The sequence below is a fragment of the Trachypithecus francoisi genome, unplaced genomic scaffold (genome assembly GCF_009764315.1).
Source record: "Trachypithecus francoisi isolate TF-2019V2 unplaced genomic scaffold, Tfra_2.0 Lachesis_group8, whole genome shotgun sequence".
NCBI classification, from domain to species: Eukaryota; Metazoa; Chordata; class Mammalia; order Primates; family Cercopithecidae; genus Trachypithecus; species Trachypithecus francoisi.
In genome coordinates this window covers 209,772-333,455 of record NW_022681473.1, presented here as the reverse complement: position 1 = coordinate 333,455, position 123,684 = coordinate 209,772, and the positions used below count along the sequence as shown (strand labels likewise).

Below are 123,684 nucleotides of genomic sequence, written 5' to 3'. Positions count from 1 at the left end.
GTCCTGGGATTACAGGCTCAAGCCACTGCACTAGGCTGTAATTGTGTTTTTGAAAATATATCCTGGCCCATCCTGGCTAACACGGTGAAACCCTGTCTCTACTAAAAAATACAAAAAACTAGCCGGGCGAGGTGGTGGGCGCCTGTAGTCCCAGCTACTCGGGAGGCTGAGGCAGGAGAATGGCGGGAACCCGGGGGGCGGAGCTTGCAGTGAGCTGAGATCCGGCCACTGCACTCCAGCCTGGGCGACAGAGCGAGACTCTGTCTCAAAAAAAAAAAAAAAAGAAAAGAAAAAGAAAATATCTCCTGGTTGGGTGCAGGCGCTCACACCTGTAATCCTAGCACTTTGAGAGGCTGAGGTGGGCCGATTGCTTGAGCTAGGAGTTCAAGACCAGCCTGGACAACATGGCGAAACTCCGTCTCTGCCAAAAATACAAAAATTAGCTGGGCATAGTGGTGTGTGCTTTTTGTCTCAGCTCCTCAGGAGGCTGAGGCAGGAGGCTTGCTTGAGCCCAGGTGGTGGAGGCTGCAGTGACCTGCGATCACGACACTGCATTCCAGATGCCTGGGCGAGACCCTGTCTCAAAACACACACACAATAAAGCAAAGGGTAGGAACAGGCAAGACTAAATGGAAGTATGCCTGACTAGTACTTGGTGAAATGACGGGGGTGGGGACAGGGAGGCCTGAGGCAGTCGAACCAGTGGCTGGTGAAGGTCTGGAGCAGGGAGGGAGCCTGTGCTCTGGGGTGGGAGTGTAAATTCTGAGAGCCACTGCTGGGGGGCGATTGGGCCTGGCAGGGCGTCTGCCCCGTGCCCGGGCATACACAGGTCTGGAGTGCGCTGTGGCAGTGTTTGCATAAAGTCAGAACGGGAGCACTGGTGAGTAAATGCCGGTGTTCAGGCAGCGGAGTAGTCAACAGCAGCTAAGATGAATAACCAACGCCATCTCAATATGGACAATTCCCACCTCAATTCTGTTAAATGGAACCCGCAACTGGCAGGCGAGTGCGTTTCCAAATCGTTCAGAGGCCCAGGAGAGGCCCTCGCCATCTGGGAAGGCGCAGGGGTGAGGACGGCCTCAGGGACGGGAAGGACGGAGACCCAACTCAGGCGGCGGAGGCATCCGGGAGACCCTGGATGGAGGAGAGAGGGCGACTCGGGGGGCTCCGGGCATGTGTTTAGGGGGAAAGGTCAGGCCTGGGGCTCATTATTTTGAAAAAATCTGTTTGTATGTTTGAAATATTCAATACTAGGCCGGGCAGGGTGGCTCATGCCTGTAATCCCAGGACTTTGGGAGGCCGAGGTGGGCGGATCCATTTGATGCCAGGAGTTCGAGACCAGCCTGGCCAACATGATGAAACCCCGTCTCTACTAAAAACACAAAAAAATTAGCCGGGCGTGGTGCGCGTGTAATCCCAGCTACTCGGGAGGCTGAGGCAGGATAATCGCTTGAACCCGGGAGGCGAAGGCTGCAGTGAGCTGAGATCGCACCACTGCAGTCCAGCCTGGGCGACAGAGCGAGATTCCCTCTCAAAAAAAAAAAAAAAAAAAAAATCCAATAATAAAGCTCATATGTGTATCAGCCCATGGCCCTTTATGAAGAAACACCGAGATCTAAGGAATGCGTGCGGCTGAGGGGTGAACTGCGGGTGATCTTCCCTCTTCTCGTTTGTACTCGTATGTTCTGAAAATGTCGTCTAGCTTTTGCGTCGTTCTTACCTGAGAAAAGCCAGACTGCAGGTTTTTGGTGGAAGGACCGGTTTGCACACCGCGCGGCACACACGGGAGCGGCCCGCGCGGCTTTCGGAGAAGCCTCCCGGGTGCAGCGCCTCCCGCGCCCTCGTTAGCGCGCGGCGTCTTCGGGCCGCAGGTCCCCTCGGCTTGGGGCGGGGGAGGGGGGTTCCAGGTCACGTGACAGGGAGACCCCCCCTCCCACCCCCACCCCACCCCCAGCGGCCGGCGGAAGCGGCCGGCAGAGGGCGCCCGAGTCCCGGCCTCAATCGCGCGTTCGGGGCGGCTCCTTCCTCGCGCGCCGCCGGCTGCGTCCAGGAGGGGGCGCCGCGAGTACTGTCCGGCGTCCCCGCCGCGGGCAGCCCGGGGCCGGCTCCTGGGCGTCCGGTTCCGCGCTGGCTGCGTTTCCCGCCCCACCTGCCAGTGTCGGCTCGTGCGTGCCTCCTCCCCCGGGTTATGGGAATAGATTACAGTCCCCAAGTAATAAAGCGAACAGGAGGCCGGGCGCGGTGACTCACGCCTGGAATCCCAGCACTTTGAGAGGCCGAGGCGGGCGGATCACGAGGTCAGGAGATCGAGACCATCCTGGCTAACACGGTGAAACCCCCGTCTCTACGAAAAATACAAAAAATTAGCCGGACGTAGTGGCGGGCGCCTGTAGTCCCAGCTACTCGGGAGGCTGAGGCAAGAGAATGGCGTGAACCCGGGAGGCGGAGCTTGCAGTGAGCCGAGATTGCGCCACTGCACTCCAGCCTGGGCGACAGAGCGAGACTCCGTCTCAAAAGAAAAAAAAAGAAAAGAAAAAAATTTAAAAAGCTTCATAAGGCTGCTGGATTCTGTCAAATGCCTTTTCTAAGTCTACTGAAATGGGCTGGGCGCGGTGGCTCAAGCCTGTAATCCCAGCACTTTGGGAGGCCGAGACGGGCGGATCACGAGGTCAGGAGACCGAGACCATCCTGGCTAACACGGTGAAACCCCGTTTCTACTAAAAAATACAAAAAACTAGCCGGGCGACGAGATGGGCGCCTGTAGTCCCAGCTACTCGGGAGGCTGAGGCGGGAGAATGGCGTAAACCCGGGAGGCGGAGCTTGCAGTGAGCTGAGATCCGGCCACCGCACTCCAGCCCTCCAGCCAGGGCGGCAGAGCGAGACTCCGTCTCAAAAAAAAAAAAAGAAAATTATGTAAAAAAGTCTACTGAAATGATGATGTATTTTTGTCTTATTTTATTTAGAGACCAGGTCTCACCATGTTGCTCAGGCTGGCCTTGACCCTGAGAATCCTCCTGCTTCAGACTCCCAAAGTGTTGGGATCACAGACGTGAGCCAGCATGTCCGGCCGTGTTTTTGTCTTTTAATCTGTTTATATGGTGAATTCCATTGGCTCATATTTCATGTTGAACCAGTCTTGCATTCCTGGGATAAATTTCACTGGGTCATGGTGTGCAGTTACTTATATTTGTATTGTACATGTATGTGTGCTCACGGGCCTCTGTTTCAGTGTGTGGCAATGCAGTGGACCCACAATCATCAGAACAGCTCTGGAAAAGAATAGTCAAGTGAGAGGGCGTTCTATGCCTGACTTCAAGATGTGGGGTTTTTTTTTTTTTTTTTTTTGAGATGGAGTCTCCTTCTGTCACTCAGGCTGGAGTGCAGTGGTGCGATCTCGGCTCACTGCAACCTCCGCCTCTGGGAATCAAGTGATTCTTATACCTCAGCCTCCCAAGTAGCTGGGATTACAGGCACGTACCACCATGCCCGACTAGTTTTTGTAGTTTTGGTAGAGACGGGTTTCATCATGTTGGCCAGGCTGGTCTTTGAACTCTTGGCCTCAAGTGATCCATCCGTCTCGGCCTCCCAAAGTGCTGGGATTACAGGCATGCACCTATGCACCTGGCTCAAGACGTGTCATAAAGGTTCAGAAATCCAGACAGTGTGGCATTGGTAATAGGATAGACAAATAGATCAGTGGAACAGAACAGAGGATCCAGAGTAGACCCTCACATATATGCTCAACTGATTTTGAAATAAGCATAAGCAAATTCAGCGGAGAAAGGAGAATCTTAGCAACAAATGGTACTAGAATGATGGGGCTACACATATGAACGGAAGCTTCAGTCTATACATGACAGTACATATAAAAATCCATTCAAAAGTTACTATTAATTTTTTTGACATGGAGTCTCACTTTGTCGCCCAGGTTGGAGTGCAGTGGCACGATCTTGGCTCACTGCAACCTCCATCTCCCAGGTTCAAGTGATTCTCCTGCCTCAGCCTCCTGAGTAGCTGGGATTACAGGTGCCTGCCACCACGCCTGGCTACTTTCTGTATTTTTAGTAGAGACGGCGTTTCACCATGTTGGTCAGGCTTGTGTCAAACTCCTGACCTCAGGTGATCCACCCACCTCGGCCTCCCAAAGTGCCAGGATTACAGGTGTGAGCCACTGTGCCCAGCCTCAGAACTTGTTATAAGCCAAAATGTAAGGCCTACAACTGTAAAATGTGTGTAAGAATGAAAAGGAGGATATCAGTGTGACTTAGGTTAGGGAAATGATTCTTAGGTTAACACTAAAAGCATGATGCACAAAGGAAAACCTGATCCACTGGACTTCATGGGAATGGAGGGTGTGTGCATTTTGAAAAGCTCTGAGAAGACAAGCCCGGGCTGGCGGAGGCATGAGCAAATATCCTGTCTGAGGAAGGACTCATCTCAGCATCTACGACAAGCTCCCAGTAGTCATGGGGTGCTGTGCTCTCGGCAGATACGGGAGAGCCTCCCATCCCGTAATTCGTGTCCCCGGAGCAGCACTGCTCAAAGTCCCCTACCGATGCCCTCCTCAGCCCAAAGACCCGACCCTCTCCACGTGTGCACCCACAGGCCAGGCCCTGCGGGTCTTCTTAGGACATGACTCCAACTTCAGGAGGAGGAAAAGAAGAGGAAAATCAATGAAAAGAAAAAAGAATTTACTGGTGGCCCTTTCAAGTCTTTCTGTCAAATGACCCAATTTCAGGTTAAGCCAGGCAGTGGTGACGAGGCAGCCCTGTGTTCTGCCCGGTCCCGAGGGCTCCACCTCCTCCGTGGGTGAGAAGCAGCAACCAGCCGGGGAGAAAACCATCCAGCTGCATCAAACTCTGTACTGCTGGAAGTTAGCACAGGCGGATCGGAGATATCACTGTTCAGTTCTAGACACTGCAATAACGCAAATGTCGCAATAAAGCCAGTCAGAGGGATTTTTCGGTTTTTCCACTGCATATAAAAGTTATGTTTATACCACAGTGCAGTCAGGTGTGCAAACATTATGTTTACAAAACAAGGCACATGCCTCAATTTAAAATACTTTACTGACCACTCCTCACTCCCCCGCCCAACTAGGTTCCCACCACCCTACCCTCCCTCAACACCAATAATAATAATAATATAATAATAATAATGATAATAGGCTGGGCACAGTGGCTCACACCTGTAATCCCAGTGCTTTGGGAGGTCAAGTGGGCAGACTGCATGAGCTCAGGAGACCAGCCTGGGCAGCATGGTGAAACCCTGTCTCTACCAAAAATACAAAAAATTAGCGGGGTGTGGGGGTGCGCACCCGTGGTCCCAGCTACTAGGGAGGCAGAGGTGGGAGGATCGCTTCAGCCTGGGAGGCAGAGGTTGCCGTGAGCCAAGATCATGTTACTGCACTCTAGACTGGGCAACAAAGCAAGACCTCATCTCAAAAATAAAATAAAATGGCTGGGGGCGGTGGCTTACACCTGTAATCCCAGCACTTTGGGAGGCCAAGGTGGATGGATCACCTAAGGCCAGGAGTTCGAGACCAGCCTGGCCAACATGGTGAAACCCTGTCTCTACTAAAAATGCAAAAAAAATCAGCCAGGTGTAGTGGTACGTGCTTGTAGCCCCAGCTACTTGGGAGGCTGAGATAGGAGAATCGCTTGAACCTGGGAGGTGGAGGTTGCAGTGAGCCGAGATGGCGCCACTGCACTCCAACCTGGGCAAGAGAGTGAGACTCTGTCTCAAAAATAAATAAATAAATAAAAATTAAAAAAATAAAATAAACACTGGCCGGGCGCGGTGGCTCAAGCCTGTAATCCCAGCACTTTGGGAGGCCGAGACGGGCGGATCACGAGGTCAGGAGATTGAGACCATCCTGGCTAACACGGGGAAACCCCATCTCTACTAAAAATACAAAAAACTAGCCGGGCGAGGTGGCGGGCGCCTGTAGTCCCAGCTACTCGGGAGGCTGAGGCAGGAGAATGGCGTAAACCCGGGAGGCAGAGCTTGCAGTGAGCTGAGATCCGGCCACTGCACTCCAGCCCGGGCGACAGAGTGAGACTCCGTCTCAAAAAAAAAAAAAAAGAAAAGAAAAAAATAAATAAATAAAAACTAAGATACTGATAAAAAGTGCCAACAATCATCTGAGGCTTGAGGAAGTTGGGATCTCTTTGCTAGTGAAAGGTCTTGTTCGTGGCTGTTGACTGATCAGGGTGGTGGTGGCTGAAGGCTGGGGTGGCTGTGGCAATTTCTTTCTCCTTTTTTTTTTTGAGATGGAGTTTTGCTCTTATGCCCAGGCTGGAGTTCAATGGTGCGATCTCAGCTCACTGCAACCTCCGCCTCCTGGGTTTAAGTGATTCTCCACCACGGCCGGCCGGCAATTTCTTAAAATAAGACAACAATAAAGCTGGCCATATTGAGCCTGTTCCTCTCACAAAAGATTTCTCTGTAGCACGTGATGCTGTTTGGAAGCATTTTGTCCACAGCAGACCTTCTTTCACAAGTGGAAAACCCTCTCGAACCCTATCGCTGCTGTACCAGCGAAGTTTATGGAATATTATAAATCCTTTGTTATCTCAGCAGTGTTTAGAGCATCTTCACCAGGAGCAGATTCCATCTCAAGAAAGCACTTTTCCAGGGTGCAGTGGCTCACATCTGTAATCCCAGCACCTTGGGACACCGAGGCGGGCGGTGGGCAGATCACTTGAGGCCAGGATTCGAGACTAGCCTCACCAACATGGTGAAACCCTGTCTCTACTACCAATACAAAAATTAGCCGGGCATGGTGGCGCGTGCCTGTAGTCCCAGCTACTCGGGTGGCTGAGGCAGAATTGCTCAAACCTGGGAGGCGGAGGTTGCAGTGAGCTGAGATTGCACCACTGCACTCCATATCCAGCCTGCGTGATATTCAAACTGGAAGGGCAGAGCGAGACTGTCTCAAAAGAAAAACAAAACAAAACAGCTTGAAGCGGCAGGGTTACAGCTCCGTGACAGCCCCTGCAGGCCCATAGGCAGAGTGTGCTGAGAGCAGCAGCTCAGGGCAGTTCTGCAGCCACATTTATACCCACTTTTAATTTCATGCAGATTAAGGGGCGGCTCAGGCGAGTTTCTAGGGAAGGGGCAGTAACTCCCACCACGCCTGGCCTGTCTTCTTTCACTTCCAGCTTGTCCTTGGATTGTTTCCTGGGCAAAGCCAGGAACCCTCCAGAGGCTCAGTCTCACTGTGTGTGGGTCTTGCCTGGCCTCCATCAACCAGAAGGCCACGTAGCATTGAGTGAATCGACCATTACTTTAAATGGCATAGATACCACTCACACAGTATTGAGAAAAGGAAATCAGATACAAAAGAGAACATGCAATATAATTCCATGTATATAAAGTTCAAAATAGGCAAAGTTAGTATGAGGAATATAGAGGCTAGAATAGTGGTGATTTTAAAGTTCCGAGCCTTTGTACACGCTATTCTATCTACCTAGGGTGGTGTTTCCTCGAACCATGTAAATGCAAACATACAGATCAAGTTACCTCCTGGCTGGGCGCGGTGGCTCAGTGTCATCCCAGCACTGTGGGAGGCCGAGGCAGGCAGATCACGTGAGGTCAGGAGTTTGAGACCAGCCTGGCCAACATGGTGAAACCCCATCTCTACTAAAAATACACAAAAGTAGCCAAGTGTGGCAGTGGGCACCTGTAATCTCAGCTACTCAGGAGGCTGAGGCAGAAGAATTGCTTGAACTGGGATGCAGAGGTTGCAGTGAGCTGAGATTGTGCCACTGCACTCCAGCTTGGGTGACAGAGTGAGACTTCGTCTAAAAAAAAAAAAGGCCGGGCGCAGTGGCTCACACCTGTATACCTGTAATCCCAGCACTTTGGGAGGCCAAGGCGGGTCGATCACGAGGTCAGGAGATCAAGACCATCCTGGCTAACATGGTGAAACCCCGTCTCTACTAAAAATACAAAAACAAAATTAGCCAGGCCTATAGGTGGGCACCTGTAGCCTGGGGAGGCTAAGAAGGGAGAATGGCGTGAACCAGGGAGGCAGAGCTTGCAGCGAGCCGAGATTGCACCACTGCACTCCAGCCTGGGTGACAGAGTGAGACCCCGTCTCAAAAGCAAAAACAAACAAAAAGGCTGGGCTTGGTGGCTCACGCCTATAATCCCAGCACTTTGGGAGGCCAGGGCGGGCAGATCATGAGGTCAAGAGATTGAGAGCAGCCTGACCAACATGGTGAAACCCTGTCTCCACTAAAAATACAAAAATTAGCTGGGTGTGGTGGCATGCACCTGTAGTCTCAGCTACTCGGGAGGCTGAGGCGGGAGAATCGCTTGAGCCCGGGAGGCGCAGGTTTCAGTGAGCAGAGATGGTGCCACTGCACTCCTGACTGGGTGACAGAGTAAGACTCCATCTCAAAAAAAAAGTCACCTCCTAACCTGAGTTTAGACCTCCCACTTTCTGCCGCTGCACAGGTGTCCCCTCCAGCACCTTGTGTATGTGTGTGTGGGGAACTGGCTGGTGTTTTGAATATCTTCGGGTTCCCAGAGGTTAGCTCAGTGTTTTTGACAGGGCCCTGTAGGAGTGTCTAATTCTCACAGCATCTCCATGCAGGAGGGAAGGAGAGGGTCATGCCTGGGCCCTGAGAGGCGTCGTGTATCTGAGGCCCCCACATCAGCACGGATCTCTTGAGGCATACACCGTCCTGCTTACTGGTCTGCTTTCTGTCTGGTTGAAATTGGTGGCTTAAGCCAAGACCTTCTCACTTGCAGTGAGGAGCCCTTATGGGGCAAAGATTTCCCCTCAGCCTGCTCTGTCATGAGCTCCTTCTGCTAAGCGGCAGAACTTAGCCCATGAATCAGAGGTACCCTACATTCCAAACCTTACGAGCAATCCGGTCACCAAAATTCAGCTGGTCATTCATTGCCAGTGTAAGTTAAAGAAAAACTACCCACTACGTAACCACTCAGATATAAACCTGTAATAGCCACCAATCAAGTTGAATTCTCAAATATTTGCTACTTCATCCTCAATGTTTTCCCATTTCTTTTTTCCTTTTTTTTTTTTGAGGCGGAGTCTCACTCTGTCCCCCAGGCTGGAGTGCAGTGGCGCAATCTCGGCTCACTGCAAGCTCCGCCTCCTGGGTTCACGCCATTCTCCTGCCTCAGCCTCCTGGGCAGCTGGAACTACAGGCGCCCGCCACCACGCCTGGCCACTTTTTTGTATTTGTTTGTTTGCTTGTTTTGCTTTTCTTTTTTTTTTTTTTCCCACTTTTTTGTATTTTTAGTAGAGACGGGGTTTCACCGTGTTAGCCAGGATGGTCTTGATCTCCTGATCTCGTGATCTGCCCGCCTCGGCCTCCCGAAGTGCTGGGATTACAGGCGTGAGCCACCGCGCCTGGCCTTTTTTTCTTTTTTTTGAGATGGAGTCTCGCTTTGTCGCCCAGGCTGGAGTGCAGTGGCATGATCTCAGCTCACTGCAAGCTCCGCCTTCTGGGTTCATGCCATTCTCCTGCCTCAGCCTCCCTAGTAGCTGGGATTACACGTGTGTGCCACCACGCCCAACTAATTTTTGTATTTTAATAGAGATGGGGTTTTACTGTGTTAGCCAGGATGGTCTCGATCTCCCGACCTCGTGATCCGCCTGCCTCGGCCTCCCAAAGTGCTGGGATTACAGGCATGAACCACCATGCCCGGCCAATGTTTTCCCATTTCACGCGTCGCTTGTGAAAGTCCAGTGTGTGCTACACTTACACTATGTGTGCTTTCTGTACATATCTCATAATTAAAAAGGCATTTTTAGACAAACATATTATTTATTTATTTATTTAGAGACACGGTCTCATTCTGTCATCCAGGCTGGAGTGCAGTGGTGCGGTGTCGGCTCACTGCAGCCTCCACCTTCTGGGTTCAAGTGATTCTCCTGCCTCAGCCTCCTGAGTAGCTGAGATTACAGGTGTAGGTCACCATGCCCGGCTCATTTTTTTGTATTATTATTACTACTTTTTGAGACGGAGTTTTGCTCTTTGTTGCCCAGGCTGGAGTGCAATGGTGCGATCTTGACTCACCAGAACCTCCACCTCCTGGGTTCAAGCGATTTTCGTGCCTCAGTCTCCCGAGTAGCAGGGATTACAAGTAAGTGCCACCACACCCAGCTAATTTTTGTATTATTAGTAGAGACGGGGTTTCTTCATGTTGGTCAGGCTGGTCTTGAACTCCCGACCGCAAATGATCTACCTGCCTCAGCCTCCCAATGTGCGGGAATTACAGGTGTGAGCCACAGCGCCCAGTCATTTTTTTGTATTTTTAGTAGAGATGGAGTTTCCCCATGTTGGCCAGGCTGGTCTTGAACTCCTGACCTTAAATGATCCTCCTGCCTCGGCCTCCCAGTGTGCTGGGATTACAGGCGTGAGCCACTGCGCCTGGCCTGGATTTTTTTTTTTTTTTTTTTGAGGCGGAGTCTCGCTCTGTCGCCCGGACTGGAGTGCAGTGGCCGGATCTCAGCTCACTGCAAGCTCCGTCTCCCAGGTTTACGCCATTCTCCTGCCTCAGCCTCCCAAGTAGCTGGGACTACAGGCGCCCGCCACCTCGCCCGGCTAGTTTTTGTATTTTTTTAGTAGAGACGGGGTTTCACCGTGTTAGCCAGGATGGTCTCGATCTCCTGACCTTGTGATCTGCCCATCTCGGCCTCCCAAAGTGCTGGGATTACAGGCTTGAGCCACCGCGCCCGGCCCCTGGATATTTTTATAGAAGTAGAACAGGCACAGGACTCTCCACCCAAAGTCACCCTGGGGCATCTCTCCCCAGGGTCTGACTGAGGCCTTCAGCACCACGGTGCTTTCTCTAGAATGGCATCTCATGAACACCGGGGGTCTCCTGCCTCAGCCTGTCCCTGGATTCCCTTTCATGGGGAATGTGAAAGCTCCCTCTTTAAGCTAATGTGTAGCCTGGTGGGGCTGGATGTGTGAGGGAGGGGCAGGTGAAGAAGGAAAGGGTAGCATCCCTCAGCCCTGTGTAGGGCAGGATCAGGAGGAAAGGCACACTCGAGTCGGCCAGGACCCAGCAGAAGCGAGCAAGAGTGGTCAGCTCTGGGACGGTATATAAAACTGGTACTTCCGTATACTCCCAATTCCACACTGGGTGAACTGGGTAAGTTAAAAAATAAGATAAAGACATAACTAGGTGAGCCAAGTAAGTTCAAAAATAAAAATGAAGTCCGGGCGCGGTGGCTCACGCCTATAATCCTAGCACTTTGGGAGGCAGAGGCGAGTGAATCACAAGGTCAGAAGATCGAGACCATCCTGGCTAACATGGTGAAACCCAGTCTCTACTAAAAATACAAAAAGTTAGCCGGACATGGTGGCAGGCACCTCTTGAACCCCTGATCTCAGATGATGCACCCTCCTCAGCCTCCCAAAGCGTTGGGATTACAGATGTGAGCCACCACGCCCGGCCACAACCACCTTCTTTAAAGATGATCAGGCCGGGTACAGTGGCTCATGCCAGTAATTCCAGCGCTATGGGAGGCTGAAGCAGGAGGATCACTTGAGCCCAATTCAAGACCAGCCTGGGCAACACAAGGAGACCTCTTCTCTACATAAAATAAAACAATTAGCCAGGCGTGGTGGTGCCTGTGGTCCCAGCTACTTGGGAGGCTCAGGTGGGAGGATCGCTGGAGTCCGAGAGGTGGAGGCTGCAGTGAGCTGGGATCGCGCCACTGCAGTGCAGCCTAAGCAGCGAAGCAAGACCTTGTCTTGAAAATAAATACGTAATAAAGGCAGTCAGAGAAGAGGTTTAGCAAATTGCTAAAGAACAAATCTGACGTACCGTCAGTTTCCTTGCAATCTTCATCTACCAAAATGTCAATTTTGTGAACTGGGGACTAGTCAAAAACTTAAAGTAAACCCACTTTTGTAGAGGTGGGGTCGCTTTGCGTTTCCCACGCTAGTCTGGAACTCGGCCTGCGCCCCTCAGCTCCGGGCTGCGCTCGGGTGTCGGCCGTAGAATGGACGCGGGGGCAGCTCGGTCCGCGATGAGAACACTCGGGAAGAGGCCGCAGCCCTTCAGGCCTTACGGGGTGGGGTCCCACGAAAGAAAGGCGCAGCCAATGGCCGGGACGGGCAGCGTGGTTCACCGGGCTGTGTGGCTCCCTCGAGGGTCGCGATCTCGGCGCAAAGGAGCCTCTCTACTAAGGTGGCTTAGAGGCGCGACCCCGACAGGCGGAGCCGCCCCAGGGGGGCTTCTCCCGGGTCCCTCCTGTCCCGAGGCGGCCGCTTTCTCCGGGGGCCGCGCTCCGCGCCCCAGCAAGGCCCAACCCGTGCCTGCGACTCCGCCTCCACCGCGCTGCAGCTCTGGACCCCGGCCGCCTCCTCCGAGGATTCTGAGGAATCGCTGAGACGTGTCTGCCAGTGATAGGCCACAGCACGCGCCCGCCAGGCCCCGCCCCCAGCACCAAGCCCCGCCTACTAGGGAGACCCCGTCCCAACATGAGACCCTCTCGCCCCCGCATCGAACCTCGCCCCACCAGGCCCCGCCCCCGCGCCAAGACTGTACTTCGCCGAGCCCCGCCCCCGAGCCTAGCCTTGCCCCCTAGGCTCCCCCCGCCCAACATCAAGACTGCGCCCATCAGGCCCCGCCCCTGCGCCGAGCCCCGCCCAGTAGTCCCCGCCCCCGCACCTGACCGCGCCCACCAGCCGGCTCCAACACTTCCGCGCCGCTGACTGGCGGCTGGAGCTGTGGACACGTTCAACCCGTTCTGCTGGCTCGAGAAGGAAGTCGGCCGTCTCGCTCTGGGTCTCCAGGCCCGCGACCGTCCGCCAGTCGTCCCGAGGTCAGTAGCTCGAGCGGTGTGTCAGCCTGTAGCCAGGCCTCACCCACGCCGGCCTTGGTCGGGGTTTCGGAAGGCGCGCGCCTAGCGCTACTGAGGCCCCTGCTGCGCGGGCGAGTGGCGCGCTCCCGCGACGGGGCGGGGTCGGGCGGGGCAGGGGTCGGGGGCCGGCAAGGCGAGGCCGAGGTTGCGCTGGGCAGATGCGCCCCCCGGCGGACGTGGCGCTCCCTGAAGACGTCATCGCGCCGCGAGCTCCCTTTTGGGGCGCGCCGGAAGTCCCTGTGCGGGGTAGGGGGCGGTGCTGCGCCTACTTGGGTCGTTCTCGCGTGGCCGTCATGCCCCCTAGTTCCTTAGATTCCAGCGAGCTACGCAAGCAATCTTGGTCCAGCCGAGCTTTCTTCCCCAAATCACGTAACCCTTGACCTTATTCCCCCAAAGAACCGGCCTCCCGGGAAGGACCGCCCTGGCGGAGAAGACTCGAACGGCTCCCACCGCCGGGCGTTGGGGGAAAGGTGGGCGGTCTCGGTCGTGCGAGGTCGGGGAGGGAGGGTCCTCCGCCCTCCATTGCGGAGCCTCGCTCTGGGACCACCGGGAGACCGGACGCCGGGCCGCGAAGCTACCGCCTGGGGCTGCGGGGAGGAAAGCAACAGAACTGGAACGGCTCTTAGGGGCCGGCTTCAGGGCTGTCCCCAGGGTTGGCGGAAATGATGAAGGGGCCCCAGGCACATCGTGTTATTGGGCGAGGTTCCAGCCAAGGTGCCCACGCGCCTCGGGGGAAACCAGAGGACTTCTGCACTGTTTTCCGAGGACAGTTGGGTAGTGTTTCAGAACGGCCTTAGAACCAGGCAGGCCCCCTTCTAGGATGGTGGAAAGCCTAAAGATCTGAAAACAGTCTCAAGTGTCGTCTTAGCGATGGGTTTAGTAAACTGAATACAAGCGGGAGACTGCACACGATGTTGCTATTAAGAGTTACATTGGGGGCCGGGTGCGGTGGCTCAAGCCTGTAATCCCAGCACTTTGGGAGGCCGAGACGGGCGGATCACGAGGTCAGGAGATCGAGACCATCCTGGCTAACACGGTGAAACCTCGTTTCTACTAAAAATACAGAAACTAGCCGGGCGAGGTTGCGGGCGCCTGTAGTCCCAGCTGCTTGGGAGGCTGAGGCAGGAGAATGGCGTAAATCCGGGAGGCAGAGCTTGCAGTGAGCTGAGATCCGGCCACTGCACTCCAGCCCGAGCGACAGAGCGAGACTCCGCCTCAAAAAAAAAAAAAAAGAAAAAAAGTTACATTGGGGCCGGGCGTAGTGGCTCACGCTTGTAATCCCAGGATTTTGGGAGTCCGAGGCGGGCGGATCACCTGAGGTCAGGAGTCCAAGAACAGCCTGGCTAACATGGTGAAACCCCGTCTCTACTAAAAATACAAAATTAGCCGGGCGTGGTGGCAGGCACTTGTAATCCCAGCTACTTGGGAGGTTGAGATAGGAGAATCACTTGAATTCAGGAGGCGGAGGTTGCAGTGAGCCGAGATTATGCCACTGCACTCCAGCCTGGGTGACAAGAGCGAAACTCCGTCTCAAAAAAAAAAAAAAAAAAAGTTACATTTGGCTGGATGCGCTGGTGCAGCCTGTAATCCCAGCACTTACGGAGGCCGAGGCGGGCAGATCTCTTGAGCCCAGGAGTTTGCGACCAGCCTGGCCAACATAGTGAGACCTCCGTCTCTACAAAAAATAGAAAAAATTAGCCAGTTGCGGTATTGAACTCTTGTAGTCCCAGCTACTTGGGATGCTGAGGCAGGAGGATCGCTTGAGCCCTGGAGGAGGAGGCTGCAGTGAGCTATTTTCTCATCCCTGCTATAACGAATTTGCCACAGATAGGTTGTTCATAGGCCTGGAGCTCAGAAGCCCAAAGTGAGTTTTAGGAGGTTAAAATCATGGTGTTGGCAAGGGTTCCCAAGGAGCATCTGCTTTTCCGACTTCTAGAGGCCATCTTCTTCCATCTTCAAAACCTGCTGTGTCTGCGTAAGAACCCTCATGATAATATGCCGCCGCCCAGATACCCCAGGATAGCCTTCACATCTCAATATTCCTAATATTTGCAAAGTCCCTTTTGCCACGTAAGGTAACACCACAGGTTTGAAGATTAGGATGTTGACATCTTTCAGGGCCATTCTTATTTTTAAAAACGTACTGTCTATAGCAATAGTTAAAATGTCAAATATTTGAAGGGATTTATTCGGAACCAAATACGAGTGACTGTGGCCGGTGGAGATCCAGGGAACATGTGCCCAAGGTGGTTGGGGCAGCTTGGTTTTATACGTTTTAGAGAGACATGAGGCATCAATGAAGTACATTTAAGATATACATTGGTTTGGTCCAGAAAGGCGGGACCAAAGTATTTTTGAACATGTTTCCCGAGCTCAGGCATGAAGAACTCTTGACTGATAGAAATGGGGGGCGTGTCCAAAGTTTTCAGGAGGGCCCAGCGGCTCTCCAAAACCTCTCCTCACAGCCTCGCCCATTTCGCGTCAGCCACAACAACTCATCCTCAATCTGTTCCATCTTCTCCAGTCTGGTAGCAAAAAGGGGTGTCTCAGGTTTGCTTTATTTTAGTGTTTGGGGAATTCTTGGAATCCGGCCTGTTTGTGGGAGGAGGCAGGGGCTGCCAGAGCTGGAGGGATGGTCTGGGGGAAGGCGGGTGCAGGCGCCGGTTCCGGGAGATTAAGTGGAAAGGCTGGTTGGGGCCAGACAGTGGGAAACGGGATGCGGACTTCAGGCTTCACCCCCGACCGAGGGGGGAGTGGGGAAGCTGGGGTAGTAACTGGAACGAGGCCCGGGGACTGAGCTGGGCACGGCTGGAGGCTCCGCCCGCCCCCGCCTGCCCCCGCCTGCCCCCGCCTGGGCAGTAGGAGCGCGAAGCGGCTCGGGCCTTGGGTCTGCGGCGGCGGCGCCGGGTGAGCGTCCCGGGCTGAGCGGGCGCGGGCGGGGGCAGAGAGAGGCAGGGGAGACCCCCTTCGTGTTTTTCTGAGGTTCCCTCCCAGCCCTTTAGTATGCAGCAGGGTGTCCAGAACTAGCGGGTTCGAGGGACTCGACGCGGGCGGGGGTCCCAGGGACTGGGAACCTTTGCGCGTCGCCTGAGCGTGGCCCGTGTCTCCCTAGAGGGTGGCCCTGCGCCCCTTGGAGGTCGCCGTGTCCACGTCCCCATCACGTCGGAACCGAAGGACCTGAATTGGCCTCTGAACGGCCCCTCCATGTGGCTCCCCGGGCGGGGGGCTCAGGCCTTGGGCGCTGTGGAGGCCTCCCCCCGTAAGGTTGGGAAGGTCTGGTCTCTGGATAAGGGACCGTTAGGGCCGCTGTTCAGACCCCTGCCTGGACCAAAGCAGGCTGCCGGCTGGTGGTGGCGGGTTCCTGAATGTGCTTTAGCCCTGGCTGTGTAGGGAGCCAGGGCCTCCTCCAGTCACAGAGAAGGGCGCTTATACCCGCATTTTTATGGGATTCTCAGTGGAATCTGTGACCCACAGAGGTTCAGAAGGGCCTTCCTGGGATACAGCAGGGTCTGGCCAAGCCTGAGGGGTGGGGACGGGGCCACTCCCGCAGCCCTAGTTCCAGATGCTCACAGGAGCACTGGCCTCCCTGAGCTCCCACCAAGCTTTCCCAGGAGGAGGACACCCTGGGGCCACCTTTCATCTGGCTACAGAGAACACAGGAGTGTCAGGCTGGATTTCAGCCTGGGCAGCCGCCTGAGGCTCTCCTTCCACCCCCCCCCCCCCCCCCCCCCCGCCCACAGTACCTCCCGATGACTAGATTCTGGAGTCAGAGTTTGGGTGACCACACCCTGGTCGGTTTTGCTTATGTGCTTCGGGTCGGGTGGACTCAGTTCCTCCATGTGGGGCCATAGGGTGTCACCGCCCTTTGCCACTGTCCTTGCAGGCCTGGCGCCCAGGCGTGTAGATCCGAGCCCATCCTTGCCTCTTTCCTCCTGGTTGGTACCAGGGGCCTCTTCCCTCCACTCATCCAGAGTGGACCAGCCGCCTCTGAACCAGCCCCGGGAAGAGGAGTGCCTGGCACACAGACTCAGGCAGCTGGGGGTGTCGGGGCACCAGGAACCTCCTGAGTGGTCCTGTTGGCCGCCTTTCTGAAGGGCAGCTGGGGTTGCGTCATTTCCTGGAGTGGATCCTGCCAGCTTCCTGGGGCTTTTGGATGAGAGCCCTTTCCCCACCCCTGCCCGCCCTTCCCCTCAGTGTGGCATCAGAGCTGCGGCTTCCAGGGAGCCCTCCTGGCCGTCGAGCCTCCTCTCCAGGTTCCTGCCCTGCTGTAGTCCCCAGGCCAGTGCTTGGCAAGTGCTCAGGGAATGTATCCACCTACTGAGGTTTGGGGTGGCTGTCTCTGCCTGACCACTTCCCTTCTCCAGGCCCCTGGCAGGTACCTGAGCTGTGCTCGCAGGGCTTCAGGAACCTCCTTCCATATTCAGGGCCTGTGCCTGGGGAGGTTTCAGGATGTGGCAGCCGTGCCCATCCCAGGCTGACCCTCCCAGCTTGCCTGGCAGTCTGGCCTCTGGGCTGGTGTGCCGTGGGACAGGGGATGTGCCCTGGCCTGGTGCAGAGTCCCCAGCCCCAGAAGGGGGCCATGGAAGCTGGCGTCTGTGTTCCCAAGCTCTGCTGCCCATGGTGGCCTTTCTGGGGGTGGGTGCTGGTCCCTGCCCCCCTGCCCCACTCCCGACGTCTATTCCAGAGACAAAGGTGGGGAAGGTGCTGAAGAGGAAGTGTTTGCTCAGGGAGAGGCTGCGGCTCCTCCTGAAACATCAGCCCTGTGGGTCCTGTTTGGACTTTTCTCGTTTGCAGAATCTCCAGCCTGTGAAACTGTGACGGGATTTGGCCAAGACGTTCTCTTCCTTCTGCCTCCCACCCAGCTACTCTTCACGTCCACCATGAGCCTGGACATCCAGTGTGAGCAGCTGAGCGATGCTAGGTGGGCCGAGCTCCTCCCCCTGCTCCAGCAGTGCCAAGTGGTCAGGTACACTTGCCCTCGGGGCGGCCCTGGGGTGCTGGCAGGGGCGGCTTGCGGGCGGCGGCATCCTCTGAAGGGCACACTGTTCTGGAATGCCTTGTTTATGGACGTGAAGTGTGAATTCCATGCAGCTTCCACGTGCATGAAATGTGATTCTTGTGATTCTTGTGCTTCTTGTCGACCATTTAGAAATGTAAAACCCATTCCAGGCTCATGCAGTGTGGGCCGGCACTGGCCAGTGGGTCTCTGGCTCTGGTGTCTCCGCGTGTTTCCCTCCCTTGGAGACATGAGGGCAGGACACAGCTTGGGTCCCCTCCGTGAGCCTCCGTGGGGCGCTGCCTCTCCCTGCCAAGCTGGGGGCTGGGAGTCCTTGGCCCTCGAGGTCCTCACAACCCCAGCGGCTTCACAAGCAGGACATGAGTGCCTGGGTGGGTCTCATCTTGTCTCTTTCTAGCTGATTATTTGAAGTAGTGTCAGGTTTGCGGAGGGTTGTGAGGACTGTACGGGGCTCCCTGGTGAGGTGGTCCTGTGTACCTGCGGACGCTAGCTCTGGCCCAGCACCTCCAGGCAGAGTCTGCTTTTCCGCCCTGCCCTTTTCTTCTTCCTGACTGGTCCAGGATTGCGTGGCCCTCAGTCCTCTGTCTCCTTAGCCCTCTTCACGTCTGTGACTGTCCCCTCATCTCTCTGGGTTCTGGTGGTCTGAGGGTCTGGCCGTGCTCCTGTAGGACGTCCTCTCTTGGGGTTTGTCTCATGGTTTCTCATGGTTGAAGTCCTGCATTTTTGGCAAGAATCCTCTTCACTGTGACGCCACTGCCTTTCCTCCTGTGACCGATCAGTGGCTTCGAGAGATACTTTAAATTCTTTTTGTTTTTAGAGACAGGGCCTTGCTCTGTCGCCCAGGCTGGAGTGGCTCCATCATGGCTCCATCATGGCTCATGAAGCCTCGACCTCCTGGGCTCAAGCAATCCTCCTGCCTCAGCCTCTTGAGTAGCTGGGTTTACAGGCACCTGTCACCATACCCAGCTACTTTTGTATTTTTATTAGAGACGGATTTCACCATGTTGGCCAGGCTGGTCTCGAACTCCTGACCTCAGGTGACGCCCACCTCGGCCTCCCAAAGTGCTGGGATTACAGGTGTGAGCCACCGCGCCCGGCCTGAATTTTGTAATTTCTTTCTTTCCTCCACCATTGATCAATTGTCATTCTTTTGTGAGCAAGACCTGGTTTTTTTCCTAGCTGTATTTATTCAGTTATTCATTTAATCAGGAAGGACTTGAGTACGTTTATTTGTCATGTTAGAAGCTGGTGTCACTGTTTATTTGCTCCTGTGTCTGAACTACCTGCTGCGTCCTGTGCCAGGCAGTTCCTGTAGGTATTACCTCAGACAGGTTTGATTTTTTTCCCTAGAGACAGACCAGGAGCTTTTGTGCTTAGTGCCTCAGGGTTGGAAGTGAAGAGCACGTTAGGCCTCAGGCACATGTCTGCATACGTTCAAGCATCTTAAAACTTTCACAGAACAGTTCCTCCTCTTTTTTGTTTCATTTTTGCAATGTCCTGTGTGACTTGCCTTGCTGTCTTCTGGGCCCACTGATGCGTTGTAATCTGCGCGTGGGGTAGTGGTGGAGCCTGAGCGTGGCCCGCATGACCCTGGGGTCTGGTTGTAGGCTGGACGACTGTGGCCTCACAGAGGCACGGTGCAGCGACATCAGCTCGGCACTCCGAGTCAACCCTGCACTGACAGAACTCAGCCTGCGTGGCAATGAGCTGGGTGATGCTGGTGTGCACTGCGTGCTCCAGGGCCTGCAGAGCCCCTCCTGCAAGATCCAGAAGCTGAGGTGAGGTGGGGCCTAGCACTGCCTCTGGCCTGGTGCGGCCTGTTTTGGTAGCCCGGCAGCAGGAGACAAAGCTGCCAGGGGCTCATGGGCAGCTGTGGGTGGGCAGGCGGTGGCAGCGGGCATTTCCAACATGAGCCAGAGGCACACAGGCCTGGTGGCCTCACAACAGGGGGACAGGGCCCCTCCTGCCTTGTCCCAGCCCCTGCGCCCAAGGTCTGGCCCCACCCGCCATCCCTGGCCTTCCAGCATCACCACAGGACCCCTGCTGAAGGGTGTGTCTGCAGACAGGTTTCCCTGAGCCGAGCCACACGTGTGCCCTCCTTCACTCGGCCTGGAGACCCCAGAGCCCTGTCCAGGGAAGGAGCAGGTATAGACCTACCGCCTGCAGAGCGCTGCTCCGGGCTCCGGGCTCTGGGCTCTGGCAGGCGAAGGGCATGGCAGTTTGGCTCAGGGGAGCCCTGCTGACAGCCAGGTGTGCTCCAGCCTGCAGAACTGCTGCCTGACGGGGGCCGGCTGTGGGGTCCTGTCCAGCACGCTACGCTCCCTGCCCACCCTGCAGGAGCTGCACCTCAGTGACAACCTCTTGGGGGATGCAGGCCTGCAGCTGCTCTGCGAGGGACTCCTGGACCCCCAGTGCCGCCTGGAAAAGCTGCAGTGAGTTTGTCCCCTGCCCCGGGACCCGTGCTCTCCACTGCCTGTCCCCCGGCCAGTCCCCTGTACGGCACATCGCCCGCCAGGAGCCGTGAGGAGGGGACTCGGGTCCCAGGGTCCTTGTGGTGCTCTCCCCTCTCCGTGATGCTGGGACTGGGGGGATCTGTCGTCGCCCGCCCTCCCCCTCCATTTGCCCTTTGCAAGGCACAGCTGCCCCAGGACCTGACGGTGGGAACAGACCTGGCCGTGAGTCAGGCTCCACTCACCACCTCAGTGTGTGGGGGGGGCCCGGCCACTGTGAGTTGACCACAGCCTGGCATGTGCAGGCGGCCCTGCCCTCCAGAGGCTGGTTTCTTTCTCCTGGGCCTGGTTGGGCCCCGAGGTCCGAGGTCGGGGAGGGGGTGAGGGGTTTCCGGAAGGAATGCCGGTGTCCACAGAGGCCTGGGCCTCTGGATGAGTCTGGGGGGGCCCTCAGCACTGCCACCTGATGCCCAGGCAGGAGAAGGCTGAGGGGAGATGAGACACCTGCACTCCCTCGCATCACACCCTTGGCTGGTGCACATTCCTGTGTGGTGCTAAGCTCAGCTATCCCCCAGGCTGGAGTATTGCAACCTCTCGGCTGCCAGCTGCGAGCCCCTGGCCTCTGTGCTCAGGGCCAAGCCGGACTTCAAGGAGCTCACGGTTAGCAACAACGACATCAATGAGGCCGGCGTCCGTGTGCTGTGCCAGGGCCTGAAGGACTCCCCCTGCCAGCTGGAGGCACTCAAGTAGGCCCTGGGCCTTGGGGAGGTGCGGGGTGTGGGCTGGGGGGTCCAATGCTGCTTCATGCGTGACCTGCGTCCCCAGGCTGGAGAGCTGTGGCATCACGTCAGACAACTGCCGGGACCTGTGCAGCATCGTGGCCTCCAAGGCCTCACTGCGGGAGCTGGCCCTGGGCAGCAACAAGCTGGGTGATGTGGGCCTTGCAGAGCTGTGCCCAGGGCTGCTCCACCCCAGCTCCAGCCTCAGGACCCTGTGGTGAGTCACCTCCCCGAGGCCTCCTTCCTGGAGGGTAAGGGGCGGCAGGCTGTCCTCAGAGTCCTCCCCCATCCCCTGGGCTCACCTCAGGCCATGAGATGGCGCTGAGGGACGTCTGGGGGGGGTCCATGTCCTGCAGGATCTGGGAGTGTGGCATCACCGCCAAGGGCTGTGGGGATCTGTGCCGTGTCCTCAGGACCAAGGAGAGCCTGAAGGAGCTCAGCCTGGCCGGCAACGAGCTGGGGGACGAGGGTGCCCGGCTGCTGTGTGAGACTCTGCTGGAGCCCGGCTGCCAGCTGGAGTCACTGTGGTGAGTGTGGCTGTCGGGGCAGGCCTTGTCGTCCAAGAGAGGGCCAGGGTGACCAAGGAGACCAGGGGAGGAGTGAGCGACTCCAGGGGAGGTGCTGGGCTCAGCTCTGACGTTCAGAATGCATGGGCCAGGGAGCACCCTGTGGTTTGATAGTAACAGTGCTGGGGCTGAGGACCAGGTGCAGGTGCCCACACCTTGAGAGGCTCTCAGATGTTTTTGCTCAGGTCCATGTGGGGCCTTCAGGAGAAGGGCCAGTTGCAGCTGTGGGCCAGCCTGGTCCCTGCCAGGCCTCAGTCCTGTCTGTGTCCACAGGGTCAAGTCCTGCAGCTTCACAGCCGCCTGCTGCTCCCACTTCAGCTCGGTGCTGACCCAGAATAAGTTTCTCCTGGAGCTGCAGATAAGCAACAACAGGCTGGGGGATGCGGGCGTGCAGGAACTCTGCCAGGGCCTGGGCCAGCCCGGCTCCGTGCTGCGGGTGCTCTGGTGAGTGTGAGAGGGACACGAGTATGCATATTTGGGAGGTCATGTGCACGTATGTGAGCACATGGGCGAGTGAGCGCAAGTGTCTGAGCACGAGTGTCCGTGTGTGAGCACATGGGTGAGAGTGAGCATGAGTGTCCGTGTGTGCAAGCACGTGTGAGCATGAGTGTGCATGTGTGCAAGCACATGGGCGAGAGTGAGCGCAACTGTCCGTGTGTGAGCACGTGGGTGTGAGCACGAGTGTCTGCGTGTGTGAGCATGAGTGTATGTGCACATGGGTGAGGCATGTGTGTGAGCATGTGAGAGCATGTAAGTGTGAGCATGGGTGTCAGCACATGGGCAAGAGAGCACGAGTGTCCATGAATGTGAGCATGTGTGAGCCCGTGTCCGTGTGTGAGCACATGGGCGAGAATGAGCAGTGTCCGTGTGAGCACATGTGAGTGTAAGCGTGAGTGTCCATGTGTGAGTACATGGCTGAGCACGAGTGTGAGTACATGGGTGAGAGTGAGCACTAGTGTGTGTGAGCGTCAGTGTGAGCACATGGGTGAGAGTGTGCGTGTGTGTGAGCACGAGCGAGAGAGCATGTGTCTGTATGTGAGCACGAGTGTGTGAGGACGAGCGAGAGGAGTGTCCTTGTGGGAATGTGTGAGTACAATTGCCTGTGTGTGAGTGCATGGGCAAGAGTGAGCACAAGTGTTTGTGTGAGCACGAGTGTGTGTGTGAGCATGAGCGAGAGTGAGCACGAGTGTCCGTGTGTGAGAACGTGTGGGCATGACTGTGTGTGTGAACACATGGGTGAGAGTGAGCACGTGTCTGTGTATGTGAGCACGAGTGTCTGTGAGCACATAGGTGAGAGCACAAGTGAGCACGTGTGAGCATGTGTGAGCACATGAGCGAGTGTGAGCACGATTGAGCACATGGGTGAAGAGTGAGCGAGAGTGAGCATGAGTGTCCATGTGAGCACGTGTGAGCATGATTGTGTGAGCACATGGGTGAGAGTGAGCACGACTGTGTGGGAGCACATGGGCGAGAGTAAGCATTAGTGTGTGAGCACATGTGTCAACATGAGTGTGCGTGTGCACACGGGTGAGAGCGAGCATGCATGTTCATGGGCTGGGCAAGGCAGGGTGGCGGCACCACTTTGAGTTCTCATTTTAACGTTGAAAGAGGTCACAGTTCATGAAACCTGAGAGCTTTATGGGGCTCTAGCCCACCTGGTCACCCTGTGGTCCATCTTCCTGGAAGCCCCGCCTACCTTCCTCCCATGCGGGAACCCTCCCGCTTCAGGATGTCTTTCCAGGTTTCCTCCCTTCCTTAAAGCACGTTCTCTTGCAGCTTCCTAGGAAAGGGTTCTGCAGAAGGTAATTTTTGGAGGCCTTGTGCCCCTGCTCTGCCCTTGGATCATTTAGCTGGGTATATAGCGTGTGCCACTGTGTCCAGCTTTTTTTTTTTTTTTTTTTTTGAGACAGAGTCTTGCTCTGTCGCCCAGGCTGGAGTGCAGTGGCACCATCTGGGCTCACCGCAAGCTCCGCCTCCCGGGTTCACGCCATTCTTGTCTCAGCCTCCCGAGTAGCTGGGACTAGAGGTGCCCATCACCACGCCTGGCTAATTTTTTGCATTTTTAGTAGAGACGGGGTTTCACCATGTTAGCCAGGATGGTCTCGATCTCCTGACCCGTGATCCACCTGCCTTGGCCTCCCAAAGAGCTGGGATTACAGGAGTGAGCCACCGTGCCCAGCCTAATTTTTTTTTTAGTAGAGATGGGGTTTCTACTAAAATGTTGGGCAGGCTGGACTTGAACTCCTGACCTCAAATGATGAGCCTGCCTCAGCCTACCAAAGTGCTGGGATTACAGGCATGAGCCACTGTCATCTTGTGGGCATGATCTGCTTTTTCTCGGCAGTTTTTCCAGATCTCTTTGTCCATTGTGTTCGGCGTTCCATGTGCTTGGCCTTGACGTGGGTCTTGTTCTTTGTGCCGGATACTTGGTTCTACTAAGAAAATATGTCTTTGCTGATTTTCTCTCTCTCTCCCTTTTTTTTTTTTTTTTTTTTTTTTTTTGAGACGGAGTCTCGCTCTGTCGCCCAGGCTGGAGTACAGTGGCGCAATCTCCGCTCACTGCAAGCTCCGCCTCCCGGGTTTACGCCATTCTCCTGCCTCAGCCTCCTGAGTAGCTGGGACTACAGGCGCCCGCCACCTCGCCCGGCTAGTTTTTTGTATTTTTTAGAGACGGGGTTTCACCGTGTAGACCAGGATGGTCTCGATCTCCTGACCTCGTGATCCGCCCGTCTCAGCCTCCCAAAGTGCTGGGATTACAGGCTTGAGCCACTGCGCCCGGCCAATTTTTCTCTCTCTTTTCTTACCTTTCTTTGTGGTGTGCCCATGAGCCTGTCCTGATGTCTTGTGGACTGGCCCTCTAATTGTGTTCTCCACATTTTCTTTCTCTTCGGTGTTTTATTTTTGGGAGATGTTCTCATTTACCAGCCAGTCTACTGAATTTCCATCCTCAGTGTTTTGTCTTTTGTTTGCTATTTCCCGTGTGCCTCTCGCCAGGGGCTTTCCATGGGTGGCTGGTCATCTTGGGCTGGGCACCAGGTTCTGAGTGAGCCCTCGGAGCCCTGGACAGTGGGCCCTGCAGGCTGAGTCATGCTGGACAGTGGGCCCTGCAGGCTGAGTCATGCTGGACAGGCGGCCCTGCAGACCGAGACATGGCTGTGTTTCCCGAGGGCTTCCTCCTGCTGGGGGATTTCCAGTTCCCTGCCAGGGGACACCATCCTGGCTGCCAGGACCTTGTGGGTGTTCCAGGTGTGGAGAGGAACCTTGGGTCCTGGTCACTGCAGACTTGTTCCCCCTGAGCCACTGCACAGGGTGGGGGTCCTGCAGCTTCCCTGGCCCCCACTTTGGAGAGGCCTAGCGCAACTCCTTGGCCTTGCTGTCCGGCCTGTGGCGGCTCCACCCCGGGAAGTGTGTGTTGGGTCTTCTCTTCTCCACCCTCTTGTCTGGCCTGTACCCTCGTTTCTCTCTGGAACTTCAACTCTGTTGTCCACTCTGTGTCTTTCTGGGTGGTCTCCATACCCTCGTTTCCCCACAGCTGCCCCTCGGCCTCTGGCTGGCTTGTCCTCTGAAGCCCACCCAGAGGAGAGGCAAGGGGGTGGGTGTAGCTCTCTGGGTGGACGGCATCTCCCTCCTGTCCTTTCTCCTCCCTGCAGAAGGTCTCAGGTGAGTCAGGCTGCCGTGCCCCACTTGTCTGTGTGGCCTTTCTTGTCTGTGGTGGGGAACCTGCCCAGGGCCATAGAGGGACAGAGAGGTAAGCTGCCAAGGCTGAGCCTTGGGGACGGCCCCTGAGGGCCCCGAGTTGCCGAGCACAGGCAGGTGTCCGTTGGTCCTTGGGCTTCGCGGCCTGGGCCTCCATCGTGCCCCCCAGGCCCAGGCTGCTTGGCTGGTCAGCGTGGTGCCAGGCACGCCCCGCACCCTGACCCCCACCCTGCTCCACCCAGGCTTGGCGACTGTGATGTGAGTGACCGCAGCTGCAGCAGCCTTGCCGCGACCCTGTTGGCCAACCACAGCCTGCGCGAGCTGGACCTCAGCAACAACTGCCTGGGGGACGCGGGCGTCCTGCAGCTGGTGGAGAGTGTCCGGCAGCCGGGCTGCCTCCTGGAGCAGCTGGTGTATGTGGACGCGTTGGGCGGGTGGTGTGGCCAGGGCTGCCCAGGGAGGAAGGCGGGGGGTGGGGAAGACACAGGCCCATGCCTCCCTTCTGGCCTCTGTGCAGCCTGTACGACATTTACTGGTCTGAGGCGATGGAGGACCGGCTGCAGGCCCTGGAGGAGGAGAAGCCATCCCTGAGGGTCATCTCCTGAGGCGCTTTCTGCGCTGCTCTCCCTGGACGACTGGCTTCGAGGCACCCCTGGGGCTGACCAGCCCCTGCCATGTGCTCGCCCTGCATATCCTAGGTTTGAAGAGAAATGCTCAGATCCGCTTATTTTTGCCAGCATATTTTGGACACTTTATAAACCATTAAAGCATTTTCTTGGCAGGAGGGGCTCGTGTCCTTCCTGGGGTCCCTGCGAGGTGTGCTGGCATCGGAGACGACACCACCCCACGTGGCATGGGCTTCTCTCACTGCCTAAGGGACCTGCACCAGGGAAGCAGCCCAAGGCCCTGGCTGTGCTCAGCTGGGTCCTCTGAGCCGCACCCCATCCACACTGGGGATCACAGGGCAGGCCCTGCCTGGGGTGGGGGGATGCCCCTTGGTTCTGCCTGTGCAGGGTGACGCCTGCTGGGAGCTGCCCGCAGGCCCAGCCACTCCCACAGCTTCCACCCTGGAGCCTCAGGAGCTCCCAGCAGTGCCCAGCGCAGCCCCACCTGGGTTCCTGCCTGGAGTCCAGTTCTCGCCCCAGCTTTGTCTGCAGCTCTGTGTGGGACGGGGGGGCCCACCCTGCAGCTCTGTGTGGGACGGGGGGGCCCACCCTCAGGGGCAGCCCATCTTGCCCGTGGGTGGGCAGCTGATCAAAGTGGGCCAGCCCGGGGTGCCCCGCCATGCCAAGCCAAGAGCGGGGACGCTTGTCGGCTTTCAAAGGTCTGATGTTGAGTCAGCAGCTACAAATTCATTGCAAAGCAGCTCCCTGGCAACCCCGCTTTTTTGGACAAGGCCTCTCACTTGCCCAGGTAGGAGTGCAGTGGCGCGATCTCTGCTCACTGCAGCCTTGACCTCCGGGACTCAAACCGTCCTCCCACCTCAGCCTCCCAGGTAGCTGGGACGACAGGCGTGCACCCCCACACCTGGCTAATTTTTGTAGTTTTTGTAGAGACAGGGTCTTGCCATGTTGCCCAGGCTGGTGTTTGGTCTTGGGTATTACTGGTGTGAGCCATCGCACCCGGCCCAATAAAGCCCTTTAAAGCGACCCAGGGGCCGGGTGCGGAGGCCGGGCACAGTGGCTCACGCCTGCACTTTGGGAGGCTGAGGTGGGCGGATCAGGTCGGGAACTCCTGAGGTTGGGAGTTCGAGACCAGCCTGGCCAAGATGATGAACCCGCGTCTCTACTAGAAATACAAAATTTAGCCGGGCGTGGTGGCCATGCCTGTAATCCCAGCTACTCGGGAGGCTGAGGCACAGGAATGGCTTGAACCTGGGAGGTGGAGGTTGCAGTGAGCTGAGATCACACCAGTGCACTCCAGCAACAGAGCAAGACTCTGTCTCAAACATACATACATATATATATATACATACCTACATTAAAAAATGACCCAGGATCTTAGTTTCTTAACTATGACCCTCCAGTCAGGGGAACAGGACTCCTTGGGGACATAGGTGATGCCAGACGTGGGGCAAGAGATGCCCAAGATGAGTTCGGAGCATCTTGGTGTGTGGGGAACCAGAGCCCTTGGGCATTGTCTGGGGTTGAGTTGCTGCCGGAAAGGCTCCCAGGGGCCGCTTTTGGGACAGGGCTGGCGCTGGAACACAGGACTCTCATCGCAAGCCCCGCCTCGCCCTGCTCCTTGGGAAGAGCAGACGGTGACCACGAGCAGACCACCACCTCCACCGGCCGTCACCCCCACCGGCCGTCACCCCCACCTGACTCCACTGCTGCCTGCCACCACCCCACCTGCCGCCACGGGGCTCAGAGCATCAGGGGGATGCAGACACCGGTGGAGGGACAGTGGGGTCCCGCAGGAGTGGGGGAGGGGAGAGGGGCCCCCCCAGTGGGGAGTTCCTCCTGAGGGGTCAAAGCTGCCACCTGCAAAGAGCAGAATGCTGAGGCCCCGCGTGTCCTGCAGCACAGGGCAGGGCCATAGAGGCCAAAGCTGTGAGTGGCTGTGACTGGAAAAGGGATTTGCTGGGCACCGGGCGTGGTGGCCACCCAGGACATCTTCCTGCCAAGCCCGGGAGGCTGCCCTCACGTGTGCTCCACGTTACAGCCCTTGACGTACAGGGGTTGAAAGTTTCCCCAAAAGTAGTCAAAGAAAAACACAAAGTAAAGCTGTTTAAAGCCTGGGGCCCCGAGGCAGAGCAGGGAGTGTGGGTGCATCTGGCTCCTGGAGTCCCCTCAGGCTGTGTCCAACCAGCCACCGATACCGCTTACCTCCCCCCAGCTAGGAACAGGGCTCAGGGAACCCCTTTTCTCTCCATTTGTGTTTGAAAATTTGCATGGTAAAGTTTTAAAAATAGTGGCCTGGCTGGGCACAGTGGCTCACGCCTGTAATCCCAGCACTTTGGGAGGCCGAGGCAAGTGGATCACCTGAGGTTGGGAGTTCAAGACCAGCCTAGCCAATGTGGTAAAACCCCATCTCTACTAAAAATACTAAAATTAGTCGGGAGTGGTGGCAGGCGCCTGTAATTCCAGCTACTTGGGGAACTGAGGCAGAATTGCTTGAACCTGGGAGGCGGAGGTTGCAGTGAACCAAGATCGTGCTACCGCACTCCAGCCTGGGTGACACAGTAAGACTCCATCTCAAAAAAAATAGTGGCCCGAGAAGGCAGCTGCCCCTCCCCAGGAATCCTGTGTCCACTGCCCAGTGGTCGCCAGCCCTGGGACAAACGCAGTAGAGGGTGGGTGCCACCCGGACCCTCATGGAGCCTGGGGGAGGGGCTGCGTCTGGCACCTACTGTCTCTGGGGGGCAGGTACCAAGTCTGCTCAGGTGCAGAGGCTGAGGCTGACTCCGGTGCCTCCCATCCTCTGTGTGGTTTTCCCCAAGTGGGCACTGGGCGTGAGGGTAGGCTGGGGGGCTGCACTGGACCCCAAAGCAGGACACGGGGAGCTGGGGGGAGGGCTGGAAGCCTCAGACGTTCGTTGTCACTTTATTGGTTCTCTTTGCTCGTGAAGATGACCCTCAACTCGGAGCCACAGAGGCGTCATGGCCCCAGCATCCGGGTTCCAGGCCCCCTGGAGGGGCCAGCTCAGTGATCTCTGACCCCATCCACGTGTCCTCCAGGGTGGTCTGTGTGAAAGGAAGGCTCTGAGGAAATGGCTCAGCGTTGCCGCCTCGATCCGCTGCCTCTCAGCCATGGAGTGTTTGTGGACAAACGCCCACACGAGCTGCGGGGAGGTGGATGTGGAGCCAGGGTGGACTCCTCCAGGCCTCAGCGCACCCGGGGCCCACGGAGTGCAGAAAGGATACTGTGATGTTCCTGCCTGGGCCATGCCGTGGCTGGGTGACAGGGAGCTTGGTGGGCCAGAGGCCACGGGGCTGACCAGGCAGAAAGGGGAGGGAGGACCCTGGTTCCTGAGGGACATGCTGCCCCAGAGCACACCCTTGCCACGCCAGCCAGCTCCCGGCTCTGGAGAAGCCTTGGAGCGCAGAGCACACGTGCACACCGCAGGTGGCCACGCTTGTGTACACACCCATACACGTGTACACACGGAGATGAGGCTGTGCTGGGGCCTCCTCCACCCCTCGCCTTCAGCCTTGCCAGATGCACGGGAGAAAAGGAAAAGAAAACCTTGAGGGCAAGGCTGGGCACGTGGCTCCTGGTGGGACTCACACAGGAGGAGGCCACGGAGGCCTGGGCTCTGGGAGGCTCACGAGGCAGCCACAGCCAGGTCAGTTTGGAGTTGGTGCCCCCTCGCCCTCAGCCACCCCAGGCTCCAGCAGGTCTTCGTCCAGCCCCAGCGGGTGCTGGTCCCCGTTGCCGACGGCGCTGCCCTGGTCATCCTTGCTCTGCTGCTTCTGCCGTCGGGTCTCCTTGTACCTCAAAGTGATGTCCCTGGGGGCAGGGGGCAGTGTCATCACCTGCTCCCACACCCGCCCCCACTGCAGGCTCCACGGACAGCTGGCACCTCGTCCCTGTGGAGGTCCAGGATAGGCGGGGTGGGGGCCGGGTACCCTGGCCCTGCGACAGCAGCCGTGGCTGACTGGAGCCCTGAGGAGCCTGGATCCATCAGTGCAGAGTGAAGGACCCGAGGGTTGGGTCAGGAAAGGCCCCTCCCACAGAGGCAGCCAGAGGGCTGGAGCAGGGACAGGAGGCACCACCACCAAACTCCCACAGCGCCTGCGCCAAGAGCCCCGGCCAGCAGCCCTCCTTCGGAACATACCCGCCCACCCCCACTCACCGCAGGAAGAAGCGCCAGACGGTCCAGGTGAGCACCAGGACAGAGCCGAGGGTCCAGCACTGGGAGATGTAGAAGGGCAGCGACAGGGTGAGAGTGTGGGGGTCGTACTTCACCACGATGAGCAGCTCCGTGGCCGTGATGGCAGCCACCAGCCACGCCTGCGGGCCCAGCTTCTTGTGGGGCTTCCTGCAGGGGTAGCAGGGGGCTCAGCGTTCCGGGCCCCCCAGGGTCCTCCAGGAGGCCTTGCCCAGGCCCCAGCCTCCCAGGCTCTGCTCCCCGGCCCCCTGCCCCCCAGGGGTGTCTCCATCCGGACCCCCGCCCTGGGGGTGTCTCCACCCGCCCCCCACGCCCCAGGGTGTCTCCGCCTGGCCCCCCACAGCCCTCACGGGTCATCCATGAAGTCGTAGATCTCGCGCATGGCCACGCCACCCACGTTCACGAAGAAGATGAGCCGCAGGAGGACCAGGTAGTGCTCCGGGGGCATCCACAGCACAAACTTCAGATAGAACGTGTTCAGTTCTGCCAACAGGAACTAGGGGAGGAGAGGGTGAGCACCAGCTCTGGCCCCCAACCCGCCACACCGTTGCTAGACAGCCCGGCCTTACCACCAGGATGATGCCGCACACGGCCAGCCAGCGACGCAGGCTGGAGGCCGGCTTCCACTCGAAGCGAACCCAGCTGTAGGGTGTGAACTGGAAGGCGATCCTCTTCATCTTGCCCCTGGGAACCACAGAGCCGGCAGCCTGAGGACGGCAGCCCACTGAACCCCACCCTGCGCCATCGGGCCACAGACTGTTCCTGGTCACCCGGCCCTGCCCTGCACCGACGGGTTGGCTCTGCTCCTGGTCACCCGGCCCCGCCCTGCGCCATCAGGCCAGCTCTGCTCCTGGTCACCCGGTCCCGCCCTGCACCATCGGGCTGGCTCTGCTCTCGGTCACCCGGCCCCACCCTGCGGCATCGGGCCACGGACTCTGTTCCTGGTTACCCAGCTGCTGCCTGGCCGCTCTCCGAGGTCTGGCCATGCAGCCATAAGCCCTGCCTCCCCACAGCCCTCTGCTGTTGAGTCTTCCAGTCTGAGCAGCGGCTGCAGCGCCTCAGAGGGCGCTCCACGGCGCCATGAGCTGGCCACGTGTGCAGAGGTGTCCAGGTAGAGCCGGGGCACCCACAGGCAGGAGGGGAGACCCCTGCCCCCCAGGCCTTTCCTTACACTTTTGTATCTTTTTAAAATTCCAAAGTCTGGCCGGGCGCGGTGGCTCAAGCCTGTCATCCCAGCACTTTGGGAGGCTGAGACAGGCAGATCACGAGGTCAGGAGTTCGAGACCATCCTGGCTAACACGGTGAAACCCCGTCTCTACTAAAAATACAAAAAACTAGCCGGGCGAGGTGACGACGCCTGTAGTCCCAGCTACTCGGGAGGCTGAGGCAGGAGAATGGCGTAAACCCGGGAGGCGGAGCTTGCAGTGAGCTGAGATCCGGCCACTGCACTCCAGCCTGGGCGGCAGAGCGAGACTCCGTCTCAAAAAAAAAAAAAAAAAAATTCCAAAGTCATAATGACAAAGTACCAGCAACTATTTCATAACCAAAGCAACCAGGGGAGGGAGAGGCACGGAAGGATCCCAGAGCCCCTGAGCCAGGCCGGCCGGAGACTGAGGACAGAGGTGAGTGGGTCAGATGCCGTGGCCACCATGAGGGGCGGCCAGGCTCGAGTGACAGCGGGTCAGAGGGGAGGTTCCAGGAGGCAAAGCCCCACGGTCACCCCTCCTGAGCCGCACGCTGGACAGGCCTGGTGCTCGGGGTCCGCCAGGGCACAGACGCTGAGGCTGCCTCTGGGTAACCCGCACCCAGCCCTGCCCTTGCAGCCCCCACGACATACTTGTAGGTCGGAATGTTCCAGAGGCCCTGCCACTTGTATGTCTTCAGGGACAGCCACTCGAGGGTCTTCATGCCGCAGTAGATGCCCAGCCCGTTGCAGACAAGCACATCCATGATCCACTGCGGGGAGGGGCCAGCACTCGTCGCAGGGGTTGGGGGGTACCGGGGCCCCTGAGGAAGACCCCAGCAGGGCACAGGGAACCGAGAATGCCCTCAGCCTGCACCCCTGCCCCGGGGGCTGTGCCGGTACCTACGTGGTCCCACCAGCACTCGCTGAAGTTGGGCAGCTGGTGCTCCAGGCTGTACTCCAGGAACTCGAACATCACACTGATGATCATACACATCCACCAGTCTCGGATCATCAGGGTCTGCGGGTGCCAGGGTCAACCAGAGTGCGGGACGTGCTGCCACGCTTGGCCCTGCCCACGGGTGCACACAGCCCCCACCCCGGCTGGCAGCATTCTTGGAGTTGAGAGCACTGGCAGGCCCCGCAGTGAGGTCTCGGGGTGTGTGGGGTGGGCGGCTGCCCCTCCAGCAGCCTCGATGCTATGACCATCAGCAAACAAGGCAGCATCGCCATGCCCGGGGCCTGACACCAAACTGCTGGGGTACTGGTCCCTCTGCCAAGCCAGCCGAGGCTGCGTGCAGGGGCTGCTGGGTGGGCTGCAGGGTCAAGCGGGTACTGCTCTTGGCCCCCCAGGTAGCACAGGGCCCCTCAGAAGTGGGATGGGCAGTGCCTGAGCCCAGGTGGGGCCGGGACTTCCTGCCCTGCTGCCTCGCTCCGCTGCCCCCACCCTGAGGACGGAGTGAGGACCCGGCCAGGATCAGGGCTCGGCTCCAGGGCTCCCGGGAGGGTCCCACCACACTCAGAGCACCCTGAGCTCAACCCCACGGGCAGAAACAGCCCAGAGGACAGGGCAGGCCCGAGAACTGGGGCAGGGTGGCCGTGAAGAGGAAGTGCCGTACCTTCAGGTACCAGCCAAGAAAGTGCGCGGGAACAAAGCCATCCAGCTTGTCCTGTGGGCGACAGGGTGTGACCCTTGACCCTGTGGCACAGCCACCCCCACCCCCCACACTGGCAGGTCAAACCCACAACTGAGCAGCACCTGCCAGACCCCGGGAAGAAGGCTGGGGACTCACAGGTGCTGCTGTGGCCTGTGGAGACCACGTCCCTGACAGCCTAGAGAGCAGGGGCCCCCGGCCAGCGTGAGCACCACCCAAACGGACAGGGCCTCTCAGCACATCTCTGGACCAGGAGGAGGCCCCACATGTGGGCCAAGGGGCACGGGTGGCAAGGCAGGAGCACGGATGGTGCCTGGTCCGGCACATGGCCACACCTGGGGAGGGATCCGCCTCAGGGCTCCCGGCGTCTTACCCAGACATTGTGAAAGGGGTCAGTCTCGTTGTCTGGGTCATAGATGAGGCAGTTTCCCCCATAGTCTCTCTCTGGCAGTGGGACTCCCAGCTTGGGGTCAACATACTTCAGAAACTGCCGGCCATCCTGGACAGTCTGCAAGGCCAGTGGCCCCGTCAGTGGGGCTAGAGTTAGTGGTGGCAACTTGAAATGGGAGATCATGGTTGTTTATTTTATTTATTTATTTATTTATTTATTTATTTATGTATTTATTTATTTATTTTTGAGACGGAGTCTCGCTCTGTCACCCGGGCTGGAGTGCAGTGGCCGGATCTCAGCTCACTGCAAGCTCCGCCTTTCGGGTTCACGCCATTCTCCTGCCTCAGCCTCCCGAGTAGCTGGGACCACAGGCGCCCGCCACCTCGCCCGGCTAGTTTTTTGTATTTTTTAGTAGAGATGGGGTTTCACTGTGTTAGCCAGGATGGTCTCGATCTCCTGACCTCGTGATCCGCCCGTCTTGGCCTCCCAAAGTGCTGGGATTACAGGCTTGAGCCACTGCGCCCGGCCTATTTATTTATTTTTTGAGATGGAGCCTCGCTCTGTTGCCCAGGTTGGAGTGCAGTGGCGCGATCTGAGCTCGCTGCAACCTCCACCTCCCGGGTTCACGCCATTCTCCTGCCTCAGCCTCCAGAGTAGCTGGGAATACAGGCGCCCGCCACCACGCCCGGCCAATTTTATTTTATTTTTGTATTTTTAGTAGAGATGGGGTTTCACCGTGTTAGCCAGGATGGTCTCGATCTCCTGACCTCATGATCCGCCCGCCTTGGCCTCCCAAAGAGCTGGGATTACAGGCGTGAGCCACTGCGCCCGGCCGGGAGATCATGGTTGTAAACTGCATCTCGGTCACCCGGGAGGAGGGCAGCGCCCTGTCTCAGCAGCCCTCCCACCCCAGGGCAATCCTGGTGGGACAGCGCGTGTGGAAGGAACCCCGGGCACGACAACCCAAGTCTCCACACCTGGGCTCCCCGGGGCCAGGTGGGCACAGGTGCGCTTCAGGACATGGGGGACTAGGACCACTGGACAGACAGGAGCGGGACGGGGCCCCGAGTCCCTGCTGTGCGCCCCCACCCCCGACCCCTCCCCACACATGTGCTCAGGCCAACACCCCCACAGAAGTCACCCTTGTGGGACATCGCTCTTTCCTCACCCGGACGCTGGCATCAGCCGGATGCACCTCTTGGCCTTGGGGCAAGGCAGGCTCTTGGGCCTGACCTCAAGGGAGGTTTACATCATTGACAGATGTCTGAGCACACAGTGAGCTGTGGCACCCAGGACCACGCAGCCCACCCAGCACCCACGTCTCAGTCCCTAATATTCAGTAAGGACCCGGGGCTCTTAGAGAAGGGGTTGATTTCAGGACCGGGGTAGGGAGTGGACAGGAGGAGCCTGGAGCATCCCGCAGTGCTAGGAAGTCAGGATGTGCCCAGAAAAACAAAACAAAAGGCCAAAAACTCAGTGATGGTGTGTGAAAGCAATACAGGAACCAAGTGGAAACTCCCAAAGGCAAAAGAATTTGGGCACCATGATAAATAGAGCAGTGCTGAAATAAATATCCAAGTGTAAGACAAGTATCTGTAATTCCGCACTGATATAAATAAACACATGATGGAATAACTAACGGTAGAGAAGCAGGATCTCTCCCATGCACAAGAGTTCCAGGTAGCGCGCAGACGCCACACTCCAAGGAGGGCAACGAAACTGCCCTCCCTCTGTGCAGGCTGCACCAGTGACCCCCTTGTGGAGAATGCACTGTGATTGACGTGGACAGCCTGACAGACACACCTCACCCGGTGGTCAAGGTCCACAGCACCACGGATGCGTCATGGTGATGGTGCCAGTGTGTGCCTTCACCCCAGACGAATCAAGAGAAAACATCAGACACATCCTCACAAACCCTGGTGTCAAAGCCAGAACAAGACATTCCAGGAAAATTAAAGGACAGTATCTCTTACAAATATGGACGCAAAAATCTCAGATAAAATGCTAGGAAAGCAAGTCCAGCAATATGTAAAAAGGCACACCCTGCGACCAAGCAGGATTTATCCCAGGAATGCAAGGTTGGTTCAGGATAAGAAAATAAATGTAATTCATCATATTAACGAAGGGGGAAAAACACCCATATGATCCTCTCACTTGACGCAGAAAGAACATTTAACAAAACTCTTACAACCTTTCGTGATAAAAACACTCAACCAACTAGGAATATACTAGAATGTTCTCTACTCGGTAAGGGAGATCTATGAAAAACTCAGAACTTTCTCCACCCGGTAGGGGAGATCCAGGAATTTTTCACAGCTAACACACTCAGTGGGGAAAGACTGGATGCTTTTCCCCTAAGATCAGGAATCAGATAAGAATGTCCATCTGGCCAGGCACAGTGGCTCACATTTATACTCCCAGCACTTTGGGAGGCCAAAGGGGATGGATAGCTTGAGCCCAGGAGTTTGAGATCAGCCTGGCCAACATGGCGAAACCTCACCTCCACAGAAAATTTAAAAATTAGTCAGGTGCAGTGGCTCACTTGAGGCCAGCAGTTCTAAGACCAGCCTGACCAACATGGTGAAACCCCGTCTCAGCCGGGCGCGGTGGCTCAAGCCTGTAATCCTAGCACTTTGGGAGGCCGAGACGGGCAGATCACGAGGTCAGGAGATTGAGACCATCCTGGCTAGACCATCCTGGCTAACACGGTAAAACCCCATCTCTACTAAAAAAAAAATACAAAAAACTAGCCGGGCGTGGTGGCGGGCGCCTGTAGTCCCAGCTACTTGGGAGGCTCAGGCAGGAGAATGGCATAAACCCGGGAGGCGGAGCTTGCAGTGAGCTGAGATCCGGCCACTGCACTCCAGCCTGGGCGACAGAGCGAGACTCCGTCTCAAAAAAAAAAAAAAAAAAAAAAAGAAACCCCGTCTCTACTAAAAATACAAAATTAGTGGGGTGTGGTAGCACATGCCTGTAATCCCAGCTACTCCGGAGACTGAGGCACAAGAACAGCTTGAACCTAGGAGGTGGAGGTTGTAGTGAGCCAAGATCATGCCACTGTACTCCAGACTGGGTGATAAAGCAAGACCATGTCTCAAAAAAACAAAGCCAGGCGTGGTGGCACATGGCTGTAGTCCCAGCTACTCAGGAGGCTGAGGCAGGAAAATCACCTGAGTCTGGGAAGTTAGAGGCTGTGGAGGCCTATGGTCGCACAACTGTATTCTAGCCTGGGCAACAGAGCAAGACCCTGTCTCCAAAAAAAAAGAAAAAAAAAGCCCATCCTTGTCTGTTCTAGGAAACGTTGAGCTGCAGGTTCTGGCCAGCGCAGCTACGCAAGAAAATAAAAGACATCCAGCCTGGAAAGGAAGAAGTAAAACTCTATTTGTAGAAGACATAATCTTGAATATAGCATATTCTTTTTTTTTTTGAGACGGAGTCTCGCTCTGTCACCCGGGCTGGAGGGCAGTGGCCGGATCTCAGCTCACTGCAAGCTCCGCCTCCCGGGTTCACGCCATTCTCCTGCCTCAGCCTCCCGAGTAGCTGGGACTACAGGCGCCGCCAACCTCGCCCGGCTAGTTTTTTTGTAATTTTTAGTAGAGACGGGGTTTCACCGTGTTGGCCAGGATGGTCTCGATCTCCTGACCTCGTGATCCACCCGTCTCGGCCTCCGTAAGTGCTGGGATTACAGGCGTGAGCCACCGTGCCCGGCCTAATATAGCATATTCTTAAGAATCTACCCAAAACCCCACACTCTTAGAGCTAATAAGTTCAGCAAGGTTGCAGGATGCAAGACCAGCCACAAAAATAAGCTACATTTCCATACACTAGTAATGAGCAATGCAAAAGTAAAATTAAAACAGTTCCACTGGCCGGGCGCGGTGGCTCAAGCCTGTAATCCCAGCACTTTGGGAGGCCGAGACGGGTGGATCACGAGGTTAGGAGATCGAGACCATCCTGGCTAACACGGTGAAACCCCGTCTCTACTAAAAAATACAAAAAACTAGCCGGGCGAGGTGGCGGGCGCCTGTAGTCCCAGCTACTCGGGAGGCTGAGGCAGGAGAATGGCGTAAACCCAGGAGGCGGAGCTTGCAGTGAGCTGAGATCCGGCCACTGCACTTCAGCCTGGGCGGCAGAGCGAGACTCCCTCTCAAAAAAAAAAAAAAAAAAAAAAAAAAAACAGTTCCACTTACAAGGGCATAAAATGAATCAGATGAGTGGACGTAAATGTAATAAAGCAAGTGCAAAACTTAAACTCTGAAAACTCTAACACATTGTTGGAAGAAATTACAGACCTAAATAAACAGAAAGCCATCCGATTTTCAAGGACTGAGTTGATATTGTTAGGATGACACTACTCCCAAAACAGATTTGAAGATTCGATGCAATCCCTATAAAAAATTCCACCTGTTCTTTTCACAGAACTGGAAAGGGTGATCCTCACATTCGTTTGGAAATGGAAGAGACCCAGATGATTCAAAACCATCTTGAAAAAGAACAACCTGGGTGAACTCACACTGTCCAATTTCAAATGCCACTTGAGGGATATTCCACTACATTCCTGACCAATCCACAAAACTGTCCAGGTCACCAGACACAAGGAGCCTGAGAAACTGTCACTGCCAAGAAAGAGGAGCCCAGGCCGGTGGGGCAGTTCACACCTGGAATCCCAGCACTTCAGGAGGCCGAGGCGGGTGGATCATTTGAGGTCAGGAGTTCAAGACCAGCCTGGCCAACACGATGAAACTAAAAATACAATAAATTAGTGGGGAGTGGTGGCGGGTGCCTGTAATTCCAGCTACTTGGGAGGCTGAGGCAGGAGGATCACTTGAACCTGGGAGGTGGAGGCTACAGTGAGCCGAGATCACACCACTGCACTTCAGCCTGGGTGACAGAGTAAGACTCCGTCTCAAAAACAGATAAATACTAAAAGAAAGAGGAGCATGGGAAGACACATGCAACCTGGATGAACCTCAGAGGCACCGTGCAGGGCGGGAAGAGGCTGCCACTGCATGATTCCGTGTATAGGACATTCTCGGGGACAGAAGCGATCCTCACCAGCAGTCAGGGGTCGGGGCGGGTACGACTACCAAGGGGTAACACAAATGAATTTTGGGGCCAGTGGAATTGTTGTGCGTTCTAATTGTGTTTCTGTAAGTCTACACAAATGCTAAAATTCACAGAATGTACACGACCCCAGAAAAACCAATTCTGCCATGATGATAAAAAATCTGGCCACGCACTGACAGAGTTTTAAGACTGGGAATAGCAAAGTCCTTTGTAACCTGAAGACAGCCCCAAAATGTGTGTTTAAACTGAGTTAAACGGAACAAAGAGTATTAATAAAGTAAGCATTTGCGGCAGCAACACAGCCTGACCCAGGAATTACAAAGGCGCTAGCTGCATCTCCCACCTGCACCCTGCCCGTCTTGCGGAATGTGGTCAGGATGGGGAAGCAGCACACACAGCCACACTGGTCAACCACAAAACACAACCACAAAGACCCTGTCCCTCTGGGCGCCGGGGTCCCCTCTGAGGCCCAGATGTGCCCTGGCCACACACACACTGGCCTGTGTTGCAGGTCCCCTGCTGCTCCCTTCATGCCCAGTCCCTACCCGCACTCAGACAGCTGTGGGCAAAGCCACCCCGGCAGCCACACTGGCCCTGCCCCTGTCTGTGCCCACACTTAGGTGTGGCCCTGCCACACGGCCACCGTCAGCCCCACCCGCAGATGCTCCTGGAGGCCCCCCGCAGCTCGGCCTACGTTTTGAGGTCTCGCCCTGCTTCCTCCCATCACTCGAGGGCCGGGTGGGCAAGGCCTCCTTTGTCACCCTGCCTGGGGCCAGACTGTCACCTAAGTTCCCAGGTATCCAACCCAGAAAAACGGCTTACCTGGAAGAGTATAAAGATGAGAAACAGCTCGTAGACCACACTCACGCAGAGCCAAAACCTCCAGTAAGCTACAAAGACAGATGACGGAAGGTCAGTGCGCCCAGCCCAGGCCTCCACGGCCCTGCCCAGGCCTCCACGGCCCCGCTCAGCCCCAGGCTGGCTCCTGGCTCCTCACACCCAGTGTCTCTTCTGGGCCCCTCACAGGTCCCTGGAGAGCCCTTTATAAAGCTGTAACTGAGAATTAGGCACAATTTCCCTCTAAAAAGTGAATTTTTTTCTTCATTTTTTCCATTCCAGCCCTTAAATCTTTGGCCTGTGAAGTGCTGCACAGAATCGGTCAGCAAACATCCCCGTCCTGTTAACCAGGGATGCTTCTAACCTTGCGCCATTAAGTCTGGAGTAGGTTTTTGGTGGATATTTCTCTTTGAAATGGAGTCTCTGTCGCCCAGGCTGGAGCGCAATCTTGGTGCAACCTCTGCCTCCTGGCTCGAGCGACCTCCTACCTGAGCCTCCTGAGTAGCTGTGACCACAGGTGCCTGCCACCACATCCAGCTAATTTTTTTTTTTTTTTGTCAAGATGGGGTTTTGACATGTTGCCTAGGCTAGGATACTTTTTTATCATGTTAAAAAAATTTTTTAATTCCAGTATGTTAAGTTTTTGTCATGGATGAATATGAATTTTTGTTTTTCTGCATTTAAGGGGATTTATTTTTTCATGTTGATGTGATGAGTTACGTTAATAGACTTCTAACGTGAAACCATCCCTCAATTCCTGACTTCTCACGGCTCCGAGCAGCTCATGGCAAGACACGCAGATGTGAGGTTTTAGGACCAAACGGAGGAGGCCCCGACGTACTCAGGGGAAGACGGCCACCATGGCTCACGAAAAGCCGCCCTCCATCGGCAGGAAATACAAACGCCCTGGTGTTCTTAGGAAAAGCTGCTTAGGGAGGTCTGGGACCCAAGACAGACAGCTGAGATCACACACTGATTCCTCACGCACGGGGTGAAAACCTGAACCTTCTCAGTGGCCCAAGAGCCAAAGGTCGTGGTGAGACTAATTTGAGGCAGCCCTCGCTCGACAAGGGCTCACTGACTGAAGGGGACGCCTTCGGAGCAGGTGCCCGGCCTCCCAGTGACACCTTCGGAGCAGGTGCCCGGCCTGCTGGCGTTCTCTGACGCTGACTGAAGGGGATGCCTTCGGAGCAGGTGCCCAGCCTGCAGGCGCTCTCTGAGGGGACGGCTACACCCATGAAACCACAATGTTCTGAGTGGGCCACAGGTCACCACGTCCGGGGCTAACTTCCCTCCCCGCCACTGCCGAGTCGAATCTTTCTCACATTTCTCCTGTTGGGGAAGGCCCCAGATCAGAAAGGTGATCTCGGACTCCTCTCCCCACTCAGGCTTCACACGTGACCAGCACCAGGCTGCCGCCCCCGAACACCCAGCAGGCCCTTGGTCTGCATTCCTGCCTCGCTCCCCGGAGCAACGCCAGACCTCCCTGACCCCAGGGCCACCCTCCAGCCCCCAGCGCTGGTTTGTCTTTCTAAACATCACACCAGAGGGAAGGACAGACAGGCAGCCTCAGCAGCCCGGGCAACACTGTGGCTGACTCAGCCTTCAGAGGGAGCCAGGAAGAAAATGCAGTTGACACAGAAGGGATGCCCGTCTCAGTGGCCCAGGACCTTCCGCCTCCCTCCGAGCGGCAGCCAACTCAACTTCCCAAAGAAAGCAGCTCCCTCCATGGCCGGGTTGGGCTCCTTTCCACTCTTCCTCATGAGGCCCAGTCGCTAATGGCTACAGCCGCCGGACTGGGCATTCCTGGGCCAGACCCAGGGGAGTGGGAAGAAGGTGGGCAGAGCCCACAGGGACCATCTTTCTGGAGAAGCCCTTCTCCCTGCCCCTCCCAGAACCTCCGCTGCACAGGATTCACTTGTCCACTTCAATGTGTTGTGACTGCAGAGGGTTAATGGCTCCCTGCCGGCCCCCAAGTTAACAAGACATGTGGAAGAAGGTGGCTCCAGGACAGGCTTCCCCGTCAGTAAATTGAAGACTGGCAAAGTAACGTGGAATTTATGCCAAGCAAACTAAACTAACAGAAGAAAGGTAGAGCAGAGCTCAAACCAAAACCGAACACCCTGGGAACTCCCAGCCCTGCCCAGCGGGAGGGGACGAGCCACAGCTCAGAGATGCCATGGCTGGAGCTTTCGGAAGCGTCAAGACCTTCAGGCCCAGATGCTCCACGTCCCACCAGGGGACCTGCAGCCGGAGCTCCTAGACTGCACAGAGCCGAGGATCTCCCAGGAGTCTCTCCCTGTGCTGGGGCCACATGCCAGGACAAGCTGCTGCCTGCTGACCAGTCTGCCCCACTCACGGCTGCGTCCCAGCACCCGGTGACGCCCGCACCCAGGAGGGATTTGGAGCATCTCCAAGCAAGGACGGCCACTGGCTGAGCTTCCGGCAGCTCTTCTTCTCTCCAAATCCACCCAACAAACACGTAACTGCACCAGGCTTTTCACTGCGTGACAGGCAGTTTTTAGACTATCGCTGCACTTTCCACTGCTCTACTGAGCAATCCAAACCCGTCGGAGGCAAGACCGTCTGTGCTCAGCCGACTGGGTAGACAGGAGCCCTGTGCCCTTCCCACACAGCTGTCAGTCAGCAGAGCAGAGCGGCCCACCAGGCACTCAAGGAGCCCTTTCTCAAGGCCCTGGGCAAGGAAGTGGCCGGTAAGACCAGCCCGCTTGGGTCACCGGATGGCTCCCCGCTCAGGGCCTCTGGGGATAGGGAAGCTTCACTCACCTCCATGGCACTGACCCTGGGGCAGACGCCGCTCTCCTGGAGGCCAATTTGATAACACGTATCACGGGCTTAAACTGTGTATGTCCCTTAATTCAATACTTACTTCTGGGACGTTTTATTAAATGAATAATCAGATATTTACACAGAGCATAGGGAAAAAATTCACCACAGCCTAGTTTATTAAAATAAAACTGGAAACTTTCTAAATATACAGTATTATGGCTAAAATAAATTGGTTAAATGTAGTACATTCAAATGACAGCTAAACAAGCAGTCATTAAAATTTCAGCTGTCAAAAAATTAGTAAGGAAATGACTAAAGTCATTTAAACCTATGACTAAAGTCATTAACAAAATCAGTAAGGAAGGGCCAGGTGCGGTGGCTCACCCTGTAATCCCAGCACTTTGGGAGGCTGAGGCGGGGGGATCGTGAGGTCAGGAGATCGAGACCATCCTGGCTAACATGGTGAAACCTCGTCTCTACTAAAAATACAAAAAATTAGCCAGGCATGGTGGCAGGTGCCTGTAGTCCCAGCTACTTGGGAGGCTGAGGCAGGAGAGTGATGTGAACCCGGGAGGCGGAGCTTGCAGGGAGCTGTGATCGCGCCACTGCACTCCAGCCTGGGCGACAGAGCAAGACTCTGTCTCAAAAAAAAAAAAAAAAAAAAAAAAAAAAAATATATATATATATATATATATATACATATATAAGAAAATGACTAGTTATTGAACCTGAAGTGGGGAACGTACGAAGCCACACGTTCAGGATTCGGTCTTTCGAGGTCGTGAATATGTCCATATACACAAACGTGAAAATTTAACAGTGGTTATTATTTGTGGGTAGTTTTGTTTTTAGGTTATTTTTTGTATTTTTGAAATTTCCTATAATACCTACTCCTGTTAAACCAGAAAATACGTTTCTAATTACTTCGTGTGGCCACTCCGGGGAAACAACCAACCCTACAGAGGCCGCAGCCGCCTCCCTGGGCGGGACGTGGGGACAGCGTGCACTGAGCCTGGGGGAGCGCTGGCCCACGAGGGTTTGTTAGAAGTCAGGGCCAGAAGGTGGGGTGGAGGCCGAGGCAGAGTGTGCTGGGCAACCACTTCGAGGGCAGGGGGTGGGCAGCGCCTCACAGCCCCACCTGGCGCCCACAATTCCCGGCCTCACAGCCCCACCTGGCGCCCTCTGCCACCTGGTCTGTGGAAAGAGGAGGCAGAGGCAGGAAGAGAAGGGCCGGAGAGCCCTGGACAGGGAAGAGTGAAAGGGCCGGAGAAGGCCCGGAGGGACCCTTGGTGGCTGGAGGAGGAGCACACAGCCAGCTGAGAAGCCCACGTCCTCGTCCACGTGGGAAGTGGCCTCGGAGGCCCTGGGGAGGGGCCGGGCGGAGGGAGGACAGGACACTCACACCCAGCAGCACAGACACAGAGTGGCTGCTCAGAACAGAACTGCCACAGGAGCACACGGAGAAGGAAATGGCAAGTTACCTGGATGAGGTCTGGAAAATGGCCCGTCTTTAGCTTGTGTGACTCCAAAACATAAGAAAACCAAAATACTGGCCACAATACCTCTGCAAATAAAGAACAAACAGCCCCTCAGTGTGTGCAGGCTTCTCCCAGGAGGGAGGTGGAAGGCTGCAGGGACCCCCAGACACCCATTGTGGAAGAGCCCCCGATGCTGGGGCGGGAGGAAGGGCCTCGGGCAGAGCTGGGCAACTCCGGGGCGGGCAAGGCCCGGACACCTCCACCACCCTGGGCCCAACATTCGCCCTCACATGTGCCGCCCGCCCAGTGGCCGGGAGCCCTTGTGCTCGGGCTGCTGGTGGTTCCCAGTGTCACATCAGGAAGACACTCGCTCTACACAGAGGCCACCAAACACCCCCCATGTGACCATCAGCGATCGCAAAGCCCACACAGGAGGGAAGGCGTCAGGAGCTACTGCCTCCCTGATCCAATGCAGCAGGACCCCCAGGAAGTGTCTCTAGAGAGTTCTTGTGTCTTTTTGGGGTCAACTCATCCAACACCAACGGGATTCCTGTGATTCATAAGATGGAAGCGTGACAGCTGTAACTGCAACCAAAGACGCAGGTTCACGGGAAGGAGGGAGCGAGGTGCTCCCTCCTCAGCAAAGCTCCTTGGGGCAGGCCTCAGCCAGACTCTCAGTGGGTTTCACTGAGAAGCAGCTTAGGCTGGTGGATGTGCAGACACAGAGCCCTGGTCACAGGCACACTGCTCACATCCACCCCCGCATCCGACATGTGGACCCGCTCTGTGGACACACTCTGCGGACCCGATCTGTGGATGTGCTCTGTGGACCCACTCTGCAGATGTGCTCCGTGGACCCACTCTGTGGATGTGTTCTGTGGACCTGCTCCGTGGACCTGCTCTGTGGATGTGCTGTGCACCCGCTCTGTGGATGTGTTCTGTGGACCTGTTCCATGGACCTGCTCTGTGGATGTGCTCTGTGCACCCGCTCTGTGGATGTGCTCTGTGGACCTGCTCCATGGATGTGTTCTGTGGACCTACTCCGTGGATGTGCTCTGTGCACCCGCTCTGTGGGCCTGCTCCATGGACCCGCTCTGTGGATGTGCTCTGTGGGCCTGCTCTGTGCACCCGCTCTGTGGACCCACTCTATGGATGTGCTCTGTGCACCCGCTCTGTGGACCTGCTCCGTGCACCCGCTCTGTAGATGTGCTCTGTGGACCTGCTCCGTGGACCCACTCTGTGCTCTGCAGGCGTTCGGATGCACCCTTCCTCTCTGCTTGTGCTCAGCTCGGGGTCTGAGACCCACTGGCCGCTGCACCACCCAGTCCCTCCCACGGCTCAGTGGTGCTGTGCTGACAGTCACACCTCGGTGTGTTCGCACGCTGGGCTGCTTCTAGGTTTGGCTGCCGTGAAGGAAGCCGCTGTGCGGGGGCCACAGAGACAAGCTATCTATTTTTAAGACAGCACTCTTAAAAAATATCTAATAACAACTTCAGCCTGAGAAATTCCCCTCTCTGCCTGCAGGAGTGCCTGGTCCTGAAAGTCCTGAGTAGAAAGAGGCAGGTGAGGCCAAGCCCCGCCGGAGGCTTGCAGGACAGAGGATGGAGGAGGGCACAAGGCCACTGGCCCCTGGTGAAGCTGGGACAAGGGTCTGGTGGTTCTGGGCAGGTGCTACTCTCCACCCAGAGCCCTGAGGGTCTCACCCTCGGCAGGACATTCATGGCCCCCAGGTGAAACCAGAGTTTCTGACCCAGTCTCCACCCAGGCCCCAGCTCCCACACGACTGCTGTCAACCTCCAGGGACAGAAGCAGAGATGCCCTCGCTGCTGGGTTCAGCAAGGTGGGACCTGCGTCCCTGTCACAGGTGCCCCTCCCGAGGTCTGTCAGTGCTGAGGGTTGGGAGGTGTGAAAAGTACCTTCCAGGGCCCCCTGAAGCCAGACAGGCCCCACCTCAGCTGTGCCTCCATGGTGCATGGAGAGGGTCGTAACATTCAGTGGAAAGACACTGAAATGATCTCCTGTCCTCCCCAGAAAAGATAAAAATGAAAAGAGGAACATGGGCACTGGCCAAGGAAAGCTGCTCCTGGTGCAGACGCGCGTCACCCCAAGCCGCCATCCGCCTGACAGGCGCGTCACCCCAGGCCGCCATCCGCCCGACAGGCGCGTCACCCCAGGCCGGTGCTCCCTGAAACAGCCCATGGCACCCCCGACAAGGCACGCCGCCCAGAGGCCAGCTCAGACCAGGTCACACAGGACTCTAACCTGGCCACACATCACATGTTTATGACAACTTTATAAGGCTAATTTGTTCATAAGAATTACTTGCTGGGTGCAGTGGTTCACACCTGTAATCCCAGCACTTTGGGAGGCTGAGGTAGGTGGATCACTAAAGGTCAGGAGTTTGAGACCTGTCTGGCCAACGTGAAACTCTCGTCTCCACTAAAAATACAAAAATTAGCTGGGTGTGGTATCAGGCGCCTGTAATCCCAGCTACTCAGGAGGCTGAAGCAGGAGAATCACTTGAATCTGGGAGGCAGAGGTTACGGTGAGCTGAGATCGTGCCACTGCACTCCAGCCTGGGTGACAGCAAGACTCGGTCTCAAAAAAAAAAAACAAAAGAATTACTTAAGTATTTGAGAAGGTGTGTCCATTGGGTAAGAATGAGGGAAGTACTTTAAAAGGAAAGCAAATATATTGCATTTTTAAAATGTTTTTAATTTTAGAATGTTTTTACATTTACAGAATTATTGTAAAAATAGTAAAAGTTCCCATATCTCACACGCCTAGTTTTCCCATTAACATCTCACCATTAATAAGCCGGTGCTGGCCGGGCGTGGTGGCTCACGCCTGTAATCCCAGCACTTTGGGAGGCTGAGGCAGGTGGATCACAAGGTCAGGAGTTCGAGACCAGCCTGACCAACATGGTGAAACCCCGTCTCTACTAAAAATACAAAAAATTAGCCAGGCGTGCTGGCGGGCACCTGTAATCCCAGCTACTCGAGAGGCTGAGGCAGGAGAATCACTTGAACCCGGGAGGCGGAGCTTGCAGTGAGCCAAGATCGCACCACTGCACTCCAGGCTGGGCAATAGAGCGAGACTCAAGTCTCAAAAATAAATAAATAAATAAATAAATAAAATAAACATTAAAAAAAAAAAAAAGCCAGTGCTGCCACACGACTGCCGAGGCCTACGCCTCCTTTGCTCTCCCCTGACGTCCTTCCCCCTCCACCCGCCCCCACCAACAATCCCTTCCTCGACACCACGTGGCATCTACTCATCCTGTCTCTTCAGGCTCCCTTAGGCTGGGATGGTTTCTCAGACTCTCCTTGTCTCTGATAACCTGGACGGTTTGGAGGAGGCCTGGTCAGGAATTCTGTGGAACGTTCCTTAGTGAGACGGTGGGCTGTGCCTCCGTGTGGCCGGGCTGGGGTCGTCGGGGTTGGGAGGATCCGGCAGCAGCCTCACCACTGGCCACACTGTGAACATGACCAGTGGGTGCTGACCTGACCGCCAGGCCCAGGGGTGTCTGCGGGCGCCTCCACTGCAGCGTCCCCATCCCAATGCCCTCTCCGTGCTGCACGCCCAGGAAGGAGGTCGCCACGCGCAGCCCACGGCGGGGCAGGGAGGAGGGAGGTCGCCACGCGCAGCCCAAGGCGGGGCAGGGAGGAGGGAGGTCGCCACGCACAGCCCACGGCGGGGCAGGGAGCTCGCCACCTCCTGGAACGGGGCTCTACCTCATTCACTGAAAACTTGCAGGAACGGTTGGTCTCTTTCCCTCTGTTTATTTATTCAATCAGTTATATCAGTATGGGCTTGTGCATGTTTATTTTATACTCTGGGTTATATTCTAATACTACTTGATTGATTTGTTGCTCTTTGGCCACTGGGGGGCTCTTTCGCTGGGAGGTAATCCTGTGACTGTGAGGTTTTGTTCACCGAGCTCCTCATTGTCTTTTTTTTTGAGACGGAGTCTCCTTCAGTCGCCCAGGCTGGAGTGAGTGCAGTGGCGCGATGGGCTCACTGCAAGCTCCGCCTCCCGGGTTCACGCCATTCTCCTGCCTCAGCCTCCCAAGTAGCTGGGACTACAGGCGCCTGCTGCCATGCCCGGCTAATCTTTTGCACTTTTTTTTTTTTTTTTGGTAGAGACGGCGTTTCACCGTGTTTGCTAGGATGGTCTCGATCGCCTGACCTCGTGATCCACTCGCCTGGGCCTCCCAAAGTCCTGGGATTACAGGTGTGAGCCACCACGCCCAGCCGAGCTCCTCACTTTCTGGCACTGCCAGGATCAGCTGATCCTGGGCATTTCTTGTTCCGCTGCTGGAATCAGCCATTTCTTGTCAGAGCCCTGGCCCCACGGACGGAGGACCCTAGGAACCAGGAACTGGACCTGGGTGTGCTCACTACTGCAAGCATAACTGGTTCTAGTCCCCCTCAGCTTGCAGAGCAACAAGATACGTGTGTATCCATTAACCACTGCACACACACTGTTTAACCATCTGTATCTCTTCTGGGCTAAATGTGCAATAGTAATCCACCATCACAGGGATCACTCCAGCCTCCTCCCTCTGATGAGCCAGAGACTCCCCTCCTCCTCCCTCTGATGAGCCAGAGACTCCCCTCCTCCTCCCTCTGATGAGCCAGAGACTCCCCTCCTCCTCCCTCTGATTACCCAGACTGTCCTCCTCCCTCTGATTAGCCAGAGACTCCCCTCCTCCTCCCTCTGATGACCCAGAGACTCTCCTCCTCCTCCCTCTGATTAGCCAGAGACTCCTCTCCTCCTCCCTCTGATTACTCAGAGACTCCCCTCCCACAGCCATCACACACACCACAGTAACAAGAGTTGCCACCCAGCACCTCTGTGGGGAAAAACTTTATCGACTAGAGCAGCGTCTGTGTCATTCCTTTTGCCTCTGGCCTTACAGACGCTGCTCATTTCCAAAGTTACTCAGCACCTTCCTCTGAACACCCTTCAGGAAGGTCACAGAATGCATTTGCAGAAGTTAAGATTCTCATCAGTCGGCCTTCCCCGGTGGGACCCCCATCTCCTCAATGAATGTTTAAAATCTGCACAAGGTCTTCTCTTGTGTTGTCCAGTTCTACAGGTTCGGACAAACGCACAGTCTCGTGAACCAACCAGGACGGTGCAGCACAGAGTGGCCTCACTGCCATACGCATGCTGCATTCTACTATCCACTCTCCCCTTTCCTCAGGAAACAACTGATGCTTTCAGTACCACATCATTTCACCTCTTCCAGGTCATTGAGCTGAAATCGCAGTGCGTGGCCTTCTCTCTTAGGAACGTGGATTTATAGAAACGTGGATTTCAGGTTCCTCCCTGTCGTTGTGGCTTGATGCTCATTTATCGTTACTATCTTTTAGAGACGAGGTCTCTCCCTGTTGCCCAGGCTGGAGTGCAGGGGCTCAATCACAGCCCACTGTGACCTCCGCCTTCTGGGTTTAAGAGATCCCACTCAGTCTCTCGACAGGTGGGACCATGTGTGTGTGCTGCAACGCTCGGCTAAGTTTTTTAGTTTGGTAGAGATGGGGTCTCACTATGTTGCCCAGGCTGGTCTTGAACTCCTGGGCTCAAGTGATCCTCCTGCCTCAGTCTCCCAAACTGCTGCGATTATAAGCATGAGCCACCATGCCTGGCCCGCGTGCAGGTTTTTTTGTGGACATAAGTTTTCAATTCAGTTGGATAAGTACTTAGGAGCGAGATTGCTAGATTGCATGGTAAGAGGATATCTATTTATTTATCTATCTATATCTATATCTATATTTTTTGAGACAAGAGTCTTGCACTGTTGCCCGGGCTGGAGTGCAATGGTCCGATCTCGGCTCACTGCAACTTCCGCCTCCTGGCCTCCCGAGTAGCTGGGATTACACGTGCCCACGACCACGCCAGGCTAATTTTTTGTCTTTTTAGTAGAGATGAGGTTTCACTATGTTGACCAGGCTTGTCTCGATCTCCTGACCTTGTGATCCACCTGCCTCAGCCTCCCAAAGTGCTGGGATGACAGGCGTGAGCCACCGTGCCTGGCCCAAGAAAAAATTTATATTTAGTTCTGTGAGAGTCTGTCAAACTGTCTTCTAAAGTGGCTTTAGCATTTTGTATTCCCACCAGCAATGGATGAGGATCCCTCGGAAGTGTTTGATGCTGTCAGTTTTTAAGGTTTCAGCCCCTCCATCAGGTGTGCAGTGGTGTCTCCGTGTTTTCACTTCCGGAAATGACGCTGGCCACCCTCCCACCACAATCTCCCACCTGAACATCATCTCTAGTGAGCATCTGCTTAGACCTTTCACCCAGGTGTTTTTTTGTTTTGAGACAAAGTTTTGCTCTTGTCGCCCATGCTGGAGTGCAGTGGCCCGATCTCGGCTCACTGCAACCTCTGCCTCCTGGGTTCGAGTGATTCTCTTGCCTTAGACTTCCGAGCAGCTGTCACCCAGGGTTGTGTGTGAAAGAGAGGGTCTTGCTCTGTTGCCTAGGCTGGAGTGCAGTGGTGTGATCCTGGCTCACTGCAGCCTTGACCTCCCGGGCTCAAGGTATTCTCCCACCTCAGACTCCTGCGTAGCTGGAACTGCAGGTGTGCACCACCACACCTAATTTTTGGATTTTTTTGTAGAGATGGGGTTTTGCCATGTGACACGGTTTCGCTCTGTGTCCCCACCCAAATCTCGTCTTAAATTGTAATCCCCACGTGCTGAGGGAGGGAAGTGACTGGATTATGGGGGCGGTTCCCCCATGCTGTTCTCCTGTAGTGAGGGAGTCTCACGAGAGCTGATGGTTTTAAAACTGGCAGTTTTGGCCAGGTGTGGTGGCTCACGCCTATAATCTCAGCACTTTGGGTGGCCGAGGTGGGCAGATCACTTGAGGTCAGGAGTTTGAGACCAGCCTGACCAACATGGTGAAACTCTGTCTCTACTAAAAAATACAAAAATTAGCTGGGCATGATGGTGCATGCCTGTAATCCCAGCTACTTGGGAGGCTGAGGCAGGAGAATCGCTTGAACCCAGGAAGCGGAGGTTGCAGTGAGCTGAGATCGTGCCACTGCACTCCAGCCTGGGTGACAGAGCGAGACTCTGTCTCAAAAACGAAAACAAAAAGGTGGCAGTTTTTCCTGTGCCCACTCTCACTCTCTCCTGCCGCTTTGTGAGGAAGGTGCCTGCTTCCCCTTTTGCCATCCACCGTGATTGTAAGTTTCCTGAGGCCTCCCCAGCAATTCCGAACTGTGAGTCAATGAACGTCTGTCTTTCGTAAATTACCCAGTCTTGGGTATTTCTTTATAGCAGTATGAAAACAGACTAATGGACCATGTTACTCAGGCTGGTCTGGAATTCCTGGCCTCAAGCAACCGACCTGCCTCAGCCTCCCAAAATGCTGGGATTATAGGTGTGAGCCACCCTGCCCAGCCTGTTTTTCTTCTTCTTGAGCTTTAAGAGTTCTTTGCACATTTTGAATACAAGTCCTTTGTCAGACGTTTTGTAAACATTTTTAACAGCTTATGGTTCACCTTTTCATTCTCTCAACAGTGTCTTTTTTTTTTTTTTTTTTTTTTTGAGGCGGAGTCTCGCTCTGTCGCCCAGGCTGGAGTGCAGTGGCCGGATCTCAGCTCACTGCAAGCTCCGCCTCCCGGGTTTACGCCATTCTTCTGCCTCAGCCTCCCGAGTAGCTGGGACTACAGGCGCCCGCCACGTCGCCCGGCTAGTTTTTTTTTTTTGTATTTTTAGTAGAGACGGGGTTTCACCGTGTTCGCCAGGATGGTCTCGATCTCCTGACCTCGTGATCCGCCCGTCTCGGCCTCCCAAAGTGCTGGGATTACAGGCTTGAGCCCCCGCGCCCGGCCAACAGTGTCTTTTACGAAGCAAAAGTTTTAATTTTTTCAAGGTCTCACTCTGGGGCCCAGGCTGGAGCACAGTGGTGCTATCATAGCTCACTGCAGCCTTGACCTCCTGGGTTCAAGCAATCCTCTCGCCTCAGCCTCCTGAGTACCTGGAACCACAGGCTTGTACTACCACAATTAGCCAACTTATCTCTTCCTAATTTTTAGTAGAGATGGGGGGGAGGGGTCTCATTATGTTGCCCAGGCTGGTCTTGAACTTGTGACCTCCAGCAATCCTCCTAGATTGCCCTTCCAAAGTGCTAGGATTAGGGGCATGAGCCACATACCCAGCAGACAGTTTTAATTGTAATGAAGTCCAATTGATCAAGTTTTTATTTTCATGGATTGTGCTGCTGATATTTTATCATCACCAAACCCAAGGTCACTACACTTTCTCCTATGGTTTCTCCAAGATGTCTTATAATTAAGGCTGAGCATGAGAGTTCACATCTGTAATCCCAGCAGTTCGGGAGGCCAAAGCAGGGGTCTGAGACCAGCCTGGGCAACATAGTGAGACTTTATCTCTACAAAACATTTTAAAAAGTCGCTGGGTGTGGTGGTGCACACCGGTAGACTTAGCTCCTTGGGAGGCTGAGGCAGGAGGACTGCTGGAGGCCAGGAGTTGGAGGCTACAGTGAGCTATGACTGCACCACTATACTCCAGTGTGGGTGACAGAGCAAAACCGTCTCAAAAACGAACAAAAAGAGAAGTTTTATAGCTTTTCATTTTACATTGAGGCTTATCTAGAATCCATTTAGAATTAATTGTTGTGAGAAGTTCAAGGCCTGTGTCTAGAGTTGCCCGTGGATGTCCTGTTGCTCTGGCGCCAGTGTTGAAAAGGCCGTCCCCCTCCACGGAATCGCTTCTGTTCCTTTGTTAAGGATCAGTTGCCTGTAGTTGTGCGCGCCTGTTTCTGGGCTCGGTGTTTTGGTGCATTTTTGACAGGAAGTCTTGAAACTGTGTAGTGTCTGTGTCCAACTTTGTTATTCTTCAGCACCATGAGTATATTTATATGCATTGTTTCATATGTATTACAAGTAAGGATATTTATATTTTAAGTGTATTATATTTATACATGTTACATGTATTTTATTGAGTAACATGTGTGAAGAGGTTTAATTTACTAAGTTTAAAATGGGATGAAAATGTAATGGGCTGGTGAGGAAAGCTGCACACTCCCCCAAGGTCACCCCCACACAGGCAGATCAGTAGACGGAACCGTGTCTGCGCAGTGGACACTCTCCAGCGAGCCACTGGCAGGCACAGCAAGGACACCGCGAAGCCGCCCTCCAGTGGGTGAGTCCAGGCCGGAGGAGGAATTGCGTTCACAAGAAGCAGGGGCCGGCAGCGCAGACCCCGACCTCACCCAGGCAGATGCATAGGCAGTGCCAGAGCCAGGGTGACCCGAGCGCGGGGGAGGCACTCTGAGCATAGGGTCAGAGGAAACTTGAACAATGAACATTTTCCACACCTCCATGCAGTGGTGGGCACACAGGGGTATGAATCCGTTAAAAGTCATCAGCCGTATGTGCGAATCTAACATAGATTATAGGTCAATAAAGTTGACTCAAGAAAAACAAAACGGGGCCGGGCGCAGTGGCTCACGCCTGTAATCCTAGCACTTTGGGAAGCTGAGGCGGGTGGATTGTCTGAGCTAAGGAGTTCAAAACCAGCCTAGGCAACATGGTGAAACCTGTCTCTACCAAAATATAAAAAAATTAGTGGGGCGTGGCAGTGCACAGCTATAATCCCAGCTACTCGGGAGGATGAGGCACGAGAATTGCTTGAACCTGGGAGGTGAAGGTTGCAGTGAGCGGAGATCATACCACTGCACTCCAGCCTGGGCAACAGAGCATGACTCTGTCTCCCCCCACCGCAAAAAAAAAAAAAAAAAACAGGGAAAAAAGAAAACTATCCCCCAAGGTGGGGAACCTGTTAGGTGCATAAAAACAACAATGACAGCAAGCTAAAGGATGACACACTAGCTAGTTTTATAACTTTTTACCTTTAATAACATAAATATTAACTTTAAAAAATAAGACTGGGAGCTGCAGTGGCTCAGGCTGGTTGCTCCGGCACTCGGGGAGGCGAGGCTACACGTTCGAGGCCAACCTGGTCAACGCTGACAGGAAAAAAACATTTTTTTTCCATCCTGGCTAACACGGTGAAACCCTGTCTCCACTAAAAATACAAAAAAATTATCCGGGCGTGGTGGCGGGCGCCTGTAGTCCCAGCTACTCAGGAGGCTGAGGCAGGACAATCGTGTAAACCAGGAGGCGGAGGTTGCAGTGAGCCGAGATTGCGCCACTGCACTCCAGCCTGGGGGACAGAGCGAGACTCCATCTCCAAAAAAATAAATAAATAAATAAAAATAAAAATAAGCCTAACTTCTAGAAAGTATTTTTTCTTTTTTTCTTTCTGAGACGGAGTCTCACTCTGTCAGCAGGTGGAGTGCAGTGGCGCAATCTCGGCTCACTGCAAGCTTCACCTCCCGGGTTCACGCGATTGTCCCGCCTCAGCCTTCCGAGTAGCTGGGACTACAGGCATGAGCCACCACGCCCGGCCTAGAAGGTAGTTTCTACATAAGAAATCTACCCTTAAGGACATCAGATAATTCTCGTATTAAAAGTAAACCGGCCACCGCAGCCTCCTGGATACCGTGTGTAGGCGCCCTGTGTGTGGGCGCCCTGTGTGTGAGCTGGGCTCCTGGTGTGCAGCAGTGCGGGTCCAGGCCATCAGAATGGACTCAGGACAGGTGTACCACGGCAATTTCACTGGAAGGAGCCGCAGAGCCACGGTCAGTGCCAGGGTGACCTACAGCAGCCGAGCCTTGTAGGAAGGAGCCCGGAGCAGGTTCCAGGTGTCAGCAGCAGAGGACGGGTGGCTTCTTTTGTGCCCTCAAAGAGGGTGAGGGGGGCCGAGAATGCGAGCTGGGAGCACATACAGTGTCCCCAAAACAGAACCGCAGAGAAAAGTGCCCAGGGCCCTGTGAACTCCCATCTCCTGGCCCCTCTCAATGAACACACACAGGAGCTCCCTGCTGTAGAGGACACGATGGCAGAGCCCAGCCTCTCACGTCGGGGCCACTCAGGAGAGGCCAGAGCTGGCTGAAGTGGGGGACATGCCCTCCGCTGCTGCCCCCTCAGGGGTCTAAGCTCCTGGCCCCTCTGGGTCTAGATCACCCAGTGCTTTCCACAGGACCCAGGCCTGGGAGAGCAGGGCTTGACTTGGGGTGGTGAGACTTTGTGATGCGCCTGGTGGGGGCCTGGTGAATGCTTTTGGGGAGCGCTCCCAAGACACCCCCTGTACTCCTGCTCTTGACAGTTCCTGCCATGTGGGACACTTGAGGTGAGACCCAGGCCTGCTTCCTAATCCACCTGCCCTGCTGTGCCCGGCAGATGCCACAGACCCTCCTAGCCAGGTGCTGATGAATGAATTCAAGAAAGACCAAGTCCTACTTGAAAGCTCCCTCTGGGCATACACGGGGCTCCTGCCCACTGCCTCACAGGCCCCAGGCACGGCACATGCTGCCTCATCTATTTCTGGAGCCCAGTTACCCAGTGCACACCAGTCCTGCAGGTTCTGCACGTGGCCCCTGCTGGGACTGCCTGAGAAAGGGAGGAGGAGTGAGCTGGGCCTGCAGACAGGAGGCGCTGGCACCTCAGGCTCAGAGGAAGGGGAAGGGCCGGCAAAGCTGACTGGGAGAGGGATGGCAGCGAGGCGGGAGAGAATCCACAGAGCATGCAGCCAGAAGCCGGGTAGGGAGACCAGGACAGGAGAGGCCACCTGCGCCTCCCAGGTGAGGATGGTGAGCTCCTCTGGGGAGCAGGCCGCACAGCCCTGGGTCCAGGCACCCCAACAGCAATTTCTAACCAGAAATGCCCCACTGCCCCCAGGGAGAGGGGCTCGGTTATGAGGTCTGCTGTGCGTGATTCTAAAGCATCCCGGTCACCTACAGACAGGGCACTGGGCGTGCTTGTGTTCTAGAGCCCACAGGGCTGGTGGCAAGTCAATGGGCAAACAGGGCTACCAACACCCGTGCAGGCGTGACGACGTTCGTACCATGCCTACCCATCACGCCATCCAACACTCACAAAGACATCGAGACTCCTGCTTTACAAAATGACGTGCTGGCCCGAGAGCTGTAGGGACGGCGGAAGTCCCACAAACCCCCGGGCTCCCGCCAACCACAGCTGACTTGTGGCCCCAGCACCAACAGGCCTCCAATGCCTCCTTCCACCTCTGTCCCCACCCTGGTGCTGGTCTCCAGACCCTGCTCCGGCCTCCTCCCGCCATCCCGCCGGAGCAAACGGGGCCCAAGCCCTGATGGTGACAGCGGCCTTGCTGGGCAGGAGGCAGCCCTGGGCAGACACACCCTGTGTGCGCGTCGGAAAAGCAGCGCGAGAGGAGAGTCTCGCGGTGCAGAAAACTCAAGACTGATTCACAGGCTCGAAAACCAGCTTCTCTTCCACACACACTTCTGAGACTGGTGTCAGATTCCATGGAATTCAGGCAGAGGACACACCCAACGTCTAGCCTGCCTGTGGAGATAAACCTGAGAAGATGAGTTTACTCGCTTCCTGACCACATAAGCAAGGTCGCAGGCTGCTGACCAGACGGTCAGCGGTCCGTGTCGGCCCCTGTCCGTGCAAGAGCCCCGTGGGCCGATGGAACCAGCATGCGGCCATCACAGGAACCTCACCCCCGGAGACGCCCAAACTCAAGGGCTCAGCCCTGTAGCTGCTGCAGCTCATTCCAGCCTCTCAACATGCAAAACTCAGGGGAAACGTGGCACAGGCTGCCGGCCACATGGAGATGACACAGACTCCTGGCTCCCAGTGACAGGCGAGGGGGCTGACCAGGAACACCGTGCAGCACCAAGGGCAGCCCCGGGAGTCCACGCGTCAGACACACTCAAGGGAGAGGTTGGCGGCCCCACGCAGCCCTCTGGTGAAGGCCTTCTGAGCCCCTGGCAGCCCGAGCAGCAAGGACGCCACACCCACCACACAGGGGCGCAGGGCAGTTTCGGAAGGCAGGACAAGATGACAGGTTACCTCTTGGTGTTGTAGGCTGTGTCCTGAGGTGTTTCCTCCAGCAGTGTCACATAGCCAAGCGTACAGGTGAGGATGAAGAGCACGGTTAAGGTGTGGGCTCGCCTGAAATCCAAAAACGCATAAGCATGGTGTCAGAGCCTGGGCAGCATTGCTAAATACTCACGTAACAGGCCCCAAATCCTCTCTACATCAAGGAGAGGGCTTAAACTCCACTCTCCAACTCCCAGCCAGCAACTGGCTGCGAGTCCCTAGCTGGGGAACTCCGAGATGACCCAGCGTCTGCTGGCCAGTCACAGCTGAGACCAACCCCCAGGAGGCTGGGCAGGAAGACCCAGTGTTCCCAGGCAGCGGAAGGCTGCTGCTCAGAGGGCATGTGCCGCACGTGGCGTCCAGGGCAGGTATCTGCTATTAAGAGCAACTGGACACATAAACATGGTGCTTTCCACTGCGCAAGACAAGCCGAGACAACCAGTCTTTCAGTCCCTGAAATAACATCTGACATTCAGTGCAGCAGCCCAAGAAACCAAGAGCTGAGAAGGGGCCTGAGCAGAGGCCTGCAGTGACCGCTGCCAGCTGGGGGAAGACGCGAGCCGCGGGTCTGCCGTCCTCTGGCCTGTCAGAGCCCAGACGTGGGAGGAGGAGGCAGGGCACTCCCTCTGCAGTCTTGTCTCGTCCCATCGCTGGTGGAAAAGCCCACAACCAGCCCAGTACCAGAACCAGAACCGGAACCGGGACCACCGGACCCCAGCCCTGCCTGTGCCAGACACTCGCCTGAGACCCCCCCCTGCACAACCACCTGCAAATGGAGGCAGAGACCCAGTTCCTCAGTTCCTACATCCACCAGAGTGTGTCCTCAGAGGATGTACCCTCTGTGCCTCAGTGTCCTCATGTCTAACCCAGGTCCTATATCCACCGGAGTGTGTCCTCATGTCTAACCCAGGTCCTATATCCACTGGAGTGTGTCCTCAGAAAGATGATGTACCCTCCGTGCCTCAGTGTCCTCATGTCTAACCTTGTTCCTACATCCACCAGAGTGTGTCCTCATGTCTAACCCAGGTCCTATATCCACCGGAGTATGTCCTCAGAAAGATGATGTACCCTCCGTGCCTCAGTGTCCTCATGTCTAACCCAGGTCCTACATCCACCAGAGTGTGTCCTCGGAGAGATGATGCACCCCCTCCCTGCCTCAGTTTCCTCATGTCTAAATGGGGGAGCTTCTGACCTCCAAGGACATCATGAAAATTAAGTGAACAACGCACTTAAAGCATGTTGCTCAGGACTTGCCTCCATGAAACATAAACTATTTGTGCCGTAAAGAAAATGAAAAGGCAAGTCACAAACTCGGAGAAAATATTCACAATACATGTATCTGATAAAACTTTGTAGGCCACACATGTCTGCAGTCCCCATACTTTGGGAGGCTGAGACAGGAGGATTGCTTGAGCCCAGGCGTTCAGGACCAGACTGGGTAACACAGTGAGAACCCATCTCTATAAAAAATTAGCCGGGCATGACGAGGGCACCTGCAGTCCCAGCTACTCGGGAGGCAGTAGATTTGCTTGAGCCCAGGTCGAGGCTGCAGTGAGCTAGGATGATCGTGCCACTGCACTCCAGCCTGGGAGACAGAGCAAGATCTCTCTCAAAAAAACAAAACAAAATACTTTTTATCCAGAATTTATAAAGAACTCATACAGCTCAATAAAAAATTTAATGAAAAAATAGGCAAATAACTGAACATACACTTCACAAGGAAAACATTCAAATGGCCAATAAGCACATGACAAATGAGGAGCATCACTGGTCATCGTGAAAGCAAATCCAAGCCATGACACAACATAAGCACGCATCTACTAGAAGGGCTGAAGTTAAAAGCAGCACAACGCCAAGGGCTGATGAGGTCTCAGAGCGAGATGCTCAAGCACTGCAGGTGGGACTGCAAAAAGGCACAGAAAAGTGAGACCTACGTCCACCATCCAGCCAGCCACACACTCCCAAATGTGGACCTGAGACAGATGAAAACACAGGTCCAGCCAGACTTACATGCAGATGTTTCAGGTATAATAACCTAAAACGGGAAACGAACCAAAACTCTATCAGTGGACGAAAAGCTGTGGTCCCTCCGTACTGCGGAGCAGTGCTCAGCACTCAGAGGAACGTGCTGCTGGCAACGGCCTCCACGTGGACGGATCTCAAAGACACGTCTCAAAGACACGCCACTTGGGAGGCCCAGGCAGGAGGACTGTTTGGGGCCAGGAGCTCAAGACCAGACAGGGCAACATCGTGCGCATCGTGAGATCCCATCTCAAAAGATAGAAAAAGAGAAAGAAAAAGAGGCCACAGAAGCCAGACACAGAAGAACCTCCCATCTGCTGCCACCCACACCCAACTCAAGGAAAAGAGTTTGCATCCACGGAAAGCAGACTGGAGCAGAGACACGGGCCTTCTGGGTGATGGAATGTTCCAGTGAGCGTGGTTGTGGCGGCGCACGGACGTGTCACCTGAAAATGGGTGCTGCACGGAACGCACCCACGCTGGATTCAGCCGGTGTCATGAAGAGCCAGGGTAGAGCTGCAGGAGTGCAGGTGGGGGCTCCAGGCGAGACCCTGGCCAGAGTCCACCTGTGCTCAGAATACTGCCCTTTTTATCATTTTTAATCCTAATTAATCTTGCACATTTACTCCACATTAATTTTAATCCATATTAGTTTAAACAGCAGTTTGGCAAGTTGACACAAATGATTCCATTAGGATTTCGACTGGAGTGGAATTGAATTTACAAAGTAGTGTGAGGAGAACTGCTGGGTGACTAACATTTAGGATTCCCATTCATGAGACATGGACTATTTCTCCCTTTACTTAGGAGTTGTTTTACGCCCACCCGGTTATGTTAAGCAGACTAGCCCTGCGGGGAAAAGAGAGATCAGACTGTTACTGTGTCTATGCAGAAAGAAGTAGACAGGAGAGACTGCATTTTGTTCTGTACTAAGAACAATTCTGTAACCCTAGCCCCAGCCCTGTGCTCGCAGAGACTTGTGCTGTGTTGATTCAAGGTTTAATGGATTTAGGGCTATGCAGGATGTACTTTGTTAAAAGTCATCACCATTCTCTAATCTCAAGTACCCAGGGACACAATACGCCGCGGAAGGAAGGCCGCAGGGGCCTCTGCCCAGGAAAGCCAGGTATTGTCTGAGGTTTCTCCCCGTGCAATAGCCTGAGATATGGCCTCGTGGGAAGGGAAAGACCTGACTGTCCCCCAGCCCAACACCGTAAAGGGTCTGTGCTGAGGAGGATGAGTGAAAGAGGAAGGCCTCTTTGCAATTGAGATACAGGAAGGCATCTGTCTCCTGTTGGTCCCTGGGCAATGGAATGCCTGGGTGTAAAATCTGATTGTGTGTTCTGTTTACTGAGATAGGAGAAAACCGCCTTAGGGCTGGAGGTGAGTGTGCTAGCAGCACCGCTGCTCTCTTTGCCCCAGATGTTTATGTATGTGCACATCAAAGCACTGCCCCTTTTCTTAACCTTGTCTACGACTCAGAGATATCTGTTCACATGTTTTCCTGCTGACCCTCTCCCCACTGTACCCTATTGTCCTGCCCCATCCCCTCCCCCTCTCCGAGATGGGAAAGATAATGATCAAAAATACTGAGGGAACTCAGAGACCGGTGCCTGGCGTGGGTCCTCGGGTCCTCTGTATGCTGAGCACCAGTCCCCTGGGCTCACTTTTCTTTCTCTATACTTTGTCTCTGTTTCTCTTTCTTTTCTCAAGTTTCTCATTTCACCTGACGAGAAACACCCACAGGTGTGTGTGTGGCGGGAGGGCTGGCCCCCTTCAAGCCCCGAGTGAAGAAAACAGAATGAATTCTTCTTCTTTTCTGAGACAGGGTCTGGCTCCATCGTCTAGGCTGGAGTGAGGTGGTGTGATCTTGGTTCACTGCAACCTCCCGCTCCTGGGCTTAAGCTATCCTCCTACCTCTGCCTCCTGAGTAGCTGGGACTACAGGCATGTACCACCATGCCCAGCTAATTTTTGTATTTTCAGTGGACATGGGGTTTCACCATGTTGGCCAGGCTGGAATTTTTTGTCTTTTTTGTACAGATGGGGTCTTGCCATGTTGGCTAGGTTGGATTTTTTTGTATTTTCCGTAGAGACGGGGTCTTGCCATGTTTTCCAGGCTGGTCTCAAACTCATGAACTCAAGTGATCTGCCTGCCTTGGCCTCCCAAAGTGCTGGAATTACAGGCATAAAAGCGAATTCTTCTGCCATATTTTACAATACTAGGCATTTAAGACAACCAGAGGTAAATAAAAGTTTCATTGTGGCCGGGGGCGGTGGCTCAAGCCTGTAATCCCAGCACTTTGGGAGGCTGAGACGGGCGGATCACAAGGTCAGGAGATCGAGACCATCCTGGCTAATACGGTGAAACCCCGTCTCTACTAAAAAATACAAAAAAATAGTCGGGTGACGAGGTGGGCGCCTATAGTCCCAGCTACTCAGGAGGCTGAGGCAGGAGAATGGCAGGAACCCGGGAGGCGGAGCTTGCAGTGAGCCGAGAACCGGCCACTGCACTCCAGCCTGGGCGGCAGAGCAAGACTCCGTCTCAGAAAAAGAAAAAAAAAAGTTTCATTGTAACTATCAACCACCTTTTTTAAAAATACATTTGCATTTGAGTCCTAAGCCACGAGGAGACGGCAGGGAACCTCAGCCTTCCCGCTGAGCTCAGTACAGTGGGGCCCTTCAGAGACCTGCCCACAATCACAGCAGAGGACCCGTTTCAGAAGGCCCTCGTAGACCTCCATTCCTACAGGTGCCTGGATTTGGTGACCCAGAAACTCACTCTCTGCTGAACACTACACTTACAGAACGCGTCTTCCTGGAGACAGGCCTTTAGGGGAAAGGGGCTGGGGCTCAGCTGGGGCCCAGCCCCTCCATGAGGCCCGCCCTTTCCTCCATACAGGTGACATCAGATTTCAGTGAGGAGAGTAAGATGACCCCGGTTAGGATAAGAAGAGTCAGGAGTGTCTGGGGGCAGGTGCTGTGGCTCACACCTGTAATTCCAGAGCTTTGGGAGGCTGAGGCAGGAGGATCAACTGAGCCCAGGAGTTGGAGACCAGCTCGGGCAACATAGTGAGACCCTGTTTCTACCCCAAAAAAAAAAACTAACTGGGCGTGGTGGCATGTGTCTGGCCCCGGCTACTTGGGAGGAGGCAGGGTGAAGGGAGATTACTTCGGCCCAGGAGTTGGGGGCCACAGTGAGCTGAGATCACATCCCTGCACCCCAGCCTGGGTGACAGAGTGAGATCCTGTCTCAAAAAAAAAAAAAGAATGAAAGAATAAAAGAAAGAAAAACAAACCAAAAACAACAAGCAGTGTTTAGATCACAAAGCCACTGATGTGATGACGAGCAGGAGCGTGGTGACTCTGGCTGTGTACGTGCCCGGGCCAGGGCACCCTCATGCAGTGTGCGTGGTGCCTGCAGGCAAGTCAGGGGCTGGTAAGTGACACTGTGCAGGTCATACAGCAAGGCGGGTGGTGGGGCCCGGAGCCTCCTGGACACTCGGCCATCACAGCCATTCCCTGAGCCTCCGTCCCAGCCACACCCTGGAGAAGGCACAGCCTGCCTTCCTGAGCCTTCCTTCCAGTGGAGTGAGACCAATACAGGCGGGCTAAGAAACCCTACACGTTATAGAGAAAAACAAAAGAGGGATGGGAGTGATTAGGGAGATTAAAACAACTATTTTTGTTGCAAAGCCAGGTCCCAGTAAAACCATGCCAGGAGGGCTCGTGGCCTGGGAGGCATCTCCAGAGACCACAGCAAGGAAGGAGCATGAGGAGCAAGCAGTCTTGAGCTCAGCCTCCATCCCCAGCAGTTCTGAGAAACAGCAGGGACCTCTCCAAAGGGTGCACATGGCTGAAGGGACCTTCGGAGGAGCCAGGGACAGCCTCATCCTGGGGCTTCCTGACAAGGCCCATCTTGTAAGAAGAACAAGGTCAAGGGGCCCCAGACACCCAGAACCCTGCCGAGGGCCCACAGCAGACAGACAGGGTGTGGTGTGCACAGGAGCAGGACTTTGCCTGGCTGGAGTGCAGGTACCGGGACAGGAGCCTGTTGTGAGGGAGGCCTCCAGTGGGGAAGCTAACAGGGCCTCCACAGGACCCTGCCTTGGAACCACGTGGCCGCCCCACGTGAGGGGTTCTCGCTCCGGGCAGCAACGTCTATAAGAAAACAGGGGTGAAGGAGCCCCAGCCTAAGGGAGCCTAACTGTGGAAGAGACGACAGCCCATCCACCTGCTCAGATGCAGAATGGGAGACCCAGAAGCTAGATCAACGTGAGGACACCACTCACCCCTGTTCTGCAAGAGACCAGCAGGACCCAGAGGAAACCCCTTGTCATCTCCACGTGAGCTCAGGAAGGAGATGGGAACAACCAGGCCTCAGGGACACCCAGAATGCCACCACTCTACACACAGACCCACCAGAGGAGGAGGCTGCTGCGCTTGGCCCCACCCTGACCCTCAGACGTGCCCACACCTCAGTCAGTGTCTGCCAGATACAGCACAGGCTCCAAGTCACATGCAGGATCCCAGGAATAAACACAAAGCTTGAGGGGTGGGGCAAGCAGCCTGTGTCCCTACAGCACACAAAGACAGGATCACACGCTAACACAAGTTAAAACTAAAACTTGACTTTGGTTTTTCTTTTTGAGATGGAATCTTGCTTGCTCTGTCACCCAGGCTGGAGGGCAGTGGCGTGATCTCCACCTCCCGGGTTCAAGCAATTCTCCTGCCTCAGCCTCATCATGCCTGGCTAATTTTTGTATTTTTAGTAGAGACTGGGTTTCACCATATTGGCCAGGCTGGTCTCAAACTCCTGACCTCCTGATCCACCCACCTCGGCCTCCCAAAGTGCTGGGATTACAGGTGGGACACTTGACTTCTGTAATACGACTTTCCATGACAGAGACCTTCCTGTGGTTTCTAAAGTGGCCACCAACCCAACACTCACTCCTTGTGTAGCCCAGGGAAACTCTGATCATTCATCAACTCTAACCCAACACCATCTTTCCGGCCGGGCGTGGTGGCTCAAGCCTGTAATCCCAGCACTTTGGGAGGCTGAGACGGGCGGATCACGAGGTCAGGAGATCGAGACCATCCTGGCGAACATGGTGAAACCCCATCTCTACTAAAAATACAAAAAAACTAGCCGGGCGAGGCGGCGGGCGCCTGTAGTCCCAGCTACTCGGGAGGCTGAGGCAGGAGAATGGCGTAAACCCGGGAGGCGGAGCTTGCAGTGAGCTGAGATCCGGCCACTGCACTCCAGTCCGGGCGACAGAGCGAGACTCCGCCTCAAAAAAAATAAAAAAAAATAAACACCATCTTTCCATTTCCCCAAAACACAGAGATTACCTGAAATATAAAGATAACCCTTTGCCCCTTCAGGTAAATGTGCAGTCATTGAGGGGCCACCACGTGCCCAGCACCCTCTTGGCCCTGGGGAAGCAGAAATGGGAAGACAGAGGACCCAGCAGGAAGAGAGGCAGAGGGTAAGGGACCCAGAGAAAGGGCACAGCAGCCCTGCAGGAGGACACGTCTCAAAGCTGCTCAAATCCAGTGCTCCTGGAAAGTAAGATCCGTATGACTGAGTTCCGGCCCTTGTGCTACACACAGCATGATGTCCACACATCTTGGAAGTGACAGAGTGCTGCTCAAGATAGCACAAGACTCTAAAGGCAGACTCCTGTGTCCCTCTCAGGATGCCAGTTCTGTTCAACGGCTCCTCCCACCCCCTTGCTGTCTGGGCAGACTCCCCGGGAAGGTGCGGCTCCTGTGATCACAGAACAGAGCTGTGATAAATCCTGGGAATTCAGCCACTTCACTAGGGTGAGGGCATGGGGACAGCTGGCTCCCTGCCACGGGGAGTGGAAAAGACCCAGCCGCCTCCTTGGAGATGGCCACTCTCCTGCCCACTCTCATGGTGGGCAGGAAGGCCAAGACCAAGAGGAAAACGCCAAGGAAAGGCCATGCCCAGATGGGCTGCTCAAGGCCTGTGAAAGGCTCCTGGACTGGGCACTGGCCCTCCTGGCTCTGACCAGCAAGACCAGAAAGACTTCATCTGGCTACTCGTGCCTCCCAGGTATAGGTAAAGCTGGGAAAGCCCCAGTCCAGGACAATGGAGAAAGGCATCTTCCAGAAACCTGGGGTATCTGAAGGTCAGAGGTCACCCCACACACAAAGTCCTGGGGTCACTGAGAAGGCTCATTCGAGGCGCCTATTCCGAGACATAAACATAAAAACTCTCAGAACATCACAGTGGTCCCCGGCGGGAGCTGATCAGCAAGTGTGGTCATCCAAAGCTGCTTCAGCGTCTTCCATGGACAGGCGACAACATTCACAGGCATCTCACCAGCTAAGGGGTCTCCAGGTGTTCTCCCAAACAATTTCCAGACCACACGAGCTGCCACGTCTTCACACAGCGCTTCTCGGAGTCTGTGGATCTAAACATTTTCCTCTGGATGTTCCCCACAATTGTCCTTGCTACCCTGAATGAATCTAGAGAAGAAGAGCTCAGCCTCGTGCTCCCAGGGCCAGGCGAGCCCTGAATCTAACTGCAAGCCCTATCCCTACCGCTGATAAGCAATCACAGAGAAACAAAATTCACACACGGCAGCCATCACTGGCTGGAGGAAGTGCACCCATCCTTGAAAATGAATGCCCTGGCCGGGCGCGGTGGCTCAAGCCTGTAATCCCAGCACTTTGGGAGGCCGAGACGGGAGGATCACGAGGTCAGGAGATCGAGACCATCCTGGCTAACACGGTGAAACCCCGTCTCTACTAAAAATACAAAAACTAGCCGGGCGAGGTGGCGGGCGCCTGTAGTCCCAGCTACTCGGGAGGCTGAGGCAGGAGAATGGCGTAAACCCGGGAGGCGGAGCTTGCAGTGAGCTGAGATCCGGCCACTGCACTTCAGTCCAGGGGGACAGAGCGAGACTCCACCTCAAAAAAAAAAAAAAAAAAAGAAAATGAATGCCCTGGCCGGGCGCGGTGGCTCAAGCCTGTAATCCCAGCACTTTGGGAGGCCAAGACGGGCGGATCACGAGGTCAGGAGATCGAGACCATCCTGGCTAACATGGTGAAACCCCGTCTCTACTAAAAAAAAATACAAAAAACTAGCCGGGCGCGGTGGCGGGCGCCTATAGTCCCAGCTACACGGGAGGCTGAGGCAGGAGAATGGTGTAAACCCGGGAGGCGGAGCTTGCAGTGAGCTGAGATCTGGCCACTGCACTCCAGCCTGGGCGACAGAGCGAGACTCCGTCTCAAAAAAAAAAAAAAAGAAAATGAATGCCCTGGCTGGGTGTGGTGGCTCACACCTGTAATCCCAGCATTCTGGGAGGCTGAGGTGGGAGGATCACTTGAGGCCAGGAGTTCAAGACCAGCCAGGGCAACACAGGGGGACCCTGTTTCTATTGAAAATAAATAAATAAATAAATAAAAATGAATAAAAAATAAAAAGTAAAATTATCTAAAACACAAAATTAGAGTTAAAAAAATGCCAGCACAGCAAATCAGTACAGGTGGACTCAGGAGGTCAGTGCAAGGCTCTGCAGGTAAATAGAATTCTCACCAGACAGGCATTGAGTTACCTGCCGTGTGGAAGCATGAAGCTCCTGCTTCTGCACAGGGAAGGGAGGAGGTGCAGCAAGAATCTGCCCCATGCGTCTCTACAGGGACAGGGTCGAGGGGAAAGCCAGAGCCAGAGCCACCCACCCAGAAGACCCAGGAAGGAGGTACCTGGACCAGCCAGCCCCATTGCACCCACTCCTGGAGAGCCCTCCTGACCCCCTTGGCCTCCTGACAGGCAAGCTCTGCTATGCCCAGGCATCTGTCCCAAATACCCCTTGTGGGCAGGGACCACTGGCCTGTGCTTCTAAAGAGACCGGCACCTCCTACCTTTGAGCTGCTGCTGCTGCTTCCCTGGTACTGGGTGGGCTTGTGTGTGCCCCCCGGCTTCCGCCACACTCAGCACCCCTCCAGCCAGCACATTTTGTGCCTTCTGAAGTTCCATGCCTGTGCCAGAATTTAAGCTTCTTGTTTAGTTCTCTGCTGTGTCCCGTAGAACCGTAACTGACACAGTAGGGGTCCCCAAAATGTGCTGAACGGCCAAATGAGAAACAAGGAGAGCCAGTCCAGTCTTCTTGCTCCAGGACCTCAGAGACTCCGGTGGTCCCCAGCTGTGCTGTGGGAGGACAGCCTGAAGGGGTGTGGCAGGGCACCTGATGGAGAGGCCTAATGTCCACAGGGCCGGGAGGCCAGAGGGTCCACGTGGCAGGCACCCCATCTCCTCTCCCTCCTGAGGGCCCCACAGCCACCTGGTGCATTCATCTCCCCAAAGGAGGGCTCCAATGGCCCCCCGTGCAACAGCAGCTGCCCACACCTCACGGAAGACCCTGCGTGGGGCCTCCTCCACCCTAACCCACTTTCCCACCACTTGGACAGTCTCTCTCCAGAGCTTTGGCTGCCGGTGACAGGCCAGGGCCAGTGAAGTCTCTGTCTGTGGTGGTGCCTTCCCCTGACATGTCCCTTACTCCTCCATCAGGCTCTCTCACCCCTCAGATTTGCTCTCTGACCATCCCACAGCACGGTGCTCTTGGAAGCGTCCATAAAGCCTTCCTTCCACTGCTGACCGCAGGCGCCTGTCTCCCACACGCTTTCCTCGGGCGGACGCCACCTCTACTGCCCCTGTGCCCCCGGGCCTTCCACAGGATGGGAACTGGGCACCTTGCAGTCAAGAAAAGCCAAACCCTCCTCTCACGAAGCCTGCTTTCAGGTCCACGGCTTGATTCTTCTCACAGAAGAGCATGGGCAAAGGGCCACCCCAGGGTCGCAGCCATCGGGAGGAGGACCGGCGCCTGGAGCCTGTCTGGACACAGAGTGCCACATTCCAGCTGCTCCCGGGGGCCTCTTCCTTCTCCACCCCCATGAAAGGCAGAGTGGCGGACAGGGGGACCCCAAGGTTTAGCTGGGGCTGAGTTGTGCAGGGAGGAGGCGCTGGCCCCGCTAAGGGCAACTGAGGAGAGAAACAGAGCCTTGATTCGACGGACACCGACTACATTCCTGAAGCACACACAACACTGATAATCAACACGATCGCCACGTGGGGTCGGGGGCGACACACTAGATAATTTCGTGCAGCCGCAAGCACTGAGGAGCAACCACAGGCAGAATGACGGGGGACACAGGCGAAACTTGGACGGCAGGACAGAGAAAGCGTTTCTGGGGTGACGCTGGAGGCGAGTGGCGGGGAGGGGGTCAGGATCGCAGAACAGCGCGGTCAGAGGCAAGGCAGGCAGGGGTGGGGAGGGCGGCGAGAGAGACGCAAAGCTGCCGCAGGGAGGGTCTGCCCAGGGTCTCCCTCACCTACAGCGCCGCCCTCCGCCCTCCGTCAGACCCGGCGTCGGGAGCTCGGTCCGGCCGCTCCCCGGGACCAGGGGGGCGGTGCTGCCACACCCTCGAATCCCCGGCCGCAGCCCCGGACTCCAAGACGGCGGGAGGGCGCTGCCGGGGACCCCCAGGCCGAGGACACCCTCGCCGCCCCGCAGCCGCCCCCCGCCCCTCACCAGAAGAAGGTGTTGGTGCCGTCGTCGTAGACCTCGGACTCGGTGCTGCGGCGGCCCGCGCCCGGCCCGGTGGCTCGGCCGGCAGACGGCACGTCAGGCGGTTCCTCCAGCGAGGCCTTGCCCGCGGGCACTGGGGACTCAGGCCGCGGACCCCCGGCGTCCCTGCGCTCGCCCCTCCGCATGGCGTTTCGGCCCAGAGCCGCTCCGCCCGGCCCCTCGACCCCACGCACACCAGGTCACCGGCTAGAGGACGCACCGCCCACAGCGCTAGGAGCGCCGGGAAGGGGTCGCGGCGCTGGCCCGCGGGGTCTCAGGAGAGCGGCGCGGGGCCGGCCAGGAAAGGGTGTGCGGTGCATTGTGGGGCTTGTAGTCCGCGCGGGGCATACTGGGCCTCGTGATCCGACGTCGCCAGTTGGACGCAGTGCTTGCTGGGAAGGATGCCGCCTGGTTGCCAGGAAACCAGAGCCGGACCGCCCTGCGGCTGAGGTCGCGGGAACCAAGCTGCGGGTGGCGCGGGTCTCGCCAAGGCCGCCAGAGCTTCGAGGTAACCACAGACATCCCCGGCGGCCTGGCCCCAGTCCCTCCACCCCTTCGCCCCTTCCTCGCCGACAGATCCCGGAGCCCAGCCCCGTTCTCCTTTTGGGGCGCTTCTCGATCCTTCACACCAAGCGATCTGGATCATTCTTTTCCGCCGCCCGGACTGGAGTGCAATGGCGAGATCTCCGCTCACTGCAACCTCCGCCTCCCGGGTTCAAGCGATTCTCTTGTCTCAGCTTCCCGAGTAGCTGGGATTACAGGTGCCCGCCACTAGGCCCTGCTAATTTTTGTATTTTTAGTAGAGACGGGATTTCACTATGTTGGCCAGGCTGGTCTCGAATTCCTGACCTTGTGATCTGCCACCTCGGCCTCCCAAAGTGCTGGGATTACAGGCGTGAGCCACCGCGCCCGGACCGATCTGGGTCATTCTTTGGCGGGATCGCGCGAAATTGGGCGGCGAGAATGGTGCGGACATGCTGGTTTTGGTTGAGCCAAATTGTTGACATGGTACCCCGCAAAAAAATTAGCTCCTGAGCCACTTTGAAAAGCAGTGTGGCAGCTCCTCAAACATGGAAACACGTGTCCACGCCACACTTACACACAGCGCTCATGGCTGCAGCATTTTGATAACAGCGGCATGTTATTAGCGGTAGAGGAGCGAAGCATGCGCTTCTACAGCAAGGCTGGACCTTGAAAACATTATGCTAGGCAGGCCGGGCGCGGCGGCGCACGCCTGTCATCCCAGCATTTTGGGAGGCCGAGGCGGGCAGATCACTTGAGGTCAGAAGTTCGAGACCAGCCTAGGCAAAATGGTGAAACCCCATCTTTACTAAAAATACAAAAATTAGCCGGGCGTTGTGGCGCAAAAATACAAAAATTAGCCGGGCGTTGTGGCGGGCGCTTGTAATCCCAGCTACTCGGGAGGCTTAGGTGGGAGAATCCCTTGAACCCAGGAGGCGGAGCTTGCAGTGAGCCGAGATTGTGCCACTGCACTCCAGCCTGGGCGACAGAGGGAGACTCCATCTCAAAAAAAAAAAAAAAAAAAAAGAAAAGAAAATATTATGCTAGGTGAAAGAAGCCTGTCACAGGAGACTACGCCTTTTGTGATCTATTTGTATGAAATGTCCAGGAAATGCAAATCCATGAAGACAGAAATTAGATGAGTTTTCACCGGGGGCTGGGGAAGGGGTAATAAGGAGCGACTACAAAGGGTAGCAGGTTTCTTTTGGGGCGATGAAAATGCTGTAAAATTGACCTCGGCTCTTATCTGTGAATGTCCTAAAAACCACTGAACTGTTCTCTCGAAACGAGTTGAATGGGTGAACTGCATGGTATGTGAAGTATATCTCATACCAACTTTATTGAAATATAATTCACATACTAAATACGTAAACATATTTGCGGGGCTTCTGCACAGCCACGCCCAGCAGGGATGGGGCCTGTGACAGGACCTTCACCCCAGCTCCTGACACACAAGGCTGGGCAGTGCGGGACGCGCTGGCCCCAAGAGGCGTGCTGTTGGGCCTCCCCAGGCCTGGTCCCCTGCCCCAGGCCCTGGCCCCGTCCAGCTGGGGTCGGCTGAGTGGCCAGAGCAGCCAGCTCCCGCCCATGCCATCTTGCCAGCAATCACTCGACAGGCCTGGTGCCCTGTGAACCATCCTTCAGGTCCCCTCCCAGACCTCTTCCCATCCCAGCCGGTGGCGCTCACATTCCAGGCGCCCTCTCGGTGGTGTTGGGGTCATTTCCTGCGTATGAGTGTTCCCTCAAACTGCAGAGAGCCCTCCTGCCGTCCCTCCAGGGTGCAGAGGCTGGGGCGGGGAGATGTACCGGCCCCACTGGGGTCCCTGGCCCCAAGGACGCTGCGCGCGAGGCGGCCTCGCAATGACGCTCTGGCCAGTCGCTTCGGGGGCGGGGCCGGGGCGCGTGAGGGGCGGGGCCGAGGATGGGGCCTGTGGGCGGGGCCTTGGGACCCGGAGTAGCGTGATCTGGAAGGCGGGGCTCTGCCAGACCGCGCGGCCCTGGGCGCGCAGACCACGTGTTCGTTGCCCATCACTACTGAGCTCTGGCCAAGTGCCAAGTAGAATTCCCAACGCTTTGTAAATGCTAATTATTGTGATCTTTTTATTTATTTATTTATTTATTTATTTATGTATTTATTTATTTATTTTTTTTTTTGAGACGGAGTCTCGCTCTGTCGCCCAGGCTGGAGTGTAGTAGCTGGATCCTGGCTCACTGCAAGCTCCGTCTCCTGGGTTCACGCCATTCTCCTGCCTCAGCCTCCCAAGTAGCTGGGACTACAGGCACCCGCCACCTCGCCCGGCTAGTTTTTTTTATGTTTTAGTAGAGACGGGGTTTCACCGTGTTAGCCAGGATGGTCTCGATCTCCTGACCTCGTGATCCGCCCGCCTCGGCCTCCCAAAGTGCTGGGATTACAGGCTTGAGCCACCGCGCCCGGCCTTTATTTATTTTTTTAAAACAGAGTCTCATTCTGTCACCCAGGCTGGAGTGCAATGGCACTATCTCGGCTCACTGCAACCTCCACCTGTCGGGTTCAAGTGATTCTCCTGCCTCAGCCTCTGGAGTAGCTGGGATTAAAGGCGCACCCACCACCATGCCGGGCTAATTTTTGTATTTTTAGTAGAGACGGGGTTTCACCAAGTTGGCCACGCTGGTCTTGAACTCCTGACCTCAGGGTGATCCGCCCGCCTTGGCCTTCCAAAATGCTGGGATTACAGGCCTGAGCCACCGCGCCCGGCCAACTATTATGATCTTAACACACCTCTTAGGTTCTATTTTTGACTGTCACTTAGAGACAAAAAAAGCTAAGGCAGAGAAAGGTTGGTGACAGCTACACCCACCTCTTTCCAGACCCCAGAGCCTCTACCCTGAACCCCTACACTCTACAGAGAGCTCTCTACCTGCAGTTTTGCATCTGGTGTCTCAGATCTGAGTCTCACATTACCCGGTCCCTGTCTTCACCCCAGCTGCATAAGTGCACCCACCCCCCACCCAGGCATGCGTGGACTGGCAGAGTCCATTGCAAGACATGGGCCTGAAAGGCAGGGGTGAGGCTGGAGGTTTGTGGCTCAGGGAGCACCGTGGCTGGTGTTAGGAGGCAGTGGAGCAGCTTGGAGGACTTGGTTCTTTGAAATGCCAGAGCAGCAGAACTGGGGGTCCCCCGCCTAGGGAAGGGTGCATGGGACAGAAGCCTTCTTCAGCTGCGGAGATGCCCACCAGAAGCCTTAGGGCGCTGGAACTTTTAAGAAAATGGTCAATTCCGGCCTTACCCAGGGACAGAGCTGGCCAGAGTCACATTTATGGTAGTAAATAGTGAATGTTGGCGAAATGCTTTCTAAAAATGCCCTTGCAAGGAAGGGAGAGGAAGCCCAGGAATTTCTAAAGTAACAATGCCTGTTATAATATTTCCCCTGGTGCGGTAAATCCGTAAAGGTGAGTAGATTACAGAAAACTTACCTTGCCACGCACACACCTGTGCCTGGGAGTTTTCTCCGGCTTGTTGGAGGGAGCGTGGACAGCAGGACTGCTCCCCAAGTCAAGAAGCTGGAACTGGTGGAAATTTAAGGCCCAGAGGTGTTGGGGAGGCAGCAGGGAGACCCAGTTGTCCCTGCAGTGAAGACATGAGGGGTTTGGGTCCCCACCCCAATGCCAGCCTGGTGTGGCAGGCAAGGACGGCTTCAGGTGGGCCTCAAGGGCAGAGGCCCATCTGGGAGAGGGTCTCCCCTACAGGAGCCTGAGGCTGGCGGTCACCTGCCAAGCACTGTCAGCCAAGAGGCTGGAGCCAGCAGGATGCTTGAGACCAGCCCGGAGAGAATACAGCGGCAGGTTCTCAGAGGCACCGACTCCTGCTGACCAAGAGGGGCTGCCTCTAAGCAGTGCCCTGGACAAGGTATTAGTGTCTGTGGCCACGCCCAGGAGGCTGTGGGGTGAGGGAGGACAGGTCTCTGAGGGGCCCAGAGCAAAGGTAATGACAACTGGTGCTCACACCTGCCCGAGGGATTTCACCTGGGCGCTCCCTGGCCCTCGCCGGCTTTGTCATCCGGACCTCTCCACGGGTGGCTGCCATATCCCCCAGTTAAAAGGAGGCTTCAGGGATGGAGGAGTGGGCTCTGCTGCACGTCGGGCTTCAGGGGGAGGAGGTCTGGTGGACGGGGTCTTCTGAAGTGGGAGGAGGAAGGACACAGGAGCAGGGTCCAAGGTCCACAGAGGAAGAGCAGGAGGCCTGTGGGGCCTTCGACCAAAGTTCTCTGCCAACGCAGGGCAGGGCCAACTGCCAGGACGTCCAGGTCAAACTCTTGCCTCTTAGGAGCTGCATTCAAACCCGGAAGCCAAGAGTCAGGCTGAGTGTGGGGGAAAGAAAGTTTAAAGTAATAGACTTGAATGTGGAAATAAAGCAAATTTAATAAGACAGTTTATTAAAGTGTTACGTGTTTGTGTTAGAAAATTTGAAAACAAACATAAGAAAAGCATAATACACCATCCTTCATTGACATTGTTAAGCAAATGTAAATATCAAATATCAATCTACTCGTCCCATTTTTTTTTTTTTATTGAGACGGAGTCTCGCTCTGTCGCCCAGGCTGGAGTGCAGTGGCCAGATCTCAGCTCACTGCAAGCTCCGCCTCCCGGGTTTATGCCATTCTCCTGCCTCAGCCTCCCAAGTAGCTGGGACTACAGGCGCCCGCCACCTCACCCAGCTAATTTTTTTTTTTTGTATTTTTTAGTAGAGACGGGGTTTCACCGGGTTAGCCAGGATGGTCTCCATCTCCTGATCTTGTGATCTGCCCGTCTCGGCCTCCCAAAATGCTGGGATTACAGGCTTGAGCCACCGCGCCCGGCCTCTTCCCATATTTTAATGCACCTTAGCTTAGTTTAAATAAACATTTTATACATGTTTGTGATAGGAGCATCGAACCACCATGGCACACGTTTACCTAACAAGCCTGCATGTTTTGCACATGTATCCCAGAATTTAAAGTAAAAGAATATTAAAAAAAAAAATTTAATCTCTGTCAAGTGCAGTGGCTCATGCCTGTTATCCCAGCACTTTGGGAGGCCGAGGCAGGCGGATCACCTGAGGCCAGGAGTTTGAGACCAGCCTGCATGGTGAAACCCCATCCCTGCAAAAAATACAAAATTAACTGGGTGTGGTGGTACATGCCTATAATCCCAGTTACTCAGGAGGCTGAGACAGGAGAATCCCTTGAACCCGGGAGGCGGAGGTTGTGGTGAGCCGAGATCGCGCCACTGCACTCCAGCCTGGGCAACAGAGCAAGACTTCGCCTCAAAAAATAAAAAATAATAATCATGCCGGGCACGGTGGCTCAAGCCTTGTAATCCCAGCACTTTGGGAGGCCGAGACGGGCGGATCACGAGGTCAGGAGATCGAGACCATCCTGGCTAACCCGGTGAAACCCCATTTCTACTAAAAATACAAAAAACTAGCCGGGCGAGGTGGCGGCGCCTGTAATCCCAACTACTCAGGAGGCTGAGGCAGGAGAATGGCGTGAACCCGGGAGGCGGAGCTTGCAGTGAGCTGAGATCCGGCCACTGCACTCCAGCCCCAGCTACAGAGCGAGACTCCGTCTCAAAAAAAAAAAAATAATAATAATCATAAATACATCTATTTTAATCTACAAAATTTTTTATATGTTTGTAATCTGTTTTTTTATTTAACAGTATAACATAAGCGTTTTCCTATGTTCTCAAAAACTCTTTGAAAGTATAACTTCTAATGTCTGCTTAATCAGCACATAAATATGAATACCACGTTTTCGCTGATATTTTCCTATTGTTGAATATTAGTGGTTTACAATTTTTGCTGCAAATGACATATATACATATTTTCATTATTTTGCATTTTTTTAGAACACTTTACAAAAAGTTAGATTAATGGACCAAAGTCTAAACAATTTTAAGGCTCTTAATAAGTATTATAGTTGAATTGCCTTCTGAAAGGGCTGTACTGGTTTTCTGTCCAGATAGGACTGGGTGGGGTCCCCCTCCCTCTCCACCCTTCACTGAATGTGAGGGAACTTCCACAACGGGTGAGGCCCGCGGCCAGCGCAGCCACCTCAGTGAGCTCTCCCCCCGAGGCTGGACGAGCTGGCTTTGTAGCCAGGACTCTGGAAGTGACTGAGGATTTCTCAGGTGATGCCCACGGAAGGTGTGGGGGGAGGAGGAATAGTTTCTGCAGTGAAACTTGGAATGCTGAAAAAGTCACTGAAAAAGAGCACAGCAGCTGTGTGGACACTTGAAGTGACTTTAGTAACTTTAGCCTTAGTAACTCACATGACCTGCCAGCAGATTGCTTTAGCACAATGACAACGTGAGCACAGAGAGTCCTGGGCAGGCTGAGTTGGGGACTGGGGAGCGACACCCGTCACGGACAGTGCAGGAGCTGGGCACGTGGATCTTGCGTGTAAGTTCCTCCCATGCTCGACAAGCCTTGCAGATTCTGTTTCTGAACTAGATCGAACTTGGCAACTGTGACTCTCTGGTGAGACTGCTGGATGGTCCCTCTCCCGCTTACCCTACTTTCTTCCCTGGGAAAAGAGCTCACATGCCCCAGGCTTCCTTGCCATAGAGTGTGGTCATGTGACTAACCATGTGATGGGTGGGGGTGCCTCCTTCACCCTTTCCTCTTCCCACTGGTTGGAACGTGGATGAGGTGACCGGAGCTTGAGCAGCCATTTTGGACCAGGTGCTGGGACCGTATGTTTAAGGCGGCACAGCAACAAGCTAAAGGCATTCTGGGTCTCTGATGACTATAGTGCGGCCATGCTAGTCCAGGACTAGCCAACTCCAGATTTTTGTTTTGTTTTAAAGGCAGTCTTACTCTGTCACCCAGGCTGGAGTGCAGTGGTGTGATCTTGGCTCCCCGCAACCTCTGCCTCCCAGGTTCAAGCGATTCTCCTGCCTCAGCCTCCCGAGTAGCTGGGACTACAGGCGTACACCACCATACCTGGCTAATTTTTGTATTTTTAGTAGAGACGGGGGTCTCACCATGTTGGCCAGGCTGGCCTCGAACTCCTGACCTCAGGTGATCCACCCGCCTCGGCCTCCCAAAGTGCTGGGATTACAGGTGCGAGCCACCGCGCCCGGCCAACTCCAGATTTCACTTACAGGAGAAATACACAGCTTGTCGAAGCCACCACCATTCTGCACACAAATCTTAATGTGTCCCATCTGGATTTGCTCCATCTGAGTTCACAGGTCCTCGGCCACCACTTCACTCGCTTGTCTTTGCCAAAGTGGTAAAGCTGTGGTCTCTGCTGCTGTCCCAGCCTGTCAGGAGGTCCCCAAGGAGAAATATGGGTGGGGCCATGTTATCCCTTGGGGAAACCGGAGCCAACTGTCAGCCCTGGGCCTGAACCACAGCAGAGGGCTGCTGGGCTTGCCGGGGGGTACTGTGGCCCCAGGGGGCCTGGTGCTGTTCGGTGTGACAGCGTCTGCCTGCAGAGCCCTGGCCCTGCTTCCCCAGCTTCTCAGCAGCTTTCAGAAGCGGACTCCTCGCTACACACGCTGCAGACAATGCCTGCCAGTGTGCAGCCTGGGCCCCCATTCCCTGCATCCCCTCCATCCTCGGGGCACTCCACTGGACGGTCACTCTCAGGACACCCAGAGACTGCCCAGCTGCCGCCCTCAGCCCAGGCTGCACAGAACGTGCTTAGGGCCTGGGGATGTGGGGTGGGGGACTCCTCCTCCATTGTCTACACAGCCTGGGGCCAGCCACATGTCCCCAAGACTCCAAGGACTCCAGCTGGGGCCCAGAAAGTAGAGACTCGGTTTCGGACAGTTTCTTTGGGAGTCTGTCTCGTCCTTAGTCCTCCTTGCCCCAGTTTCTCCTCTAAGGGAATCAACACTGGACCTGTGGGGTGGGGAGGCCATGGTCTGGGAGGGGGAGGCGGTGGCCTGGGCTGGGGAGGCCGTGGCCTGGGGTGGGATGCTTTTGGAGGGAATATGGGGATGTGTGAGCAGGGGTGAGAGAGGCAAGGCAAGTGGGAGTGTTGGTGCCAGCTCTGTCAGGGGCTCTGTGCCATCCTGCTTCCCCCAGGACCAGGTGTCATGAGCTCCATCTCACAGTGGAAACCCCCTTCTCAGGAACTCTAGCCTAGGAATTCCCCTCCTGCCTCTCCGGCCCCTGACCCCATCTGGGCTCCAGGAAGGTGTCACAGGCCCCAGGGGCTGGGGGACTCTCCTGGCCCGGACGCCAGCTCCTCCCCTACTACACCCAGGCGCAGAGGCTGCGGGACGCTGGAGGAGGAGGAGGGAGGGGCGAACCCCACGCGGAAGTCAGGTAGGAGCGCCCGCCACTGGCAGCCGCTCTCCTGGCCACCAAACCCCAGCCGGAACTGCAGCCGCAGCCAGCATGCAGGTGAGTTCTGCGCTCAAAAGGGTCCACACCTGCGTGGCCGCCAGCCACGCCCACACCTGGGCCACCTGGCCCCAGCTACCGGCTGCCAGCCCCACCAGGAAGGCACCTGTGTCCCTGCAGGCTGCCAGGTATGGTGAGGGAGAGAGCCCGGCTCAGCTAAGCTGCCTCCTGGACCCCTGGGACACGCTGGGGGTTGGAGGCGCTGGAGGAGGGCAGCGTTCCTCCCTCCAGCTCGGGATTCTGAGGACACCAGGGCCGGGCTCTTGGCAAGTGTGTGGGGCCGGGAGCCTTTACCAGAGTCCTCAATATGAGATGGAGAGGGCATGTCCACTGGGGCTGGGGCTGCTGGTGAGGACCCCAGACCTTGCAGCTGGCCCCTAAGGGGGAGGGGCCGTGGGCTCCAGGTGGGCGGCCCCAGAGTTGGGAGCTGCAGAGTGGCCGGTGGGCTGTGGGCTCTCTGCTCCCCAAGGAGCCCTTCCCAGGCACAGGTGGGGGCCGATGGCTGCAGGTGGATTCCGATTCTGGGGGTGGGGGTGCAGAGCAGAAGGCAGCGCGGTGCAGGAGAACACACAGGAAGACATCCTTTCTCCCCTCTGCCAGTGACGAGGTCACCTGGGGCCAGGGCCAACACCTGGGCGGGTCAGCACCTGGTCGGCCCAGGGAGGAGGCAGTGGTGAGGTGCAGAGTGAAACCAGACTCCCTCTCGGCCTGTCAGGGCCCCCACCCGTGAGCTGCGCAGGCGGCCTCTTGCTTCACCTCCGCCCAGGGCTCTCCTCCGCCCTCCACATCCAGCTCTGACACCCTGGCTGCTCAGCCCAGCACCTGATGCCCCTTGGCCTGAGCTCAGAGTCTCCACTGCCAGCCCCTTCCTCCCATGCTGGGGGTGGAGGAGAGACTCGGGGCTGGCCAGGGATTGGGTTGGGAGAGGCAGCACCTGGTTTGCCAGAAGTGAGAGCATCAGTCCTTCAAAAAGGACAGTTGTAGCCGGGCCTGGTGGCATGTGCCTGCAGTCCCAGCTACTCTGGAGGCTGAGGCAGGAGGACTGCTCAAACCTGGGCATGGTGGCATGTGCCTGCAGTCCCAGCTACTCCGGAGACTGAGGCAGGATGACTGCTTGAACCCAGGCCTGGTGGCACATGCCTGCAGTCCCACTTGGGAAGCTGAGGCAGGAGGATTGCTCAAGCCTAGGAGTTCTGGGCTGTAGTGTGTTAGACTGATTGGGTGTCTGCACTGAGTTCAGCATCAATATGGTGACCTCCCAGGAGCGGAGGACCACCAAGTTGCCTAAGGAGAGGTGAACCAGTGGGTCGGAAACAGAGCAGGTCCAAACTCCCGTGGTGATCAAAAAGGACAGTTGCAGACACGGGGAGGACTTGGTAGTCCCAGCTCCAGGCTGGATCTGAGCGTGCCTTTCCTCTGCTCTAACCCCTTCCATGGCTCCCCACTGCCCCCTCCTGAAGTCCAAGCTCTCCAGTTGGCCAAGCAGCCTTCCCTGATTGGCTTCTGCCAACCTCCAGCCTCCCCTTCTGGCAGCTCCCTTCTTGTCCTTTATGCTTCTGCAAAGCTGAAGTACCAAGGACCGAGTCCCTGGACTCAGTTTCCATAGGTGCTGAGTGCTGAGTCACCCGGAGTAGTAGCTACCAAGTCCTCCTTGGAGGTGCTGAGTGCTGAGTCCCTGGGAGGTGCTGACTGCTGAGTCCCAGATACCAACTGCACCCTGATTCTCAGGGCCTGCCCACACATGTTCTTTCTCCCAGGAATTCTGCTCCCATTTTCTCACCTTCTGACAACCTCTTACCCTACAATGCCAAGCTCCATGCCTCCTCACCTGCCAAGTGGGCCCCTGCCCCTGCATCCACGAACGCCATGCACTGCCTGGGAGGGCTGCATGCAGGTCACTCCATCAGTGTCTGGGGATGGACGGGCACATGGATGGGTGAACTGACAGATGACAGACTGGGCAGCTGGGTGGGCAGATGACTGGCTTCAGGGCCTCCAAGGAGCAGAGCCAGGTGGGGAAGGTTTGCTCAGAGGATGCGTAGGCTGGGCAGAGGCTGGGCACTCTGGCTCACAAGGTGGGCCTCTGTGTGCTTGGGACTGTGGTGGGGGCAGGAGGGGACCCTCCGTGGATGACGAAACTGAAGTTCTCAAGGGCCAGATTCCCAGAGGGCTCGGGGCTCTGGCCAAGAGGCTTGACATGACCTCAGGAGAAGATGAGGCCCAAGCACCTTCCCGTGCACACCTGGGGGGATGTGCGTCACAGGACCCCCTGGCCAGGCCTCTCAAGAGCAGGGTGGGGTCATATCTACACAGCCATCTCCTCTGCCTGACCCCAACCTGGAGGCTGGACTGGGAAGAGGAAGGATGGGCAGGAGCCCCAGCTCCGTACTCACACTCCAGCCCTTGGGAGGGAGGGTCTCCTGCGGGCTACAGTGTCTCTAGAAGCGTCCTCATTGGGAGCCGGGGGCTTGCCCACTGGATGCTGGCCTATGCCCACAATGGGGGTGCCAGGGGCCCCCCACCAACTCCTTGGGGCCCTGGATTACTAGGTGTGTCGCCTGCGAGGGCTATGGGGCAGGAAGGACAGGGGAGGACGGTGTGTGGTTCTGTCCACCTTCTTCCTGTGTCTGCATACCGCTGAGGTGACTCTGGGGGCCAGGGTGAGAGCACCCTGTTGTACAGATGAGGAAACTGAGGCCTGGGGTGTTTCAGTGGTGTCAGAGCCAGGGCCTGGCCGGCTGTCCACCCGGAGCTGGCCTCCCTCTCTGGGTTTGCAGACGGCAAGGCTGGCTGAAGCTTCCGAGGTCCCAAGACTGAGTGTGTAGGGCCAGCCCCTGTCCCTGCCTTGGGAGCTGGGAGCCTGTGGGTCCACACACCGCTTCCTGGAGATGCGGCCCATGGACTGGGGACATGCGGGTCCCAGACATCTCACTGTGGATAAACCTCTCACTGTGGATAAACCGAACAGTCTGCTTGGGTGGAAGTGGAGGTGACTTCAGGTGGTCCAGCTCCCACCTGTGAAGACCCCAAGGGCGGTGTGGAGAAGCCAGGCTCCCGTGGCTCCATAAACACAGGCCCTGGAGATGGAAGGACAGATGGATGGCCCAGTCCTGGAGGCTGGTGGCTGTGGCCCCGGGGATGGGCCGGTGGGTGTGGCTCCGTAAACACTGGCCCTGGAGACGGATGGACAGATGGATGGCAGGTCCTGGAGGCCGGTGGGCCCAGAGTTCCACAGCAGAGTCTCAGAGCCTGAAGCTTGTCTGGCTGTGTGTGCTGGGGGGCTCCACCTGTCTGGCTGTGTGTGCTGGGGGGCTCCACCTGTCTGGCTGTGTGTGCTGGGGGGCTCCACCTGTCTGGCTGTGTGTGCTGGGGGGCTCCACCTGTCTGGCTGTGTGTGCTGGGGGCTCCACCTGTCTGGCTGTGTGTGCTGGGGGGCTCCACCTGTCTGGCTGTGTGTGCTGGGGGGCTCCACCTGTCTGGCTGTGTGTGCTGGGGGGCTCCACCTGTCTGGCTGTTGGGGGCTCCACCTGTCTGGCTGTTGGGGGCTCCACCTGTCTGGCTGTGTGTGCTGGAGGGCTCCACCTGTCTGGCTGTTGGGGGCTCCACCTGTCTGGCTGTGTGTGCTGGGGGGCTCCACCTGTCTGGCTGTGTGTGCTGGGGGGCTCCACCTGTCTGGCTGTTGGGGTCTCCACCTGTCTGGCTGTTGGGGGCTCCACCTGTCTGGCTGTTGGGGGCTCCACCTGTCTGGCTGTTGGAGGCTCCACCTGGCAGCCCTAGTGCTTCTGCCTGGTCTAAGGGAGCAGCTAAGGGCAGCCAGGGGCTGCCCCAGGTGTGCGTGTAGCTCTGCCCCGGGTGGAGGGCTCCCTGTCAGCCCACGTCAGTGATGAGGGCTCCACACCCCACTCCCTGGGGTAGGCTGATTCGGCTGTTTCCAGAGGCGTGGGGTCATCACCCCAGGGCTGCACGATGTCTTTGGTGGGGAAGAGGTTTCTGTGCCTCATTTCTGGGGTGAAGGATGGCTTCCCACCCCGACCTTTGAGAGTGATCCCCAAGGACAGTCCCTTCTCCCAGGCTTCTCTGAAAGTCCTGCTTGGTCTGGGGTCCCTGCCTCGTCCCTTCCTTCTCAGGGGTCTGGGCTTATCCTGCCTGCTTTCAGCTTTGGGCCCAGGCTGATGGGAGGGGGTCTCTAATTTCAGCGTCTGCCAGAGGAGCTGGGGTTCTGGGCAGAGGAGGGACCCTCATCCTGGGTCTGAAGCCAGGCAGGTGAGGGGCCATTCCCCCACAAACCCCTCTGACACACTTCCCGGGCTCCTACGGAGGCAAGCCACAGAGCCAGAGCCGTGACGCCCACGTCCCCCGGGCCACCAGTGCCCTAGGGCGAGGCTGCCCTCTGCACTGAGACAGAGGTGCCTCTCCCGCCTGGGCAGGTGCCACGCCCTTCCCTGCATATCTGTCCGAGGATGGAGGTTTCTCCTCTGACCCAGGACGGGGGAGAAGTTTCAGTGTGGCCACACCTGAGTGCAGGTGTCTGTCCGTGGGCTGTTGGGAAGGCCAGGCAGGGAGTCAGAGGAAGGGCTGATTGAGGCAGGAAGAACTGCTGGTCTAGGATGAGGACAGAAGGGCCAGGTGAGCCCCGTGGGCCAACTGGGGCAAGAACCTCCCACCCAGGGAGGCTGCAGCGTGGCGCTGGGCGCTGAAATGGTGTCTGCGGAGCCCGTCTCCCCGTGACCAGGGCGTCGGAGGCCTCAGAGCCCCAGGGAGGCTGCAGTGTGGCGCTGGGCGCTGAGATGGTGTCTGCGGAGCCCGTCTCCCCGTGACCGGGGCGTCGGAGGCCTCAGAGCCCCAGGGAGGCTGCAGTGTGGCGCTGGGCGCTGAGATGGTGTCTGCGGAGCCTGTCTCCCCGTGACCGGGGCGTCGGAGGCCTCAGAGAAGCTCTCCCCAAACTTTTCGGCACCAGGGACCGGTTTCACAGAAGACAGTTTTTCCACAGCTGTGGGTGTGGTGGGATGGTTTTGGGATGAAACTCTCACCTCAGATCATCAGGCACTGGATTCTCATAAGGAGCAGCTGAGATCCCTGCATGTGCAGCTCACAGCAGAGAGTCTGATGCCGCCGGTGATCTGACGGGAGGCAGAGCCCAGGCGGGAATGGGAATGTTCACCTCCTGCTCACCCCCTGCTCACCCCCTGCTCACTCCTGCTCATCTCCTGCTCTGCGGCCCAGTTCCTGACTGGCCGAGGACTGATACTAGCTGTGGACCAATCCCCTGCCTGAGAGCCTCCCATTCTGGGGTTGGTTGGATGCATTTCCTGGCTTCTGTGGTTGAGACCGTAGAGAGAATGGGGAGACCTGTCCTGGAACCAGTAGCTCCTGGTGTGCGTGTGTGGGGTGGGGGCTGGAGGGCAGACCTTGACTAGGGTTACAGACTTAGCGAAACAAAATAAGAAACAGTGCCGGGCGCGGTGGCTCATGCCTGTAATCCCAGCACATTGGGAGGCCAAGGTGGGTGGATCACCTGGGGTCGGAAGTTCGAGGCCAGCCTGGCCAACATGGAGAAACCCTGTCTCTACTAAAAATACAAAATTAGCCAGGTGCAGTGGTGGGTACCTGTAATCCCAGCTACTCGGAAGGTTGAAGCCGGAGAATTGCTTGAACCCGGGAGGCGGAGGTTGCGGTGAGCCGAGATCATACCACTGCACTCCAGCCTGGGCAACAAGAGGAAAACTCGGTCTCAAAAAAAAAAAAAAAAAAAAAAAAAGGAAAAGCAGAAAGAAAGAAAAAAGAAACAGACACCCAGTCAAGCTGAATGTCAGATAAACAACATTTTTAGTGTGGGCGTGTCCCATGCAATCACTGGGGCATCTATCCTATCCTATCCTATCCTATCCTATCCTACCCGACCCGACCCTACCCTATCCTATCTATACTATACCCTTCTGTTGTTTATCTGGAAATCAAGCGTGACTGGGTGGCCTCTATTTTACCTGGCAGCCCTCAAGGGCCAACAGGCTCAAGCAGTCAAGTGAGACTTTCCAGAGGAGGCAGGTCTTGAGCTTGGCGAGGATGCAGCTGGGAGAGGGAAGGACTCAGGTGCAGGGACCGGGTGCGATGCAGCCTGAGACAGCATGGAGACTGCCTCAGTAATTAACAAATATCAGGGGGACGCTCTGAGGCCCTGCAAATTCCCCTCCTCCGGAAGGTTCTGGCCCCAGACTCTCGTGTCCCTGTGTCTGCTGGGATGTGCCTGTGGCAGTCACCCCGCAGGAGCCCGTGCACTGTGCCCTGCAGGCACTCACCTCGCCTGCTGCAGGACCCTCCCTGTGTGAGGATGGCATGGTGTCCATCCGTCTGCCCAGCCCCCGGGACCTCATGTGAAACAGGGCCACTGTGAGTGCCCTTGTCTGCACCTCCAGGGGTGGACGGGCTGGGCCAGGGGCTGGGAGTGTTCGATTTTAAACACAGTCTAACAGGTTTCCAAACCCGTGCTCTGATACGCACAGCACCGGGAGCGTGCAGGGGTGCCTGTGGCTTCTCCCGCGCATTGGCGTCTCCTGGTCCTCTGACCTGCGTTTCCCTGGCTGTTCTGGCGTTCCTGTCGCCTCCCTTGTTGGCTGCTCACCATGCTCCTCTTCCGTACAATCCCGCCGGCCTCTGTGGGCTGCATCTTCCCTTTTGCATTTGCAGGAACCCTCACATGCTTCCGTCTCCACAGTCTTGTCGGTTGTTTGCAGCAGGTCCTGGCCCTCTGGCGTGTCACCTGCCTACAGCCATCTCCTCGGGACTCTTTGCTGTTCTCACTGTGGGGAAGGACAGTGTGTGACTACGTGGTCTGACGCAGGGACCCGCCAATGAGGGGCATCTTGCCCCCAATCACATCTTCCTATCCCTTTCTCTGCCCCCAAACCTCCAGGGCAAAGAGAGCCTCCGGATCCAGGTGGAGCCCGAAGGGGACAGCTTCCCGTTGATGGAGATCGGCACCTGTGAGGTGGGTGTCCGTGGGCCCCTCCCGGGCCCCGCCTGGCCCTGTCCTGCCCCTTCACCTGCACCTGGCCTGGTGCCTCCTCCCTGCAGGCCGAGGCCTCTGAGCAGTGGGACTATGTCCTCGTGGCCCATTATCGCACCCAGAGAGACCCCCGGCAGGTGCGGCAGCAGCAGTTCCTTCAGGAGCTCGAGAGAAAGGGCTTCCACATCAAGGTGGGCTGGTGCCCAGCGAGGAGCACGGGGCGTGGGGCTGGTCACGGGAGCCCAGAGGGCCAGGCTTGGAGGCTGTCTCCTGGGCTGGAGGATTGGGGAGAAGCAGGGCTGTGAGAAGCGAGGAGGCTCCATGGCTCTGGGCCAGGGCTGCAGAGGTAGGGAAGGTTCAGAGGTAGAATAGAGGGTCCCGTGTGCCCCCCAGCTCCAGAGCATACAGGACCAGAAACTGGTGTTCTTTGGGATCCGTGCTGACAACAGCATCTTTGACCTGTACCGCACTCTCCTCCTGGAGCCCGAGGGGCCTACCCCCAACGCCGAGCTGGCTGCGCCGACCCCCGTCCCGGTCGCCACGAGGTGAGAGGCTGCACCTAGAGCCGTGGCCAGAGGACCCCTTGCCACCCGTGTGCTTGGTCCAGACTGGGCAGGAGACAGTGCCAGGCTCCGGGCATCGCCAAGGCAGGACAGCCGCGTGGTCTCAGGGCAGGGGCCACAGGTGTGAGACCCACCGGCTGTGTGAGCCTCAGCTTCCCCATCCCAATAAAGGATCATGGTGGTTCTCACCTCTCAGAGCGTTCTGAGGGCCCCGTGTGGCTGCCTGTGTTCCTGGGGACAGAGTCAGAGCCAGCCTTAGGGGGTGGGCGGGATTTGCAGAGGCCCAGTGGCCCCTCCTGGACCAAGGCCAGTGTCTCTTGAAGACCCCTCCTCTCCAGGTCTGATGCCCCTTCCTGGACACTGTCCCTGGCCTCCCAGGCACAGACCCAGAGGCCCGGCAGGGACAGCCTCCTCACTCCCTCAGGCCCTGCTTCTCCCCAGTCCTCCAGCCCAGAAGGGAGCCTCCAAGCCTGGCCCTCCATGCCCCCATCACCTCCCCAGCCCTGTCCAGGCCCCGCAGGGCTCAGCCGGAGCCTGCTTTGTGGACACTCCTGGCAGTGGTCACGAGGCAGTGGAGGGGGCAGTGGAGGGCGTCCATGAACATCCGTGAACAGAGAGCTGTGGGTCTTGGGGGGTCGTGAGGGGGCATCAAAGGAGGGGAGGTGGCTTGAGGGGGTGCGTGCCTGCGATGTGCCCTGGGGTGTCCAGGAGCCATGTCCTAGGCACAGGGGGAGGCTCGGAGCCCGGCTCTGCCGTCGGACACCTGGTTGTGCTGCTTCGTGGCTGTGTGGCCTCGGGACATTTCCTGAGCCCCAGTCTCTGCACAGATAGAACAGAACAGCTCCCAGGGTATAAGGAGGGTGTGTGCGGATAAAGGCTGGGGTGTGCTCTGGACACAAGCGGCCTGCAGGTGGGAGGTGTGGCTGGAGGTGGAGGCTGTGGTCTGGGATTCTGGGAGGGACAGGCTGGGAGGAGAGGAAGCCCCCAGCCCAGCCTTATCCTGGACGCCGTGGGGCAGGTCAGGCCCGGGAGCACTTTAAGGAGGGTGCTGGGGGAGCTCCCGGGTGGGTTGTGGATTCTGGGTTCCGGTCAGGGCTGGCAGGCTGGGGGCTCCGCCAGGACAGGGAGGGGCCTGGGCCTGGCCAGACCAGAGGGCAGGTAGAGACCTGGAGGCAGGGTCCACCGTGGTCACATGCGCCCACCCTGCTCTGGCTCCTGAATCTCAGAATCCGAATCGTGGACTTTGTTGTCATGAAGACCAAGACCTCGGCTGGCGGTGAGGGCAGGGCTCGGGCACCAACGGGGCGCCACGGGCAGCCTCCTCCCAGCACCTCACTGCCCCTGACTCCTGAGCCCCTGTGACCCACAGAGACCTTTGAGGATCTGGTGAAGGATGGGGTCTTCGAGGCCAGGTTCCCCCTGCACAAGGTGAGGAGTGGGCAGCCGGGAGAGGCCTCGGGTGGGACCCTGGGATGGCGGCTTTCATTCCCTGTCACCCGGGCCAGGGGGAGGGATACCTGAAGAAGACGTGGGCCGGCTGGAGACACATGTTCCGCAAGCAGCCCATTGACGAGATCAGGTAACGCTGCCCAAAGAGATCACAGGAACCCCACGGACGTCTCCAGATACCCACGGGAGCCCCCACACCCCCGCAGACTAACCCACACACACCACCCGGAAGTTGCCACCCCCTGTGGATGCCTCCACACCACCACGGCTGCCCTCACCCCTGTAGATGCCCCCACACACCACCCAGAAGATGCGCCCACACTGCCCACACCCCCACAGATGTCCCCATGCCCACAGATGTGCTCCCCATTCAGACTCACTGATGCCACCAAAGGAGAGACCCGCCTCCCCCACCCCTGTCCCTCCCCAACTGCTGCCTCCCCCCACCCTCGTCCCACCCCCACCGCCCCTCCCACCCCCGTCCCTCCCCAGCGCCCCCTGACAGCCACGTGCCCAGCGGAGCAGGCCTTGACTGCTGCTGCATGCAGGAACTACTTTGGGGAAAAGGTGGCCCTGTACTTCGCCTGGCTGGGCTGGTACAACTACATGCTGGTGCCGGCTGCCCTGACAGGCCTCTTGGTCTTTCTGAGCGGATTCTCGCTGTTTGATGCCAGCCAGATCAGGTGGGCTGCAGCAGTGGCAGGGCGTGGGGGTCCGGGGTGGGCCCTGCTGCCAGGAGGAGCTGGCCCCAGCCTCATCCCTGCCCCTTCAGCAAGGAGATCTGTGAGGCCCACGACATCCTCATGTGTCCCCTCGGCGACCACAGCCGCAGGTACCAGCGGCTCTCGGAAACCTGCACTTTCGCCAAGGTTTGTCACCTCTGGGTCCACCCCAGGGCCTGCAGAAGATGGGCATAGTGCACCCACCTGGAAGAGGGGAGGCCAAGGCCTGGAGCCCTGCAGAGCTGCTCAGTTTCCCCACAGGGCTGACGGGGAGGCCCAGCCCCAGCCCACCCACCCCCCTCCCCGGCTCACCCGCCACCTCCCCAGCTTACCCGTCTCCTCTCCGGCCCACCCATCACCCCCCCAGCTCACCCACCTCTTTGACAATGACGGCACGGTGGTGTTCGCCATCTTCATGGCTCTCTGGGGTGAGTTGCTGCAGGGATGTCTCTGCGGGGCCGGGGGAAGTGCCAGCCTGAGCTCCAAGGTCCACCCGGCGAAGCGCAGTGATGCCCCTTCTTGCCCCTGCCACAGCCACGGTGTTCCTGGAGATCTGGAAGCGGCAGCGTGCCAGCGTGGTCCTGCACTGGGACCTGTACGTGTGGGACGAAGACCAGGTGAGGTGGAGCTGGCAGCACAGCTGACGCGGACCTGGGCACAGGCTGTGGGCGCCTGGTGCCCTGCACGGCCTACATATGTCTGTCGTGTTTGAGGCATGTGTCCCGTGTCTGTCTCCCCACGTGTGGGGCGTGTGTCCCGTCTGTTCACCTGTGAGGCGTGTCCCTGTGTCCATCTCCCCACGTGTGGGGCGTGTGTCCCGTCTGTCCACCTGTGAGGCGTGTCCCTGTGTCCATCTCTCCACGTGTGGGGCGTGTGTCCCGTCTGTCCACCTGTGAGGCGTGTCCCGTGTCTGAGGCTTGCCCGGTGCTCTCCCCAGGAGGAAATGGCACTTGAGCTCATTAACTGCCCCAACTACAAGCTCCGGCCACACCAGCACTCCTACCTGCGCAGCGCCGTCATCCTCATCCTGTCCCTGATCATGGTACTCGGGGGACACTGCGGTGGGGCTGGAGACCCGGGCTGCGCACCTGCCCTGGCCCCCGCCCACCACAGCCGTCCCGCAGATCTGTCTCATGATCGGCATGGCCCACATCCTGGTGGTCTACCGCGTCCTGGCCTCTGCACTCTTCAGCAGCTCAGCCCTGCTCTTCCTGGAGGATCAGGTGACCACGGCAGTGGTAGTGACCGGAGCCCTGGTGCACTACGTGACCATCAGCATCATGACCAAGGTGGGGCTGGGAGCGGGGCAGATCCGAGCTGGGGAGTCTGCCGTGGCCCCAGTGAGCCTATTCGGTGCCCTCCTCCGCAGATCAACAAGCACGTGGCCCTGAAGCTTTGTGACTTCGGTGAGAGGACGACCCCAGGCCCTCTTGGGGGACCCGGTGGGAGGACTCAGGGCTGGGCCTTGGAGCTATGGTCAGAGAGCAGGGGAGGGGGCCCTTCCTGCTGCCCCAGGGACTCTCCCATGAGCAGGGAGAGAGGTAAGGGCCCGTTCCGTTCCAGAGATGCCCAGGACCTTCTCGGAGCGAGAGAGCAAGTTCACCATCCGCTTCTTCACACTGCAGTTCTTCACCCATTTCTCGTCTCTCATCTACATCGCCTTCATCCTGGGCAGGTAGGGCCGGCGCCAGGCTGCCTCCAACCCAACTCACGAGGGCTTGTTCCACCGCCTTTAAAGTGGCAATATCCATTCTTTTAATTTTAAAAATAATTTCTGTTGAGAGCAAGTGAAAATCCAACCTAGAGACGTGAAGGAAGCCTGCAGTGAGCCCAGCTCCCGAATTCCAGGCCCTGAGGTGGCATCAAGACAGTCTGGTGGCCTCCCAGGCTTCTTCATGCATTTGCAGGCACGTAACAGCACTGGCAGAAATAGCTTTGTCCTGGGAATAATGGCACCTGCTCTTTATGCTGAAAATGCACTCGGTGTCTTCCTGGGTCTGCCTGTCCACACAGCCTCATATACATGAGAGACAGGGTCTCGCTGCCACCAGGCTGGTGTCCAGTGGCACAATGTTGGCTCACTGTATTGTAGTCTTGACCTCCTGGGTCTCATGAGTAGCTGGGATTACAGGCGTGCACCACCACACCCAGCTAATTTTAATAATTTTTGTGGAAATGGGGTCTCACCGTGTTACCCAGGCTGGTCTGGAATTCCTGGGCTCAAGCGATCCTCCCACCTCAGTCTCGGTATTAGGATTTCAGGTGTGAGCCACTGCACCTGGCCAAAAAAAGGTGCATATTGATTGATGGAGCCAGAAAGGCTCATTTCACTAATTAGGAAGGTGAGATGAGAGGGAAGCTGTAGGAAGGTGAGGTGAGAGGGATGCTGGCTGCAGCTTTACTTTTTTGTTTTTTTGGAATGGAGTCTCACTCTGTCACCCAGGCTGGAGTGCAGTGGCACGATCTTGGTTCACTGCAACCTCTGCTTCCTGGGTTCAAGCAATTCTCCTGCCTCAGCCTCCTGAGTAGCTGGGACCACAGGCGCCCACCATCATGTCTGGCTAATTTTTGTATTTTTTGTAGAGATGGAGTTTCACCGTGTTGGCCAGGCTGGTCTTGAGCTCCTGACCTCAGGTGACCCACCTGCCTTGGCCTCCCTAAGTGCTGGGATGACAGGTGTGAGCCGCCGCGCCTGGCCCTGTAGACGTTGGTTCTTGACCTCCATCCGTCTTGGGAAAGGCGTGCACCATGGCTTGCTGTGGGCCATGTATCTCCTGGTGGACCTCTCACTCTGGAGGTTCCTGGGGGTGAACCCTGGTCTCCTGTCTGCAGGCAGAAGGACGCTGTCTATGTGCTGGGCCTGGGGCTGGGGTTGGGGAGGACACTGTGGGGCCTCAGTGTCAATTGGTCCAACCCTGTGTGCTGAGTCCTTGGTTGTTCAAACCCCTAGTGAGCTTCTAGTCCTCCTGAGGGGGCTTTGTGGTCAGGTAGGAGGCCCAGGGACCTTCCAGCTGGGGGTGCATTCTCCGAATCAGTGCCCCCAAGCCACCAGGGTAGCCAAGTCCTGAGGCTTCCTGGGGCTCCCAGCAGGGCTGGATTGCTTCCTGAGTATCTCGCCTGAAAGCCTGATGTCTTGAGTGGACTGAAGGCCTCTCCAATTCCCTTCTACCTATAAGGAGATACCTGATAGTGGGTGTCAGCAGCCTGTCATTTTATTTTATTTATTTACTTTTCGAGACAGTATCTTGATCCATTGCCCCAGGCTGGAGTACAGTGGCTCACTACAGCCTCAAACTCCTGGTTCAAGCGATCCCCCTGCCTCAGCCTCCTGAATAGCTGGGACTACAGGCATGTGCCACCATGCCTGGCTAATTTTTTCTATTTTTTATAGAGACGGGGTTTTGTCATGTTGCCCAGGCTGGTCTCGAACTCCTGGGTTCAAGCAATCCTCCTGCCTCGGCCTCCCCACGTGCTGAGATGACAGGCGTGAGCCTCCGTGCCTGCAGTCGCCAGTTTAATTGTGACTTGGGAGTGCGCGTTTATATGAACATAGATCCTGCTAAAGAGGCCTCCAGAAAGGCCGTGTCAGCAACAAAGTCACCCACAGTGTGCGAAACGTTCCATCCTGAGCCAACGGGCAAAGTCTTTTCATTTTTTAAATGTGCCTTTAAAAAAATATTGGTGGCCGGGCGCGGGTCCTGAGTCCTCCTGGGTCCTGAGTCCTCCTGACTCCTGAGTCCTTCTGGGTCCTGAGTCCTTCTGGGTCCTAAGTCCTTCTGAGTCAGGCCAGCTCCCAGCTGCTCCCTGTCCCCATGGAGGGACCCTTGTGATTACACCAGGAAAACCAGATAACCCGAGATAATCTCCCCATCTTAAAGCCAGCTGATTCGCAGCCTTAATACCATCTGCCGTGTGAGATAAAAGTCCTTTGCCAGGTAAGAACGTGGTCACAGGCTCCAAGAATGAGCACGTGGACGTCTTTGCAGCCCCTCGCTCTGACTACAAACACATCCTGCGTTTTCTTATGGAAGAACAAAGTTCTCCACGCAAGTCTTTCATGCTCCTTAGTAGTTTTATAGTTTTCTTCCTTTAGGTACCACAGATGCCTTGTGAGTTTCAGTCTCGTTATGGTATAACTTGTGCTGGTGTCTGCGGGCGACCGATGCTTTCTCATGCCACATTTCCCTGCAGCTTTTTCCCACACAGACAAGCCAGTTCTGCTGGATGCTCACTTTGTATCCACTTGAGCACCCAATTGATTTATCCACCCAGGCTTTCAGTTGTTTTATTTTGATTTTCCAGGTATATAATCATGTTTTCTAAAAAGAGCCATTATTTCCTTTGCAAATGTATGCTATTTATACTTTATATTTCTCTTGCTGATTTGCAAGGAATTCCAGAACCGTGTTAAATACCAGGTGTCGTGAGCTACAATAGAAATGCTTTCGGATTTCACCACTGACCATGAGCCTGACTTTTGGTTTGAGATAGTTCATATATTTCTCATATTATGGAAAGCAAGTGATTTTAAACACAAAACAACCCAATGTGCCGTTTCCATGGGGAGAAACTGAGGCCACCTGTAACAGATACTGTCTGGAGCACATGTCAGAGCCTGTGGCCTCGCCTGTGTGTGTGTGTGTGTGTGCGTGCGCGCCCACATGCCGGTGCAGTTCGTCTGGGAGCCTGTGGCCTCGCCTGTGCGTGTGTGTGTGTGCGTGCCCACATGCAGGTGCAGTTTGGGAGCCTGTGGCCTCCTGTGTGTGTGTGTGTGTGTGTGTGCGCGCGTCCACGTGTGGGTGTGGTTCGCCTGGATGTGAGCACTTGTGCCCCGCTCACCTGCAGGGCCTGCCCTGCCTGTTCTTCCTCCCTGCTTCTGTCCTGCTGCACCCACCCTGTCAGAGGCAGGCCTGCAGTGCCCCAGACCTCCCCTTCCCCCCCAGGATCAACGGCCACCCTGGGAAGTCCACGCGCCTGGCAGGCTTGTGGAAGCTGGAAGAGGTCAGTCACCCCCAGGCTTCAGGCCCTGTCCCTGAGCCACTGCTCCCCTGACCGTCCCCCAGGACCCCTCCCTGATCCCCTCCCCCGTCTGGCCCCACAGCCCCACGTCAGCAGCTGCATGGTGGACCTGCCCACCGACCCTCCCCCAGGACTCCTCCCTGATCCCCTCCCCCGTCTGGCCCCACAGTGCCACGCCAGCGGCTGCATGATGGACCTGTTCGTGCAGATGGCCATCATCATGGGCCTGAAGCAGACACTCAGCAACTGCGGGGAGTACCTGGTCCCGTGAGTGCCGACCCCGCCCAGCCCCGGGAGCCCCAAGCCCCTCCGCCCCTGTGCCCTCCCCGCCACGCAGCTCTCCCCGCAGGTGGGTGACCCACAAGTTCCGCTCTCTGCGGGCCTCCGAGGCCCGGCACCTGCCCCGGGACCCCGAGCTCAGGGACTGGCGGCGCAACTACCTTCTGAACTCTGTCAACATCTTCAGCCTGTTCGACGAGTTCATGGAGATGAGTGCGTGGGCGCTGCGGGGCGGGGGTTCGCGGAGACTAATGCGGGGCGGGGGTCCACGGCCATGAGCGCGGGGCGCCGGCGAGCCTGACCCCCACCCCGCAGTGATCCAGTACGGCTTCACCACCATCTTCGTGGCCGCCTTCCCGCTGGCGCCGCTGCTCGCGCTCTTCAGCAACCTCGTGGAGATCCGCCTCGACGCCATCAAGATGGTGTGGCTGCAGCGGCGCCTGGTGCCGCGCAAGGCCAAGGACATCGGTCAGGCCCCGCGGGTGCAGGATGGGTGGGAACCGGGCGGCCTCAGGCCTGTGGGCTTCCCGCTGGCCACGCCGGCTCAGCTGGAAATAATCTCTGTGATCTCACACCGCAGACAGCCCCCAGCCCCCTCCAGCGGCCTTGGCCTGGGATGCAGGTTGAGCCTGGGTGGGAGGGTCCCGGAGTGGGCGGGGCGGGGCGCTTTGTAGGCCCCTCCCACAAACCTTCAGGATCTCACGGAGGGGCTTGACGTCCCCAAGCGGGACCCAGGTTCTGCCGGTGGCTAGGGCAGGAACAGAGCAGCCAGTATCTGTCCCAAGACTGGCCACGCTGAGACGGACAGGCAGCAGGGGAGCCACAGGGGCTGGGGCGCTGGATGTGGGGAAAGGGAGAGAGGTGTTAGGGAGGCCCCCAGTCTTGGGGCCCAGGTTACAAGGTCTTACCCTGGGGTGAGAACCCACGAGGTGGAGTGGCTTGGGGGAGAAGTTCAGGAAGATGGAGGGATGAGGGTCCTGGGTCCCTCCCTGTCCACATCAGGGTGAGGGATGCAGGAGCGCTGAGGCCATCTGCCATGGCTGGGGACTTCCTCATGAATACTGTGGCCCTAGGGCTGCAGTGGGACACCATGCACAGACACATGGCAGGCCCCTCGTTGGCCGGGGGTGGGGGGCAGAACCAGCCGAGGGAGACAAGTCAGACTGCTTGTCCACTGCTCTGGTGCAGGGACCTGGCTGCAGGTGCTGGAGACCATTGGTGTGCTGGCGGTCATTGCCAACGGGATGATCATTGCCTTCACATCTGAGTTCATCCCCCGAGTAGTCTACAAGTACCGCTACAGCCCATGCCTGAAAGAAGCCAACTCTACTGTCGAGTAAGGCCTCACAGTGTCTGGAGACCCTGAGGAGAAACTGGCCCCATGACAGCCAAGCCCTGGGGAAACCCAGACTGTCTCTCCTGGGAATGGCTGCATCTGTCAATACCCCCTGGGGTTTTAATGAGGCTGGGGCCTGGGGGTGGCCCCTGCCCTGTGCCCACTGACTGCAGGCCCTGCGCTGGAGGTCAGGGATAACTGGCCAGGACTGCAGTTGGGGGTGAAGTTCCCAGACCTGGCTGCCTCCTGGGCAGGCCCTGCCAGAACGGCTCCCTCCCAATGTGAGGTTCTGCGTGTCCTCTTCTGATTTATCCAGCTCTCTGACCTGGAGGAACCACCAAACCAGACTGGGTCCCCTGGGTCAGTCCCTGGCAGGGAAAGTGGCTGGTGATGTCCAGAGTCCCCACAGCACCCCCAAGCCCCTGGATGTGAAGATGTGCTTGGCCTGGGAGCCCCATCCCACTGGAGGCAGTCTGTGGTGTGGCCCCCACCTCACTGTTTGCTCCATAACACAAGCTAGAAGCACCCTGGGGCCTGAAGGGGCCGCCCTGGAAGACACCCCACCCCACACTCTTCTCCCCTCTCCCCAGCTGCCTCAAGGGCTACGTCAACCACAGCCTGTCCGTCTTCCACACCAAGGACTTCCAGGACCCTGATAGGATTGAGGGCTCAGAAAACGTGACTCTGTGCAGGTTTGGAACTCCCCATCCCCCAAGAATGCCCTCTGAACTCCTGACCCCTGACCTCAGGTACTTCCTTACCCCAGATACAGGGACTACCGCAATCCCCCTGATTACAACTTCTCCGAGCAGTTCTGGTTCCTCCTGGCCATCCGCCTGGCCTTCGTCATCCTCTTTGAGGTGAGCCAGAACCGGGAGAGGCCTTGGAGTGGGTTTGGGCAGTTCTCTCTCCAGCCCTTTTCCCCGGCCCGGAACCCCCAAATGCCTGCTGGCCCTGATCCTGCTGGACCTCTCCTGTGCTGCCCCTAGCATGTGGCTTTGTGCATCAAGCTCATTGCCGCCTGGTTCGTGCCCGACGTCCCTCAGTCAGTGAAGAACAAGGTTCTGGAGGTGAAGTACCAGAGGCTGTGTGAGAAGATGTGGCATGGAAGGCAGAGGCTGGGCGGGGTAGGGGCAGGCTCTCGGCCCCCGATGCCCACCCATCCCTACCCAGCCTCCATCTTCAGTGCCAGGAGCACAGATGTGTAGGGCCAGAGCCCGTCTAGAGGCCACCAGGAGCTGAGACGGTGCCACCACCAGCACCTCCCACCAGCCCACAGCTATGCGTGTTGAGGGGTGCTGTAAAAAGGCCATGCCCATGGGGGGCCGCAGGAGTCCCCTGTACGTTCAGGGCATCTGGGCGCCGCCAGCCTGTTCCGCCTGCTCATCTTTGTGGGGGCTCCCAGGCTTGGCACAGACCTGACTTGAACTCTGGGTGACCCCGGGCACCCACAGAACTGGGAGTGGGGGCTCCTCAGGCAGCCACAAGGCAGGAAAACTTGCCCAAGTTTCCTGGGCCTCCCTCTGACTTCTGGGCGCCAGATCCGGCCATGCCCCCATCCTGGCTGTTGGGGGTAGCCTGAGCCCACCTTGCTGGCCTGTTCCCTTCAGCCAGCAGCAGTTTCTGTAATAAAATTAAACCTGTCTGTCTTGCTTTCCTGGCCTGGCTGGGTCCCGGGTGGATTATATCTGCCGTCAGGGCTAGATGGGAAACTGAGACCCAGAGTGTGGAAGGTTTGGAACCAGGTGAGGCCGCCGCAGGCCGCCTGTCCCTTCTCCGGTTTTCCATGGGCTTCCAAGGGAGGGGCGCCTATGGGAGTTCTCTCCTCCCTGCACCTGGGGTGTTGAGAGTAGCAAGAGAAGACATCGGGGTCACTTGGGGGTGCAGTGGGGGTCAAGACAGGCTTCCTGGAGGAAAGGGAAGAGGTAGGGGCGGGCGCGCAGAACCCTGAGGGCGGTGGACGCTCCAAAGAGTCCCCAAGGCTCTGGGCTCTGCAGGCTGGCTGGGCGGGTTTGGCCGCTGGCAGCGGCTCCCGGGCAGCAGCGCAGCCTCCAGCGCCAGCCTCGGGCGCAGAGCGGGACGCTGGGGTCCGCCCCCGCCCTGACTGCGGGGCGGGGCCGCACCTGCTGCGGCCGCCGGGGCTGTTGCCGCTGCGCACCTGGCTCAGGTGAGCTGCCCCCGCCCCCGCCCCGCGCGAGCCCCAGGTCCTGGCAGCAGGTGAGTGGCGGTCGCGATCAGACCCGCGAAGGTGAATGGAGGTCGCTGTCCTCCCAGAGCCGCTGCAGGCCTGGAATCGGGGGCCCGGGGCGCTGCTGGTCCCTGGGCGCGGTCTCTCAGGAAGTGGCTCGGAGCCCGGGAGGTTCCCGCGTCGCCCGGAAGCCCGAGCTCGCCCGCGTCCTGGCCCTTTCCAGGCCTGGGGGAAGGGAGGAAAGTGGGCGAAGGGGGCGGGGGCCGCCCTTTTCTCTGCCGGACGTGGTCAGCGGCCTTTTGGTGACCCTCGGCGCAGAACAGAGCGTGGCGAGGGGCGCCGAGGCTCGCGGGGATCCCACCTCGGTCCCCCAAGCCTGGATCCCAACTCGAGGCTTTCTGAGGCGCCGAGGGCGGACCAAGAGTCAGGCTGGGGCCCGAGCTCGCCGGGCGCCGGGTGGAGCTTCCGCCATCCGCGCGTCTCTGCCCGGGCCGAGCGCCCCGATCCGCACCCCCATGCCCGCCCCCCACGCGCGTCCCTGTCCTCCGCCCTCCGCACCTGGAGGGTGCCCAGGGCGCATGTGGGCACGAGGTAGGGGAGCGAAACGGAGCCCCTCGGCCTGTTGCCCACGTTCCTGCTTCAGGACCGGCGCGGGGGGCCCAGCGCGCGCGGGGAGCGGAGGGGCGGCGCGTCCGAGCTGAGCGGGAGTCGCCCGCAGGCTGCTGGGTGCTGAGCACCGAATCCACCGGGCAGGGGCGGCCGCGCACCGAGGGCGCTGGCTGGGTCTGAGGGCGGGAGGAGCTGGCGCTTTCTAAGGACCTCAGGGTGCCCAGCAGAGTGCGGTGGGCAGTGCGAGGCGACCAGGGCCAGGCTTGGACTGAGATTCTGGGCGCCTCGAAAGAGCTGTGCGGGCGAGGTTCGGAGACTTTCTGGGTTTTCATGCTTACCCTGGACGGTGGACTTGGGGGCTCGGGGGTGGAGGACTTTAGCAGAGAGAGGGAAGGAGGAGGTGCCAAGTCACCTCAAGCCAGCCCTGAGAGATGGTGACGCGGAGACCGGGTGCACAGAGCAGCCGCCCAGCCCGGGCTTCAGAGTTGGCGGCTGACCCCGGGGCCTATGCTGGAGGCCCTGCTCCCGCTTCCTGCGGGAGTGCCCTGGGCTCTGCTGTGCCTGCTTCCTGACCTGCAGTGTGGGGAGAATCTTCTTGAGGGGCTTCCAAGGGCCCACTTCAAGGAGGGGCTGGTACCAGGCTCTGTGGGGGAAGGGATGTTGTTCCCTCCAGCTCTTTACGATCCTGAGCCCAAGGCCCACCATCACCCAAGGCTGAGTGCCCGGACACAGGAGGGTCCTAGCAGGGCTGGGACTCAGTCAGGTAAGTAGGTGGAGGAAGCCTGCTGCTGTGAGGCTGCTTAGCCAGGGCCAGGAGGCTGGAGGGCAGCCCCTTCATGATGAAGCCCTGCCCCCATGTGGCTGAGGGCAGGGCCAGGGGCCAAAGGAGACCCTTGTCTGATTCTGTGGGCAGTAGGAGGCACTGGTCACTGGGTGCCGAGTCCCAGGTCAACCTGGGGGTTGTCAGTGTGGTGACAACAGGAGATGCCGTCTGCCTCTCACCTGCTTTGAGCCAGGATCCTCAGCCACCTGTGTTTGCTCCTTATCTGGAAAAGGGGACGCTGCCCTCCCACCCCAGCCTGAAGGGAAGGTCCGCAAGATGCCATAGCCCCTCGCAACTGCTCACCCATGGGGGGGCCATGCCTGGAAGAGGGACCGGGAGAGGGCTGAAGAGCTCTGCCAAAGCCCCATTGTTGACTGGGAGTTTCTGAAGGCCCCTGTTCCCCCGGGTCAGAGGTCAGAGACACACCAGACAGCAAACCGGCTGGCCCCTTGGCCTCCTGAGTGTGAGTCCTAGTGGCGTCTGGGAGGCTTGCTGCACGGTCCCCAGTCCTCCTTGTGTGTGCGCAGGATGGCCCTGGCTGGGGTCTTCTGGCTGGAAGACCCCCCACCCATTACCCCTGGAACTTGCCCCTTTGGGCACCCCCCCCACCCCACAACACACACACACACACACACACACCACACACACACACACACACCACACACACACACCACACACACACACCACACACACACACACCACACACAAACACACACAACACACAGACACAGACACACACACACACACAGCACAGAGGAAAGTGCCGTGCCTGGGTGGGTTGGGGCGGGCCCCAGAGGAAGGAGCCGCTTGACTCAGAGCTACAGGAAGAGCCGGGGCAGGCGGGGTGAGAACCACCAACTGCCCGTCCTCCCGCCCGCCTAGGGAAGGGGTGGGTGCCTGGGTGGGGTTTAGGTTTAGGAGAGGATGTGACTGCAAGGCCAGGAAGCTACAGGGAAAGTTCTGATTAAAATACACATAAACACAAGCCAGGTCCCCACCGCGCTTGGTGATGCACCCAGAGCAGCCTTGGTGCTGTGGACACTCCCTGGGACCCAGTGGAGGGGAGAGTTTGCTCCCAAAGGCACATCAGTGACCAACATTTGCCCCCCGGAGGAAAGAACGGGAACCAGGTGACTCTGTACCTTCCCTGCTGCTCTGAGTGAGCCTGTGTCAGGGCCTGGCTGAGAGGAGGCCCGCGGTGCACAGGACCCATGCATGCATGTGTGTATGTGTGTGTGAGAGAGAGTGAGGGAGAGCAGGAGGCTGTGAGTGTGGCATCAGCGGCCAAGGGTGGGTGTGAGGTGCAGTGTGTATGCTGTGGGGTGCTTGTGGTCCTGGGCTCTGTGACCAGCATTGCAATGGCTGTTGTATATACTCAGAAGGTGTGTGAGGGGTCTGCAGCCTAAGCTGTGTGCAGTGGTAATGGGAGGTGTGTGTGGTAGGAAGTGTGCTGTGTAGGGGGTGCAAGCGTGCACACGGGCTGAGACTGAAGCTCAGTGCAGGTGTGCTTGGGCAGAGGGCTGTGTGTATGTGATGTGTGCAGGGGAGGGGAGGCAGAGGAGTGGGTGCAGGGGAAGGTAGGGAGGGGAGGGGGTGCAAGGAAAGGTGTGCAGGGGAGGGTGCAGGAGAAGGTAGGCAGAGGAGAGGGTGCAGGGGAAGGTGGGCAGGGGAGAGGGTGCAGGGGAAGGTGGGCAGGGGAGAGGGTGCAGGGGAAGGTAGGCAGAGGAGAGGATACAGGGAAAGATGGGGAGGAGAAGGTGCAGAGGGAGGCAGGCAGAGGAGAGGGTGCAGGGGAAGGTGGGCAGGGGAGAGGGTGCAGGGGAAGGTGGGCAGGGGAGAGGGTGCAGGGGAAGGTAGGCAGAGGAGAGGATACAGGGAAAGATGGGGAGGAGAAGGTGCAGAGGGAGGCAGGCAGAGGAGAGGGTGCAGGGGAAGGTGGGCAGGGGAGAGGGTACAGGGAAAGGTGGGGAGGAGACAAGGCACATGGGGAGGCAGGCAGAGGAGAGGGTGCAGGGGAAGGTGGGCAGAGGAGAGGGTGCAGGGGAAGGTAGGCAGAGGAGAGGGTACAGGGAAAGGTGGGGAGAAGAGAAGGTGAAGGGGGACGCAGGCAGAGGAGAGGGTGCAGGGGAAGGTGGGCAGGGGAGAGGGTGCAGGGGAGGGCACCTACTTTCTTGCTGTGCTCATATCCTGGCAGTCTGCCCTTGACTCCCAGAAGGCTCTGAGGCTGCTTTTGGAGGGAGGACTTTGAGGCCTGAGCTTGGGGCAGTCATGGAGGCACTGCAGGAGATGCCGGGGGTTCTGCTGGGCTGGGGGTGTGTCCTCCCGCGCTTGCTGTGAGGAGTTGGTGGCCTGGGAAGTGTGTGTTTTAAGGACCCTCAGTGGGTGGTTCCCCTGGGTCAAAGACTTTCCTTGGACTGTCCTCCACCGCAAGGGCTTCTTCAGGGACCCCCTTGCCATCCCCCACAGGAGTGCACCCCATGCCGTATTGGTTCCGGAGGAAACTTCCAAACAGCCAAACCTGGGCCTCTGACGGCGCTTCATCCATGCAGAGGGAATAGGTGGCAGGCTAGGAGGACTGTCCCTGCTACCGCCTCTGGGGCCTTAGCAGGGGAGGAATCCTGAGGGAGCTGGGGTGCAGAACCTTAGGCTTGATCCCCACATCCCCACTTCCACTGTGTCCCTGCAGCAGGGAGAGGAGTAGACAGTCAGTGCCTGTTGGATAAGTCAGTGGTACCCAGTGAGGAGAGGCCCCCAGGGCCCTGGGCTGCCAAGGAAGAGGCTCTGGGCTCCTCCCTGCAGCTACCTCACTGAGGAGCTTTGGGAGACTTGAGATGTGTGTGGCTGCTGCTACGGGCTGGGAAAGAGCACAGGACCCAGGACCTATATCCCCACTGGTCCTCGTTCACCCTCCGGCCTCACAACCGCAGGCGAGGCTACGCTGAGGGTTCCCGAGGTGTTTCCGGGGGTGTTTCGAGGTGTCTGTGCTCATGTGCACTCCTGACTGTATACAGACGTGGGTCAGAGCTGGGCACCCCCCCCACCGGCTGTATCCAGATGTGGGTCAGAGCTGTGCACTCACCCCCTGACTGCATCCAGACATGGCCAGAGCTGGGCACCTCCCTGGCTGTATCCAGACGTGGCCAGAACTGGGCACCCCCACCCGGCTGTATTCAGATGTGGGTCAGAGCTGGGTACCCACCCCCTGGCTGTATCCAGATGTGGCCAGAGTTGGGCACCCACCCCCTGGCTGTCTCCAGACATGGGTCAGAGCTGGGCACCCACCCCCTGGCTGCATCCAGACGTGGTCAGAGATGGCCCCCCCCACCATGGTATAGAGCATATCGCTCACACCCCTGCCCCAAGGCCAGGCTGTGTCTCTGGCACTGCAGCACCCCCTGCAGTGGCAGCTCCATTGAAGGGGACAGCCAGGAGTGAGGCCAACTGCCATCTTGGGAGACAGGGTCCCACCTGGTGTACGTCCACTGCACCCTGGGGTGGTCATGGTGGCCCCAGGGCTGGTGGAGGTGGTCCTGGACTTGATGGCTCCTTCCTGTGGCCCTGGGCTGCATGAGGTGGTGCCCATTCTGGCCACATGTAAGGGGCTCAAAGACACACCCTGCTGGCTTCTGAGAACTCTGCCAGCATCCATGCGGCTGCTCAAGGTGGCATCTGGTCAGGGCCAGTGCTGTCTGTGGCCGGCAGTTGCTGGTTAACTCATCCTGTTCCTGTTTGACTTATTCCCTGGGGATGGCGGCAGCCTCTGACCCGTCCAGGTGCCCTGTCCAGCTGACTGCAAGGACAGAGAGGAGTCCTGCCCAGCTCTTGGATCAGTCTGCCCGGCTGAGGAGCCCAGTGGAGCCAGGGGTGACCCTGGAGCCCAGCCTGCCCCGAGGAGGCCCTGGCTCAGAGCCATGCCAGGTAGGCAGGTCAGAGAGGGATGGGCTTGAGTTCCCACTCCCACCGCCTGCCCCTCAGGCTAGCTTCATGTTGTGCATTCTTCTCTTATCCCAGGCGCTCTGCCTGGCCACATGCCAGGGTACAAAGGCCCCTGCTCACCCCTCCCCCTGGGCCCTTGGCCCTGAAACCAGGGTGAGTGGTGAGGATGAGCCCTGTACCCTCTCTTGCCTCAGACCAGGCTTATGAGGTCAGTAAAGCCCAGGAATACTAGGAGTGGGCACTGCTGGGGCCCACAGCAGGGGTGTGGCAGATGTGAGCTGGTAGGAGACCATACCCTACTGAGAAGATGGCAGTCTCACTTCCCGCTAGGGCTTATCACCCTGATGTAAAGATGAACAAGTTCAGGCCTCAGGTGGTGGGGAGGGCTTGCCTGTGGCCAGGAGCAGAGGGCCCCAAGACCCCTGAGGCAAGAATGAGGCCAGCTGCTCCAGGCTCCCAGCTCTGCCCATCCAGGTGGAAGGTGCTGGCACACTGGGCATCTGGGTCCCCAAACCCACTGGTGCCTACACTCTCTGCAGATCCCCCAGCAGAGGCAGGCCAGGCTGAGGGGTACGGTGCCCGGCCCCTCCTCTGAGACAGGCATCACGGTGTCACCAGGGGTGGGCAACAGGTGCATCTGGGAAATGGGGGGCTGGACTCACGTCCTCGGTGGACAAGCAGCCAGATGGGGCTTGAGTGTGGGCCTGGGGCAGCTCATCTGTGACTAGCCACGGCTCTCTGCTCCCTCAGCACAGGGTAGGTGGAACACACAAAGCCTGGCCACTACTGGGGGAAGACGTGCCAAGTGCTAAGCCTGTCCCCAATGGACTCATGGGCAGACATGATGTGACTGCCAAGCCACACAGAGGCCTTATTTCTTCCTGCACCATGGACCACTGTGGAGGTGGCAGGGCCAGGCACCCTAGCACAGCTGACCCACTGTGTCCTCTCTCTTCAGGTGTTTGTGATAGGGCCCCTGACTTCCTCTCCCCATCTGAAGACCAGGTGCTGAGGCCTGCCTTGGGCAGCTCAGTGGCTCTGAACTGCACGGCTTGGGTAGTCTCTGGGCCCCACTGCTCCCTGCCTTCAGTCCAGTGGCTGAAAGATGAGCTTCCATTGGGAAATGGGGACCACTACAGCCTCCACGAGTACTCCTGGTAAGAGGCCCGGATATCCAGGGTCAGAGTGACCTCTCAACACGCCAAGGGCAGTGGCCCCCCTGACCTATGCCTGGGTCTGTAACCACCTGGCCAGACATGACATGAGCAGAGTGCCTCTGTGACCCAGACAGAGGGTCAGTGATGTCAGGGACAGACCCTCGGTCCGCATGGCCCCTGTAGACACACACCTTGTAACTGCCCAGGGCTACGGGTGTCAGCAAAGTCTAGGGCCCGAATGAACACCGACCATCCGGCCAAGCCTGTGATCAGAGGACCTCCAGGCCCTAGACCCAGGACTGGGACGGCTGTTCTGAAACTCCTCCAGGTTCTGCACCCCCTCCAGGTTCAGGTCACTTCTCTTGGCTTAAGGCCCAAGAACCACCCAGGAGGCCCAATTCTGCAGCCTCCCTGGGCGAACCCAGACAGGTGGGGTTCTGGGGTGTCCACTGGTATCCACGGCCGACCCTGACCCTGGCTTGGTATCCCCAGGGTCAAGGCCAACTTGTCAGAGGTGCTTGTGTCCAGCATCCTGGGGGTCAACATGACCAGCGCTGAGGTCTACGGGGCCTTCACCTGCTCCATCCAGAACATCAGCTCCTCCTCTGTCACTCTTCAGAGAGCTGGTGATGGTGGTTCCCCAGGTGAAGGGTAGGAGGGGACCTAGACCTAGTGAGGCCCAGGGACCTCGAGGCTTGGGGGCTGCTGGAGGGGCAGCGGCTCAGGCAGCCCATCCGCAGGCCCTACAAGCCACTTGGCTGCGGTGCTGGCCTCCCTCCTGGTCCTGCTGGCCCTGCTGCTGGCTGCCCTGCTCTACATCAAGTGCCGTCTCAACGTGCTGCTCTGGTACCAGGAGGCGTATGGGGAGGTGGAGATGAACGGTGCGTGGGGCCCGCGTGGACGCGAGGAGGGGTCGCCACCGTCTCCCTGAGATTGCGCTGCTGAGCTCGGCTTTGGAGGCATGGGGGAGGGGAGGAGTTAGCCCCAGGGGGCTCTGTGCGGCCCAGCTGGGGTTAAAGTCCGGGGCGGGTCTGCCTCTGTGTACGTGGGAAATGGTTAGGGGTGTTGGGGACCCGGAGGGCTGGAGTAACGCCTCAGGAGCCACCGGGATGACTGGCCGCCATCCGCAGACGGGAAGCTCTACGACGCCTACGTCTCCTACAGCGACTGCCCAGAGGACCGCAAGTTCGTGAACTTCATCCTGAAGCCGCAGCTGGAGCGGCGTCGGGGCTACAAGCTCTTCCTGGACGACCGCGACCTCCTGCCGCGCGCTGGTATCCCGGGCCCCGCCCACCCGGAGGGCCCACCCCACTGGGCCCTACCCCAGAGGCCCCGCCCCTACAATCGGGCCCCGCCCTCAGAGGCCCCGCCCCACTCCCATCCCACCCGAAGCCCCGCCCCCACCACCGAGCTCTGCCCCATTCCCCATCCCACCCGGAGCCCCGCCCCCACTATCGAGCTCCACCCCATTCCCCGCCCACCCTGAGCCCCGCCTCCACCACCGAGCTCCGCCCCACCGATCGGGGCCCCGCCCCCGCCCCGCGCCGCCGACGCCCGCCCTCCCGCAGAGCCCTCCGCCGACCTCCTGGTGAACCTGAGCCACTGCCGCCGCCTCATCGTGGTGCTTTCGGACGCCTTCCTGAGCCGGGCCTGGTGCAGCCACAGCTTCCGGTGGGTCCCGCGCGGGGTTGGGTGGGACCCAGCTTAGCACCCACCCCCCTGACGGTCCCGCCCCGCAGGGAGGGGCTGTGCCGGCTGCTGGAGCTCACCCGCAGACCCATCTTCATCACCTTCGAGGGCCAGAGGCGCGACCCCGCGCACCCGGCGCTCCGCCTGCTGCGCCAACACCGCCACCTGGTGACCTTGCTGCTCTGGAGGCCCGGCTCCGTGGTGCGGCGCAGGCGTGGGAGGGGCCGGGGCGAGCGGCGGTTTAGAGATGGGCGGGGACCCCTCCGTGGGGAGCTCTGCGGCATTACGCTTTCTGAATGGGCCCTGGGGGGAGGTTCCGCTGCCTGGGACCCCGATGCGGGGAGCGGCCCTTGAGGGCCCCGGAGCCACGGAATAGCTGTTGCAGGACGAGGAACCCACGGGCAGCCGCAGGTGTGCTCTTGGGGGCCAGAACGCCAGGGGCTTCCGTGGTGTTCACACCTGCAAACCGCCCCAACCTGGCCCCCAGACGCCTTCCTCCGAGTTTTGGAAAGAACTACAGCTGGCGCTGCCGCGGAAGGTACATTACAGGCCGGTGGAAGGAGACCCTCAGACGCAGCTCCAGGACGACAAGGACCCCATGCTGATTCTTCGAGGCCGAGTCCCGGAGGGCCGGGCCCTGGACTCAGAGGTGGACCCGGACCCTGAGGGAGACCTAGGTATGCCCGCCCAGCCCCACTCTCCGACTGGAGCAGCTCAGCACAGGGCGGAGTGGGGAGAGGCACAGGGCAGAGGGCCTGGAGGGGGCCCCAGGTGTTGAGGACTCTTCCTGGCACCGAGGGCCCCTGCGCAGCCTCTCTGCCCGGGAGGTGCGTGGCCCTCGGTCTGCCTGGGAACTTCCTGGGCCTCACAGGCCATCACAGCAGGGGGTGAGCAGGGGCAGCCCCTGGCAGTGGGTCTGGGCCAAGGCTGTGGGTGGCCACCTCAGGCGTATCGGTCTCCCCATCCCAGGTGTCCGGGGGCCTGTCTTTGGAGAGCCATCAGCTCCACCGCACACGAGTGGGGTCTCGCTGGGAGAGGGCCGGAGCAGTGAAGTGGACGTCTCGGACCTCGGCTCGCGAAACTACAGTGCCCGCACAGACTTCTACTGCCTGGTGTCCAAGGATGATATGTAGCTCCCACCCCAGAGTGCAGGATCATAGGGACAGCGGGGGCCAGGGCTGGGGGATCTCTCCTCTGCTCAGCAGGACCACAACCCCTGCCAGCAGCCCTGGGACCCTGGGGAAAAGGCTGTGGCCTCAGGGGTACCTGCCAGTGCCAGAAAATAAAGTCCTTTTGGATTCTGCCTGGGCCTCAGTCTCCTCCCATGCGGCAAAAGGTTTCAGTTCGGCTTCCCTCTGTGGCTCTCTCAGCCCTCCACCCCTCCCTCTCTCATCCCCACCCCACAAATCACCAAATCTGCCCTCTCTCCATCCCCCTTCCTAAGCCAGCTCAGGCATGTCCCGTGCTTATAGTAGCCTCCTTGGGCCTCCCTGCCTGGTGACATGCCTGTTCCTAGACCCTTCCCATGCAGGCAGATTCTGGATGGAGCAGGTTCCTTAGAGACCTCAAGTTCTGAGCTTCACAGAAGATTTCTGTTTTAAGAATATCCACAGTAACTTCACAAATAAATGGCCTGGCACTGGGTGAGATGGCTGGAGGTGTCCGAGAGCCTACTCGCCCCCAAACCTCAGGCAGCCAGTGTGAGAGCCCCTGGTCCAGGCAACTCCAGGCCCAAGGTGGGCGGAGAGGGAGTTGGGTTCTTTTGCCACATGAGTATAGCCCACGCAGCAGCCCCCCTCTTCCCACTCCGGTCACCCTCTGCTCTTGAGGCCCCCAGCTCTGCTCCATCTGTGTCTGTGGTGCACCTGCCGTCCACCCTGTCCCCTCTCAGTCCTGAGGTGTCATCTGTCCCTCTGCTGGGCTCTCTGTGTCCTGCATCCTCTGACCTTGGGAGGCTTGTGTGTGAGCCCAGGGGGTGGGTGTCCTCAGGGGCAGGGGGGTGCCTGGGGACACCTCAGGTCCCAAGATCATGCTGCCAGCCACAGGGTCGGGCCAGCCATGGAAGGACACAGGGCAGTGACTGTTCATGGCCATCTTTATTCCCAGTGCTGGCTATCCCAAGTTACTGCCAGGCTACGGCCAGCCCCACCTCTGCCAATGTGACTGGATCACCACCCCATATCCCAGAGCAGCCTCGAGCCCTGCCCCACCCCCTGCCCTGCGGAAGCCAAGTCCCCAGCTATAAGCCCCTGCCCCTCCTGGTGGCCCAGGACTCTCAAAGGTGCACACAGGGGTCCTAGCGAGGGGCCCCTCGGTCATCAGCCTTCTCCTCCAGGCTGGGCTGCCCAGCAGCCCGGAGCTGAGTCTGTCCCTCGGACGCTGGGCCACGTCACCTTCTCCTTCTCCAGGAGGCTTCACCTACGGGCCCAGGAAGTCCTCCTTCCGATACCCCTTCTACAGTGGAGAGAGGCTCAAGGTCAGGGTGCATGTCTGCCCGTGCAACCCTCTGCCCTCTGTCCCTCCTGCAGTGTGCGGGGTATGGCCCGGACCCTTCCTCTCTGGGTCTCTGGTCTCCGGTCTCCATTCTCCCACTGGCCTCTTCACTGCTCCGTGTGAGTTTCCCTGACCCTTCCCCAGCATCCCATGCCCTGCACCCAGGTCTCTGCTTGCCCTGGGCTCAGGAAACGTACCGCCCGGAAGTCACGGTGGAGCTTGTTGTACTGCCACAGGTTGGCCAGGAGGCTGGACGCTGCCCGGGAGGACTTCTCACTGTCAGGGCTGAGGGTGGAGGGGAGTCAGGAGGGGACACACAGCCAGAAAGCAGGGTGGGCTGGGAGCACCCCTGGCCACGCTGCTGAATGCCTGGGTCGGCCCCTACCTGTCCCGCTTCTTCTTGATGAAGATGAGCTTTCGGAGCCCGTCAAAGTACAGCAGGTCTCGGGCGGCAATGGGGCTGGCCACCACCAGGTTGTTGAGCACAGCTATGATGTTGACCAGCACCTCGGCTGGGGGTGATTTCTCACCCACGCTGCCCGGCAGCTTCTCGATCAGGTGGCTCACCACCTTCGTGGCTGCGGGAGGCTGGGGGTCAGTCTACACCCCTACTCCCGGCCACCTGGGCACCTGGGGTCCCCTGCCTCCCCCAGGGAGCTGGACTGACTCCAGTGGCCTGAAGCCTACATGTAAAGACAAAATTGACGTGTGGGCCCAGCAGGGTGGGAACGAGAGTCTGCCTGACTCACACATCTCGTCCTTGTTTCTAGCATTCCGAGACAGGTTTCGGATGAGGCCGGTCAGTGAGCGCAGCTGGTGGTGGTCTGCGGTCCGGACGCGGTCTAGCAGGGGATTCAGGATACGCTCCTGCTCCAGGGCCAGGCGGCTCAGCACCCCTGCCCACTGTGGGGAGGGAGGGTGTGAGCCTTGACCAGAGGCCTCAGACCCTCACCTGGGGTGGTCCTGAGACAAGGGGGTCGCTGCATCCTCCTGCCACCCTCAGGGGAGCCTCTGCTTCTGCCTTTGCCCCCCAGCCGGGGACATCATCCGCAGCCTGGATCAGGTGCCTCCCTTCAAATCCAGGGCAGAACTTCCAGTCCTCCCAGGGCCCAAGGCCTGCCCCACTGGGACACTGACCTCGGAGGCTCCGCGGGCCCCGGGCGTCCCCTGCCTCCTCCCCTCCCCCCCTCTCCTGCCCTCCCCCCCACAGCATGAACCCCTGGGAGCCCCTCGGGTCTGGATTGGGTGCCCCACCCTGCGGTCGCCTGCCGTGATGTTCTGCAGCGCCCCGGCGGCGGCCTCTGTCGTGTGCCGGTTGAGCTCGCAGCGTTGCAGCAGCCGGTTGTACAGCCCCACGATCTGGGGGCTCCACAGCCACTCGAGGCCCTTGGGGTCCTTGGACACCTCCGCGAAGGTGAGCGCATCGGCGGCGAGGGGCAGCTGCGCCGGGCGGGGAGGAGTCAGCGGGGCGGGGTGAGTGGGGCAAGGTGAGCGGGGACTGGGGTGAGCGGGGACTGGGGTGAGCGGGGACTGGGGTGAGCGGGGACTGGGGTGAGCGGGGACTGGGGTGAGCGGGGACCGGGGTGAGCTGAGTCGGGGTGAGCGGGGCCGGGGTCAGCGGGGACCGGGGTGAGCAGGGCTGGAGTGAGCCGGGCCGGGGTCAGCGGGGCGCGGTCAGTGGGCCCGGGGGTCGCAACACACCCCCACGCCCCGCCCAGGCTGGTGCCCACCTCGCGCAGCCTGCGGCTCTGCGGCGTGAAGCAGCCCACCACCTCTCCCGGCGGCGCCCCGGCCAGGTCCCTGCGGCCGCGACCCTCCAGCCGCTGCAGCGCGGACGGCGGCATCTCGTCGTACAGGCGGTAGGACAGGTTCCGCAGCACGCACACCGCGTTCTCCACGCTCTGCGGGCAGGGGCGCGGGTCAGGGCGGCGGCCCGGGGTGCACGGCCCCCCCTCCGCACCGCGCCCCTCACCTTGTCCTCGCATTTGCCCACGTCCAGAGCGTGGTTGATGTAGGTGACCAGGGCGTCCACCAGCCCGTGGCACTCCCGCATCTTCTGGCGAGTGGCCTGAGAGGCTGAGCTGAGGTTCCTGCGGACCGAGGCGGATCAGAGCCCCCGAGGGACCCCCCATCCCAGGCCCTGCCCCATCCCATCCTGGGCCCTCCCACACCCGCTCCCCAGTGCGGGGCGTGCAGTGTGTGGGGCTGTGAACGCCAGGCCAGGCGGAGTCCCCACAATGACCTGCCCGCAGTCCCCACCCCACTGCCCGAGGCTGGCGCACCTGAGGAAGCCGGTGGCGTTGTAGAAAATCTCCGCCTCGGAGGCGTTCTGCTGGATGAGGGGGGGACCCCCAGCCCCCGACAGGGGGCTCAACACCAGGTCAGTGAGCTGCTCCAGCGTGTCTCTGGCCAGGCGGTCCTTCAGGTGGTCACTGGATGAGAGGTTCCACAGGATCCCTGGACGACGGGGGAGGCTGCTCTCAGCGTCTGCCCTCCAACCCCCTCCACTTTTCTGGGCATGGAGTGAGGAGGTCCCGCCTCTCCCCAGGGGCTGGCCTGGTGTTCTGTGCCTCACCCACGAGCCCTGCTGGGGAGACCCTGGGGTGGCATTTGGGATGATAGAGCTGGGACCAAGCAAAAGGGGACAAAATGTGGGGGGGTGGTGAGCAGGCCTGGTGGGGGAGGTGGCTCCAAGGAGACAAAGCCGCAGGATAAAGTGGCCAGGGGTCCAGGAAAGAGGCGGGCAGTGGAGGCCCAAGTAGAAACATGGCCAACAAAAGGGACAAAGGCACAGAAGGGAACCAAATGGGGTGGAGAGATCAGAACAGAGGAGAGAGGACAGGCAGAGGAGGGACAGGAGGAGGGGGACAGGCAGAAAAGGGGGACAGGTGGAGGAGGGGGGACAGGTGGGGGGATAGGCGGAGGGGGCAGGTGGAGGAGGGGGACCGGGTTGGGGGGACACAGAGGGAGAACAGGAGAAGTAGGGGACAGGCAGGGGGGTAGGTGGAGGAGGAAGGACGTGGGGGAAGCGGGGGACAGGTGGAGGGGGGAAGACAGAGGGGGGATAGGCAGAAGGGGGCAGGTGGAGGAGGGGGGCAGATGGGGGGCAAGTGAAAGGGGGCAGGGGGAGAGGGGAAGGCAGAGGGGGGACAGGTGGAGGGGGGCAGAGGGCGGCAGGTGGAAGGAGGCAGGTGGAGGAGGGGGGTAGGTGGAGGAAGGACAGGTGGAGGAGGGGACAGGCAGCACCTGTGACGTTTTTGCGAAGCTCATCGTCCTGCTCCCGCAGTGTCCGCAGCAGCTCGAAGATGCCGTTCTCCTCCACCAGGGCCAGCTTGTTGTCGGCATTGTCGTAGATGAGGTTGCGCATGGCACCTGTGGCGTGGCGCTGCACTTCCTGGTTGGCGTGGTTGAAGAGCTTCACCAGCCTAGGCACAGCCTGAAGGCTGCGGGCCTGCGGGCACAGGCATATGGGGGTGCACAGATGTATGTGGATGGATGCAGACTATGCACGTGTGTGCAGATGGGTCCAGGTGCGTAGATGTAGATATGCAGGGGATGCAGGTGTCTACAGGTGTACAGAGGTGATGCAGGTGTATACAGGTGTATGGAGGTGACACAGGTGTATACGGGTGTACGGAGGTGATGCAGGTGTGTGTATACGGGTGTATGGAGGTGATGCAGATGTATACGGGTGTATGGAGGTGACGCAGGTGTTTTGAGTGTACGGAGGTGATGCAGGTGTATGCGGGTGTATGGAGGTGACGCAGGTGTTTTGGGTGTACGGAGGTAACGCAGGTGTGTGCAGATGTATGCAGGTGATGCACGTGTATCCAAATTGTACCCTCCTGCTCTTCCTCTGCTGAGGGGGCTCTGGACATGGTGGGGTCTGCCTGGTCAGCTTGGGGACCATGAAGGGTGGTCAGTGAGCAGAGGTCAGTGGGAGGTGGTGGGGCCCTGAGGGAGGTCACCAGGGGCAGTGAGTGGGTGGTCAGGTGGTCACCTGCTTCTTGGCCGCTGCATCGCTGTAGCACTTGTGCTGGATGTAGGCCGCTCCCAGCACCTGCAGGTTGGGGTCTGAAGCCATGAGGTACTTGACTGCTGAGGGCAGGTCAATGTCATCAAAACTGTGGAGCCAGGGGTCAAGGGTCAGGCTAACTTTGGGTTCAGGCTGGGCCCGTGGCAGAAGCCCCCTCCCTGTGCCAGGCCCAGACGCTCACCCGCTGCTGAGTCTCTGCAGGGTTCGGTGGCCACAGTAGCTGTTGAACCCACGCATGTCCGGCAGGTGGCCCGAGTCAGCCAGGCTGAGGCTGCGCACAGATGGTGCTCGGGCCACAGGCTCCAGGACGGCCCCCGGCGCTGCCCCACCTACCCCGCGGCTCCGGTGGCTGCTCTGGAATCGCTGCAGGGTCCGCATGGCAGGGGCACGGATGGTCCGGCTCGGGGAAACCTCAGTGGCCTCAGGCCAGTCCAGCCCCCCTGCCCGGCTCGAGCTGGAGCTGGCCTGGCGCTCGTAGGCAAAGGCCCTGTAGGTGGAGGTGGCCGCAGGCTCCAGCTGCTCAGACACCACGCTGTAGCGGTCGTCCAGGCCCCCGGCCCCCAGCCGCAGCGAGCGCAGGGACAGTGTGTCATAGTCGGCCCGGCTGCCAACCCCACTGCGCTCGTGGAAGGACACAGGCCTGGCGGGCATGGGAGGGGTGGGCTGGGCACCCCCGTACCCAGCAGCCCCAAAGGCGCTGCCCCCGTTGTGGGCAGAACTCAGCCTCCGACTGCAGCTCAGGTCTACGGCGGAGCGGGAGGACCAGGAGGCTGGGCTGTATGCTGGCTTGGCGATGGGCCGGAAGCCCTGTGGGTCGAGAGGGGGCGGTGAGGACGTGCCTGGGCTCACCTGTGTCCAGCCCTGCCGCAGAGCCTCCCCTTCTCCAAACTGCAGAGCTCAGATCGTCCCCCTCGAGCTGGGCCCATTGCTCACCGAGGTCTTGTCCCCACTCAGGCCCTGAGAGCGAGAGCTGAAGCCAGACTGCAGGGTGTGGTACTGCCCCCTGGATGTGCCTGTGGAGAGGGACGGCGGTAGCCCAGCTCTGCCACACAGCAAAGCCCCGGCCTCCTGCCCCCTCCCCACCACTCCAACGCTATTTGCGACCCCAGGAGCAGCCTTCAATCCAGGGCAGGGAGGCCAGGGGCTTTGGGGCCAGGGCCTCCCCATTCCTGCCATGGCCGGGTCTCCTCACGTGTCAGCCCTGGTGGTCCACCTTCCACAGCCCACCCCCCAGCTGTGCCTCCTCTGCCCAAGAAGGCAGATGCGCTCACCCACTGACCTCCTGGTCGCCTGGAGGAATGTGCCAGGGACTCTGACATCAGTTCTCCAATCCCTGCCATGGTACAGCACCCAGCCTCCTCCTCCAGGAAGCCAGCCTGGCCTGCCCCGACTCACACTGACTCCTTTTGAGCCCCTCCTGTGCCCAAATCTGCTCTGTGCCCAGTCACAGGAGAGTGACACTGTCTCCCTGGACCAGTATGCCCTGTTGCAGTGCTCTCTCCCACCCGGCAGAGCCCGAGGCAGGGGCCACACCCACCCCGTCCAGCCACACACATGCCAAGGGCAGCTGCGTCAGCCCGACTCCACAGCGAGTGGACAGACAGGCGGGTGGGCAGCGGGTGGAGGGCGGAGGGTGGATGGAGAGACAGGCAGGAGGAGGATGGGAGGGCTGCTGTGACTGTTGGAAGGATGGACGGAGGGGTGGGAGAGCCGGCGACAACGGAGTGTCCCACAGGTGGATGGTGAGTGGGGAGAGGGATGGACTCATGGGTGGGTGCAGAGAGGACGGGCTGATGGTGGGGGCATGAGAAGGCCCAGCAGAGCAACCTGGCTGAGGGGCTCAGTGTGGGGTACAGGGAAGGGGGCCGTGGCCCTCCCACAACTCTGCCCAGAGCTGGATGCTCTGTTGGGGACACCCCCACAGCAGGGGCCCCAGACTCACCCTGGTTAATGGGGCTTCTGGGCCGGGGCTATTACCTCTCTGACGCTGGTGAGGCCCAGCCCGGAGTGGGGGCACGCCCCAGCCTGGGGACCTCACCCCCACCCCGCAATTATAATCCACCCCCCTCTAATTGGCAGGGTAGCCAGGGTGGTGATTAACCCTTCCCTCACCGTCCTCCACCCCATGACCTCTGGGCACCCGACTTGGTCACCAGCAAGGCTGAGGCCCCTGGAGGGAGGACCCCACAGTCCAGGCTGCCAGGCCGGCCCCTCCACTGGACGACCTTCACTTCCCCCCAGCCACTAGCTGGAGACCATTCCTGGGGGTCCCCTCTAAACACCATGATGAACTGGCATCTGGGTCCCTGGCATTCTGGGAGGTTCCTCTTACTGTCTGACCTTAATCCCTGTTGCTGTAGCTGGCTAAGGAGGAAATGACATTCTAGAACCACTGCCCTCAACCCATAGCATCTGTGTGCTCCTGTCACTCACACTCACACGCATGCACATGCACTCGCATGAGTGGGGCCAGGATTCCACCACAGGTGGGTCTGGCTGGCACTGAGGGGTGCTCCTCCACCTGCTGTTCCCACAGAGAAATCTGGGTCACTCCAGTGGGGCCCTCCCCTCTAATTCCTCAGGGAGCCCCTGGTCCAGACAGGCCTGGCTTTCCTCCAGGACTTCCCAGTCCCCCCCACACCTCTCCCCGCTTTTCTGTTCTGCTCATTCCCATGAGGTGTGGGAGAAGCGTGGGTGTCTGTGAGTCCCTGAGACCTCGCGTTAGCCTGTGCTTCTGGGGCAGTCGCGTGCGTGTTCCGGGTTTGCCGATTGAGGGGCCTGGCCCGCCTGCCATGTGCCAGCCTTCCCGGTCATCCCCCACAGGGGAGGCTCTAGGCTGAGGACACAGGTGGGGCCCGGCCAGGCTCTGTCTCTGGAGGACCCGGGGGTCCCTGCTTGGATGGGGAGCCCCACCCATGGCTTCTCCCCACGCCCGTTGGGGCGGGGTGCGTGACTCAGTGTGAGGCCTGGTGAGTCAGGAGCCAGCCTCACTGCGGCCTCTGCCCTAGCCCTACCACCTTCGCCCGCAGACACCTCTCTCCGCCACCATCGTCCCCGCCGCGGTCCCCTCTGCCCAGCACCTGCCTTGTGCCTTGGCCTACCTCTGGCAGTCTCGGCCTCAGGCTCAGGCTCAGCGGCCCCGTTGTGCCGCGGCTGCTGTCCCAGCTGCAAGAGGCGGGCGCGGACCTGCTCCTGGACGCGGGCTGCCCGCAGCCGCTCGGCCTCCGGCCCCTCGGCGCCCCGGCGGTCCAGCTGCAGGTCAGAGGGCAACGCCAGGGAGCACACACCGGCCTCAGGCTGCAGGGCCGACAGCAGGAAGTTACCATCCTGCATGGTGGCAGGTCCACCGGGCCTGGGCCTGGCGGCCGCCTCCAAACTCAACTATCTTCAGGTCCTGTCCCTCCAGGCCCTCTCCCTGAAGTCCCCGCCCCGCCAGCCTCACCCAGAGCCGCCTGGAGACAGACGCCTGCCCAGCCCTGAGCACAGCTGGGGGCGGGGACACCTGGCCAGGTGGGAGGGAGGGGCTGCCGCCTGCTTAAGGTGGAATTTGGGCGGAAGAACAGGCCCTGCATGGCCCCAGGTCCCAGCCTGGCCTCCTGCCTCCTTTTCTCCCATCCCACGACAGGGCCACGGGGGCCTGGGTGCTTCTTGTTCTCAGCCTGTAAAGGCCGGACCGGGCCCTTTGTTGTGGGGCTGGGACAGAGGGGCCCGCTGTGTCCTGAGTGTCAGGGAAGGGCAGAGGGCCTGAGGGGGGCTATGTCCTGCCACCCCCAGCATGAAGGGGAGGGTGTCCCACTCCCTGGGGGGTCTAGGGCCCGAGGTACTTCCCAGGACCAGACAGCCTCCACGTAGCCCAGCCTTGCTGGTGAGGCGGGGGTGAGGCCTAGGAAGGGGTTGGCAGGAGACACTGTGGGGGGCCAGGGGTCAGTGCCAGCGGTCAGGACACAGGATGGAGAGACGGAGCTTTAGGGTACAACCGGACTCCATGGAGGCCCTGGTGCTTGGAACTCAGAGAGCCCCCTCCCCACCAGGAAGCATGTGGATGGACCGGCCCTGCCCTGAGGCCTGCAGACCATGGAACTCACCCTCAGGACCCCCTCACCCCCCGCAGAGGCCTCCAAAGGGCTGACTTGACCCTCTCTGGCTTCTGGGACCCTGGCACCACTGCTCCTGCCCCCGAGGCCCTGGGGTGAGAGGCCGTTCCCAGCACATGAGTCAGGGTGCGGGGGGGTGGGGCTGCCCCAGGGGGTTGACTCAGAGGGGCCTGCACTCCTGTCAGCGCATGCCAGGCTGGGGCAGGAGCGGTGTGCGGGGAAGAACCAGGGGGTCTGGGAGAGCAGTGGCCGGGATGGAGAGGGAGCGAGGGTGGGGGTGGGGTGGCGAGGGAGGCCCAGACCAAGCAGGGCTTGTGCCCAGAAGGTCTCCTTCGAGCACCACAGCCAGTGGAGCCAGCAGGCAGGTTCTGAGACCCTCTGGCCTCCGGGACAGGACCGTGGTGGATGGGGGGGTGGAGATAAGCCTAGGAGGGTTGGGGCTGGGAGCTGAACATCTGTGACAACTCCTGGGTTCTCACGAGCTCATCTGACAGCCGCTGCTTCTCCCTGGACCCTGGACCCAGGCTCTGGGCTCTTCTCTAGGGCATACCCTTGCCCCGCATTGAGGGTGGAGCCAGGGTTAGGAAGCAGCATTAAGGGTGAGGTCAGTGCTGAGGGGGAGGAAGCTAGAGGTGGGAGTCGGAAATCAGCGTTGGGGGTTAAAGGGGGAGGGGAGGGCCCACTGAAAGGACAGGTGAGGCCTGGGCTAGGCCACCAGGTGGGGTCGGGGTGGTGGGGCAGGGGTGGGAGACCTACCCTGCCCGTGGTCCGGATCCCGCCAGCCTCCCAGCTCATCCCAGAGGCCACTGCTGACAGCTGAGGTGTCCTGGGCTCCATCCCTGGCCCGGCGCGTGCGGGGCAGCCTCTGCGGTGGGACAGGACTGTGGGGGCCCCGGAGGGCGGGGTGGGAACGCCCAGCTCATCAGACTGGCTGATTCCCTGGGAGACAGGTTTCGTGTGGAAAAATCCTGGGAGACAAGTTTGTGCGGCACAGAGCGGGCCTGGAGGTATGTGCCTGGCATGGACTGGGCCCCGCCCTGCATCCAGGTCCACCCCAGGCCCACCTGGGGCCCTGCAGAGGCCAGGCGGGGCCGCGTGACAGGGGAAGCCAGCCTGGAGGGCCTCTGCAGCCGGGTCAGGCCGAAGGGCTCACAAGAGGGCTCAGTGGAGGGGCTCCGTGCCGCTGGAGCTGTGATGGGAACGCCGGTGCCCGGTGGCCTGCGGGGCCCTCAGGGCCAGCTCTGCTGACCTTCCCTCCTCCCCTTGGCAGAGAGGGCTGCGGGTGTCCCCCCAGAGCTGCGGCGCCTCCCTGAGGACGCGTGGTCCCCGCCAGGCACAGTTTTGGCAAATCCAGGAATCTGGGGTGCACCTTCCCTCACTGCAGCCAGGCCAGAGGGATGGCGATGCCTGCTAGACCACCACTGCAGCTTCCAGCCCCAGGCTCGGAGGAGTCTTTTTTTTTTTTTTTTTTTTTTTTTGAGGCGGAGTCTTGCTCTGTCGCCCAGGCTGGAGTGCAGTGGCCGGATCTCAGCTCACTGCAAGCTCCGCCTCCCGGGTTCCCACCATTCTCCTGCCTCAGCCTCCCAAGTAACTGGGACTACAGGCGCCCGCCACTCGCCCGGCTAGTTTTTTGTATTTTTTTTTAGTAGAGACGGGGTTTCACTGTGTTCGCCAGGATGGTCTCGATCTCCTGACCTTGTGATCCGCCCGTCTCGGCCTCCCAAAGTGCTGGGATTACAGGCTTGAGCCACCGCGCCCGGCCGCTCGGAGGAGTCTTATCTGACCCCTGTGACCAGCCCCGAGTCTCTTACTCTCCCTTGAACCAGTTCCTGGCACAGGAGCCCTGGATGAGGGCTTGGCGGTGTGCTTCCTGGAGGAGGCGGTGGGCTTCCAGGAGGAGGCGGTTGTCTGTGGGGCCTGGAATCTGCACGTAGCCTCAGGTCTCTCTGGGTGCACAATCGGGTTGAGAACCCGGAACGTGAGGGCCTCCAAGGGTAAGTGAGCACTGCTCTTAGATGGATCCCAGGTGGCAGGTGGCCTGTCAATCACCTCCCAAGAGGAGGTGGGAGAGGGCGCAGGAGGGGTTTGGGGTGCGGTGGGCTCAGCGTGGGGGGCATGGGAGGCACTCACAGAGAAGGTGGGCTGGGCCCAGGTGGGGGGCGGAGCTGCCAGGTGCATGCCTGGAGTTGTGGGAGGGCACAGGCACAAACCTACAGGGCAGAGCCTGCCTGGATGGGGTGGGAGTCTTAAGGAGCAGAAGGGGGAGGATCTGGGGAGAAAGGTGTGAGGACGTTGGAAGCAAAATAATAGTCAAAACCGAATTCAGGAGTGTGCTGGTGCACAGAGAGGCTTGGGAGGCTGCCTCAGGTCCCACCGCCTGCAGCGGCGGGGTGGGGAGTGCATTGGGGGGCCCCTTGGTGGTTGATGGACCCAGTGTGGGGGCACAGCTCACCCAGAGGCAAGCGTCCTGGCGCTTCCTGTTGGCGCCCACGCTTGCAAACCTTCCGACCTGGGCTCCAGCCAAGTCCAGCCCAGGGCCCAGCCCCTCCACGGAGCCTACCCTGCTGCCTATGGGCACCACCCCTCACCCTACGGAGTGTGGCCCCTGCCCCTGCCCCGGGCCTGTGGGTGGGCAGCTCTGAGGTCTCTGGCCTTGGTCCTTGGCATGGAAGGTAGCTGAGGGGTACAGCCCCAGTAGGCTTTTGGGGGGACACCTTTCGTCTGCACACACCCCATCTGCTGCCGCCCTGTTGGTCAGTCTGTCCATCCGTCCATCCACTCATTCATCAGATGAGTCCCGGGCTCTTCCTTTGCCCCCGGCACTGCTCTGGGGAAGGGCGCATATGTCCGAGACGGGTGGGGCATCTCCCGGGGGCTCTCCTGGAGTCTGGCCTCAGGAGAGTGTAGGGACCCATTAAATTAGTCCCAAGTGTCCCTCACCAAATTTCAGCTACTAACAGGTGGCGGCAGCTTCTCTGCTGCTTTTCTGTTATAAACAGGTGGAGCTGTGGGGCCAGGTCCTCCTCAAACAAGGGGGAGGAAGGAAGTCCCAGGAACTGGGGTCCTGGCCTAAGAAGGTGCCTTTTGAAAAGAAAAAACGTTAAACCCTCCATAGAAAAGCTCCCCGTATTCACAAGACTATGTTGATACCTGACATGGTGGAGGAAGGAGGCCTGAGATGCCACTCACAGTTGTGCCAAGAGATGGGGAGGGGTCCCAGATTGGAGAGGAGAACTGAAAGGCCTGCTCTGGAGTCCGGGAGGTGGTCCATCCTCCTCCAGAATCCCTGGGGCTCCTGAATCCCCCAGAATCCCTGGGGCTCCTGAATGGCAGCGGTGGTCTGGACGACTGGAGCTGGGGAGAGGAGCCTGGGAACCCATCAGTCCTGCTGTACCATTTGGGAGACCGGCCCTAGGTCTGGCAACCCATGTCTCCAGGGACAGTCTGTCCTCCAGTGGTCCCCAAGGCAAACTGGACAGGGCCAAGGTGGCCTCCCTGCACTGTCTGGAAACCCTCCTGAAGGGCCCTCCTCCCTGCACGGTCTGGAAATGCTCCTGAAGGGCCCTCCTCCCTGCACGGTCTGGAAATGCTCCTGAAGGGCCCTGGCCCAACACATTTGCAGCCGTCACAGGTGTATCCAGGGATTCTGGGGTCCATGAGCCCACAGGGTGGCTATTAGAGCCTCTGTCTTCCCTTTCTTTCCTGGACTTCCTCCCAGTCCCCACTGCAAAAAACCGAGGTTGCCCCTCCCAGGATGCCCCCAAAGTACTATCTGGTCCCATAACCCATTCCCGCTGTTGCTTCCCTATTATATGTCCCCTGACATCAGGGGCTGCCTGTGCAATAAACTCATCCCCTTATCCCCTAGGACCAGCTGTTCATTGACTGAATCAGGAGACAGAGAGGCACCCTTCACCAAGGCCGCTGCCGTCCCCCAGGAAGGCAGTGGGGCCAATCCCTGCTCTACCACGGACAGCCCGGTGCAGTCGAGAGGCCCAGTCCCATTCCCTCACAAGCCCTCCAGCCCAGTGCAATTGAGAGGCCCAGCCCCAGTCCCTCTCAAGCCCTCCAGTATCACATCTGAAAGTGTTTCATCCTCCATTTTTCCATTTTATCACTGGAGTCTTTTAGTGTCCTCCAATGGTACTGCTATTTTTCCAATTGGATAAAGCATTTCCTCTTCCCTGGCACTATGTAAGATACACAGCTCATCCCCCAAATGCTCTGCCAGTGGCGGGGTGGCCTGCTTTTCAGAAGTGGTCAGGGTTTGATTCAGAAGTAACATGACATCCTTCCAGGAGAGCTCAAATACTTGGGTTAAGTTCTGGAAAGCCTCTATTTATCTGTCAGGGCCATCTAAAAACTTGCCAAGATCTCCCTTAATTTGACTGGGAACTGCCTAAAGCGAGGGTTTCTGGGCTGGGGAAAGATCGAGAGAGAACCTGGATAGGGAGGAGTGGAGGGTTTGGTCCCTCCAATGGAGGTGCCTCTGGGGTCTGCTTCTCTGTTTCCCTGGGATTGCCTCTTGCAGCCTCTCCTGAGACAGCCACTAGGAGGGCTGGATCAATCCTACAACAGAGGTAAAGGTCCAAGTTACCCTGCAAAGCAAAGAAAGCCTGCACACACGAGGCCTCAGACCACTGGCCCTCACATTTACAGAAAAGCTTCCTCCCAAGACCATGCTTCTCTTCTGGGTCTCACGTTTACAGAAAAGCTTCCTTCCTGAGACCATGCTTCTCTTCTGGGTCTCAAGGTGTTTGGCACCAAGTTGGCGACCAAGGAAATGACAAGAACATTTTTGCCACAAATTTATATACCGATACCGAGGCACACTTAGCTTCATCTGTGCTATTCTTAACCTTCCATTTTATAGTTTTGATGACTTAGCCAAATGCTCATTCTACCCAGTAATATTTCTGGTTTGCAACAACATCCTTAACATTTAACATCGTACATGAAGAAGAGATAGGAACCATGACAGTCACAAAAGAAAGAAAGGAAAGAACGATAGGAAAGAGTGGAGGGTCCTCGTGCCAACACCTTCATGGGAGGCCTGGGACTGGAGTCAGTCCAGGGGCCTTTGGATAACACCAAGGGGTAACCTCAGCCAGATACCCCCAGTTGCTCTAGGACCTCCTTCTGGTCCCACGTGACAGCTAGATTTCCATGAAGGAAAACTGGGTTGGAACAAAGCCAACATTCCCAACACATGAGGGTGATGGGAGCTTGACAGTGTCCTCCCCAGCAAGCCTGGCCCCCATGTGTTGAGTCTGGCACTTGGAGACTAGTCGTCACTTTTAACTGATTGACAGAGGCCTGGTATTTTTCTTTCATTTTAGCTGTTGTGGAGTTTAGGAACCACAAAGAAAGGACAGAAAGAGAAGATCCACTTTTGCTCACCCTTCCACAGATCCCAGACGAGCCCCCAAAAATGCTATGGGACATTTGGGGTGTTGCTATTCTGACCAGAAACCTCTGTGGCTGGGAGCACCTTTGCCCAAGTTCTTGTCCTGTGTCCAGGAAGAATGAGGTACATAGACAAGTGGAGGGTGAGCAAGACAAAAAGGAGCTTTATTGAGTATTAGAACATCTCAGAGGCTCTCAGCAGAGAGGAGGCTGGGAGTAAGTGGCTCCTCTCTGCAGGCAGGTCATCCCAACGAGTGTTCAGCTCTCAGCAGAGAGGGTAGCTCCTCTCTGCAGCTGGTCATCCTGTCGTCCCTCTGTCTCCTTCTCCACTCTGGCTGAACCTGGGGCTTTTATGGGCCTCAGAGGGGAGGAAATTCATGCCTCCTGGTTCATGGGCAGCCATGGGTGGGCCCGGAAAAGGCACCACAAGTCCCCATTCTGGTCCTCGGGAGAGTCAGCCTGGCCCCCAGCTTTCAGGCCCACCCTGGCTTGAAGGTGGAGCCTCACCAGGGACTTGCCTCTTGCCTCCCAGCAGCCTGTCTGCCTCCCACTGCCGCCCATGGTGCCCAGGCCGCTTGTGCCAAGGGGTGTCCACAGGCCAGCACTGAGCTGCCCCCAGCCCCACCTTGGCCTCCCTCCCACACTCATTGGTGCCCAAAGTCTGGAGGGGCTGAGATGGCAGGGGACTGGTGTGTCAGCACTGCTCTGAGGGTGCACACCTGGCTGGGCTGCAACAGCACCCAGACTTGGTCCCAACCGCACTCCAAGATCAGAGTGGGTGCCAGGAGCAGGAACACCCCCAAGTCTGTGGTGTTAATGGGTCTTCCCTGGTCCCCAAGACCAGCAGGAGGCCTGGGCCCACAGCTGCAACCTGGATGGCTGTGGCTGCACCTGCGGTGCTCCCACCCTGCACAAATAAACCCAATGCTTCCAGGGCTGGTTCCATGAATCCCGGCTGTGCCTTCAGCCGGGTGCTCATGGGCTCCCGGGACATGGCAGGAAGCGAGGTTGAGGCGGCTGTGGGGGCTCCAGGCCTGGGAGTGGGTCTTGCCCAGCCATGCGAGGGTGGAGGTGGCACAGTAGGCAGCCTTGGGGACATGGGGCACAGGGGACCTACTGCTGCCACTGCTGCTCCTGCAGCCATCCTGCTGCACTGTCCATCTCCTTGCAGCCTGGGGTGAAGGCTTTAGGCCCTCACAGTATCCGGGCCGGCATCCAGGGCACAGGAAGGCGACGTCACTGCGAGTTCTCCCTGCAGTTCCAACACTCAGGGGCAGCCTGGGGCACCCCCCTCACCCGACTCGCAACCATGCCAGGGGGACGCCTCTGGGAGCAGATTGTGGGCCCTGGCTCCAGCTACTGGGAGCGCCAGACTCTGCAGTGGGGGCAGGAGCAGGTACTTCCAAGCCTACAGTAAGTTGCGGGGGGCTTCTTGGGCCCCAAAGAGCACAGGAATGTTGAGGTGCACGCAAATGAACCCAGTGCCCGGGAGGGCGGGGCTCCTGCCTGCCCCATGGAATGGGAGGCCCAGCCATGCCTCCCCGCTATGGCCAGCATCTTGGCAGCGGCCATTCTAGATGGGCCACTGCTGCCATCATTCCTGCCTCAGCCTTTCAAAGTGCTGAGATTACAGGTTTGAGCCACTATGCCCGGCTTTATCATTGATTTTTAAGAAATTTCTTCAAAGGCCGCCGCTGAACCCTGCCCTCCCCTGCCTGTGTCCTCGGCCACCTTCACCTTCTCAGACCTGGTCTTTCTGAGCACCCTGCTCAGACACACTCACATGGGCTGGTGCCTTCCCGGGCTTCCTTTCCCTCCGCTGCCCTTGCTGCCAGCCGGTGTACCAGGTGTTTTACTGATGGTGGTGTCGTGCCCCGCCCCCCTGTGTTAGAATGCAAGATCCTTGGGGGCAGTGGTTTTTGTTCCGTTCCCTGCCTTTTCCTCAGTGCGTGACGTGTAGTGAGTGTGCAATGAATCATTGCCAAGTGGATTAAACAATGGTGTGAATCGTTCAGATTACAAGGAATTTTGACTTGTTTTCCAAGGTTAATTCTCTTTCTGATGTGCGGGCTTCTCCCGCCTGTGGTTTACGCTTCTTCTCTCCTTTTCTCATTTTCTTGGGGTAGCATGGATCATTAAATCCAAGGCTAGTTCTTCTCTTGCTGCGAAACATCTGTGAGTGGGGACAATTCCATCTGAACTAGATACACAGGGATCAGTGGGCAGGACAGCTGGTCATCGCATGGCTTCCGGGCGTGTGTGACCAGCCATGTCCCCTGCCCTGCGGGCACTTCTCCCCTGTGGACCAGCAGGGCCTGTGAAACCCACACCAGGTGACTGGATGCCGCTCTGGTCAATGGCTGGTCCACCTGGTTCCTCCTTCGGCTCCACCTCCCAGCTGCCCTGTGTGCATGGTGAGCGGTGACCTCAGGACACATCTTCAGAGGACAATTCTGGCTGCTGGGCCTATGAGCCATTCCACCCAGTGTGAACGAGGCAGTCGAAAGAAGAGTGCCCGCTCAAGATGTGCCTGCCTAGTCCCAGAACCTGTGACTGTTACCTTCATGGCAAAGGGCTTTGCAGATGTGACCCAGTGAGGGATGTGATGGTTACTGTGGGTTTGCTGGGAGGGCCCAGTGTAGTCACAGGGAGCCTTATAAGGGAAGGCAGCAGGGTCAGAGTCACAGGAGGAGATGAGAGAGAGGGAGAGAGAGGAAGTGAGAGAGAGGAAGAGGCCGAGCTGCTGAAATCCAGGTGGCCTGGAGAAGCTGGAGAAGGCATGGACACAGACTCACACCTAAGTCTCCAGAAGGAACCAGCCCTGCTGACACCTTAATTTTGGCCTTTTTTTTTTTTTTTTTTTTTCCCGAGACAGGGCCTTGCCCTGTTACCCAGACTGGAGTGCAGTGATGCAATCACAGCTCATCACAGCCCTGACCTCCCAGGCTCAGGTGATCCTCCTGCCTCAACCTTCCAAGTACCTGGGACGACAGGTACACACCACTGTGTCTGGGGATCCGGCCACTTCAGCCTCCCAAAGTGCTGGGATCACAGGCGTGAGCCACTGTGCCAGGCTTAATTTTAGGACTTTTTATCTCCAGAACTGTAAGATAATAAATGTTTTTAAGCCACTACACTTGTGCCAATTCGCTACAGCAGCCATAAGGAACTTACACAGTCACTCGGTGCCTGGCAGAGTATAGCCTCCCTCCTGTGACCCAGCCCAGGCCAGGACCGAGCTGGACCCACGGGCAGAGAGGAGACAAGGCAGGAGTGGGCTTCGACCAGCCTCTGAGTCAGTCCTTCTCTGGTGCCCTGCTGACCCTGACCTTGGAGGTACCAAAGTCATACAGGCCCCCTGATTATGGCTTCACTGGCTTGAGTTGGGTTTCTGTTTCTGGCAACCCCAAGTTTTGCCTGATCACCCCCAGCCCCAGCACAAGACATGCCCCACCTGGGTGCAGACAACTCCTCCACCCTAGAGGAGGCTGGGGTGGGACTGACACCCGATTCTGTTTGCAGAATGGGGGCACTGTGGCGCGGTGACTGCTCGTTCCTCGCCCCAGTGTGGGAGGGCCCTGTGCTATCTATGTCTGTTATCAGTGGGCACAGACCCCATAGACACAGGGCAGGAGGAAGAAGTCGGAAGCCCCCTCCCCACAGGGCTGGGCACCGAACCTCACAAGTAGGAAGGGGGAAGTGGTCTTGGGGGTGGGAGAAGCTTGGGTCTGGAAGGGCTGCAGCTGGAAGTCAGGAGGTCGTGCTCAGGGTCCCCCAGTGGTGAGGACTCCACCTCTCAAGAGAAC

At 58.1% G+C, this 123,684-nt stretch overlaps 5 protein-coding genes and 1 long non-coding RNA gene across 27 annotated transcripts; 3 read left to right on the top strand and 3 right to left on the bottom strand.

Moving 5' to 3' along the window:
• Positions 1–4,674: 4,674 nt before the first annotated feature.
• On the bottom strand, positions 4,675–12,563 carry LOC117080300. The gene is made up of 2 exons (XR_004435777.1): positions 11,815–12,563; positions 4,675–4,917 (listed from the first exon to the last, which is right to left on the bottom strand). It is a non-coding gene; the product is annotated as an uncharacterized LOC117080300 (long non-coding RNA).
• Positions 12,564–12,651: 88 nt separating this feature from the next.
• Positions 12,652–26,148, top strand: RNH1 (ribonuclease/angiogenin inhibitor 1). 5 transcript variants are annotated; one of them, XM_033205245.1, is made up of 11 exons: positions 12,814–13,326; positions 15,234–15,406; positions 17,651–17,822; positions 19,481–19,651; positions 20,135–20,305; positions 20,899–21,069; positions 21,149–21,319; positions 21,459–21,629; positions 21,942–22,112; positions 25,607–25,777; positions 25,882–26,148. In XM_033205245.1, exons 3-11 carry the CDS (start codon positions 17,737–17,739, stop codon positions 25,967–25,969), a joined length of 1,371 nt encoding a protein of 456 aa, XP_033061136.1. In that variant the 5' UTR covers positions 12,814–13,326; positions 15,234–15,406; positions 17,651–17,736; the 3' UTR covers positions 25,970–26,148. The 5 variants fall into 5 exon arrangements, with proteins under 5 accessions (XP_033061134.1, XP_033061137.1, XP_033061136.1 ...); XM_033205243.1 differs by lacking the exon at positions 15,234–15,406 and having other exon boundaries at positions 12,652–12,817; XM_033205246.1 differs by lacking the exon at positions 15,234–15,406 and having other exon boundaries at positions 12,686–12,817; positions 17,719–17,822.
• Positions 26,149–28,870: 2,722 nt separating this feature from the next.
• PTDSS2 (phosphatidylserine synthase 2) lies at positions 28,871–70,549 on the bottom strand. 6 transcript variants are annotated; one of them, XM_033205224.1, is made up of 13 exons: positions 68,145–68,250; positions 66,478–67,447; positions 56,534–56,635; positions 43,602–43,684; positions 39,316–39,383; positions 33,409–33,543; positions 33,000–33,050; positions 32,288–32,401; positions 32,035–32,153; positions 30,767–30,881; positions 30,548–30,693; positions 30,162–30,347; positions 28,871–29,815 (listed from the first exon to the last, which is right to left on the bottom strand). In XM_033205224.1, the coding sequence occupies exons 2-13, from the start codon at positions 66,903–66,905 to the stop codon at positions 29,653–29,655; spliced, it is 1,710 nt and encodes a 569-aa protein (XP_033061115.1). In that variant the 5' UTR covers positions 66,906–67,447; positions 68,145–68,250; the 3' UTR covers positions 28,871–29,652. The 6 variants fall into 6 exon arrangements, with proteins under 6 accessions (XP_033061115.1, XP_033061116.1, XP_033061117.1 ...); XM_033205225.1 differs by lacking the exon at positions 66,478–67,447 and having other exon boundaries at positions 29,594–29,815; positions 68,145–68,498; XM_033205226.1 differs by lacking the exons at positions 66,478–67,447; positions 68,145–68,250 and adding an exon at positions 70,390–70,413 and having other exon boundaries at positions 29,647–29,815.
• A 6,414-nt stretch (positions 70,550–76,963) lies between these two features.
• ANO9 (anoctamin 9) lies at positions 76,964–95,092 on the top strand. 3 transcript variants are annotated; one of them, XM_033205222.1, is made up of 23 exons: positions 76,964–77,076; positions 83,987–84,061; positions 84,148–84,270; positions 84,479–84,624; positions 85,869–85,918; positions 86,012–86,070; positions 86,148–86,221; positions 86,640–86,774; positions 86,864–86,960; positions 87,181–87,241; positions 87,348–87,430; positions 87,751–87,855; positions 87,938–88,102; positions 88,183–88,219; positions 88,377–88,488; positions 91,757–91,814; positions 92,002–92,099; positions 92,182–92,324; positions 92,427–92,579; positions 93,300–93,447; positions 94,038–94,139; positions 94,214–94,307; positions 94,437–95,092. In XM_033205222.1, exons 1-23 carry the CDS (start codon positions 77,071–77,073, stop codon positions 94,653–94,655), a joined length of 2,343 nt encoding a protein of 780 aa, XP_033061113.1. In that variant the 5' UTR covers positions 76,964–77,070; the 3' UTR covers positions 94,656–95,092. The 3 variants fall into 3 exon arrangements, with proteins under 3 accessions (XP_033061113.1, XP_033061112.1, XP_033061114.1); XM_033205221.1 differs by having other exon boundaries at positions 84,473–84,624; XM_033205223.1 differs by lacking the exon at positions 84,148–84,270.
• A 444-nt stretch (positions 95,093–95,536) lies between these two features.
• Positions 95,537–105,152, top strand: SIGIRR (single Ig and TIR domain containing). 11 transcript variants are annotated; one of them, XM_033205236.1, is made up of 10 exons: positions 95,537–95,664; positions 100,825–100,985; positions 101,962–102,160; positions 102,653–102,786; positions 102,901–103,041; positions 103,291–103,434; positions 103,729–103,831; positions 103,900–104,050; positions 104,337–104,526; positions 104,819–105,152. In XM_033205236.1, exons 2-10 carry the CDS (start codon positions 100,979–100,981, stop codon positions 104,980–104,982), a joined length of 1,233 nt encoding a protein of 410 aa, XP_033061127.1. In that variant the 5' UTR covers positions 95,537–95,664; positions 100,825–100,978; the 3' UTR covers positions 104,983–105,152. The 11 variants fall into 11 exon arrangements, with proteins under 11 accessions (XP_033061127.1, XP_033061126.1, XP_033061123.1 ...); XM_033205235.1 differs by having other exon boundaries at positions 95,556–95,695; XM_033205232.1 differs by lacking the exon at positions 95,537–95,664 and adding an exon at positions 97,030–98,197 and having other exon boundaries at positions 102,653–102,804.
• Positions 105,153–105,926: 774 nt separating this feature from the next.
• PKP3 (plakophilin 3) lies at positions 105,927–115,361 on the bottom strand. Its single transcript, XM_033205220.1, has 14 exons — positions 115,229–115,361; positions 113,480–113,675; positions 111,312–111,391; positions 110,560–111,185; positions 110,343–110,466; positions 109,589–109,793; positions 108,625–108,799; positions 108,315–108,432; positions 108,073–108,243; positions 107,597–107,782; positions 107,092–107,245; positions 106,728–106,920; positions 106,540–106,627; positions 105,927–106,303 (listed from the first exon to the last, which is right to left on the bottom strand). Exons 1-14 carry the CDS (start codon positions 115,307–115,309, stop codon positions 106,268–106,270), a joined length of 2,433 nt encoding a protein of 810 aa, XP_033061111.1. The 5' UTR covers positions 115,310–115,361; the 3' UTR covers positions 105,927–106,267.
• Between the last annotated feature and the right edge of the window lie 8,323 nt (positions 115,362–123,684).

What these genes read in the sequence shown, in the direction of transcription:
- RNH1 (XM_033205243.1), top strand. Translation starts at nt 17,737, where the DNA reads ATGAGCCTGGACATCCAGTGTGAGCAGCTGAGCGATGCTAGGTGGGCC. An exon ending in CAGCAGTGCCAAGTGGTCAG is followed by an intron (nt 17,823 to 19,480) that starts GTACACTTGCCC and finishes GTCTGGTTGTAG; the next exon opens with GCTGGACGACTGTGGCCTCA. An exon ending in TGCCGCCTGGAAAAGCTGCA is followed by an intron (nt 20,306 to 20,898) that starts GTGAGTTTGTCC and finishes GCTATCCCCCAG; the next exon opens with GCTGGAGTATTGCAACCTCT.
- PTDSS2 (XM_033205224.1), bottom strand. Translation starts at nt 66,905, where the DNA reads ATGCACCAGGTGGCTGTGGGGCCCTCAGGAGGGAGAGGAGATGGGGTG. An exon ending in ATTTTCCAGACCTCATCCAG is followed by an intron (nt 39,384 to 43,601) that starts GTAACTTGCCAT and finishes CTGTCTTTGTAG; the next exon opens with CTTACTGGAGGTTTTGGCTC. An exon ending in GCGAGTGCTGGTGGGACCAC is followed by an intron (nt 32,154 to 32,287) that starts GTAGGTACCGGC and finishes CCCTCCCCGCAG; the next exon opens with TGGATCATGGATGTGCTTGT.
- ANO9 (XM_033205221.1), top strand. An exon ending in AAACCTGCACTTTCGCCAAG is followed by an intron (nt 86,961 to 87,180) that starts GTTTGTCACCTC and finishes TCACCCCCCCAG; the next exon opens with CTCACCCACCTCTTTGACAA. An exon ending in TCATCCTGTCCCTGATCATG is followed by an intron (nt 87,856 to 87,937) that starts GTACTCGGGGGA and finishes GCCGTCCCGCAG; the next exon opens with ATCTGTCTCATGATCGGCAT.
- SIGIRR (XM_033205231.1), top strand. An exon ending in TGGTGCAGCCACAGCTTCCG is followed by an intron (nt 103,832 to 104,336) that starts GTGGGTCCCGCG and finishes CCTGGCCCCCAG; the next exon opens with ACGCCTTCCTCCGAGTTTTG. An exon ending in GGACCCTGAGGGAGACCTAG is followed by an intron (nt 104,527 to 104,818) that starts GTATGCCCGCCC and finishes TCCCCATCCCAG; the next exon opens with GTGTCCGGGGGCCTGTCTTT.
- PKP3 (XM_033205220.1), bottom strand. Translation starts at nt 115,309, where the DNA reads ATGGAGCCCAGGACACCTCAGCTGTCAGCAGTGGCCTCTGGGATGAGC. An exon ending in TGGGCAAATGCGAGGACAAG is followed by an intron (nt 108,244 to 108,314) that starts GTGAGGGGCGCG and finishes CCCTGCCCGCAG; the next exon opens with AGCGTGGAGAACGCGGTGTG. An exon ending in TCACGGCAGGCGACCGCAGG is followed by an intron (nt 107,246 to 107,596) that starts GTGGGGCACCCA and finishes CCCTCCCCACAG; the next exon opens with TGGGCAGGGGTGCTGAGCCG.